This window comes from Anabrus simplex, chromosome 5, assembly GCF_040414725.1.
Source record: "Anabrus simplex isolate iqAnaSimp1 chromosome 5, ASM4041472v1, whole genome shotgun sequence".
Lineage (NCBI taxonomy): Eukaryota > Metazoa > Arthropoda > Insecta > Orthoptera > Tettigoniidae > Anabrus > Anabrus simplex.
In genome coordinates, this window is record NC_090269.1 from 409,286,818 (window position 1) to 409,412,961 (window position 126,144).

The following is a 126,144-nucleotide window of genomic DNA, read 5'->3' on the forward strand; positions in this document are numbered from 1 at the left end:
CCAAATTTTCATGTATAGGACGAGGAGTAAGGGGTAGGAATAATTTAAGGTGTTAGATGTTTGATAAAATTCCAAGTTCTTTGAAAATGTGCAAGAAAAAGCTAGGTAAACAATTGATAACTAATCTGTCACCAGGGTGACTGCCCTAAGTGCAGTTCATTTGTGATTGATTGATTGATTGATTGATTGATTGATTGATTGATTGATTGATTGATTGATTGATTGATTGATTGATTGATTGATTGATTGATTGATTGAATAATACTCAATATTATCCTGAAAACATTGTAATGAGGATACTCGTGCGGGTGACTATTATCAATCAGCCTATATTAAGACGGAACTGAAGGAAAATGGGTGAACTAATTAGCGCAATGTGTAAATAAAGTTAGGCGTTATATGATTTGTTCTATTTGTTTTACGTCGCACCGACACAGATAGTTCTTATGGCAACGATGAGATAGGAAATGTTAAGAGGGACTGTGGCCTTAATTAAGATACGGCCTCAGCATTTGACTCTTGTGAAAATGGGAAAACATAACAGTCGGGTTCAAATCCACTGTTTCCCGAATTCAAGTTCACAGCTGCGCGCCCCTAACCACACGGCCAACAAACTCGGTAAGGCGGATTTTAAAGTTTGTTTTAAAAAAATTAAGCATGTTACCACTTTTTATTTTTTTAATAACAGTTAGGTTCTTCAGTCTGCCGAAACTTATCTTGAATAAATTTTTAAACTAGCTGAAAAGGAAAACTAATGGTAACAGTATTACACCTGAAAAAATAAACAGCTCGATTAAAATATAATAACATATTTCGTTTTTTAAAGAACGTCATCAGATTCTATCATATCACAATCAAACATATTCAGAAATGTATCAAAATTTATGTTTATTTCTGTTTAAATTCTTAAACTTGAAATTATAAACTTATCTTAAAGAACTCCTCACTTCTCTCCACTCTAGCAAAGAATTCTATGGCACATTTCTAAATATTTTTGAGTGTGACTGGATATAATCTCATGATTTTTCAAGAAAGAAACATGGCATTCTATTTTAATTAAGTTGCTTCTTTTTTCAGTATAATTCTGTTGCCAGAGCTTTTCTTTCTCGGGTAGTTTAAAATGTATTTATTCAAAATTACTTTCAGTAGACTGAAGCGCCCAGGTGTTGCAAATAGAGCCGGAAATTTTAGGCAGTAATAGGCTAGGATGCAAAATTACTGAAGCGAGTAACAAGTGTAGACTATCCTGCACAACGGTTGTGCTATGAGTGTTGCATGGACATAAGGGATGTGGCCTGTCATAACCCCTGGTACTTATGTTACTCACGTTACATAACTGATGGACGGGCTAGTCAATACTTCCTAATAAATTACTTTGCATTTAAAACCATTACTGACTAAAACACCTCGGCCTAGTTATAAGTTAACCGAGTCGAAACTTTAAAGAGATAGCTCAAGTATCGCAGGTTACTACTTTGTCACTAGTGGTATGTGTGCCTTGGATTACCTGCCCCTCCACGGACTAACGGAAATGCTATGATTATACAGTTTCAGTTCTTTACTTTCCATGTGTGATCTGTAATACCTATGCTTATGAATTGCTTCACCTACACTTTAAACATCGGCTTTCATAGCACGCAGAACATAAAATGTTTACTCACAGGTGGGGACGCCATTTTATGGCGAAGATGGAAAGCTTTCTTCTATTGGACATAAAACTGCCGGCTCTAAGGAATAGGGGTAATAGAAGCTTCTACAAACTAAAAAACACAAAGCAACCCTGCAAGAAATGGAATATTTATGGATATTTTCCCTCTCGATTTGAGGGGTTAAACTCCTCGTAATGACGACAATATTTTAGCCAACCGTAGCGGTGCAGTACTATGGTTGACTCACCTCGGTTGGATCGGGGATTTTAACGGCGTCGGATAAACCCCCTCTGTCTCAATACACATCTCAGCATAATCACACCAAAAACACCATACTGCCAATCATCACACCAACATACAGTAGAAAATAATTCACTCACAATAATGTTGGCATCAGGAAGGGCATACCATGGTTAAACAGGGCCAAATCCACGTCTGTGACACAGTTCACACCAGTGACCCCTCCAGGATCTGGGAAAAGTGGTCGAAGATGAAGAATATGAAGAAGGTGTTTTACTGTTGCTTAACCTTCTTCCAGCCTTTTCATCCAAGAGTACGTCTTGCAGTTCATCTTCAGGAACAGGTTTTTCAATTCACACACTTCGGGTAATACTTCTCCCCTTCCTCCGGCAATTCCTTGTTCAATAATATTACGAAATATCAAAGAATGACCAACAAATTTTATTTTCCTGTCTTCAGTTTTAGTCACCACACTCTCCAACGGCTTCAATATTACTTTACGTTTCAGCCCACCTTATCCTCTGACTGCTCCTCCAAAACCACATTTCAAATGCCTCTATCCGTTTCTTATGCTGTTATCCTAATTTCGAATTTTCACTACTGCACAAGACGCACCGCATACATAGGATTTTGCGAAGGCTTCCGAGTCTCAATATCCACATGTTTGTACTGGTGTAGTAGGTATTTTTGCTAAGACATCTGTAGGTAGAAACTCCACCTACTTCGATGATGAAGAGACATTCAAATCTTCTACTTCTCCTTCCTCCACCTCCTCATCCTCATTCATCGCATTTTGAGTTGTTTACTCGGTGACAGAACTTGTAGTAGACTTTAACGACGAGGTAGAATTAAAAAGCTCTTGTAGACGTTTAAATTTTCAAGAATAGATTAATATATGATCGAATACGTTTGAGTTCCTTAAATTTACGTCAAATATATATATTTTAACGGATGTGTTTCGTAATATTATTGCTCGATGTTGACACGATGTCGGTTTCAGATAACGTGCAGTCTCTAACAGCTGTATTGAGGCTTGTAAACAGACCAAAACCCATGCGATACCGACCATGGTGAACATGACTTTGTTTTTAGATGACCAGGAAGGCGTAAAGGTGTGATACCAACATGTAGCACGTTGTTCTTGTTTGTGTCACCGGTTTAATCCAGCTCTCCATGCCACACTATCCTGTGCTAACGTTTTTATTTCTACGTAACAGCTACACCTTTTATAATATTCTTGTCTACCGCCCACACTTCCCTCAAAATCCAACTAGACAAGTCCAGGGTGTCTTAAAATGTGTCCTATCTTTCTTCCTCTTCTTCTCGCCAAATTTAGCCAAATGGATCTCCTCCCACAATTCGACTGAGTATCTCTTCATCTATCCGTGTCACCTTCAGCATTCTTCTGTAACACCGCATTTCAAACGCTTCTGTTCTCTATATTTCTGAGCTGTGCTCCAGAAGAGAGTCTTCAAATACATCAAATTCCTATAACAATGTTCGAAGTGAGTAAATTCCTTTGCTAAAATGCCTTCCTTGCTTGTGCTAGTCTGCATTTCATATCCTCCTTACTTCTTTTATCGGTAGGCATTTTACTAAAAAAGTAACAATATTCATCTACTTCCTTCAAGACTTCAGTTCCTAATCCAATATTTCCTTCTCCTTCTTCTTATTCCTCTTCTTCTACCGCTTTTATCCACAACTTGTGGGATCGCGGGTCCGAACTATGTCTAATTAATGGATTTGACCCTGTTTTACGGCCGGATGCCCTTCCCCACGCTAACCATACGTGGATGGTTGTAATCACTATTGCGTGTTCCTGTGTTGGTTGGTAATGCAGCCTGTTGTCTGAATATGAAGAGGAAAGTGTTCAGACGAACACAAACAACCAGTCTCCGAGCCAGAAGAATTAATCACTCGCGATTAAGATCCCCGACTCGGCTGGGAATAGAACCGCTGACCCTCTGAACCAAAGGAATCAACGCTGACCATTCAGCCGAGGAGTCGGACTATTTCCTTCATCACTTGATTTAATTCGACTGCAATACATTATGTTTGTTTTAGCACACAGACGTGTTATGTTATAGAATGTCATGTCAGTGTTAACATGATTGTCATGCACATGTCGTATGTTGAGCTCATCTTGCCGGAAAAGCACAGTGATATTGGCGTTGTCTCGTATCAACTGTTGTAGTCACACGGAAATGGGTTTGGCATGAATACAAACAATAAATGTATTGAAAAAGTGAAATGGTGAATACTTTTAGCGGCGAGGGGAGGGGGGGGGGGTGTCCGAAGGAAAGTTCGGCTTGCCAAGTGCAGGTCTCTTCAATTGATGCCTCTAGGTGGCAAGCGCGTCGTGATGAGGATAAACAATCATGATGAAGACGACACGTACACCCAGCCCCCGTACCATCTGAATTAACCAATTTTGGTTGAAATTCCCGACCCTGCAGGGAATCAAACCTGCGTCCCCTATGACCAAAGGTCAGCACACTAACCATTTATCCATGGAGCCGGACAATCAATGTATTTATGAAGTATGCACGAATGACGTCTTTCTGTTCTCCAGGGGCATCATCAGACACCATTAGAGTATTGGAAATCAGGAGAAAGTTCTTGCTCATATGCTTTAATCTGGAAGTAACTCAACCTCATTTTAACTAGATTCCTCATACTAATTTCTAGATTCATATACAGCGACTGATAGAGTAACTTTGAAAAATGTAGATATTGTGAAGACATGTGCCATTTGAATGGATAATGAGTGACCCTGACACATTTATCTTGCCACATCCCAATGGTGTAGTGATGATACATCGATTTGTAGAGGGAAATAGTGTACCATGATGACGACTTCACGTAGTTGAAGCACAGACAGCACAGACAGTGAGACTTGCTGCTTACTAATCTTCAAGTTGACTGAATGAAGAGGCATATCATGATAAGAATATACACTGAGTGACCATAAGTCATGTGAAGATACTGAAAGCGATGTTAATAACGAGTTGTTCCTCAGGGAGCCCTCAAAACGGTAGCATACCTCGAGGCATCGACTCTACAAGGTGCTGGAATCATCCTTGTGGGGTCTGGACCTACACATCTTGCATTGCTACCCACAATTTATCTGGTGTAGTTGGTACGGGTTTTATAGAGCGTACATCAGCATAAATGCTTGATTGGATTAAAATCGGGGGGATACAGAGGGCCAATCCATGGTCGTAACTTCTTAGAGTGCTCCTCCAACCAACTGCTTGCAACCACAGAGCGGTGACATGGCGCATTGTCCTGTTGAAACGTCGCAGGGTGCTCTAGGGCCAAAAATGGATCCAGATGGTCTGAAAGAATGTCCACATAACATGCACCTGTCAGCGCTCCCTGCAGCCGTGACATGGGGCCGAACTGCGACTATGAGAACGCTGTTCGGACCAGAACTGGACCACATCCCGCCTGGACAAACCTTGTTGGCTCTCAGGATCCATACATTCAGGCGCTCATCGGTTCGATAAAAGTGGCACCGGGATTCATCGGACTATACCACACGCCACCACTATTCCATGGTTCTTTGCCGATGTTCGCGGGCACATGCACGTCATCGAGCTCTGTGTCGAGGTGTCAGCAAAGGGACGGCTGGTGAAGCCTATGTGGTGCAGTTGCCTCCGTACAGTCCTGGTAGAAATGGGTTCCCGACTCCCAACATTCAACTGGGCGGTGATTTAGCTCACAGTAGCCCGTCGAGTGCATGTTCGACCTTGTAGAGGGGTATGTTGGCGCTTAAATACGCCCTACAAACTCTGGAAGAGAACTCGTCCGAGTGCTGTTGCTGATTGAAGAAAGGTTGTATCAGCGCTTGTTTCTTCGATTTCCTTTCTTTAAATTCTTCAAATCCTGCTGAGTGCCCACTTGTGGCTTTATGTTGGGAAAATTGAAAACCCTTCGAAATCTTGATCTGAAAATAAATAGGTAGATACGCATAAGTGAGAAAAAAATATATTGAATGAACAAAAATAAAGCATTTTGGGCTATGACATTATTTTCAAATATTGGAGTACAAATACGAGCACCCTCTCAACGATCCAATTAAAAATCAGCAAATCCAAACGTTAATTTCCTTCTCGGAAATGTAAAATCTGAGGATCTAACGGGTCTACACTCCGAATTCTTAGACTTCTCTCTACTTACCTAGTAGGTAGGCACCGTATGCTGCACATACGGCTTACTTGAAATTTCAACCGTTTGACCAGTAATATCTTTAAGAACGTAGATATGAAAATATAAATAGGAACTTACCCCTTTTTCGCACATTTTCCAAAAAAGAATTTCCCCGTCAGTAGAAAACGAGTCAGGGTCTTCCTTTGCACATCGTCGGAGAAAAACACTCAGAGACTCCTTAACTTTAGGCATCGCGTACTTAGAAATCACAAGAACTCGATAGGTACGTACGGATACGATTACGAACTGAGAACTGAGAGTAGAATGCAGAAACTTGACTTGACCGGGTCGGATCTTCCACCATTTCATGGGAAAAGCCACCTAAACAATACTGGTTCCCAAAATAGGCACACCACTAAAATACCTCACATTTCAAAGTGAAAGGATGCTTGGGGCTTCCATCGCTTATCTGACGAGTCGCACTCTAATCCGGCAGAGGCCAATTAGGGTGTGTGAATGACCTCACTAAAGGTTAAAAACCTGCGGTTCTATTATTCGCACCAGATAGGCTTTACAATAATTATTTCTGTTTTAGAACCTTAAGGATGGTCAGGGCCCGATTTCGGGGGGGAGGAATCTGAATAAAAACAAACTATTTAGACGAAAACCACAAAAATATGCATTTATATGCTTTTGTTCTGAAAACCGCGGTTTTATGCATTTATATGCTCGATAAATGTAAATTATGTTGGTCCCAGAGATATAAAAATTCCACCGAATGGCTTCTTTCAATGTGTACTATTCAGGAAATAATATGCTAATATGCTCGGATCCGAGCCCTAGTTATGAGGGTGCTTAGGGGTTGTAGTAAGGATGTAAAGGAGAGGGCATATAAGTCTCTGGTAAGACCCCAACTAGAGTATGGTTCCAGTGCATGGGACGCTCACCAGGATTACCTGATTCAAGAACTGGAAAAAATCCGAAGAAAAGCAGCCCGATTTGTTCTGGGTGATTTCCGACAAAAGAGTAGCGTTACAAAAATGTTACAAAGTTTGTGCTGGGAAGAATTGGGAGAAAGAAGACGGGCTGCTCGACTAAGTGGTATGTTCCGAGCTGTCAGCGGAGAGATGGCCTCGAATGACGTTAGTAGATGAATACGTTTTTAAGAGTCTTTAAAAGTAGGAAAGATCACAATATGAAGATAAAGTTGGAATTCAAGAGGACAAGCAAATATTCGTTTATAGGAAGGGGAGTTAGGGATTGGAATAACTTACCAAGGGAGACGTTCAATGGATTTCCAATTTCTTTGAAATCATTTAGGAAAAGGCTGGGAAAAGAACAGATAGGGAATCTGTTACCTGGGCGACTGCCCTAAATGCAGATCAGTATTGATTGATTGATTGATTGATAAATTTGACATTTTGGTCTACAAATGTCGCTCCGTCTCTGCAAACTAATCAAATTAAATACAGTCTAGTGCCCACCCGTGTGTACCTTACATTAGATACCGAGTTTCGTGTGATATCAGCACAAACAAACAAAAACTAACAGACAGATAAGTATAGAAATTTACTTACGCCTTAAACATTGGTTATCGAAAGCTTGCTATAAATTAAGTGCGAGGTACAAAGTTGAAGCGTATACATAAAAGTACATTTTTACGAGCTGGTTTACCTGTGCTTCGCTACGAAATTCTACATTGTATACATTTTTTAGATGGAGTCATGTAAACGTTACGAATAAGATTTTTTAAATTGCACAATGACACAGGTAATTACGATGAAAAATGTTATTTATAGCCTAGATTATAGAAAGCTGTTCTCCGACTTTCCACACCGAGTTCCATTAGGTTCTGTTCACACATTTTCTTCTTGCTCGGCATTGACATAGGCTTGGCAACAAAAATAGAAATTCGTGAATATTTCTGTTATTGTAAAGGGTTCGTTCGTTCGTTCGTATTCTGTTTACCCTCCAGGGTCGGTTTTTCCCTCGGACTCAGCGAGGGATCCCACCTCTACCTCCTCAAGGGCAGTGTCCTGGAGATTCAGACTTTGGGTCGGGGATACAACTGGGGAGAATGACCAGTACCTCTCCCAGGCCGCCTCACCTGCTATGCTGAACAGGGGCCCTGTGGAGGGATGGGAAGATTGGATGGGACAGGCAAGGAAGAGGGAAGGAAGCGGCCGTGGCCTCAAGTTAGGTACCATCCCGGCATTTGCCTGGAGGAGAAGTGGGAAACCACGGAAAACCACTTCGAGGATGGCTGAGGTGGGAATCGAATCCACCTCTACTCAATTGACCTCCCGAGGCTGAGTGGACCCCGTTCCAGCCTTCGCACTACTTTTCAAATTTCGTGGCAGAGCCGGGAATCGAACCCGGACCTCCGCGGGTGGCAGCTAATCACGCTAACCACTACACCACAGAGGCGGGCTATTATAAACGGTACGGTAAAAAAAATATGACGCCAGGCTGAATGGCTCAGACTGTGGAGGCGCAGGCTTTCTGACACCAAATTGGCAGGTTTGATGCTGGCTCAGTCCGATGGTATTTGAAGGTGCTCAGATATGTCAGCCTTGTGTCTGTAGATTTCCTGGCAGTACAAAAACTCCTGCGGGACTAAATTCCGGCACCTGCGTGTCTCTGAATACCATAAAAGTAGTTAGTGGGACGTAAAGAAAATACCATTATTTATTATAAATATATCACATAAAATATCGGAAATTTAATTCTGTATAACTTTAACTTATTTACGTAGTATTAAATTATCATATTTATGAGGTATTCACAATTAAATACTTCACACAATTCTGATATGTATGTAATCATATTCATATACATAAACGGACTTGTACGATAGGATATGTGGTAAAACAACAACGACATTACACGTTGTCCCCGTTTATCTAGCAACAAGGTATTAATTTATTTTCAATTCCGTGTCGTATTGATTTTTGCAATTAAAGTTCTTAAGGAAAAGGTTTTAAATTGGAACATAATTTTCGGGCATTGGGAGTGGGATATATCAACTTGAACCGAGTTTGAATCACGCTAAAGGCAATGCTGGCGATCGTTGTCAAGTCCCATCATACGGGATCAGTCTAATGCCAATGAAAGGGGACAACAAGACACCCAAAAAGCGTCACCACAAATGACAATCAAGGGCGAATGCTCTAACAGATGTTAGAAACCCTCGCCGCTGGGCCGAGGCTTACCCTTTTAAAATTACTGTACACTTCGCAGGTCATGTCATTTCTCGTGAAACTCCATTCCCATATCCTACCTGCACCTCAGATTTTGCGGTCCCAAATACCGACCGTAGATAGAGGGCATGTTGAATGAGTCAATTTTCGATACGGATGAAGGACCTACAAATATTCCCGAATATCGTAAATATTTTATCCGTAAAGCAACCCGTGTTCTGAAACTTGTTCAATAATCTTCAGATACATTATGAACAATGTGTGGCCCATGATGGTAAATATACTGTACTAAAGCAATTAAATTAAATTTCACGGTCATTTTGCCACATACTGGGATTACGTAATGCAGTCCTAATAATCAAAACATTTGACCTCTTGACCGGCTTCGATTAGATTAAACACAGAGAGCTGCACACCATTGCGAGCTTCTTCACTGATTCCCCGATCATAGAGACTCCATATTTATATCTGAAAATTTTAACACGATGATACGAGTTCACGAAATCCTAATATTTCATCATTGTTGGGGACTGTAAGTTCTATCCCAGGTACTGTCAGTTTTTATTTTCTTATAATAATAATAATAATAATAATAATAATAATAATAATAATAATAATAATAATAATAATAATAATAATAATAATAATAATAATAATAATAATAATAATAATAATAATCTTCTTCTTCTTTTCCTACCGCTTTTCCCACACCTGTGGGGTCGCGGGTGCGATCTGTGTCGCACATGTGGATTTGGCCCTGTTTTACGGCCAGATGCCCTTCCTGACGCCAACCCTATATGGAGGGATGTTATCACTATTGCGTGTTTCTGTGGAGGTTGGTAGTGTAGTGTGTTGTGTGAATACGAAGGGGAAAGTGTTGGGACGGACACAAACACCCAGTCCCCGAGCCAGAAGAATTAATCAGAAGCGATTAAAATCCCCGACCCGGCCGGGAATCGAACCCGGGACCCTCTGAACCGAAGGTCAGGATGCTGACCATTCAGCCAACGAGTCGGACAATAATAATAATAATAATAATAATAATAATAATAATAATAATAATAATAAATAAAATTGTTACTCTGCTGAGTGGCCTTGTTTGTGAACGCGCTGTGGCTATCGAGCCAAGCTCTGAATTCGAGGGGCAAGTGGGTTCGAATCCCACAGTGAGATGACCTGTGGTTTCTCTGCGGTTTACTACTATCACTCCAAACCAAATGCTGGGAGAGTTCCTATTCATAGACCACAGCCGATTTCTTCCATTTCGTTACCGAATTTCAATCACCATCATTCATGTCATCTTCATTAGTTCCTCGACTCTGGTTGGCACTAGAGAAGTTCATTCGGCCGTAAAACTGTGCCACACGATTTCATCTCACCTCAGCCCACACAACGTAACATGAAATGGGACTGAGGGGACTTAGAACATTCATCCAGATTAAATGAAATGGGCCTCAGGCTATCCTTTAGAACAGGGCCTCTCAAACGCCCAAAATCTCACGCGTGCAGAGCGAGGCGCAAGAGCTCCGTGCACTGTGCATCGGTGTCGCTCGGTGCCGCTCGGTATGGCTCGGATCAACGCTTCGTCTCTGGGCTACTCGGCTATGCTCGGCTCTACTCGGCTATACTCAGCTCAACTCAGCCCGGATTTGGAGCGCTACGGCGCAAGTGGGGGAGAGGGAGACAGGCGGAGCGAGCGAGACAGGCGTGAGGAAAGAGAGAGACAGCGCTATTGCTCCAAATCGAGGAGTGGGGGGTCTGCACTCTGGTCAACCAAGCCAAGTCGTCTTTCGCACCGTGCACAGTGCATGCACCACGCGCATGCACCCTGAGAGGCCCTGCTTTAGAACATCTGTGAACCGAGGCTGGAAGGGGGAGCTGGACAGACCAGCCACAAGGATACATAGTTAAACATTACAGAGTTAGAGTAAATGGCGTTCAGGAGAATATATACCAGGTGTATGCTTTCGTTCTTCCTGTTTTTGTGGTAAACCAAACACGTAATTTTCAAGGCAAATTCATTTTTGTTTAACTTATTCAAGATATTGGCCATCGGCTTCTACACACTTCGCCCATCATTCAGAATACCATGACATAAAAACTGTCTTTTACGGCAAACCATTCTTCGATGCATTTTCCAACTTCCTCGAAATTGCTGATCTGCGAGCGCGTGGCCCATTGATGCGAAGAGGTTATAATCAGATGGCGCCAGGTCGGGGAAGTACAGCGGGTGTAGAAGGATGTACCATCCAAGCGATTTCAAGGTGTCTTTCATTGCTTTCGCCATGTGAGAAGCCATGTTGTCGTGCAACAAAATAACTTTGCCACGTCCTCTGGGCCATTTTGGTCGTCATTTGATCATAACGTGATTTAAATTGATAGTTTGCTGGCGACAGCGTTGTGCATTAACGATTTCGCCGGGCTTGAAGAGTTCATGATGCACCAGGGCGCGCACTGTTTTCTTTCACATTGTAATCAACACGTTAAAATTGTCGAAACCATGTCTCGCATGTTCTAATCGATTGAGCGTGTTCACGATACGTTTCTGCCAGCAAACGATGACTTTCCATAGCCTTTTTCTTTTGATTAAACAAGAAAAGCAATGCCTGCTGCAAATGTTCTTTTTGAGTCACAAGCGTTCACATGATGACTGAACGATACAGCACAGACGCTAGTGTTTGGCGGACTCAACTTGTGTGTGTTGGTAGGTTAATGTCAGATGAACAAACTGATGTATGTACCAAATTCATACGCTGTGTACTGTTCGCTGACGGCATCTCTTAGTGAAACCGGAAAAAAACTTATGCATAAACATGGTAATATGGTTCAAGGTACGGAGTGAATAGCAAAATGTCGCTAATGAACATTGCGTGAAGGTGTCAGTTATGTAATGATGAATGAAACGTGATTCACAATATACAGTAGCTGTTAATCCCACCTTTGACGGATTAATTTTTAGACAATAGCAGCGGTATTGAGGAGATATCTGCCAGCCGAGACAAACAGCAAACCTAATTTAACAAGAATCACGGAAACTCCATTGCCTTCTTTTTAACAAGTTGCTTTACATTGCACCGACACAGATAGGCCTTATGGCAACGATGTGGTTAGGAAGCGGCCGTGGCATTAAATAATGTACAGCGCCAGCACTTGCCTGGTGTGAAAATGGGAAGCCACGGAAAACCGCATTCAGGGCTACCGACGGTGGGGTTCGAACCCACTAACTCGCTAATACTGGATACTGCTCGCACTTAAACGACTGCAGCTAATGAGCTCGGTGGATTAGAAAGCAGTAGACAATATAATTTATCTAAAGAAACAACGATGACAGCCGCCGCTGTGGTGTAGTGGTTAGTGTGATTAGCTGCCCCCCCCCCCCCAGTGGCTTGGGTTCGATTCATGGCTCTGCCACCAAATTAGGAAAGTAGTACGAGGGCTGGAACGGGATCCACTCAGCCTCGCGTGGACACTTGAGTTGAGCGAAGGGGGAGTGAGGGCGGGGGGCGGCCGCATCCTTCCCTCTTCTTTGCCTTAACCGTCTAATCTCCGACATCCCCACAAGACCAAGGATCAGCTTAGGAGGTAAGGCCGTCTAGGCGAGGTACTGGTCCTCCTTCCCAGTTTAATCCCCTACCTATTATTGCATATTTAATTTGATATATAATTGGTATTTACTACATTTATATGTACGCATTTCGCTCTTTGATAATGCATAAAATTCTGTCTCTATGCGCAGCAACAGCATGAATTTCTCCTAAGAGTTATGTAAAGCTTCGCAAGGTTCCTCGAATTATTCCTGTACCGAAACGAGGTGGATTCCTTCCAGCACTGTTTGCTGGACTAGCAGGTTTAGGATCTCCGCTAGTGATGTAGCAAGAACTGTCGAGGATGCAGAAGAGGCAAAGCAGCTGTTGAAGTAGAGTGAACAACATAATAAGGCGATGGGAGCAATTGCATCGCGCGGGAAAGATATACGCATGAAGCTGGCGCCACTCATGCAGCGGCCTGTTATGTGCATGTTATCAGAAAACGCTGTGTGAATGCATTGAGCTCTAATCCATGATGTAATTGTTATGTGTGCCGAACAACGAAGAATTCATCAATTTCTAGATATGTTTATGCGAGATCACCTACCAGTATACTCTGCTGAACGTGAGAGTGTTTTGATCAACTTAGATGACAGTCGTGGACCTGGAACTCATTACGTTGTCTGCGTCAAACGTAAATCTGAGGTATGGTTTTACGACTGTAATGGAGACTTGCCTCCTCCATCAGAGCTCATTCGCTATTTCGTCACTACGTCATTGTACACAATAAAATCCGTGTAGGAAACTGAATACACGTATGTGTGTTCGATTACCTGCGACGTTCCTATACGAAACTCGGAGGTGTTGGTGGTGATTATTGTTTTCAGAGGAAGTACAAACAGGCAACCATTCTCTATATAACACTAATCAGAGAGAAAAATGGAAGGGATCCGACACTTCGAAAAATGAAATTATCGGCTAAAGGAAGAAAAGGGCCACGGAGGGCGTGAAAATGAAAGACTCCCTAGGCTTCACAACTAATATCGTCACGGTCGGAAAAGAACAAGAGTTGACCAAGGGAGGTCGGATAGGATGCGTGAAGGTTAGGAGCCTGCCACGTATAAGTGGATTAATGCGAGGACTCAGTTAAGGGCCTCGTGGTCACAAACCCACTCTCCAAGTTTCGGAGCCCCAGTGGCCCCTTTAGTCACCTCCTACGACTGGCAGGGGTACCGTAGGTGTTATTCTACTCTCCCTAGCCACAGGGGGGTTACGAAACCCAGACAAAGAGCATCTGTGTGCGCGTGATTAACAACGTTGTAAGAACGTTCACCGTACGCAGAAGACATGAAAGGACCGTCTACTTTAACCCCCAATTGAACTCGATCATCAGTCTCATAGTCTTGGAGTACTATTGTTCGGAAGCTACAATGAAGTACGTAATTTGCGAGAGAGAATGAACATGTTTTACTATGATGAATATGTGCCAATACTACCGTCAGGCATTTGTTCGGTAGATGATATTCATGAAGAAATTGAAACTGCGTCGAGTTAACAGTTTGGTGATGAGAGTTTTTTAATGCTGTTTGCTCGGGGAGTCGACATACAAAGATCTTTTGCCCTTACTTGTTATGATCCTGCGTGTATTTGTATATTGCGGAAGTGGAAAGTGTTGAATGTGAGGAAAGGAACGTTAAGGACGACACAAAAACCCAGTCCCCAGGCCAGGGATATTGATCATTTACAATTGAAAACCCCTGAGCCGGCCGGGAAACGAACCCGGGGCCGTCGAGTGACAGGCGGACGCGTTGCCCTCTACACCGCAGGGCCAGACAGCTTTAATGATTACAAGTTTTCTATTACACCCAGTAACATCACTCGTAAATGAGACACAATCTTCTTTCAGGATTGTCTGTAAATCACAATCTCATTCGAAGGGTCATTGATCGGATTTTCACCAGGACATCTAAGACCGAACGAATCTCATGAGTCGGATCAACCTGCAATATTCTTCGATTATCATCATTTGAGCACCACTTGTAGTATCATTAAAGACTTGTATAATAATCAACAACCTTGACACGTCCTACAGGACTTTATCATTCCGTGACTGTAGCACACATCAGTGATATGACAATTAAGCTTGTGAATTACTAAAATAAGATCATTAATTTAGATAGTCACACGTACGTTACTAACAAACTTCACGTTGGGCCAGAACAGTATGAAACAAATATATAAAACGCTGTGTACATCGAGGATACAGACGAAATATTTTCGATGTGTCACCAACTTAATTGAATTGCCTAAGTAGGTTATCCAAGATATGGGCTCTAAGCTACTATAATATGGAGGTACGCTACTATAATATGGAGGTATGCTACTATACTATGGAGGTATACTACTATAGTATGGAGGTATGCTAGATACTACATCACAGTCTGCCAAGCCCACTGAAACGCCCTCATCAAGCGACCCTATTAGCAAAACTTTCACACTATTCATAACCGGGAATGGCATTACTATATCACTTAATAGAAACACAAATAGGTGCAGTACTAAGTGAGCTTCATTCGTATCTTTGACGGGTCGGTGGATGCAGAGTGGGTTTCGGCCCTTGGGTTTCGTTCCTTAAGAGGCCACGGCTTGCCCGCGGTCCAACAGCTCTGTACTCTGACTGGCCAACCGAGCAGAGGAAAGTTGGCCACGGCTATACCGTGGCTCTACGCCTCTGCATTCGGGAGACGGGCCTGGGGCACAGTGCCGGACTTAACGCCTGGCTCCACCCGTCGGCTGTCCTGAGAATGGTTTTCCGTGGTTTTCCATTCTCCTGCACTAAGGCGAATGCCGGGACAGTTCGTAGTATAGGCCACGGCCGCCCACCCCCTCACCTTCTCCGCACATCTCCTTCACCGTAACAAATCTCCCGGCCTGAGAGACGGCGTCACCGTCTAGGAGGCCCGCCTCCCCCTTCAGGGGAGGAATGAAAACGTTTAGTAGTAGTAGTATCTTTGACGTGGGAGTCTCTAACAGTGATGAAATTTGCATTATCTTCGTCATCATCAACCAGCAAAACGTATATACCCTAAAGCATGAATGCTCACTCTGTATTGATGGACGCATAGATAAGGCAAGTGAAAGCGGTCCGAGCATATCTCATATAAAATTGCCTGGACTTAGTGGGCGAAAATCATATGAGCTTGGTCTTCATCGTTTGAACTACAAACAGCTTCCATATAGTTTGTAATCCTCCCGCGTGTTACCTGTCTTTCGTTTCTGCAGGGTCCATTCATCCGCAATCCCAAATATGTTAATCCACCATTCATTGTCATATTTACAATCTTTCTATCGTGTGTATTAATATCTGCAGGTTTTTCTTGGTAGTCATCTATTTTCACTCAGTTTTTGTACGCCTCCATGGCTAAATGATTAGCGTGCTGGCCTTTGGTCACAGGGATTCCGTGTTCGATTCCCGGCTGGGTCGAAGTCCTTCAACCTTAAATGGTTCATTCCCTTGCCGGCCCCGTGGTGTAGGGATAGCGTGCTTGCCTCTTACCCGGAGACCCCGGGTTCGATCCCCGGCCAAGTCAGGGATTTTTACCTGGACCTGAGGGCTGGTTCGAGGTCCACTCAGCCTACGTTATTAGAATTGAGGAGCTATCTGACGGCGATATAGTGGCCCCGGTCTAGATAGCCAAGCATAACGGCCGAGAGGATTCGTCGTGATGACCACACGACACCTCGTAATCTGCAGGCCTTCGGGCTGAGCAGTTGTCGCTTGGTAGGCCAAGGCCCTTCAAGGGCTGTACTGCCATGTTTTTTTTTTTCTTTCCCTTGGCTCGAGGACAGGGCTTTGTGCTATTCCCAACAATCCTGCAATTCACACACCCCACATAACACTATCCTCCACCACAATAAGTTACCTACAAAGGGCAGATGCCGCCCACCCACATCGGAGTGTCTGCCCTACAGGGGTTGCACCCGCTAGAAATAGCCACACGAAATTATTACACTCGGTCTTTCAGTTTTCTTAACGATTGGATTTATATCTGGATGGAACCATTTGTTTTCATATTCACGATGACCAGATCTCTGCAAAGTGTATGAATTGAGTGTTGACAGAGGACCATAACCAAGCTTAGTAATGATTTTGTATTTAGAGCAAAATTAATATTTATCAAAAACAAAGCGATGGTATGATAAATCTCCAGAATTATTAAGCTAATAAAACTATTTTTAGTAAGAATGAAGCAAGCCACTAAGAAGGTAAATTACCAAGTATGAATGTCCTAACTAAAGAAGGACCCTTGCCAACCGTACTGATATGAGAGTTAAAAGGAATACTGGGTATACTCCTGATTGAGACCAAACCACTGCAATATCATCGCCAGTACGCAATTTGTGATCATTATTGCTACCAATGTTATGTTTACATTCCTGGAATTGCATATTTTATCCTTCGCACTACCAATTGCCCAGAACGAGCTATTTAACTACTTGTTGAAATGTTTGCTTTTGCACAGTTACAGCAGTGTTGGCACCTTGTGGAGGTGTGTGGCAGCAGGAGAGACAGAGCCTATGGCAACATTAGCTACAGTGTAACATTTATTATTTATCATTTTGATGGGTGTAGGAAATTTTAGTCCGTTCCTACTTATTCGAAGATAATGACACATATTATGTCACGTGATTCTTCCATTTTTATTCGTCTTTCCATTTATTATTATTATTATTATTATTATTATTATTATTATTATTATTATTATTATTATTATTATTATTATTATTATTATTATTATTATTATTATTATTATGTCTGGCCGCATGGCCAGCGTGGTTAGCGTGCTGGCCTTTGGTCACAGGGGTCCCGTGTTCGATTTCCGGCAGGGTCGGAAATTTTAACCATAATTGGTTAATTTCGCTGGCACGGGGGCTGGGTCTATGTGCCGTCTTCATCATCATTTCATCCTCATCACGACGCGCAGGTCGCCTATGGGTGTCAAATCAAAAGACCTGCACCTGGGAGCCGAATATGTCCACGGACACTCCCGGCACTAAAAGCCATACGCAATTCTTCTTTTTTTTTTCTAGTTGCTTTACGTCGCACCGACACAGATAGGTCTTATGGCGACGATGGGACAGGGAAGGGCTAGGAGGGGGAAGGAAGCGGCCGGGGCCTTAATTAAGGTACAGCCCCAGCATTTGCCTGGTGTGTAAATGGGAAACCACGGAAAACCATTTTCAGGGCTGCCGACAGTGGGGTTCGAACCTACTATCTCCGGAATACTGGATACTGGCCGCACTTAAGCGACTGCAGCTATCGAGCTCGGTATACGCAATTTCGCCGTTCCAATGCATTTAATTATTATTATTATTATTATTATTATTATTATTATTATTATTATTATTATTATTATTATTAATGTTTTCCTTCATCTTTCAGTGGTCGGTTATTACAATTTCCTGATCAACGTAGGTGTTTGAAGAAGTTATCATGCACCGTACACAAACGATCAATCCCGACGATAAACATTAGTAGTTAAATCATTGCATGGTGAATGACGTCTTTGATGCTCTTTCCTAGACTTTTTACTATTGCTATGAATCAATATCTCTCTCCCAGTACAATTCTTTGATGTACAGTCTTCGTCTAAACTAATATTTTGGGAGTTATTTGGAATTTCATGAAAAATAAATTATTCACTAATACAGACATTTCCTTATTCTTTTAGCGAATGGCTTTTAATGCCGGGAGTATCCGAGGACTTGATGGTGATGTTGATGATGTTGTTGTTGATGATGATTGTGAGGTAGAGGAGGGTGAAACACAGTGTCGGCACATAGCCTACTGCTGTCGAATAAGACTAAGGTTTATGTTCAAGCTCTAAAGTCTTCATTCGCCAGGCTGAGTGACTCAGATGTTCGAGGCAGTGGCCTTCTGACCCAAACTTGGCAGGTGCTCAAATATGTTAGCCTCATGTCCGTAGATTTACTGGCAGGTAAAGGAACTCCTGCGGAATTAAACTCCGGCACTTCCGCGTCTTCGAAAACCGAAAAAAGTAGTAAGTGGGACGTAAAGTCAATGCCATCATCAACGTCTTCATCCGCCGGGCGAATAATCATGTACGGTGTCATATGGCCTCGCTCCTTATGAACACTGCTTACAGCCTTGAAACTGAATACTGGCTTTAGGCATGCACGACTGATTCACGGATAAATTTGGCATTTTGGTCTACAAATGTCGCTCCGCCACTGCAATCTAATGAAATTAAATACAGTCTAGTGCACACCCGTGTGTACCTTACATTAGATACCGAGTTTCGTGTGATATCAGCACAAACAAACAAAAACTAACAGACAGATAAGTATAGAAATATACTTACGCCTACTTTAAACATTGTTATCGAAAGCGTGCTATAAATTAAGTGCGAGGTACAAAGTTGAAGTGTATACATAAAATTACATTTTTACGAGCTGGTGTACCTGTGCTTCGCTACGAAATTCTACATTGTATACTTTTTAGATGACGTCATGTACACGTTATGAAAAAGATTTTTAAATTGCACAATAACACAGGTATTTAAGATGAAAAATGTTATTTATAGCCTAGATTATAGAAAGCTGTTCTCCGACTTTCCACACCGAGTTCCATTAGGTTCTGTTCACACATTTTCTTCTTGCTCGGCATTGACATAGGCTTGGCAACAAAAATCGAAATTCGTGAATATCTCTGTTATTAAAAACAGGACGGTAAAATTATATGACGCCCGGCAGAGGGGCTCAGACGGTTGAGGTGCTAGCGTTTGGACCCCAACTTGGCAGGTTCAATCCTGGCGCTGTCCGGTGGTATTTGAAGGTGCTCAAATATGTCAGCCTTGTGTCTGTAGATTTCCTGGCACGTACAGAAAGTCCTGTGGGACTAAATTCCGGCACCTCGGCGTCTCTGAAAACCATAAAAGTAGTTAGTGTGACGTAAAGCAAATAACATTATTTATTTAAAAATATGACAAAAAATATCGGGAATTTAATTCTATATGACTTTAGTTACGTAGTCTTTATAATAATGTTCTTGGCTTTACATCCCACAATCTATTTTTAAGGTTTTCGGACATGCCGAGGTGCCAGAATTTAGTCGCGCAGGAGTTCTTTAAAGGGCCAGTAAATCTACCGGCTCGAGTCTGACGTACTTGAGCTCCTTCAAATACCACTGGACTGAGCCAGGCTCGAACCTGCTTAGTTGCGGTCAGAAAGCGAGCTCCTCAACCGTCTGAGCCACTCAGCTCGGCAGTAATATTTATCGATAGTACCACCAATGACATAATGTTTTGAGAATTGAATTTTAGGCCTTTCTATAAACTATCATTTCAGTCAGCGTGAATAAAATATGTATAGCCTAGATTGTAGTGCCTTGTTTCTCGATTTTATGTACCGAATTCCATTAAATTCTCTCCAAAATTTTCTCGTGACAGAAATATTCTGACAAGCAGACAGACAGAGATGACCGATGACTGCTACTGTAGACACGGCCGGTACAGAAATACCATGTATTTTTCATTCTCAGCACTGTACAGACAAAAAATTTATTTGACAAGTACAGATTACCGTTCGAGGTGTCCGGCTCCATGGCAAATGGTTAGCGCGCTGGCCTTTGGCCACAGGGATCCCGGGTTCGATTCCCGGCAGGGTCGGGAATTTTAACCTTAATTGGTTAATTTCTCTGGCACGGGGGCTGGGTGTATGTGTCGTCTTCATCATCATTTCATCCTCATCATGACGCGCAGGTCGCCTACGGGTGTCAAATCGAAAGACCTGCATCTGGCGAGCCGAACTTGTCCTCGGACACTCCTGTCACTAAAAGCCGTACGCCATTTCTATTTTTACCACTCGAGGTGGCCGTGCGGTTAGGGGCGCGCAGCTGTTAGCTTGCATCCGGGAGATGGTGGGTTGTAACCTCAATGCCGGCAGCCCTGAAGATGGTTATCCCTGGTTTCCCATTTTCACCCCAGGCAAATGCTGAGGTTGTACCGTAATTGAGGCCATGGCCGCTTCCTTCTCATTACTAAACCTTTCCTCTCCCATCGTCGCCATAAGACCTGTCTGTGCAGGTACGACGTAAGGCAGGATAGCAACAGAAACAAATACAGTTTTATACAGATTTGGAAGTGTAGTGTTCTGTATTTCCTGCTATCAAGGCACACATCTGTGTATTTTAAGCAGGCTATTATGAGGTATTCACAATTAAAAATTTCACACAATTCTGATATGTGTGTAATAATATTCATATACATAAACGGACTTATACGGTAGGATATGAGGTAAATTAACGACAAACACGGTGTCCCCGTTATCTAGCAACAAGGTATTAATTTAGTTTGAATTCAGTGTCGCTTGATTTTTTTTTTTTTTTGCAAGTTGCTTTACGTCGCACCGACATAGATAGGTTTTATGGCGACGATGGGACAGGAAAGGGCTAGGAGTGGGAAGGAAGCGTCCGTGGCCTTAATTAAGGTACAGCCCCCCCATCTTTTGCCTGGTGTGAAAATGGGAAACCACGGAAAACCATCTTCAGTGCTGCCGACAGCGGGGTTCGAACCCACTATCTCCCGAATACTGGATACTGGCCGCACTTAAGCGACTGCAGCTATCGAGCTTGGTCGTCTTGATTCTTGCAATTAAAGTTCTTAAGAGAAAGGTTTTAACTTGGAACATAATTTCTGGGCATATGGAGTGGGATATATCAATTTGACCCAAGTTTGATTCGCATTAAAGGCAAGTTCCGTCATACGGGATCAATGTAATGCCAATGAAAGGGACATCAAGACATCCAAGAGCCGTCACCACAAACGACAATGCTCTAACAGATGTTGGAGTCCCTCGCCGCTGAGCCCTTTTAAAATAACAGTACATTCCGCAAGTCATGTAATTTCTCGTGAAACTCCATTCCCATACACTACCTGCTCCTCAGATATCACGGTCCCAAATGGCATGTTGAATGAGTCAATTTTCGAAACGGATGAATGACCTAAAAATATTCCCGAATAACCTAAATATTTTATCCGTCAAACTAGCCGTGTACTGAAACTTATTCAATAATCTTCAAAAATATTATAAACAATATGTGGCCCATGATGGTACTTCCACTGTACCAAAGCAATTCAACTAAATCTCACTCTCGTTTTGCCACATACTGTAATTACGTAATGCAGTCTTAATAGTCAACACATTTGACCTCTTGACCGGCTTCGATTAGATTAAACATGGAGAACTGCAAGCCACTGAGAGCTTCTTCACTGATTCCCCGATCATAGAGACTCCCTATTTATATCAGAAATTTGCAACACGATCATACGAGTTCACGAAATCCCAATTATTCATCATTGTCGGGGACTGTACGTTCTATCCCAGGTACTGTCAGTTTTCATTTTATAATAATAATAATAATAATAATAATAATAATAATAATAATAATAATAATAATAATAATAATAATAATAATAATAATAATAATTGTTACTGAGCTTTTTTACTGGCCTTGTTTGTGAACGCGCTATGGCTATCGAGCCAAGTTCTGAATTCGAGAGGCGAGTAGTTTCGAATCCCACAGTGAGCTGACCTGTGGTTTTTCTGCGGTTTCCCACTTTCACTCCCAACCTAATGCTGTGAGTGTTCCTATCCATAGACCACAGCCGATTCCTTGCTTTTTCGTTAGCCAATTTTAATCACCATCATTCATGTCATCTTCATTAGCTCCTCGACTCTGGTTGGCACCAGAGATGTTCATTCGGACGTAAAAATGTGCCATATTATTTCATTTCACCTCAACTCTCACCCCTATACCATGAAATATGACTGAGGGGACTTAGAACATCTCTGAACCCTGGCTGCGAACGTGGCTCGAAGAGTGAGATGGACAGACCAGGCACAAGGATACACAGTTGAATATTACAGAGTTAGAGTAATTGACGTTCAGGCAAATATATAGCACGTTTATGCGTAAGTTTTTCCGTTTTTTGTGGTAAAGGAAACACGTAATTTTCAAGGGAGCTTAATTTTTCTTTTATTCAAAATATTGGCTATCGGCTCCTATAAACTTCACCCACCTTTCAGGTAAGTTATGAATACCACGCCAGAAAAACAGCTTGTCTTTTACGTGAAACCATTCGTCGAGCCATTTTACAACTTCCTCGAAATTACTGTAATACTAATCTGCGAGCGCGTGTCCCATTAATGCGAGGAGGTGACAGGTCGCGGCAGTACAGCAGGTGCGGAAGGTTGCCCGATTCAAGCGATTTCAAGGTGTCTTTCACTGGTTTTGCTGTGTGAGACGGCGCATTGTCGTGTAACAAAATTACTTTGCCATGTCTTCTGGACTATTCTGGTCGTCTTTTGATCATAGCGTGACATAAATAGATAGTTTGCTGGTGAGAGCGTTGGGCATTAACGGTTTTTCCGCTCTTGAAGAGTTCATAAAACACCACAGCGCACGCCGCCTTTCAGATTGCAATCATAACGTTTTCTACCAGCAAACGATGACTTTTCACAGCCTTTTTCCTTTTAATTAAACTCGAAGAGCAATGCGTGCCGCAAAAGTTCTTTTTGAGGCACAGACGTCGACATGATCACTGAACGATACAACACAGACGCTAATGTTTGGCGGACTCAACTTGTGTGTGTTGGAAGGTTAATGTCAGACGAACAAACTGACGTATGTGTCAAATTCATACGCTGCGTTCTGTTCGCTGGCGCCATTTCTTAGTGAAACCGGAAAAGACTTACTGTATGCAAACACCTTGTCATATGGTTCAAGGTACGAAGAGAATAAGAAAATGTTGGTAACGAACATAGTGTGAAGGTGTCAGCGTATGTAATGTTGAGTGAACTGTGATTCATAATATACAGTAGCTGTTAAATCCACCATTGATGGATTAATTTTTACACAATAGCAGTGGCATTGTGGACATAACTGCCAGCCGAAGACAAACAGCAAACCAAATTTAATAAGAATCACGGAAATGCCGTTGTCTTCGTTTTTTAAGTTGCTTTACACTTCACCGACACAAATAGGTCTTACGGCAACGATGTGGGAAGGAAGCGGCCCTGGCCGTAATTAAATTATAGCCCTAGCATTTGGCTGGTGTGAAAATGAGAAGCCGCGTAAAACCGTATTCAGGGCTGTAGACAGTGGGGTTCGAACCCACTACCTCCCTAATACTGGACACTGGCCGCACATAAACGACTGCAGCTAGTGAGGTCGGTGAATTAGAAAGTAGTAGACAATATACTTTATCTGAGGAAACAAATTTGACGGCCACCTCTGTGGTGCAGTGGTTAGTGTGAACAGCTGCCTCCCCCGGAGGCCCGGGTTCGATTCAAGTATCTACCACGAAATTTGAAAAGTGGTACGGGAGCTGGAACACGATCCACTAAGCTTCGAGAGGTCAACGGAGTGGATTGAGGGGGACGGGTAGGGGCACGGCCGCTTCCTTCCCTCTTCTTTTGCCAAATTGTCTAATCTTCCCATCCACCCACTAGGCCCGGTTCAGCATAGGAGGTGAGGCCGCCTCGGCGAGGTACTGGTCCTCCTACCCAGCTGTTTCCCCGACCCAATATTGTATATTTATTTAGATGTATCATTTATATGTACGTATTTGATAATGGAAACCTTTCTCTATGCGCAGCAACAGGATGACTTCCTCCTAAGAGTTAAGTAATTCTTCCTGCACCAAAACTAGGTGGATTCCTTCCAGCGCTGTTTGATGGACTAGCAGTTTTAGGATCTCCGCTGGTGATGTAGCAACAACTGTCAGGGATGCAGAAGAGGCAAAGTAGGAGTTGAAGTAGAGCGAACGACATTATATGGCGGTGAAAGCAATTGCATCGTGCTGGAAATGTATACAGTACACATGAAGCTACCGCCACAAAGGTAGCGGCTTGGCATTTGCATGTGGACAGAAAACGCCGTGTGAATGAACTGGTACTTTGAGGTCTAACCCATGATAAAAATGGTAAGTTTGCCAAACAACCAAATATTCAAGAATTTCGAGACGTGTTTATACGAGATAACCTACCAGAATACCCTCGTGAAAGGGTTGTAATCAACTTAGGCGACTCATAACGTTTTGCGTAAAACGTAAATCTAAAGTATAGCTGTACGACTTGCCTCCTCCATCAGAGCTCATACGCTATTTCGGCACCAGTGCAGTCATCGCTCACAAAAAATACGTTTAGGAAACTGAATACACGCATGTGACATTCCCATACAAAACCAGAGGTGGTGGTTGGTGGTGATTATTGTTTTAAGATGAAGTACAACTAGGTAACCATTCTCTATATAACACTAATTAGAGAGATGAAACGGAAGAGATCCGACACTTCAAGGAATTAAGGTATCATCCAAAGGAAGACAGGAGCCATGAAGGTCGTGGAAATGAAAGGCTTCCTGGGCCCCTCAACTAATACTGCCGGGTTCGGAAAAGAACAAATGTTGGCCAAGGGAGGTCGGATAGGATAGGTGAACGTGAGGAGCATTCCGCATGTAAGTTAAATGATGCGAGGACTCGGCTAAGGGCCCCATGTTAGCCAACCCACTTTCCAAATTTCAGAGCCCCTGGAGCCCCTTTAGCAGCCTCCTACGAAAGCAGGGGATACCGTAGGTGTTATTCTACTGCCCCCACCCACAGGTGGGTTACGAAACCCAGAAAAAGAGCATCTGTGTGCACGTGATGACCGACGCTGTAAGAACGTTCACCGTACTTGGCGGACCTTAAACAACAGTCCACTTTAACCCCCAACTGAACCCGATCATCATTCTCATAGTTTTGGTGTTCTATTGCTTGAAAGCTACAATAAAATAGGTTCTCTGTTATAAATAGCAAGATTACTCGTAAATCTGTAAATCACAACCTCATACGATTGGGTCGTTGTTTGGATTTTCACCAAGAGATCTAAAACTGTACGAATCTCATGAGTCTGATCAACCTATAATATGTGAGAATCACTTGTAATATCATTAAAGACTTGTATTGTGATCGACAACCTCCACTCATCATGCAGGACTTTATCATTATAAGGTAGAAGATGTTGACGATAGCATACCTGAGAAACATAGAACACTAGTTCTATCATCTTGTAACTGTAGCATACATGAGTGACATCACAATTATGCTTGTGAGATAGTACAAACAGGTCATTAATTTAGATAGTCACACGTACGTTACAAACAAGGTTCATCCTAGGCCAGTATGAAACAAATATACAGGGTTATTCACCTAAGATGTTACACGGAAATAACGTATAAACCATTAAAGATATCGGTATTATGTTTTCATATTCGTAAATGATATCCAGGGGCTTCTAAACTAATGCGCTACTTATTCTCATGGGATGATTAATAACCGATATATTGATACTAACTCCATATTCTTAAATGGAATGGCAGGAATGTATACAGCTGGCCTAAAAGTTCAACTGCGTGTAAGTTTAAGTATCTAAGTATTTTCAAAATCAGATAGTTACTTTTTGAGATATCAATAAGAACGCATTTGGGCACCTACTCACTACTTTCGAGTTCTTATGGAAGATCTTGATGCACGAAATGCTGAACGGGGCAGGTCATGATGGACTCTGGCAGTGGCCACCACGATCACCTGACCTAACCCCTCTGGACTATTTCTATGGGTGTATATCAAATCGAAAAAATTGGGCCAGAAAGTTTTGAACAATTACAGCAACGTATTCGTGAGGCCTGTGCTGCAGTGAAACCTTTTGGGTGCAGCATCAGACAGGATACGGTCAGCCAAGGACGTATTGGCACGAAAGCTGTTTCCTGGCATTGATTCCAGCCACAGAACGGATACCAGGCATGCACTGTAAACTATCGTACACATAATGTGATGCATCGTAACATACCCTAGGTGTGTATCGTTATTGTATGACTGGCGAACACACAACGGGGAAGGGAGATTATTCGGACATTATTCATTTTTTTCTAGAGGGAGCTCTTCCGGTGTCCTATATTACGTTTATTTTTCAATTCATACAGTAGTATGTACTGTACACTCAAACCAGTGACAATTATAGCTTTCGTTATGTTCCTTTGAAGTCGAAGTAATTACTTTATTCCTCTTAAAACATCACACCTCCCTGTCCTGTCATGAGTTCGCCTGTCATACACACATTGCAAACCCATCACACGTGTACGATACGTTTACATTCCTGGTATCCATTCTGTGGCTGGAATCACACCCAAGAACCTGCTTGCGCGTCAATGTGTCCTTGCCTGACATCACGCCGTCTGATGCGGCATGCAAAACAGCGCATTCTATTCTTATTGATATCTCAAAAACTAACTGTCCGATTTTGAAAATACTTACATGTTTAAAATTGTATGCAGTTGAACGTTTAGAGTAGCTGTACGAATTTGTGCCGTTCTGTTTAAAAATATGGTGTTAGTATCAATATCTCGATTATTAATCACCTCATGAGAATACGTAGCACATTATTTTATAAGCTCCTGGGTACCATTTACGAATATGAAAACGGAATGCCGATATATTTAATGGTTTAAAATTTATTTCCGTGTAACGTATTAGGTGAATAACCCTGTATAAAACGCTGTGTATATCGAGGGAATAGACTAAAGGTTTTTGATGAGTCACCAAGTTAACTGAATTACCTAAGTAGATTGTCCGAGACTTAGGCTCTACGCTACGACAGTATAGAGGAGATGCTAGATACTACATCACAGTCTGCCAAGCCCACTGAAGCGCCCGCATCAACCGACCCTATTAGCAACATTTTCACACCATTTATAACAGGGAATGACATTACTAGTATCACTCAGTAGAAATACTAAAAGGTGCAGTACGAATGAGCTTCATTCTTACTTTGACGTGGGAGTCTCTAACAGTGATGAAATTCGCATTATCTTCGTCATCGACTAACAAGATGTATACATCCTACCACATGAATGCTCCCTCAGTATTGAAGGACACAGAAATAAGGCAGGTGGAAGCGGTCCGAGCACATCTCAAATAAAATTGCCTGGATTGAGTGGACGAAAATCATATGTGCTTGGCCTTCATCAACTGAGCTATAAAAAGCCTCCAAGTGATCTGTAATCCGACCGCGTGTTATCTGTCTTTCGTTTCCGCAGTCTCAAATCTGTTAATCCGCCTTTCATTGTCATATCAATAATCTTTCTATGCTGTGTATTATTATCTACAGTTTTTTTTTATATTCACCCATTTTCACTCGCTCTTTGTCCAGCTTCATGGCTAAATGGTTAGCGTGCTGGTCTTTGGTCACGAGGGTCCCGGGCTCGATTCCCGGCCGGGTCGGAGATTTTAACCTTAAATAGTTTATTCCGTTGGCTCGAGGACTGGGTGTGTTGACCCCAACATCCCTGCAACTCACACATCACACATAACCCTATCTTCCCCCACAGTAACACGCAGTTACCTCTGTGGATCAGCGGTAGAGTGTCGGCCTCCGGATCCCAAGATAGCGGGTTCAAACCCGGCGGATTTTTGAAGGGTGGAATAAAGTCCATTCGACACTCCATGTCGTACGATGTCCGCATGTAAAAGATCTCTGGTGACACTTTTGGTGTTTACCCGACAAAATTCATTAAATCTCAGCCATAGACACCCAAGAGAGTTTCGGTTTACTCGGTCTGCCAACGTCGAAATTGACGAGCAGACAGCCAGAATGCATCAAATTGAAATGTCTGCACACGGTAGCTGAGGCCATACGATTATTATTATTATTATTATTATTATTATTATTATTATTATTATTATTATTATTATTATTATTATTATTATTATTATTATTATTATTATTTACCTACACATAGCAGATACCGCCCACCCTAATCGGAAGGCCTGCCTTACAAAGGCTGCGCCCGGCTAGAAATAACAACACGACATTTTTACACCGGGTCTTTCAGTTTTCTTAACGATTGATTTTTATCTGGGATGGAACCATTTGGTTTCTCATTCACGATGCCCATATAACAGACTCGGATGTACTGAATGTTTTACTATGATCTCTGGGTACTGTATCAATGGAGTATTGACAGAGGACCATAACCAAGCCTAGTAATATTCTTGTATTAAGAGCAAAATTAATGTATATCAAAAACAAAGCGATGGTGTGATTAATCTCTAGAAATATTTAGCTAAAAAATCTATTTTTAATACGAATGAAGCAGGCCACTCCGAATGTAAATTACTAAGTACGAATGTCCTAACTAAAGAAGGACCCTTGCCAACCGTGCTGATATGAGAGTTGAAAGAAATATTTGGTATACTTCTGATGGAGACCAAACCACTGCAGTATCATCGCCAGTACGCGATTTGTGATCATTATTGCTAGCAGTGTTATGTTTATATCACTGGAATTGCAAATTTTATCCTTCACGCTTTCCATTGTTCAGAACAAGTTCTCGAAATGTTTGCTTTTACACAGTTACAACAGTGTTGTCACCTTGTGGAGATGAATGGCAGCAGAAGAGGCGGATCCTTCGGCAACTTTAGCTACAATCAGTGTTACATTTATTGTTTATCAGTGTAATGGGTGTAGAAAACTTTAGGCCGTTCCTTCAAACTCTATGATAATGAGAATGAGACATATGAGGTCACGGGATTCCCCTAAATGATCATTTTACTCAGCCTGAATAAAATTATGTGTAGCCTAGAGAGTAGTGCCTTGTTTCCCGACTTTATATACCGACTTTCATTAAATTACCTCCAGATATTGTGTTGTGATGTGCGTTCCTACATACGGACAGACAGACAGACAGACAGACAGACAGACAGACAGACAGACAGACAGACAGACAGACAGACAGACAGACAGACAGAGAAGACCGTTGACTGTTACTGTGGACACGGCCGGTAGAGAAATACCATGCATTTTTTATTATGAGCAGTGTATAGACAAAAATCTTATTTCACAAGTACAGATTTATATAGAATTGGAAGTTTGGCTTTCTGTATTTCCTGCTATCAACATACACGTCTGTGTATTTTAAGCGGTCTCTTAAATAACCATGTTTATGAGGTATTCTTCTTCTTCTTATTCTTAATCTGTTTACCCGCCAGGGTCAGTTTTTCCCTCGAACTCAGAGAGGGATCCCACCCCTACCGCCTCAAGGGCAGTGTCCTGGAGCTTCAGACTTTGGGTCGGAGGATACAACTGGGGAAAATGACCAGTACCTCGCCCAGGCGGCTTCACCTGCTAAGCTGAACAGGGGCCTTGTGGAGGGATGGGAATATTGGATGGGACAGGCAAGAAAGAGGGAAGGAAGCCGCCGTGGCCTTAAGTTAGGTACCATCCCGGCATTTGCCTGGAGGAGAAGTGGGAAACCACGGAAAACAACTTCCAGGATGGCTGAGATGGGAATCGAACCCACCTCTACTCAGTTGAAATCCCGAGGCTGAGTGGACCCCGTTCCAGCCCTCGTACCACTGTTCAAATTTCGTGGCAGGTCCGGGAGTCGAACCCGCACCTCCGGGGTTGGCAGCTAATCACGCTAACCACTACTCCATAGAGGCGGACATGAGGTATTCACAGTTAAATATTTCACACAATTCTGATATGTGCGTAATCATATTCATATACCTAAACGGACTTATGCGGTAGGCTATGTGGTAAAACAACGTTGTCCACGTTTATTTAGCAACAAATTATTAATTTAGTTTGAATTCAGTGTCTTCTTGTTTTTTGTAATTATCGATCTTACAGCAGTAGAGAAATTTTCATCTTGAACTTAATTTCCGGGCATATGGATTGGGATATCAGGAAGACCCAAGTTAGCTATCGTTGACAAGTCCCGTGACACGGGATCCGTCTAATTCCAATGAGAGGGGACATTAAGCCATCCAAGAACCGTTACCATAAACGACAATCAGGGACGAATGTTCTAGCAGATGTTAGAGTCCCTCGCCGCTGGGCAGTGACTTACCCTTTTGAAATACCCTTTGAAGGTCATGTAATTTCTCATGAAAATCCATTCCCATACACTACACGCTCCTCATAGCCTATATCGCGGTCCCAAATGCCGACCGTACATACAGGGCATGTTGAATGAGTCAATTTTCGAAACAGATGAAAGGTAAGGGTGTATTCGGCCCGAAGGCAGGTCCGATCCTCCACAGAGTTGTGCCTGAGCCGGAGTTTACGTACGGTAGGGTGACCAGTTCCTTTCTGCTCCTCCATTTCCTTACCTCCACCAACAGCGCGTGGCAACCCATCCAAATCTTGACCATTCCCTATGTTGCTTAATTTCGGAGATCTCACGGGATCCTGTGTTTCAACACGGCTACAGCCGTTGGCGTAAACAGATAAAGAACCTACAAATAACGTAAGGAGATAACGTAAATATTTTTACCCGATAAACAACCCGTGTTCTGCAACTTGTTCAATAATCTTCAGAAATATTATGAACAATGTGTGGCCCATGATGGTACATACACTGTACCAAAGCAATTAAACTAAATTTCACTCTCGTTTTGCCACATACTGTAATTACGTAATGCAGTCTTAATAGTCAACACATTTGACCTCTTGACCGGCTTCGATTAGATTAAACACGGAGAACTGCAGACCATTGCGAGCTTCTTCACTGATTCCCCGATCATAGAGACTCCTTATTTATATTTGATAATTACAACACGTTGATACGAGTTCTCGAAATCCGAAGTATTCATCATTGTCAGGGCCTGTACGTTCAATCCCAGGTATTGTCAATTTTGGTTGTCTTACAACAACAACAACAATATTAATAATAATAATAATAATAATAATAATAATAATAATAATAATAATAATAATAATAATTTATGACCGAGCTGCTTGGCCTTGTTCGTTAACGCGCTATGGCTATCGAGCCAAGCTGTGATTTCGAGAGGCGTGTGGGTTCGAATCCCTCAGTTGGCTGACTTGTTGTTTTTCTGCGGTTTCCCACTTTCACTCCCAACCAAATGCTGAGAGAGTTCCTATTTATAGAGCACAGCCGATTCCTTCCTTTTCGTTACCCAATTTCATTCACCATCATTCATTTCATCATCTTTAGCTCGTCAACTCTGGTTGGCACCACATCAGTTCATTCGGTCGTAAAATAGTGCCACAAGATTTCATCTCACTTCATCCCTGACACTACTCTATATCATGAAATGGGACTGATGGGACTTAGAACATTCATCCAGATGAGCCCTGGTGCAAACGGGCTGGAGGAGAGAACTGGACAGACCAGGTACAAGGATACGTAGTTGAATATGACAGAGTTAGAGTAATTGACATACAGGAGAATATACCAGGCGGCCCGCGAGCGCCGTACTTCCTATTTACGAATATCCCGCATACTCTAGTGTTGCATGGGATGCCTAATCACTTGTTTTCGAAGGAGTGCTACAATATGATGTATTTCGGATATTTTGATACAAATAGCAGCCATTTTACTTCGTACGTTCTATAACAGGGTGCATTTGTAAATACGCCAAAGATAAAGAAAGTATCATTTAATAACTTATTAGTTTACACATGTGCAGGCATTCCACCCCATGAAAGACATGTTTGTATGGAAAAATTAATACTTATCGTTATAGCATCAAAGCTGAGAAAATTAATTGTTATAGCATCAAAGCTGAGAAAATTACAATGTCTCACTTGGATCTACCAGAATGTTACCTTTTAGAACTACTGATAATATACATGCTCAAAAACTAGTTCCTGATGGTGCAGGCAGTGCTGAACAAGTCTCATGGTGTCTGTATTGACACGTTTCAGCGTTTCATGTTTCACTGCAGCACAGGCCTCTCGAATTCATTGTTGTAATTGTTCCAAATTTTCTGGCCCATATAAATAGTCCAGAGGGGTTAGATCAGGTGATCGTGGTGGCCACTGCCAGAGTCCATCACGACCTGCCCCGTTCAGCATATCGTGCATCAAGATGTTCTATAAGGGCTCGAAAGTAGTGAGTAGGACCACCATCATGCTGGAACCAATGTTGCAGTACTAGGTGCAATGGAATATCTTCTAGAAGGTTTTCTAATGAAACGTTAGTCTCTAAAAGTTCCAGGAATGCCTACCAGTGGGACTAGGGGCTATAAAAACAGGACCAATGATGTAGTCTCCAGGAATACCGCACCACACATTATCCGCCCACTGGATTTGCGTATGCTGTGCACGAGCCCAGTGAGGGTTGGCTGGAGCCAAGACCAACTACATAATATCAGACATTAATGCAGCTATCGATATTAGTTAAAAATGGCGCCCCGATCGTTTTTCTTTCTCAAATGTAAATATGAGCATGTTCTTTCTGTTGGTTTGGTTTCATTAGGAAACATTAGTGTAGTGATGTTTTTATTGAAATTTGGTTTTAAAACTATTTTGATATAACAGGTCGTGTCGATCGTATTGCATGCCTGGGTGTAATTCATATTACAGAAGATGCATTTACATTCAGATCAAGTGTAGGCCTGCTTAATGCATCGTGACGATTTCGTAGTTACGAGTAATTAATTAGGGTGCATTTAAACAATCGAGGATAAATTTGTCAATAGTGAGGATGTGTTTCGTGTACATGATGAGCTCGTTTCTTTCGGATAAGGCAAACACTCTGTGTTGGTGACAATCCTAGTGCATTTCTCAATTAGTATACCTTTTGAGAATTTTAAAAGTGAGGTTATAAAAAGTGATAAAGCTATTTATTTTACCTGTGAATGAAGTTTATATCCTCTTTGTTAAATTAGAGGACAAGGTATCAACTGATATACTGTCACATACAGTACGTATTTACGACGCCAACGATTTGGGTGTGAAAGTGATTTATACGATAATGCATATGCTACCAGAGAACTTCAAATAGATTCTCCTATTGATTATATGAAGTGAAACAGATATAGTATAACAGTTTTGTGGATCATTATCAGAATCACTGTTATGAGAGAATTGAAATTCGCGACAAGGTTATATTTCTAACAAGTTCCTTGAACGAGGTAGGCTATTATATTTAAAAGCGTATGGTAACAGAAAGGTCATTCAAATAAATGTATTTCTAAAACAAGTACTGGTTTATAGGAAGAAGATTTAAGGCCTGGAATAATTTACCAAGGGTGCCCCCTACTATATCTACACCAATTAGATACATTTCCAACTTCTTTGAAATCACTTAAGAAAAGACTAGGGAGGCAATTGATAGGTAATCTGCAACTTGGACGACAGTGATTGGTTAATTAAGTGAACGCATCAAATATTCTCCCAGGACAGTTATTTTAGAATGCAATCCAGTATTACCTATTCCTTTTACCATACTAGTTCATCTATATAAATAAAATCGTAACGACCGTGTGTCTGTACATTGGCTATTTTGTCGAAATTTCCGTACAGTTATCCTTTTCAGGTGTAATAATGACCATCTGCATATTTTTATCTTTGGTAGCTGTTTGTCTGTTTGTTTGTTTGTCCTTCGATAACTTGAAAACTACTACATATATTCCCACCAAACTTCACATTTAGAATCCACCTGTCCTTCGGTAGGTTTTAGGGCAAATTTTGTTTCTAAATCTCTGAACTGTCTGGGGGTTTATACGAAACCGAAACCGTGATATTGCACTCCCTCAAAATATACACAACCAAACTTAATGAAAATCTACCTGCCTTAATGAAAATTATTTCTAAAACATTTTTCTCATGTACATCATTTCGATAACAGGATTAATAAGGGAGATATCATTAACGGACCGTTTTTCGGTACAAGTCCCACCGGACTTAACGCAAGAGCGGGTGCGTGTAAAGCGTATTTCTTGCAACTTGAAAACTACTGAAGATATTTGAACGAGGCTTTATATTTAGCATCCACCTGTCAAAGGGTGGCTTTATTTGGTGTCTGTTTGTTTGTTTGTTTGCCTGTTTTTCTGTTTGTCTCTCTTTCTATAACTTGAAAACTACTGGATATATTTACACCAAACTTCATATTTAGAATTCACCTGTCCTTGGGTAGGTTTTAGGGCAAATATTGTTTCAAAATCCCTGAATTGACTGCGGGTTTATACGAAACGGAAACCGTGATTTTGCACTCCCTCAAAATATACACAACCAAACTTAATGGAAATCTACCTGCCTTAATGAAAATTAATTTCTAAACCTTTTTTCTCATGTGCATCATTTCGATACCAGGATTAATAAGGGAGGTATCATTAACGGACCGTTTTTCGATACAAGTCCCACCGGACTTAACGCAAGAGCGGGTGCGTGTGAAGCGTATTTCTTACAACTTGAAAACTACTGAAGGTATTTGAACCAAACTTTATATTTAGCATCCACCTGTCCAAGGGTATGTTTTAAGGTCAATACCATTTGCAAATTCCCGGAATGGACGGGGTTTTATACGGAAACATAATGGTGATTTTACTCTCCCACAATATATAAAGTACAAGACCAACCTGACTAGAAATCGACCAAACTTGATGGAAATCCAATTCTATTTTTTTTCCCATGTGCATTTTTTCAACAGGAAGATTAATAAGGGAGATATCATGAAAGATCGGTTTCTCAGGCTAAGTCCAGCGGACATAAAATGGTGTTATACGTGGAGCAGATTCTTATTTTTCTATATCTGTGCATTGACGACTTTGGCGAAATTTTCGTACAGCTTTCCGTTTAAGGGGTAATAATGAACATCTGCATATCTTTTAGCAATAGTTTCCTGAAAGTCCTAAATTTAACCCACTCGCTCAAATTCAAGATTGCCTCACAATCTGCCACACGAGCTGGAGAATTGAAATTAAGCAAAATTATACGTTTTAATCGGTAAACTACGGAAAAGTTCCAAGATCTTTAAATATTTCATTTTTTATGCCGAAGAATATCGAAATATGGATTCAATTTTAATGATGGTGCAGACCTTCGTTTCGAGGTATTTCGTGGGATAAACGGGAAGTTCTATCACATAACGGATGGCACATCCGTTCAATTTGGAGTGATCTTCAACCTTGGTCGTATGAATTTTTGTCGAATCTGTATCCCTTAATCGTTAGATTCGTCTCTATTTCTCCATTCTAAGCTAATTTGGAATTTTTACATGCATAATTCATACATTCAATCACTTACAGGAAAGATAGAATCTTCAAACTCTACACGAACATTGGACCACCCAGAACCCATATGTGACCCAAATGATGTCACATAATTATTCGAAAATTAATGCAGTTTAAGACATTCTTACACAAATTTCACCCTATTCAACGTTTCTAACGCAATCTGATCTACGAATAGATGAGATGCGAGAAAATACCATAGGACCAGCTATTTAGGCCACTAAATACTGCGTCTTATGGTACAATCCTTTGTCGATATGACGTACCGTTTAGCAGCAGTTAATCTATAAATGAAGGTCTTCAATATTGTAAACATGTGTATACATTCGTATGTCGATCTATATATATTCTTTGATGTCGATTTGTAGCGATCGAGAAAGGGTGTGCCTGCTATTGTAATCAGTACTCCCCACACCGACTTTGACTGGCAGTGGGAATTGGGTCCTTCTCCGGTGGTGGTGGTGGTGATTATTGTTTTAAGAGGAAGTACAACTAGGCAACCATCCTCTATATAACACTAATCAGAGTGAAAATATGGAAGGGGTCCGACAATTCGAAAAAAGAAGATATCGGCCAAAGGAAGACAAGGGCCACGAAGGGCATGAAAATGAAAGGCTCCCTAGCCCTCGCAAACCTAATAGCGTCGGGGTCTGAAAAGAACAAGAGTTGACCAATAGAGGTCGGATAGGATAGATGAAAGTGAGGAGCCTGGCACAAGTAAGTGGAAGCAATGCCAGGACTCAGCTAAGGGCCCCGTGGTCGCCAACCCACGCTCCAAAGTTCAGAGCCCCTGGGGCCCCTTTTAGTCGCCTCTTACGACAGGCAGGGGATACCGTGGGTGTTATTCTACCGCCCCCACCCACAGGGGGTAGGTCCTTCTCCAACTCCTGTGTAACTGACATTAGTAAGGAGGGCCTACCATTGTAATGAATAATTCACTTTTCGATTTGACTTGCAGAATGCATGCGAGCATGCAATTTTGTTCAAAATTCCCCTACCCGATTGTGGTTGGCTGTAGGCCAGGGTGCCCGCCATTATAAACAAATTTAATGAACCCTTTGGTCCATATTGAGGGATACCTACCATTCTTACCTATCAGCAAAGTTCACGAGATCTGTCTCTTGGGTCGTATCGGGTTCTTCGTCACTTGCTGAGGTAAAGGTAGGGTTCAGTAATTCTAATCTATCTACTGGTATGAATGGACTGTTTAAAAGATTCCTATTTATTCAGAAAAATTCTGAAGCAATCTGATATGTCAACGGTATCATAGAAGTCAATTGTGTCCACTGGACACCACAATCTTTTTTACATAAAGGTCAGAACACTGGTGTGAGACTTTAACGTAACTGCCTGATGGGCATTCTTACTAGAAACCATCGTCTCAATTATTAATTATTTAAGAAAGGAAAGTCTGGAAATCCTTAAATTCGGCTTCCATGTGAGACCACATGTGCCATCATAGTGATTAGTTATGGTCCAGCCCTCGTAACACGAACTCTGGACTCTGGGTATAATTAAGGCCGTCCTATCGGTGTGTGCCACACAGTGGTTCTACGGCATGGACCCTTAACTGAATCGATGTGACCTGCGTCTATGTCATGGACCGACATCTAAACTTCTAAGTTACTTTAAAGTCATTGTGGATGATGACCGCAAGGAAATGATGCTACAGTGGCATATGGCCCTAATCTAAATCACTGAGGTTGATGATCCCCTGACCATCCAAGTGCCTAGGCTGAAGGCTGAACAAAAATAAATTACATCGGTTGATGACCAAAGTTTCCACTTTACTATCCCCAGCATATTCACTGCTCAATCAATCAAAGTTCAATAATTACAACAATAGCAATGCTCACAAATTTGTGGCAGTAAAATCCATTTTCTTCGGATATGTCCCCTTAATCGTTACTTTAACATTTAAATATTCCCCAGAAAACAAACTGACATTTCCAGAATGCATCTCCAAGTTATTCGCTTGATTAAAGTTGTTTCAAAATGCGGTTTCACTGAATTTAATAATTAAATACACTGACTGACAGAGCAAATGCAACGCCAAGACGGAGTGGTCAGAACTTTATGCCAATTGCAGGGTAGACTGACGTCACTGAGGTATGCTCATGATGTGAATTGCGCCGCTGTGCTGCGCACGTAGCGAACGATAAATGGGAATGGCGAATGGCCCACTTCGTACCGTGATTTCTCAGCCGACAGTCATTGTAGAACGTGTTGTCGTGTGCCACAGGACACGTGTATAGCTAAGAATGCCAGGCCGCCGTCAACGGAGGCATTTCCAGCAGACAGACGACTTTACGAGGGGTATGGTGATCGGGCTGAAAAGGGCAGGTTGGTCGCTTCGTCAAATCGCAGCCGATACCCATAGGGATGTGTCCACGGTGCAGCGCCTGTGGCGAAGATGGTTGGCGCAGGGACATGTGGCACGTGCGAGGGGTCCAGGCGCAGCCCGAGTGACGTCAGCACGCGAGGATCGGCGCATCCGCCGCCAAGCGGTGGCAGCCCCGCACGCCACGTCAACCGCCATTCATCAGCATGTGCAAGACACCCTGGCTGTTCCAATATCGACCAGAACAATTTCCCGTCCCGTCGATTGGTTGAAGGAGGCCTGCACTCCCGGCGTCCGTTCAGAAGACTACCATTGACTCCACAGCATAGACGTTCACGCCTGGCATGGTGCCGGGCTAGAGCGACTTGGATGAGGGAATGGCGGAACGTCGTGTTCTCCGATGAGTCACGCTTCTGTTCTGTCAGTGATAGTCACCGCAGACGAGTGTATCGTCGGCGTGGAGAAAGGTCAAATCCGGCAGTAACTGTAGAGCGCCCTACCGCTAGACAACGTGGCATCATGGTTTGGGGCGCTATTGCGTATGATTCCTCGTCACCTCTAGTGCGTATTCAAGGCACGTTAAATGCCCACCGCTACGTTCAGCATGTGCTGCGGCCGGTGGCACTCCCGTACCTTCAGGGGCTGCCCAATGCCCTGTTTCAGCAGGATAATGCCCGCCCACACACTGCTCGCATCTCCTAACAGGCTCTACGAGGTGTACAGATGCTTCCGTGGCCAGCGTACTCTCCGGATCTCTCACCAATCGAACACGTGTGGGATCTCATTGGACGCCGTTTGCAAACTCTGCCCCATACTCGTACGGACGACCAACTGTGGCAAATGGTTGACAGAGAATGGAGAACCATCCCTCAGGACACCATCCGCACTCTTATTGACTCTGTACCTCGACGTGTTTCTGCGTGCATCGCCGCTCGCGGTGGTCCTACATCCTACTGAGTCGATGCCGTGCGCATTGTGTAACCTGCATATCGGTTTGAAATAAACATTAATTATTCGTCCGTGCCGTCTCTGTTTTTTCCCCAATTTTCATCCCTTTCGAACCACTCCTCCTTGGTGTTGCATTGTCACTGTCAGTCAGTGTAAATTTAAATGATTTAACGAAATGATAAAGAACAGTAAATTTTATCTCCGCGGACTCTGGTTTCTTCACAAATTCCTACGCAGCTGTGATGTAAATTCAGTCTTGTGATATTTATCTTGCTGGAAAGGAATTGTTACATAATTCATGTCCAGTTATATATCTTGTCTCATGATCTCACACTTTAAATCTAGTCTAGCCCTAACCGTTATTAACACTTGGATATCCTAATAATCTACGTACAAACCAAACAACTTGCCATATAATTACGATGTCATATCTCGTCATACCATTTATAAATTTTGCGCACCCCCCACAGACAAACCATAATCACAACCATCGCTCTATATTTTGGACAACCCTGAATTTGTTTACTCTGTTCCTTTTACTCGAAGTTCGTGATTTCAAATGTTCATTACGTCCCCAATTAAACAAATTTTACAGTATTCCACAATACTCAGGTTATTACCGGCTATGAATTTCAACTAAATCCAGCATTTTAACGTTCTCCCCGGCCGAGAATACAATCTCAATTCCACGCCTGTCCCGTTATCATACGGTGTAACCCTCTCAGCTGAGGCCTCTCGTCCCCAAGTTCGCTTGGCAGTAAGATGAAACACCTGGTTTGTTCCAGTTGACTGGCTTCTCAAAATGCTCCCTTTTAAACTCTGCCGACATAATTAAACAAATACGATGTTCTAACCAGCAAAATGTACAGATTATGCTTCAAGATGCCCACAATAAATATACGCGTCGCAAATTAATACCGCTATGGATTTCTATGTATTTCTTTCCATTCCCAACATTATAAAATATTCCTCGGGCTATCATGTCCCGGCTTCAATGACAGGTCCAACCTGATTCACAAATCTCATATCAACTCATACGACAAAACTAACCTCTGTTTCCCAACTCCACAACCATCACCGACAAAGAACTGGAATAAAATCCTTACTAGAAATCTCGACGTCTAATATCGCACAATGCATTAATCATGAGTAACTTCGCATAACATGATATCGTATTTTTTTATAACTCGATTTTTACGAAAAAATGACTGAAACATTCTACTAGATCTTTTTATTGTCAGTCAGACACAGTTTAAGATGGGCCTAGAAAACGTTTCTCTCCGTGACCAAATTCATCACGCTAGATTCTCACCCGACAGCGCGCTTCCAATCGATTGAAAATGAGTAACCGTGGAATCCTACATTATTAACGTCAAATTGCAGACAGAAAATTTTTACGTCGAATGAACATCTTAATTTGACATCACAAAATATAGGCAGTACACTCACACGGATGACGATCTACATTGGACTTGATATCACTTCGAAACCCTATTCAATAACTTTTTACAACATTATACGGCACTCGCAAGACTTCAAAAATTTATCCAAGTGGAAAATAAAACAAATAACTCTTTTAGTCGTATTCTCACATTTACAAAACTTAATACGGGTGACCACTGCGTCGTATATCCCCATTCAAATACACTTTTAGAGATCATGAAACAAGATATAATAGGTAGTAAGATGGAAAGTCACCTACCTCATGTAGCCACACCATTGTTCGTCATAGGGCTCACCTGCGACCCTGGCATTTTATTTAGCCATTTTTACATTCATGGCTTTACAGATCATTATTATATTTCTTCAGGTTTCCTGGAATAAAGCATAAAACAAAGAAAATACCCTTCACTTGTTTGTGGAGCGCACACGATGGACTATAATTACTTCCGCACACGAATTACTTTATCACATTAGAATTTATTCAGTACTTTAACCGTCCTATCTGGTACAATTATTTCCACTCAAGAAACTATCTCCACATGGAGTCAAGACCCCAGCCGCAATGGCTAAAATCTGCAGTTGAACTCAGTCTACCTTTGTTGTTTGATTTCACAAAGCAGCTCAACAGTTTTTCGTCCGCTTCGTACTCTAAATGTCGGAGAAGGAGACTTCGTCATGGCGTCCCTTCATATTTATAGCAGTTACCCCCTCTCTTCGAGTATCTCCCTTTGCCGCCAAGAAAATTGCTATAAATTTTCTGACTTAACTAAACTGTAATTTCAAGAGTTTTGAAAGCGACTACATGCTTGCTACATCTCTGGCGGTAGTGTTCATGGACATTTAAAATTTATACGGGTTCGATTTGTGAGATGATTGACCTCCTTTGATAGGCGCTATATTTTTTTGACTTGGCTTGGGCCACGCCATGTACACGCGCTTTGAAGTAGTTCACAAAAATGACTTGAGATTCTTCCGGCGTCGGCACGTGTGCCTGACGTCACGTACCCCAGAGCGTGGGACCGAAAGTAATCACCCCCTCACCACGTGTCTAATCCATGCTATCAAGAATCGAACTTCTAAATGATTTGTCAATTTATGCATAATGTTCTTAGAGCACAAAGGTCATGGGTTCAGTACCCATCTAAAATGTGACTAGCATTAGACATAGTGGCCTGCTATTTTAATGGAAACTCACCAATTCTGTGTGACTGGCTGTAAGCTGGCTGGCAGAAGGAAAACGGCCTGCATTATAATGACAACTGCACAACTCAATTTTGACTGGTAGTAGGGAAGTTGCCTGCCATTATAACAAAAAATCCTCAACTGTAATCTGTCTGGAAGTAGGAAAGGGGGCCTGCTATTTTAACGAAAACTCCCCAAATCGATTGTGACCAGGCAATAGTTAATTGGGCCCGCAATTATAATGTAAACTTACCAACTCGATTGCGAATGGCAGCAGGTAAGTGAGCCTACCGTTATCATCACAACTCTGCAACCCACACTTTATATTGGAAACAACGTTTGGGGACCTCCCCGTGCTATTTCTCTGATGACGCTAAGAGACATGCAATTTTAAAACAATCTTATTTACTGCACGTACAGTATTTAATTCGATATCCGTATACAATGTAGAATACCGTAGCTACGCACGGGTACATTTGCTAGTAGAAAATATTTATATTTAGAATTATCCACATATTGCTTATCTAAACATAGGATATGAATTTCTAGATAGTATTCGTTTATTACACAAAGTAAAGTATTCTGTTCGTTATTATTGACAACTTAGCAATTCAATACGATAATCAAAAGGTACTGTTTATGTGTCACAGCCGTGTTTACATTGAACCAATGCGTTGGCCATGTTGTTTTTGTATTAAGGTCTGATATTATTGTAGATGGTCTTGCTGGAGCCCAATAATGGAGATTGTGGTAGTTGACGATAGAATCATTCGAAAAGTAATATTCACCGCTCCATAAGATGTGCATGACAAAATGTGGATCTTGTTGTAATGCGCGGCCATTCTTTGGCAGTATGTTACCCTGCGATCAAAATTGTCTCTATATAGTTGCTGACGTACGTGGGCCTTATACCGGTGCCATTTTCTCTCTTTCAGGGTCTTGGTATTGATGTTCGGGATATTCCTAGCTCATCCGCAGCTCGTCTTTGCCCTAATTAACATTAAATATGTGCACGTTGTAACTATGATGGTTTGTATATTATTATTAATCATCATCATCATCGTCACAGTTAAGTGAAGTTCAAATTACTGTGAGAAGGATTGCGTTCAAAGTATTGCAATACATTATGCACGACCCCAGTATTTTCACAGACGGTCCTGTCTCTGCTCATATGTGTCTTGAAATCCATTAGCTCTTAACTGCAGCTCTGTTCGGCTAAATACATGCATAGAAGGCAGACGTGTGTGCATACCGTCAACTATATTTAGCAGCATTCCGACCAGATTCTCCATAGATTAAAATGATGTCTGTGTATTCATCGTTATTGAACACACGAGCCATTGCCGATATACAGACAGCAAATACAGTGCTGCTGTACCATATACCAGGGGTGGCATTAGACGGGTAGCACTGAGGAACATGCTGCGAGAGACCATCCGGTTGTTATCTCTTCATATTCTAACGTAACGTGCCTGCTGGCATTAGTGCCCCTGTGAAAATCAGTTAGTAGACATCCCATTCATCATTATCGCATGAGAGACATTCAAAAGTAGAAAGTATGGCACTCGGGGGCCGCCTGGTATAATGTGGAACAAAGTACGAAGTGAATAAAAAATGTCGCTAAAGAACATAGCGTCCAGATTCCTATTCCATGTCCGGCTCCATGGCTAAATGGTTAGCGTGCTGGCCTTTGGTCGCAGGGGTCCCGGGTTCGATTCCCGACAGGGTCGGGAATTTTAATCTTAATTGGTTAATTTCGCTGGCACGGGGGCTGGGTGTATGTGTTGTCTTCATCATTTCACTCTCATCACGCGCGTAGGTCGCCTACGGGAGTCAAATCAAAACACCTGCATCTGGCGAGCCGTACTTGTCCTCGGACACTCCCGGCTTTAAAAGCCCTACGCCATTTCATTTCCTATTTCATTCATGACTACCACATTACAGTGCATATAATATTAAATGAATCGTGATTCATAATATACAGTAGCTGTTAAACCCACCATTGACGAATTTGTTTTTACACAATAGTAACGGTATTGAGGAGATAGCTATCAACCGAAGAAAAAGAGCAGACCCAATTTAACAACAATCACTGAAATGCCTTTGCTTTTCGTTTTTGTTTTACGTCGCACCGACACAGATAGGTCTTATGGCGACGATATGGCAGGAAAAGGCTAGGAATGGAAGTCAGGGACCTTGGCCTTAATTAATTAATTAATTGCTGGCGTAACAATGGGAAGCCACGAAAAACCGTATTCAGGGCTGCCGACAGTGCGGTTCGAACCCACTATGTCCCGGATGCAGGTTCACAGCTGCGCGCTCCGAACTGCGCGGCCAACTCACCCAGTGAAATGCCATTATTAAAGTGTTTTATGAGCCTAGGACATGGTGAGCTACCGCATTTCATTTTCTCCCGCTAAGAGATATCAGGATGACTAAGGTCACGGGAACAGGTAGTTTATTCTTCTCTTCATGACTATCTATCATCGTTTACCTTCCTTCCCGCTAAATGACGCATGATAAAAGGATCAATCAATCAATCAATCAATCAATCAATCAATCAATCAATCAATCAATCAATCAATCAATCAATCAATCAATCAATCAATCAATCAATCAATCAATCAATCAATCAATCAATCAAGTACCACTGCTCTGCACTTTGTGCAGGCGTCCAGTTGGCAGATTCTCTATTCGTTGTCTACCCATTATTTTCGTAAGTAGTTGCAAGGAATTTGGAAATTTATTAAACATCTCCCTTGGTAAATTATTCTAATCCGTAACTTCCCTACCTATAAACGAATATTTGCCCCAATTCGTCCACTTGAATTCCAAATTTATTTTGATCTCACCTGCTTCTACCTGCTTCTGAAAACATCACCCAGGCTTATTCTAAATCTAAATCTGTTTTAGATGAGTGGAAGCAGAAGGGAGGGGAAACTCCTCAACTAACAACAATAGAAACTACAACAACAATTATTCGGTGTAAAATCATTGTTGCTGAATATCTCAATTGTTATAGATGGTAAAGTAAAACTGTTTTAGATATACAGTAAATATTCGAAAGGAATATTTCATAGAAATGTTTTTATACGCATTTTTATATTCCAGAGATATCTGTAAGTTTGCTAAAAATGTGTTAGGTGCGGATACCTTATACGGTGAAAGATCTGAAACAAGAAATTTCAGGAATTACATCTATATAGTATAAAGTTCTTCAGTAAAGTAGGTTGGCATCTCCTTACTTTGCTGCCCCTAATATTACTGCACCTCGGTATACTTATCAGTATACTATGTAACATTTTACACTTTCCGAATACCACCGAACTCAAATTCTATCAAGATGTTTTTCCGTGATGTTCACACAAGCAACCAAACACGCAGACAGAGAAAAATTGAACGGAACCTACCTTCGACTTACGTATACGAACACTAAATCCGAGATAAAAGTAAAGTACAGGCCTAAGGCAAAAATATTGAAATGGACAGAAAAAAAAGTAGTTTGATATCTACATTAAACTCCATCAAAGCAGGTTGTTTGTGCAACCCTTGTCCCGTTTCTCTACAGGGTCGGATGTGAGGTGAGATGAATCTCTCGTGGTGGGTTTTTATGACCGGATGCCCTTCCTGACGTTTACCTCATCAGAGGAGTGAATGGGATGAGATGAATGACGTGATACTGTATATGCTAGTAGGAAGGGAGGGGGTGCCAGCTAATCAAGCTATCCACTACACCACAGAGGCGGGCATTATTATTATTAATATTATTATTAATGCTATTATTATTGCTGTAATCAATATTTATTTGTTTATTTACCTCAAATCGTACAGATTTTGTGGAAGTTCTAGTGAAAAAGGGCATGCCCCATGTACCTTACTTGCTTCTCAAACCCACTAAGCTAATATTACAATAATTGTATTATTCACATATTTTCACTCGTGCAGTAATCCATTCACTCGACAACACTTAAACTCCTTTTCATTCCCGTCCGTGTACACACAGAGATTTACATCTTATTACATGGTTTGTAAATTGTATTAGAGGCAAAGGTTTTATTCTAGGTAGTAGCTCATTCCAGAGACGTGCGGAGCGGCCGTAGAAATCGGACTGGTAGGAGGTGGTACGGGTAAATGAGGGCCAAGACTAGCGCCTCTGCGGACAGAGCTAAAATGATAGGGAAAGGCGGTAAAACGGGTCAAGGTTAATGGAGCCGGTGAGGGATTTTCGGTTCTTTTGAGAATGGTTTCTATTGAGGGGAGGTTAGCTGACTAAAGATGCGAGCGGTAAGTCATTAACCTCTCCGCCCGATTCTGTATTTTCTGAAGTTTGTTTATTATGAAGACCATTCAGAAAGAAATGAGCCTGAGGCTATGAAATGAAAACAGCTGAAAGGATCGTAATACAATTGTCTGCGGAAGAAGATGATGATGATGATGCTTGTTGTTTAAAGGGGCCTAACATCGAAGGTCATCGGTCCTGCGGAAGAAGATGCGGTCCCTCTAAGAGCGCTGAGGTCCTAAATTCACCGTTGGAGGGACTTGGGTGTACACCACGTGACGACAGGGCGAGCACGCGCACTCGTTGATCGTCCAATGCATCCAGTCAGTGACATGGAGGCTTTAAAAAAAGAGCAAGGGGATGTAGAGCGTCTCCTGACAGCAGAAGGAGTGAGTGGAACGAAAATTCACCTAAGAATGGCACAAACATACGGAGATCACTGCACGTCCGTGGCTAGGGTCAAAGCTTGACACAAGCGAGGTGGAATTTCACTTCGAAATTAAGAAGCTACCGATCCAGACATCTAAGGAGGAAATCTGGAAGATAATTTCAGAACTCGAATCTAAACGACCGGTGAATAAAAGCGAGATAATCACGGATCTCTGGAAACATGCAGTCGAGGAGTCCATCCGAAGCATTCATAAGATCTTATTCTGCATGTGGCTGACAGAAAATCTGGAAACTTTTGGACCTCGGCAGCAATCCACCCATTACAATAAAAGGTATACAAGTCAGAACTTAAAAACAGAGCTACCGGCTTTATTCGTTCCTATAAATTAACATCTCTTGTCTTGGGCCTTACGTTTCGAAATTCTGATCCTTCAAATCGTACGTCACTTGAGATTTTCTTGACATCTTTACGGTACTGATGACACATTTTTTTCTTATAGTAAACTCATAATATTACGCTGCTAGGACTCCGGTATACTAAAGAGAATTCTTGATTATCTGAACTTCTTTCCTCAGCCTCACCGTCTGGAATTGTATGACAGCAATTGATCATTTCACACGCTATTCGTGCGACAACACCTCGCGTCGCATCTGGGTACGCTTCAGCATTGTCTGGATACTGCTAGTGCACTATCCACGTCGGGTTTGGGGACGACCTGTTATTGTTATTCAATAACTTACTCTCAGAGAACGATTTATGGTATATTTTGGGATACCGTAGCATTACTGTTCAATACTTAGAGAAAACTTAGACACAAGCCGATCAATGACCACTGCTTGACTGAAACAAGCTCTCCTCACTTATCTGGTCTTGAAATCATCTACTGAGCTGCTCGACTCAGCCTGAAACTAATGCCGGCGGATTTAACGTCTTATAATAAACATTACAGAAGTAGCTCATGCGCTGAGAATTTTTACTTTTGTTGCGTCCAGTCGTTTTTGAGGACAGATCGCAGAAGGATATAAATAATCAATATCCGTTTGAAGATTTCATCTGACGACGAATAATAAATCACCAATAAGGGAGTCTCGGTGCCTCTATCAGCAAGAGAGAAATTCAAAAAGCTATCCGAAACAGCTAAGCGAAGATATCAACAATCACTTATAACCCTAGCAGAAGATTCTACCTATCATTCTGGCCAATTGTACTAGAAGGCCTCGTGTGGGCTCTGATCAGTCCAAATAAAACACCTAAATGATGGGCGGATGGCACCGATACCAATGAAAGCAAAGTCTCTGAAGGTATATGATTTTACCCACCTCCTTCCTAACCTTAAATTACAAAATACTTAGCAGGTGCCTAAAGCGAAGGTTAACTATCTTCAAGGCAGACGTCATATATAAAATTCAATGACATGGGATCCCGGGTAGAACCTGCTGTACCACAGAGTGCGCCATTCGGGTCAGAGTGAGCAAATCCTCGGTCAAGAGGGAAAGACAAATATTATTCATTCTGCACTTTAAACATGCCTTTTACCCAAACAATTACTTTTGTTTAATTAAAGTACATATGGCTCTAGGATTTGCAGTCAAATTAATTACACTCTTGAGGAACAACCTACAAGGAGTTTCTTCACGAGTCTGCTTCAACAGTTAATCTCACCCGACCCATACATATTAATTAAGGAGTAATAAAATTATGCACATTGTCTGTTTTTCTGTTTTCTTCTTCATTTCGATGAGCCACTACTCTGTTGTCTCACTGCTACAGGAAACCCTTACTCCCGCAAATTGAAGTTTAAGCAGATTTCGTCACTCTCATTCTTAACTCTAGCCGGAATTCAGAGTAGTTATTTAGCAGAGTCATGGAGTAAAGTAGATACTCTCACGAAAGACTGAACGTTAAAGGAATATACATGCTAGTACTAGGAGACAAACGCAGAAAAATCACACCACAACCTTGGGGAAGACGTAAAAGTATTAGAGATCACATATTTGAAGACAATCAGAAAATGATAAAATGGATATGGACAAATAAACTAAGTCACTCGGAGCTCTGTTACAACGGGAAAAATACAGATCTTTGTCATTCAAACAGAGAACACAATGAAAATGAAAACATACAACCTATTATCCAGTCAGTGATCGAGTCAGGGATGGAATGAATGAAGCCTCCATTTTGCGGCGAGGATAGGCTGCCGAAGTCTGTCGCACTCCGCTGGAGCAATGATTAATGACTGACAAATGAAATTAAGTGATAGTGGAGAGTGTTGCTGGAATGAAAGATGACAGGGAAAACCAGATTTCCCGGAGAGGAAACTGCCCTGCCTCCGCTTTTTCTAGCACAAATTTCATGTAGGGTGACCGGGATTTGAACCGCGGAACTCAGCGGTGAGAAGCCGACGCGCTGTCGCCTAAGCCACGGATTCAAGAGAACACAGTATCAATACATTTTACTTGAATAACATTCTTTATATATCCCGCATTTTAAGTGTTCTTTCTTTGCTAGTTGCTTTACGTCGCACCGACACAGGTACGTTTTATGGAGACGATGGGATAGGAAAGACCTAGGAGTTGGAAGGAAGCGGCCGTGGCCTAAGTTAAGGTACAGCCTGGTGTGAAAATGGGAAACCACGGAAAACCATCTTCAGGGCTGCCGACAGTGGGATTTTAACCCACTATCTCAAGGATGCAAGTTTACAGCCGCGTGCCCCCAACCGCACGGCCAACTCGTCTGGTATTTTAAGTGTTAAGGTTATTTCAGTAACGGGTTGGTTTTTCTGACAATGCTCAACTTTAAGAACGGTTCACAGCTCTTTCAACATGGTTGTCTTCGTCTTATCAACGTTGGGACACATGAGAGTCCCCTTTTCCTAATAGAAATGAAATGAGAAGTGCATTTGAACTTACAGTTATTTGCAACAATGACGAAATCTGCAATATAGGTGCAAACGTCGGGTATACTAAGATTTTGATCAGCAATACTAAAGCTCGAATTTAGGTACCTTCCCCCCTGATAAACTTATCAGTAGGAAAACCTCCAACAACTATTAAACGCGCACAATATAAAGGGGCAGATTCAGGTAAAATATTCACTATTAGCTTTCTACATGGCCATTTCTTTAGTGATTTCAAAGAATCTGAGAAATCTCGAATATCTCCCAGGGTAAAATATTCTAATCCCCAGTTCTCTTCCTAATTTTATATTCATATTGTCATGCTTCCTACTTTCAATAAATCTATTCAAGGTTATTCGTATACAAATATCTATCCCCACCATCTCTTCGCTGAGAGTTCGGTACATACCACGTACATACAGATGAACCGCCTACAAAAATTCTCGAATTTCGGAAGAAGATAACGTAATTTTTTAAATCTTGACAGAAACAGGAACACGCAGTCTACCAAACATACTGAATAAGATTTCATTGTCGTTCATTTTAAAGCATGCGATAATTACATAATGATGTCTTATTAATAGTCAACAAATTTGACCCCTTAACCGCATTCGATAAGATTAAACCCACCGAACTGCGAGCCATTGAGAGATTGTACAGTGATTCCCCGATCATAAAGCCCCTTATTTATATTGGAAAATTACAACACGATGATACGAGTTCTCGAGACATCACAAGTGTCAGGAACTGTACGTTCAATTCCAGGTACTGACAATTTTGGTTTTCTGATAATATCAATAATAATAATAATAATAATAATAATAATAATAATAATAATAATAATAATAATAATAATAATTTACCGAGCTGAGTGGCCTTGCTTGTTAAGGCGCTACCACTATTGAGTGGAGCTCTGAATTCTTGAGCAGGAGTTGGTTCGAACCTTTCCGTTAGCTATTATGAAGTATTTCTTGTGGATTTCCAATTTTACTGCCAGACAATTGCTATTCATAGGCCACAGTCGATTCCTTCCTCGTCGTTATCCAATTTCGTTTCATCTTAGTTAGCTCCTTAGGTGAGTTTGGTGTCAGCAAAATCATTCGGCCGTAAAAACGTGTCACATAATATCCTTCTCACTTCATCCCTGACCCCGCATCAGGAAACGGGATTGAAGGGTAGGTTTACCTTTATATGATTGTTATTTGTGTTATTAACACTATTAATATTATTTTATCAATATTAACTTTTAGTTTTTAAAACAATATAGGTTAATTTAATGCCTACCCGAACTTACAAAACTCATGGACCTCAGGCTGTCCATTGGAGCATGTCTGAACCCAGGCTGAGAACATGGCTGGATGAGACAGCCGGACAGACAAGGCATACGGGTACATAGATGAATATAACTGAGTCTCAGTACTGACATGCAGGAAAATATAATTTATGGTACGAGGACAATAAGAAAATGTCCCTAACAGACATAGGAAGGAGATTCTTCTGTTAGTAAATGCAGAGTGGGTCTCGGTCCACAAGTGGCCACGGTTGGCCCGTGGTCCGACAGCTCTGCACTCTGACCGGCCAACCGAGCAGCGGAGGGGTAGCCACGGCTCTACCATGGCTCTGCATTGGCCCTAACCGTTGTCTGTCCTGAAAACGGTTTTCCGTGATTTTCCATTCTCCTGCACTAAGCCGAATGCCGGGACAGTTCCTAGTATAGGCCACGGCCGCCGAACTCTTCACCTTCTCCGAGCATGTCCTTCACCGTAACAAATCTCCCGGCCTGAGAGACAGCATCACCGTCTCAGTGGCCCGCCTCTCCCTTCGGGGAACGAATGAAAACATTTTAGTAACAGAAGTAGTAGCAGATACTTCTTTCACCAATGCCTGCCACATTTCAGTAGATTTAATATTGAGAAGATGGAGAAACATATTAGATACAGTAGTAGCTGCTGAGCCTACTATTGGCGGCAGTAGTATAATTGGATGGTTCGGCCGCCTCCTCCTCCTCCCGCGGGAAATTTGAATTCTGGCGGGAAATTTGAATTTTGGCGGGAAATTTGAATTTTGGCGCGAGATTTGATTTTGTAAACAAAGCCACGTGCTTTTTGACAGCTGTCATCAACAACAACGCATCGCTAACCTCACTGCTGCCATCTTGATGGGCCTAACACTCAGTACTGCCAACTTAACCTAACTAGCGCGAGGTAAACAAATCCACGTGTTTTTGACAGCCACGCGCTTTTTGACAGACAACAACGCATCGCTAACCTCAGTACTGCCATCTTGACGGGCCTAAACCTCAGTGGTACCAAGTTAACCTAACTAGCGCGAGCTAAACAAATCCACGTGCTTTTTGACAGCCACGTGCTGTTTGACAGACAACAACGTATCGCAAACCTCAGTACTGCCATCTTGACGGACCTAAACCTTAGTGGTACCAACATAAACTCACTAGCGTGAGATGAACAAATCCACGTGCAGCTGCCATCCGCCATCTTTAATCCAAAGAGCACAGTGCTGCTCTCTGTAGTAGCGGGCAATTTGAAAAGTTCTGTTAGCTGTCATCCGCCATCTTTAATCAAGAGATCACCGTGCTGCATTCTATAGCTAGATACCTTTGAAATGTGGTGGTGGCAAATTGAAAAATTCCACGGGCTCTTGTTTAGTAAACAAACTCACCGTGCTGCCCTCTTTATGGCAGTAGCTGCAAATTCGTCACCTGTCATCCGCAGCGCTGCCATCTTGGCGGGCCTAAACCTTAGTGCTATAAACTTAACCTCACTAGCGCGAGATAAACAAATCCACGTGCAGCTGCCATCCGCCATCTTTAATCCATAGAGCACAGTGCTGCCCTCTTTAGCTACTTACCTTTGAAATGTGATACGTCACAGCGGTCATCCGCCATCTTGTATCGCAAACCTCAGTGCTGCATTCTTTAGCTAGATACCTTTGAAATGTAGTGGCGGCAATTTGAAAAATTCTTTATGCTGTTGTTTGGAAACAAAGCCATGTGCTTTTTTGACAGCTGTCATCCGCCATCTTTAATCCAGAGAGCACCGTGCTCCCCTCTTTAGCTACTTACCTTTGAAATGTGGTACGTCACAGCTGTCATCCGCCATCTTGCATCGCAAACCTCAGTGCTGCACTCTTTAGCTAGATACCTTTGAAATGTAGTGGCGGCAATTTGAAAAATTCTTTATGCTCTTGTTTGGAAACAAACCTATGCGCTTTTTTTGACAGCTATCATCAACCATCTTTAATCCAGAGAGCACCGTGCTACCCTCTTTAGCTACTTACCTTTGAAATGTGAAGGTGGTAAATTCTACACGCTCTTGTTTGGAAACAAACCCATGTGCTTTTCTGACAGCTGTCAACCGCCATCTTTAATCCAGAGAGCACCGTGCTGCCCTCTTTGTGCCGGTGGCAAATTCCACATGCCTTACAAACTCACGTGCTTTTTGACAGCTGTCATCCACCATCTTGCATCACAAACCTCTGTGCTGTACTCTTTAGCTAGATACCTTTGAAATGTGGTGGCGACAAATTCCACGTGCTCTTGTTTGGAAACAAAACACGTGCTTTTCTGACAGCTGTCATCGGCCATCTTTAATCAATAGAGCACTGTGCTGCTATCATGCGGGTAATTTCGTCAGCTGTCATCCGCCATATTTAATCCACAGAGCACCGTGCTGCTCTCTGTAGTAGCGGGCAATTTGAAAATTCTGTTAGCTGTCATCCGCCATCTTTAATCAAGAGATCAGCGTGCTGCCATATTTAGCTAGATACCTTTGAAATGTGGTGGTGGCAAATTGAAAAATTCCACGTGCTCTTGTTTAGTAAACAAACTCACGCGCTTTTTGTCAGCTGTCATCCGCCATCTTACATCGCAAACCTCAGTGCTACACTCTTTAGTTGAAAAATGGTGGCGGATAATTTAAAGAGAAAAATTCTACAGCAGCCATCTCTCGACGCTAATTGCACAAGATGGTGGCTATACATGACTCCTTAGAGGTGCTTGTGCAAGATGATCGCTATACATAGGTTCTTATGAGACGCCCTTGGGATGCTTGCGCAAGATGGCGGTTATACAAGGCTCCTTATGAGACACCCTAGGGATGCTTGCGCAAGATGGTGGTTGCTCTTATGAGGCGGCTTAAGGATCCTTGCACAAGATGGCTAGAGACGCCCCCTAAGGATGCTTGCGCAAGGTGGCGGCTATACATAGCTCCTCATGAGACAGCCTAGGGGTGCTCGCACAAGATGGCGGCTACTCTTATGAAGAAAGCTAGCTTAGAGGCTACTGCGCAAGATAACGGTTGCTGTTATGCATGCGGTGGAGAGCAAATTGAAATTCTATGTGCTTAATCAACAGAGCACCCTGCTGCCCTCTTTAGCTGAAATGTGGTGGTGGATAATTTGAAAAATTCTTTTGACAGGTGTCATCTTTAAACAATGACGACTATACATAGGCTGTTAAGACCTTATCATTCTCCTCCTCCTCCTTCTCTACCTCCTCGTCCTCCTCCACCTCTTATGTCAAGGCATAGCTTTATATCGAACAAGTTTAAACCTGCATCGCGAAGGCAAGCGCGTGCAGCGATAACATTATTGTACATGTTTAGACTTGCGAAACATAAGAAGAGTAGAATCAAACGCTGTACTCGATACAACATGTGATCGGAACATTGATTGATGTGTTCAGAACACAAAATAAGTGATCAAGACTAGAATCGAACACTGTACTCGATGTCGTTAACTTCAACATGTGATTAAAACATTGTTTGGTGTGTTCAGAACACTACATAAGTAGAATCGAACGCTGTACTTAATACAACATGTTAGGGGATACCTTTCTTCTAAGAAGATCAGATTGAAACATAACAAGACTAGAATCGAACACTGCACTCGATGTCGTTAACCTTAACATGTGATCAGAACATTGATTGATGTGTTCAGATCATTAAACAAGTAGAACCGAACACTGTACTCGATACAACATGTTAGGGGATACCTTTGTTCTAAGAAAATTAGATTGAAACATAACAAGACTAGAATCGAACACTGCACTCGATGTCGTTAACCTTAACATGTGATCAGAACATTGATTGATGTGTTCAGATCACTAAACAAGTAGAACCGAACACTGTACTCGATACAACATGTCAGGGGATACCTTTGTTCTAAGAAAATTAGATTGAAACATAACAAGACTAGAACCGAACACTGTACAACATGTTAGGGGATACCTTTGTTCTAAGAAAATTAGATTGAAACATAACAAGACTAGAATCGAACACTGCACTCGATGTCGTTAACCTTAACATGTGATCAGAACATTGATTGATGTGTTCAGATCACTAAACAAGTAGAACCGAACACTGTACTCGATACAACATGTCGGGGGATACCTTTATTCTAAGAAAATTAGATTGAAACATAACAAGACTAGAACCGAACACTGTACAACATGTTAGGGGATACCTTTGTTCTAAGAAAATTAGATTGAAACATAACAAGACTAGAATCGAACACTACACTCGATGTCGTTAACCTTAACATGTGATCCGATACAACATGTTAGGGGATACCTTTGTTCTGAGAACATTAGATTGAAACATAGCAAGACTAGAATCGAACACTGTACTCGATACAGCATGTGATTAGAACATTGTTTGATGTGTTCAGAGCAAAAGTACAACTTCAATGATTGACCTAGTGTAAAAATCAGAAACAAACACTGTGCACTTATCGCATAGCTATCTCGCCTATCACTTGCCTAGTACGAAAATCAAAAACACACTGTGCACATATCGCATAGCTAACTCGGCAACACTTCAAATGATTTGCTTAGTGGGAAAATAAAAAATCTATACCGCGTAGCTAACTCGTTCACCGCACTGCTAAGACGCTTAGTAATTGCAAATACACTGATATATGTCATGCGAAAGTCAAGAAAGCACACTGCGTAGCCAAATCGCAAGGTCACTCGCTTAGTAATTGCAACACGACTAGTACACTGATACACGTTAATCTTTTTTACTTTCTCGAAACACACACACGCACACGGATAAGAATGTTGTGAGATACTACATACTTACATGTTTTTTTTAAAATAGGCGGATGAAAGATCATAAATTATATGTACACATGTTGTCTCCTCCAAGTTGTAAGACGAAATAGACGCAGTACTGCGAGTTTCCGCCATAGCTCGCGAACGGAAGTAGCATGATATCTCAGCAAAAAAAAAATACGCGTGAGCTTGCATACATGCAAGTCAGACACAATGATGGATACCGCGATTCAAATCCTGGCAACTTATGCCGTCAGGAAGGGCATCCGTCTAGATCATGTAATTACACGTTATGACGATCGCGCAGGTCCCTCGCCTAGCATTTGCTATTTCTTTACGGCTTCCGACAGTAGGAGTTCGAACCTGCTATCTCCCGAAGTAGCGAGAATGATTGCGGGTACAAGAGTGTTGAGGGTGATTCATTTGTCGGATGGAGGTGATAAGCCTTGTGCGGGCTTCATCGGTAGGAGTAGGCTATGTGCCGGTGCCGGGACATCTAGTTATAAAACCCGCTACAACAGATTTGTCGCGTATACTGCGATTTAAAATCCTAGTCCTTTAACGTCAGGAAGGGCAACCGACCTTAAAACAATAGTGTATGATGTAAGAGGCTAGATACTAATAGTTTATGCGTCAAGTAGGGCATCTAGCTATTAAACAATAGTTTGTGATGTGGGACACAATTTAAAATCTTGTTTCTCTCATCAAAAATAACACCCGGCTGTAAAATTAATTCTTGCGATTTAAAATCTTAGTTCTCGCGTTAGGAAGGGTATCTAGCAGTAAAACAGATTATCGCGAGTAAAAATCATAGTCCTCGCGTCAAGGAGGGTAAATAGCCGTAAAACTATGGTGTATGATGTAAGAGGCTAGATACTGTAATTTAAAATCTTATTTCTTGCGTCACGAAGGGTAACTAGTTTTAAAACAAATTCTTGCGATTTAAAATCTTAGTTTTTCGTCAGGAAGGGCATCCGGCCGTAAAACAATAGTTTGTGATACAGCGATTTAAAATCTTAGTTCCTGCACCAAGAAGAGCATCTAGTTGTTAAAACCCGATTCTCGTGTTAGAAAGGGCAACTAGTTGTAAAACAGATTCTTATTCCCAGTTCTTTGACGTCAGGAAGGGCAACCGGTAGAAAACAATAGTGTATGATGTAAGAGGCTAGATACTGCTAGTTTTGTGTCAGGAAGGGTAACCAGTCGTAAAACAGATTCTTGTGAAGTGTAACACTAGATACTGCGATTTAAAATCTAAGAAGTGCATCTAGCTGTAAAACCCCGATTCTCGTGTTAAAAAGAGCATCTAGTTGTAAAACAGATTCTTAATCCCAGTTCTTTGACGTCAGGAAGGGCAACCGACCGTAAAACAATAGTGTATGATGTAAGAGGCTAGATACTAATAGTTTATGAGTCAAGAAGGGCATGTAGTTATTAAACAATAGTTTGTGGTGTGCGACACAATTTAAAATCTTGTTTCTCTCATCAAAAATAACACCCGGCTGTAAAATTAGTTCTTGTGATTTAAAATCCTACTTCTTGCATCACGAAGGGTAACTAGTCTTAAAACAAATTCTTGCGATTTAAAATCTCGCGTCAGGAAGGGCATCCGGCTGTAAAACAATAGTTCATGATACAGCGATTTAAAATCTTAGTTCCTGCACTAAGAAGAGCATCTAGCTGTAAATCCCCGATTCTCGTGTTAAACAGAGCAACTAGTTGTAAAACAGATTCTTAATCCCAGTCCTTTAACGTCAGGAAGGGCAACCGGTCGAAAACAATAGTGTATGATGTAAGAGGCTAGATACTAATAGTTTATGTGTCAAGAAAGGCATGTAGCTATTAAACAATAGTTTGTGGTGTGGGACACAATTTAAAATCTTGTTTCTCTCATCAAAAATAACACCCGGCTGTAAAATTAATTCTTGTGATTTAAAATCTTAGTTCTCGCGTTAGGAAGGGTATCTAGCAGTAAAACAGATTATCGCGAGTTAAAATCTTAGTCCTCGAGTCAAGGAGGGTAAATAGCCGTAAAACTATGGTGTATGATGTAAGAGGCTAGATACTGTAATTTAAAATCTTATTTCTTGCATCACGAAGGGTAACTAGTCTTAAAAAAAATTCTTGCGATTTAAAATCTTAGATTTGCGTCAGGAAGGGCATCCGACCGTAAAACAATAGTTTGTGATACAGCGATTTAAAATCTTAGTTCCTGCACCAAGTAGAGCATCTAGTTGTTAAAACCCGATTCTCGTGTTAGAAAGGGCAACTAGTTGTAAAACAGATTCTTATTCCCAGTTCTTTGACGTCAGGAAGGGCAACCGGTAGAAAACAATAGTGTATGATGTAAGAGGCTAGATACTGCTAGTTTTGTGTCAGGAAGGGTAACCAGTCGTAAAACAGATTCTTGTGAAGTGTAACACTAGATACTGCGATTTAAAATCTAAGAAGTGCATCTAGCTGTAAAACCCCGATTCTCGTGTTAAAAAGAGCATCTAGTTGTAAAACAGATTCTTAATCCCAGTTCTTTGACGTCAGGAAGGGCAACCGACCGTAAAACAATAGTGTATGATGTAAGAGGCTAGATACTAATAGTTTATGAGTCAAGAAGGGCATGTAGTTATTAAACAATAGTTTGTGGTGTGCGACACAATTTAAAATCTTGTTTCTCTCATCAAAAATAACACCCGGCTGTAAAATTAGTTCTTGTGATTTAAAATCCTACTTCTTGCATCACGAAGGGTAACTAGTCTTAAAACAAATTCTTGCGATTTAAAATCTCGCGTCAGGAAGGGCATCCGGCTGTAAAACAATAGTTCATGATACAGCGATTTAAAATCTTAGTTCCTGCACTAAGAAGAGCATCTAGCTGTAAATCCCCGATTCTCGTGTTAAAAAGAGCAACTAGTTGTAAAACAGATTCTTAATCCCAGTTCTTTAACGTCAGGAAGGGCAACCGGTCGAAAACAATAGTGTATGATGTAAGAGGCTAGATACTGCCAGTTTTGCGTCAGGAAGGGCAACCAGTCGTAAAACAGATTCTTGTGATTTAAAATCTCGCGTCAGGAAGGGCAACCGGGCGTACCGTAAAACAATAGTGTATAATGTAAGAGGCTAGATACTGCGATTTAAAATCTAAGAAGTGCATCTAGCTGTAAAACACCGATTCTCGTGTTAAAAAGGGCAACTAGTTGTAAAACAGATTCTTAATCCCAGTTCTTTGACGTCAGGAAGGGCAACCGGTCGAAAACAATAGTGTATGATGTAAGAGGCTAGATACTTCCAGTTTGCGTCAGGAAGGGCAACCAGTCGTAAAACAGATTCTTGTGATTTAAAATCTCACGTCAGGAAGGGCAACCGGCCGTACCGTAAAAAAATAGTGTATGATGTAAGAGGATAGATACTGCTTTTTAAAATTCTAAGAAGAGCATCTAGCTGTAAAACCCCGATTCTCGTGTTAAAAAGAGCATCTAGTTGTAAAACAGATTCTTAATCCCAGTTCTTTGACGTCAGGAAGGGCGACCGACTATAAAACAATAGTGTATGATGTAAGAGGCTAGATACTGCTATTTAAAATCCTAGAAGGGCATCCAGTTGTAAAACAGATTCTTGTGATTTAAAATCTCACGTCAGGAAGGGCAACCGACAGTAAAACAATAGTGTATGATGTAAGAGGCTAGATACTGCTTTTTTAAATGCTAGAAGGGCATCCAGTTGTAAAACAGATTCTTGTGATTTAAAATATCGCGTCAGGAAGGACAACCGGCCGTAAAACAGATACTTGTGATTTAAAATCTCATGTTATGGAAGGGGTCACTCGGCTGTAAAATATATTTGTAATCCTGGCCCTGTTACGTTAGGAACCACATCTAGCTGTAAAAACAGGAGCTCCAAACATTTACAGTTTTAAGCTTTAGGAACGGGCTATGGGTTACATTTTTTGTTCTACCGCATAGAACACTATCTTTGAAGTTGTATCGGCGCAGTTAGTCAGAGCGAAGTGCGGAATGCATGTGTTAACTGAAATTGTACACTCACCTTCCGGCTGTAGTAACCTTGAACGAGGACACTGCGTGCTGATAAGCCACTTATAACTCACGCAACGTTTCCTTAGCCGCGTAGCATTTAGCTCGTGTAAGTTCCTAACATAAAATATTATGATTGTACGGAGAGGTTAAAACACAGTGTCAGAACATAGCCTACCCCTATCGAAAGAGCCTGCACGGTGCCGGCATATAGACTACTCCTGTTGAAGGAGCCTGTACAAGGTTTAACACCCCCATCAACAGCCCTACTTAATGATGGCTTTTTTGCATGCCCTCGAAACTACCTAAGAATGTAATATACTACCGTAGGGAGAGGGTAAAACCCGGTGCCGGCACATAGCCTACTCCTACCGAAGAAGCCTGCACAAGGCTTAACGCCTCCATCCGACAGATGAATCACCATCAACATCTTATACTCACAATCATTTTCGAAGGAGTCTGCATAAGGTTTAACGTCCCCATCAAGAGCCCTTACTTAATGCTGGCTTTACGCACGCCCTCAGCCTGTACACAGCTTATCGCCTCCATCCGACAGATGAATCACTATCAAGATCTTGTACTCACAATCATTTTCGAAGGAGTCTGCACAAGGTTTAACGTCCCCATCAACAGCCCTTACTTAATGCTGGCTTTTTGCACGCCCTCGAAACTACCTGAGAATGTAATGCAACAGTAGGATCGCCCCCATCCGACAAATGAATCACCCTCAACACTCTTGTACCCGCAATCATTCTCGCTACTTCGGGAGATAGCAGGTTCGAACTCCTACTGTCGGAAGCCGTAAAAAATAGCAAATGCTAGGCGAGGGACCTGCGCGATCGTCATAACGTGTAATTACATGATCTAGCCGGATGCGTTTCCTGACGGCGTAAGTTGCCAGGATTTGAATCGCGGTATCCATCATTGTGTCTGACATGCATGTATGCAAGCTCACGCGTATTTTTTTTTTTTGCTGAGATATCATGTTACTTCCGTTCGCCAGCTATAGCGGAAACTCGCAGTACTGCGTCTATTTCGTCTTACAACTTGGAGGAGACAACATGTGTACATATAATTTATGATCTTTCATCCCCCCTATTTAAAAAAAATGTAAGTATGTAGTATCTCACAACATTCTTATCCGTGTGCGTGTGTGTGTTTCGAGAAAGAAAAAAAAAGAGTAACGTGTATCAGTGTTCTAGTCGTGTTGCAATTACTAAGCGAGTGACCTTGCGATTTGGCTACGCAGTGTGCTTTCTTGATTTTCGCATGACATATATCAGTGTATTTGCAATTACTAAGCGTCTTAGCAGTGCGGTGAACGAGTTAGCTACGCGGTATAGATTTTTTATTTTCGCACTAAGCAAATCATTTGAAGTGTTGCCGAGTTAGCTATGCGATATGTGCACAGTGTGTTTTTGATTTTCGTACTAGGCAAGTGATAGGCGAGATAGCTATGCGATATGTGCACAGTGTGTGTTTTTGATTTTTACACTAGGTAAATCATTGAAGTTGTACCGTTGCTCTGAACACATCAAACAATGTTCTAATCACTTGCTGTATCGAGTACAGTGTTCGATTCTAGTCTTGCTATGTTTCAATCTAATGTTCTCAGAACAAAGGTATCCCCTAACATGTTGTATCGGATCACATGTTAAGGTTAACGACATCGAGTGTAGTGTTCGATTCTAGTCTTGTTATGTTTCAATCTAATTTTCTTAGAACAAAGGTATCCCCTAACATGTTGTACAGTGTTCGGTTCTAGTCTTGTTATGTTTCAATCTAATTTTCTTAGAATAAAGGTATCCCCTGACATGTTGTATCGAGTACAGTGTTCGGTTCTACTTGTTTAGTGATCTGAACACATCAATCAATGTTCTGATCACATGTTAAGGTTAACGACATCGAGTGCAGTGTTCGATTCTAGTCTTGTTATGTTTCAATCTAATTTTCTTAGAACAAAGGTATCCCCTAACATGTTGTACAGTGTTCGGTTCTAGTCTTGTTATGTTTCAATCTAATTTTCTTAGAACAAAGGTATCCCCTGACATGTTGTATCGAGTAGTGTTCGGTTCTACTTGTTTAGTGATCTGAACACATCAATCAATGTTCTGATCACATGTTAAGGTTAACGACATCGAGTGCAGTGTTCGATTCTAGTCTTGTTATGTTTCAATCTAATTTTCTTAGAACAAAGGTATCCCCTAACATGTTGTATCGAGTACAGTGTTCGGTTCTACTTGTTTAGTGATCTGAACACATCAATCAAGCACAGTGCAGTGTTCAGTTCTAGTCTTGTTATGTTTCAATCTGATCTTCTTAGAACAAAGGTATCCCCTAACATGTTGTATTAAGTACAGCGTTCGATTCTACTTATGTAGTGTTCTGAACACACCAAACAAAGTTTCAATCACATGTTGAAGTTAACGACATCGAGTACAGTGTTCAATTCTAGTCTTGATCACTTATTTTGTGTTCTGAACACATCAATCAATGTTCTGATCACATGTTGTATCGAGTACAGCGTTTGATTCTACTCTTCTTATGTTTCGCAAGTCTAAACATGTACAATAATGTTATCGCTGCACGCGCTTGCCTTCGCGATGCAGGTTTAAACTTGTTCGATATAAAGCTATGCCTTGACATAAGAGGTGGAGGAGGACGAGGAGGTAGAGAAAGAGGAGGAGGAGAATGATAAGGTCTTAACAGCCTATGTATAGTCGTCATTGTTTAAAGATGGCACCTGTCAAAAGGATTTTTCAAATTATCCACCACCACATTTCAGCTAAAGAGGGCAGCAGGGTGCTCTGTTGATTAAGCACATAGAATTTCAATTTGCTCTCCACCGCATGCATAACAGCAACCGTTATCTTGCGCAGTAGCCTCTAAGCTAGCTTTCTTCATAAGAGTAGCCGCCATCTTGTGCGAGCACCCCCTAGGCTCTCCCATAAGGTGCTATGTATAGCCGCCATCTTGCGCAAGCATCCTTAGGGGGCGTCTCTAGCCATCTTGTGCAAGGATCCTTAAGCCGCCTCATAAGAGCAACCACCATCTTGCGCAAGCATCCCTAGGGTGTCTCATAAGGAGCCTTGTATAACCGATATCTTACGCAAGCATCCCAAGGGCGTCTCATAAGAACCTATGTATAGCGATCATCTTGCATAAGCACCTGTAAGGAGTCATGTATAGCCACCATCTTGTGCAATTAGCGTCGAGAGATGGCTGCTGTAGAATTTTTCTCTTTAAATTAGCCGCCACCATTTTTCAACTAAAGAGTGTAGCACTGAGGTTTGCGATGTAAGATGGCGGATGACAGCTGACAAAAAGCGCGTGAGTTTGTTTACTAAACAAGAGCACGTGAAATTTTTCAATTTGCCACCAGCACATTTCAAAGGTATCTAGCTAAATATGGCAGCACGGTGATCTCTTGATTAAAGATGGCGGATGACAGCTAACAGAATTTTCAAATTGCCCGCTACTACAGAGAGCAGCACGGTGCTCTGTGGATTAAATATGGCGGATGACAGCTGACGAAATTACCCGCATGATAGCAGCACAGTGCTCTATTGATTAAAGATGGCGGATGACAGCTGTCAGAAAAGCACGTGTTTTGTTTCCAAACAAGAGCACGTGGAATTGGTCGCCACCACATTTCAAAGGTATCTAGCTAAAGAGTACAGCACTGAGGTTTGTGATGCAAGATGGTGGATGACAGCTGTCAAAAAGCACGTGAGTTTGTAAGGCATGTGGAATTTGCCACCGGCACAAAGAGGGCAGCACGGTGCTCTCTGGATTAAAGATGGTTGATGATAGCTGTCAAAAAAAGCGCATAGGTTTGTTTGCAAACAAGAGCATAAAGAATTTTTCAAATTGCCGCCACTACATTTCAAAGGTATCTAGCTAAAGAGTGCAGCAATGATGTTTGCGATGCATGATGGCGGATGACAGCTGTGACGTACCACATTTCAAATGTAAGTAGCTAAAGAGGGCAGCACTGTTCTCTATGGGTTAAAGATGGCGGATGGCAGCTGCACGTGGATTTGTTTATCTCGCGCTAGTGATGTTAAGTTTGTAGCATTAAGGTTTAGGCCCGCGAAGATGGCAGCGCTGCGGATGACAGGTGACGAATTTGCAGCTACTGCGATAAAGAGGGCAGCACGGTTCTCTGTAGTTTAAAGATGGCGGATGACAGCTGTCAAAAAGCACGTGGATTTGTTTATCTCACGCTAGTGAGGTTAAGTTGGTACCACTAAGGGTTAGGTCCGTCAAGATGGCAGTACTGAGGTTTACGATACGTTGTTGTCTATCAAAAGCACGTGGCTGTCAAAAAGCCCGTGGATTTGTTTACCTCGCGCTAGTTAGGTTAAGTTGGTACCACTGAGGTTTAGGCCCGTCAAGATGGCAGTATTAAGGTTAGCGATGCGCTGTTGTGTGTCAAAAAGCACGTGGCTGTCAAAAACACGTGGATTTGTTTACCTCGCGCTAGTTAGGTTAAGTTGGCACTACTGAGGTTTAGGCCCGTCAGGATGGCAGCAGTGAGGTTAGCGATGCGTTGTTGTCGATGACAGCTGTCAAAAGGCACGTGGTTTTATTTATATATTCAAATCTCGCGCCAAAATTCAAATTTCCCGCCAAAATTCAAATTTCCCGCCAGAATTCAAATTTCCCGCGGGAGGAGGAGGAGGCGGCCGAACCATCGAATTATACTACTGGCGGCAATTCGACATCTTGAGTACATAGGTGTCAGCCGAAGACAAAGCTCATTATTATCAACAATGAGCGTAATGCAATTGTTTATCTGTTTTATGGCCCTAAGACAGGCTAGGCTACCCATTCCATTTACTCCGGCTATGGATATTAGGGCAACTGAGGTCAAGGGAATCTTTAGTTTATCAATCAATCAATCAATCAATCAATCAATCAATCAATCAATCAATCAATCAATCAATCAATCAATCAATCAATCAATCAATCAATCAATCAATCAATCAATCAATCAATCAATCAATCAATCAATAAATCAATCAATCAATCAATCAATCAATCAATCAATCAATCAATCAATCAATCAATCAATCAATCAATCAATCAATCAATCAATCAATCAATCAATCAATCAATCAATCAATCAATCAATCAATCAATCAATCAATCACTCAATCAATCAATCAATCAATCAACCTCGATCTGGTATATTCCCTATCAATTGTTACCTAGTGTTTTCTTAGATGATTTCAATGTGTTTGGAAATGCATCGAACACTCGCTTTGATTAATTCATCCGTTCTAAAATTCCTCTTCTTACAAAGGAATATTCAGCCGAACTGCCCTCTGAAATTTCAGTTCATCATTGTTACCTTTAAAGGTACGTTTAAATATCTAGGTAAAGTCATCACACTGCGTCTCTCCACTGACAGCTCGTCTCCTTGTTCCCAGGTCTTCCCAGCCCGAAATAAGCAACATTTTCGTAACATAACCCTTTTATGGGTATTCACTAATGAGAAATGATGCTACTTTCCTTAAAATCTTTTCCAATTCTGGTACGAAGCAATCCTGATGCGGGTCCCATACATTGGAACCGCAGTTTTCTTTGTGTCTACGCAGATACCCTCTCCGATACATCTTTACCCTAAATACCCTCATAACCTATCACGAGAATTGAACCTTTTATTTACAACGTCGTTAGTGTAATTACGCCTATGAAGACCATTCCTTAAGTTAATATGTAACTGTCATTCGGATATCTCACACGGTGAAAATCCTGAAGATTATTATATTTTTGTAGTTTACTGTTCTTCTATAAAACTAATATTCAGGTAGAAAGTTGTTTTGTTGTTCCTAATATTGCTGCACCACGCTATACTTATCAAAAGAGTATAAAACCTTTGCTCTTTCCGAATAACACCGAACTAAAATAATTCTCTCTTTCCCGTGATGTTCGCACAAACTAAAAAGCTGGTAGGCAGGCTCTCAGAGAAAATTGAACGTCACCAGCTTCGACTTGCGTATAGGAACACTAAATCCGAGATGAATATGTATGTAGCAATTACTTGAAAATATGAGAAATAAAGTAGTTTGATATCTACTCTAGTGCGCTCAGTGTCCAGTATTCGGGAGATAGCGGGCTCGAACCCCACTGCCGGCAGCCCTGAAGATGGTTTTCCGTGGTTTCCAATTTTCACACCAGGCAAATGCTGGAACTGTACCTTAATTAAGGCGACGGCCGCTTCCTTCCCACTCCTAGCCCCTTCCTGTCCCATTGCCGCCATAAAACCTATCTCTGTCAGTGCGACGTAAAGCAACTTGCAAAATATATATCTACTTTATATTACTTTCCATCAAAGCAGTACAAGATTTATTGAAATTCAGAACGGCGTTACGAACGGGACCTCGACTGCTCCAAAATTATTTTCCGCTGCAGTGGAAGAATTATTTAACCCGCCATCCGTCTTCGGGGAACCTCAGCGCTAACATTAGATTCTTCAACTAGCTAGAATAACGTAGAGGGGCTCTGTGCCCGACAGCAGCGCTCCTTGTGGAGGCAAGTGCATGAAGGGCAGCCATGTTTCGAGTTGCCAAAACAAAGCGGGTTGGCGCGAGAACATATGGTCAGGTGACAAGGAGATTGTGCTTGGTAACTGAACATCGTAAGTTTTAAGAAGTGAAAAAGTTAAATTCTCGTGTTCAAGAATGCCAGCCGTATGCTCAGCGTACGGCTGCACTAATCGGAGTAAGGTGCTGCGTATGTATGGTGATTGATAATGTTCCCGTTTTTTGACTTATGAGAAGTTATGATTCTTAGTACCTGTTTACGTTTTTCTCTTGAGAATTCATTTCGTTTCCACCTGCTGTTGGTGATGTATGATTCACTGAAGCTTGACATTCAGGGACTCTCCTTCCTTTTTATCTCCATGATAGTCCTGAAGGCTATGGGTCACGCTCTGTGTCTTGTGCTTTATTGTAGATGCCAGTCGCCTTAATATCTAAAATTAGGCCATACTTCATAATGGGCAACTTTCAAGGTTACCTTACAGCTAGTAATCTCACTATGATACGATACCATAAATAATTATAATAAACAATTATAGTGGTACTCATGGGGATAAAACAAGAACGCCATGACACCACATCCCTGGCGGGTCTTGTCCTACCAGCGACCGCTGCTCAGACCGAACGCCTGCAGATTACGAGGTGACGCAAGGTCAGTTCAACGATTCATCTCGTTATTCTTGGTTTTCTAGAACGATGCAATACGTATAAAAATATGATCAGAATAAGGTTGTAACCTATCATAGGATCCTTTCGCTTAAAGTATTTCCGTCATAGATATTCATTTATGCCTACGGTTTTATAGTAATTTACGCTTAACCACAACAGCCGAGCAGTAAAACTCTTTTTAGATTTTTCAGCTAGTTAGTATGTCAATGTATGAAGTTTCTTCTTATATACTTTTCGAACTACCCTATAATCATCTGATAGTGATATTGGCCTCGCGCCCCAACATGGATGAAGTGGCGATATTCGCACTCTTTTATTAATAATGATTTATGCTTTCGGCCAACGGTATTTAATTTTACCCCAGCGATTCTATAATGCACATTTTCAACATTTTTATTCATTCGAGAGACACGCCCCCTTGTTTATGTGACCACTGACAAGAGGGGCAGCACTTCTGCCTCTCTATATTATTCTAGCTCGTTGGAATTTTTCGAGCCGCCGCTTGTTATTCTCTTGTTTTACTGGCCTGTGCTGCCGCCTAACTGACCACTGATGTGTTAGGAATTGAATAATGCTGGCAGCGGCTTTCACACCAGTCATCAGAGTGAATTAGACTGCTGTTTGTGAAGTCATGAGCACAGCGCTGACACCTCGACCGATGATGTTAGTGAAATTCAGAATAATTCATCATTGTGTTTTGTTGTGATTATTGAATAATCAGACTCCGTGTGTTAACATTCAGATTAATAAGTGAATGTTGAGGGTTCTTTGTTTATTATCTCAGTGCACGGGTAGTTATCTGTAGTACATACTGTACTCAGCAATAAGGGATGGACCGTTCAGAAGCTCAGGTAATCTAGAGGCTGTTAGAAGAATCTGATTACGACATAGATATTGGTTCTGAAGAGTTAGAGTGTCCAGTTGATTCAGACACTGATCAGTGCAATAATAGTGGCCATGGTAGTGGAAACAAACAATCTGCCAATGAAGGGTAAGGAATAACAGAACGTCTCGTGGAGGACCAAGAGACCGTTTTGCATACTCATTCAGCCCGCCAACAGACACGTAGGAGGTGCAGAAATATAGTTGTTCATTCACCTGGAGTCAAGGGAGATATTGTAAAAATTCAAACACTGTTCTTGATGTATGGAAACTATTTTTCCCTGATGAAATGATTGGAGAAATAACTACGTACACAAATGATGACCTTATAGAAATTCGAGGTATCTAAAACGGGGAGAGTGATGAACTGATGAAACAAAGGCCGCTTTAGGTCTGCTCTATTTTGCGGGCAAGCAGAAATCGTCGCACCATGTTGTTGCGGATTTATGGAGTAAGGACGGGACTGCACTAGAGTATTTTCGACTTACAATGAGCTACCGAAGGTTCCTGTTGTTGTTGAGAGGTCTTCGTTTTGATGCTGCTAGGACAAGGTTGGCAAGGAAAGCACTCGATAGACTAACCCCAATTAGAAATGTGTTTGAAGATTTTGTACAAAGATGTGTGAAGAGCTACAGCATTTATGACTACGCTACAGCTGACGAAATGCTCGAATCATTTCAAGATAATGTAAATTTAAACTGTTTATGCCAAAGAAGCCGGCCAAATATGACCACAAGGTATTTTCTTTGATATATTCAAGGATGTTTTATACATCGAATATGGAGATTTATGTGGCCCAGAGTGCCATCGTCAAGACACTCGTCGAACCAATCGAAGGGTCGGGATGGAATGTTACAATGGACAATTGATCGGTTCCACTTACACATGAACTTCTTCACCACTAAAACTTGAGTGTGGTAGGGACACTGAAAACTATAAGGTAGAACATCCACCTGAAATTGTAAATACGATGCAACGGCCTGTAAACAGGAGTCTATTCGCACTCGAACAAGATTGTAGAGTTGTTTCGTATGCTCCCAGAAAGAGCGGAAATGTTGTTCTTGTTTCAAGTATGCATGATTCCAATGACATTAATCCAACTACCGGCAAGGAAGAGAAGTCAACAATGGTGACATTCTATAATCTCACGAAAGGAGGTGTAGATATCGTTGATAAGATGCAGTCACAGTACACTGTTGCCAGAGTACGTTGCCGTTGGCTACTCAGAATATTTTTACACTTTTAAATATTTTGCAACACTGACAGCAAAATGGACGGGGAACATTTTTAAAAACTCTGGCATTAGATCCCACAAGAAACCATATGGTGGCAAGAATTTCAAAGGAAGGACTTAAGAACGACCTGAAGATTCGAATAAAGAAATACCTCCAGTACCCGGAAACAAAATGTTCGCATCAACCCGTAAAGAATAGGGAGAGGGTGAGGTATGCCTACTTCTGCCCGATAAGAAAAATCGTTTCTCTACAGTTCGGTGGAATTCTGGCGAGGCAACAATTTGTGGTGAACATGCGATAACCGTATGTCGTCAGTTCTATGGCGAGAAAGAAGCCATTGATGTCAGCAGTGAATCAAGCAGCAGACTGGAAAAACGTTCAGAATATTAAAGTACGCTTATGTAATTATCTATTTCCCCACATACAGTATATCATTATGCATATTTAACAACATGTGTGTGTGTGAACAGATTCCCTACATCTGAAATAATATTTGTCGTTTGATTACTGCACTAGCACTTTATTTGTATAATGAGCCATTTCGACTTACTTCCTTTTGTATTTTCTAGCCAAATGTGATAAACACAGTAAAATTAAAGAAATATATTCCAAAATATGACAAAGATACTAATAAAAACTTCCCAGCAAGAAAAAGGTGCGACTGATATACGTGAGAAAAACGTGAGCGTCGCGCTAACACTTCGACCTATTACGTGACATTAGTAGGCTCGACCGACGCTGGGTTAAAACCTTCCAATGGACAGAGAATCGCTTAAAGTAAATAAAGCACATTTGCTCATGAGTCCTATTCCTTCACTATAAAGCCTGTATCGGGATCTTCGTCTGAGAGGGTCCCTTGAACGATTTCCGGGTCCCTGGTGTGTAGCGGGTTTAAATCGCATCTGATTCCTTCTTCTGGATAGGGGACTGGTTGTTTGCGTTTGTTCCAACGTTAGTCTCTTCATATTCGGACAACACAACACAAAAATACGCTATAGTAATTACGTCTTTCACACACCATTTTGGCATGAGGTCGGGCATGAGACCCAAGTCCACGTGTGTGATGGTGTTAACCGTGGATTAGCACCTTGATCTATTGGCCCGCAGGATGGCAACATTCTCAAAAGAATACGGAGATCAGTGTGACTAAGTTTCGATATGAATCCTATCATCTTAATACCCAGGAAAGAGACAAGCGGTTTCTAATTCCAGCCTGCTGTAGACCTTCAAAAAGTAGATGTAATAAATTCTTCCTTTCCAAGTTCCTTTTCCCAGGGCATGATTAGGACGAATATAATTCTTTGAAATACGTGTAACTGCCGGTTCCTGAACAATAGCGCCGCCTTTACTGTTCGAGTGTTCTTCAGTTCTTACGCAAGTAGCATCACTAAACAACTTCATGGTACATTCATCAGTTACTGATAATGTGCTTTCCCGAAGTTTATGGGATACATTCGAAATAATGTTGATTATAACGTACCATTCATCTATATACAAATCATAAACAGACGAAAAATTGTTATTATAACGTCGCTGTAACATTCTCGTATGTGTTATAATTCAGTTCAGACGTCTACTTCACTAAGGATTGTTTATTTCATGTCAGATTAGCGCTTACTGCAGATCAATTTGTGTTTTGGGAAAGGCAGCTCATACAAGTTGTTCACTTTGTGTCTACCCTGTCAGTCATCGATCAAAAGTGCGGAAAGATTTCCTGGGACAGATCAGCTTTTACGCTGGACTCAGCATCCATGTGTTTTCTTTATCTTTTGGTTTTGCTCATGTTGTTGATAAATATAGTAACCAATACTTGTACTTCAATAGACACGATGTCCAAATGTAAGACAGAGCTTAAAAACTCAAGTAAAATTAACCCTCCAACGTAAGTTGTGACTTTGAGTAATAAAAATAATCCATTATGCTGGAGGTTGAATGCAATGACTATTTCTTCGATTGAAGGAATAAAGTAACACTTGAACATTAATAGTAATTTTATGACTACCGCTGTTAGGTGAATATAATTAATCAAGAAATTTATTTCATGTTTTGTGAATCAGGCGTAAGGCAACATTCAAGGAGAAATGGACAGCATGAACGCCATTCTCAACTTCCTTCTTCTACTGCTACCGCTGTGTCTGGTGAATGGAGCGGAGTCTGAAACGTTCTGCTCAGCGATAAATGGCGAGTCCTTCCGTTACACGGTCCGCAGCCGAAGGAATGAGACGAGCCACCGCATTGTGTCGGTAAGCAACAATCAACATCTGACATATAGGGTAAGGTGTGGATTCATCTATATATACGTATGTAATATATTACTGAGAATTAAAAAAAAATAATGGTATTCCTGTATCGGTCATGTTCACAGTAACCAGGAAATGTACTTTTGAATTTTCCGTAATTTATGTCTGTCTGTCTGTCTGTCTGTCTGTCTGTCTGTCTGTCTGTCCGTCTGTCTGTCTGTACACGCATCACGAAAAAACGACTGGAGGGAATTTAATGAAAATCGGTATGTAAAGTCGGGGAATAAGTCGCTACAATGTAGGCCATAAATAATTTTATTCACTCTGAATGAAATGGTAGTTTAGAGGAAGGCCTAAAATTTAATTCTCAAATATTTATGTTACTAGTGGTCCTCTCGATAAATACTATATAACTAGTGTAATATAGAATTGCATTTTTGATCATTTATGTCTTATACATTTTTAACGTATCGGCTATGATAATAGAGATATTCATGAATTTTGATTTTTGTTGCCACGTCCATATCAACACCGATCCATAAAAAAATGTGTGAACAGAATTGAATGAAAATCGATATGTAAAGTCGAGAAATAAGGAACTACAGTCTACGCTATAAATAATGTTATCTACTCTGGTTGAAATCGTAGTTTAGGGGTAGGCGCCTAAAATTTTAATTTTTAGTTACTTATGATATTGGTCCTATCGAAAAGTACTACATAAGTCATGGAGAATACAATTTCCGATCATTTATGCCTTATTCTGTTTTACCGTACCGACTATGATAAGACCGGTGGTGGTGGTGGTGGTGATTATTGATTTAAGAGGAAGTACAACTGGTCAACCATCCTCTATATAACACTAATCAGAGAGGAAAATGGAAGGGGTCTGACACTCCGAAAGAAAGGATAACTCACTTTACATTTGATGCCCTAATATCACGGAGTCGGAAGAAAAATAAATGTGAATTCCAACAATATAGAAAGCTCATAAAATTGGACAACAAAAACATTAAATTGACCATTGTTTGTTGTGATTTGCTTTGTGTCTTCTCCTGCCTCTCATCTCCGATGGATGGGGTTACTGCTGCGTACCGAGTATAACCTCGTGCATGAATGTTGGCAGGAAGTAGCTGGGGAGTTAGATAATTCTCTTCTTTAGCATGACAATCCTCTGGTTCATAAATTTGCTGGTAACTAATGGTACGTAACACAGTGTTTCATCATAATATTCCAGGTACTCGATCCCTACGCTGAGGCACTGATTGTAATGAGCAGTATGCACACTTAACGAAAGGGGAGAGGAGTGCTCGCGGCTGTATGGGGCCTGGTAATTCAAGCTCTGGAACTTTGGACTGTTAGATCGGCAGTGTAGTGCTGTTCGTTAAAAGTGAGAACAAGTGCAATTTTTCAGTTGATCAAGTATTTATATTTTAGCATTGATTTTAATCGCGACCTTCGTACTGTCGCCATTGTAATGATCTTTGTTGACTTCAGTTTGGAAAATCATAAAGACAGTCTTTCTGAGGATGTAGAAAGGCAGATGGAGAGTGAGCGCCTGCCATTATAATGAAAAATGCCCAAATCGATTCTGACTGGGAGTAGACAAGTGGGCCTACCATTATAATGAAAACTCCCCAACTGGATTGAGACTGGCTTCACATGAGGAAAGACGTATGGTGACTTCAAGTCGCGTTTCCGGGGTAAGGTTGAGAGCTATGCGATTTATTGCAATCCTACTCACAACGTGTTCACTACTTACGAGTATACTGTATACAGTGTACAATTCCCTAGCGAAGCACGGGTACATCAGCTAGTATGCAATACAAACAGACAGGTATGTACGCATGTATCGACTAAAACCTGGTACATGCACTAAAAATCACAAAACTCGCGCTGTTATAAATGAAGGAGGGAATCTGACTTTATTTTGAGAAATTTCGTAACATTGATGAATTTATGAGGGTTATATTTTAATACATACATACATACATACATACATACATACATACATACATACATACATACATACATACATACATACATACATACATACATACATACATACATACATACATACATACATACATACATACATACATACATACATACATACATACATACATCTTAATTGGAGACTGTTATGCCTTTCTGCGGTCAGTCTGCAAGCCTCTGTGAATTTACTGGACGACGCCACAATCCTCTACTTGTAACTAGTTCTGAGTCAAACCATCGTGGTCTTAGTCTCCCACTACCCCTCTTACCCTCCGTAACAGAATCCATTATTCTCTTAGGTAACCTATCCTCCTCCAATCACCTCACATGTCCCCACCAACGAAGCCGGTTTATGCGTACAGCTCCATCCATCGAGTTCATTCCTAACATAGGCTTTATTTCCTCATTCCGAAAGCTCTCCTGCCATTGTTCCCGCCTATTGGTATCAGAAATCATTCTCGCTACTTTCATACCTAGCTTATGAATACGATATCCTTAGTCCACCCAGCTTTCACTCCCATAGAGCAAAGTTGGTCTGAAAACAGACCGATGTGAAGATACTGTAGTTTCGTCTGGAAGATGACTTACTTCTTACAGATTACTGTTGATTGCAAGTGCGAGCTCACTGCTTTAGCTTTTTTGCACCTTAATTCGATCTCACGTACTATACTACCATCCTGGGAGAAAACACATCCTAAGTACTTGACATTATATACCTGTTCCAGGTTTGTATTCCCAATCTGACATTGAGTTCTCTTGGATTTCTTACCTACTGACGTCAGTCTTCGGAAAGCTAATTTTCATACCATACTCAATGCACATACTTTCAAGTTGCAGGCTTTTGCACAATCTGCCATTAAAACCAAATTGTCAGCATAGACCAGACTGCTTACTACATTTTCACCTAACTGAATGTCCGGCTCCATGGCTAAATGGTTAGCATGCTGGCCTTTGGTCACAGGGGTCCCGGGTTCGATTCCCGGCAGGGTCGGGAATTTTAACCATCATTGGTTAATTTCACTGGCACTGGGGCTGGCTGTATGTGTCGTCTTCATCATCATTTCATCCTCATCACGACGCGCAGGTCACCTACGGGTGTCAAATCGAAAGACCTGCACCTGGCGAGCCGAATATGTCCTCGGACACTCCCGGCACTAAAAGCCATACGCCATTTCATTTTACCTAACTGAATCCCTCCCTGCAACTTAATACTTACCAGCAGATGATCCATGTAAACTGTGAACAATAAAGATAAAATATTACAGCCTTGCTTAACCTTTGCTAGTGCCCAATTATCAACACAAATGCTTTGATTGATTTTAATTGAATTGAATAATCTACACTTAATCCCATAGTCCCGCAGAACGGCGAACATCTTTTCCCTCGGTACTGTGTCATATGCCTTCACTAGATGTACAAAACATTAACAAAACTGTGTATTCCTCTAGTAGCAATTTTCAGTTACCTGTCGCATACTTGAAATCTGATCCTTAAAGCCCGTTTGTGGTCTGAAACCACACTGGTTTTCACCCAGCTTCCTCTAAACCACTGATTGCACCCTCCCTTCTAAGATGCCAGTGAACACATTGCCTGATATTCTGATCAATGAGATACCTCGATAGTTGTTACAATCCTTCCTGTTCCCTTGCTTATAGGTAGGTGCAGTTACTGCTTTTGTCCAATCGGAAGGTACTTTACCAACACTCCGTGTCAATATTACTCCATGAAGTCATTTCATCCCTGCCTTCCCACTATACTTCACCATACTTTAATAATCTAAAGTTTTGTTAATTCGTACACACCAATGGCAAAATACGTGTATATAGACTGTAGATTTTAAATGAAACTCAATTCTTCAGTTAAATATTACAATATTGTTAAATAAATGATTTTACTTCTGTTCGAGTTTCAAGAAACTACTACATATATTTTTAAATTCTTAGTCAACGAGCTTTTAAAACTGAAATATTTGATACACGATAACCGGAGTTTTTTAATCCTCCCTTTTCACTACATCACAGATATTACGAAGCAATGTGTAGTTATAGATTTTTGGCCTCTACTTACTTAATTTTATCATATACTGCCATCCCACATCGCCTAGTACTGTGGTCCCGCAAATATTTCAACCAGTTCCAATTCAGTGTCCAGCCACCGTTCTCTCTCCACACCAGACCAGTTATATAGGATGAAAATATCCCAAAGGTTTTTAAATTGCACCAATTTGCTCTTGCTCTAACAGTAAGCTGTTCTACCATGTGGGACATGTGCTGGTACAGTATGTGTCAAAATGTGTACCAACATGGGCCACTCCATTGTTCATAGCTTTTTGGAAGGTGATGTACAAAGGTTGCTCTAAAGAACTCAAACAATGAATTTACCTTCTCCCGTAGTTCGGGAACATTCATAGCAAGGTCTTCTGCCTTGAGAACTGATTATTTTTCCATGCCCCGTAGGTATGCATCTGAAGCCGTCAGATTCGAGGAGCAAGAAGTGTTCGGGAATGAGGTTCCACAAGAAACTAAGCGATCTAAAAAGTGTAAATGATTTACCAGGGGTGTGAACTCCATCCCATCTTCCTGCATCCTTTGTTCTTGAAAGGGTATATTTCTGATGTAATAAGAAGGGCTCATATCTGGTACGAATGTGGTAAATCTGCGGTCTACCTAAACTATCCTTAAACACCCGTCGAACAGACCTATCGCTCAAAAAAAAAACAAAAAGCTTCAGCGATAGTCATAGTAGACTTCGCCTTGGAGACACTAAATCATGTTGGAGAAAAACAAACCTGGAACATACTGGAGATCCACACCGCACGACAAGGTATAATGTTCCGCCTTATTCTGCTGTGAGGACCATAAATCGAGAACTCATCATAACACGGAATTCACAATATGTCGGACTATATTGCTTGTTGAACGTGGACGGTAGATGAGCAATATTTTCTGAGTCGTTTGTTTTGCTGTATACAGTACAATGCACTCTACGATTTGTCGAAGTTTCTCTGACTTGTCATTATAATAAAAGGAAAATTTTAATTTCAGTAAAACGCGGAGAAGTTAATAAAAAATTATATTTTATTGTTGACCTGCAGTGAAATTTAGTTTAAAGAGCGAAAAGAATTATATCAGTACTTCCTGCAACTTCCGTGTTAATCATACTAAATACCTCGTAGTTCTCGCGACAGTTGTCAAGATCTTGCGATGTAGGCGATTAGGAAGCTTCTCGCTTTAATGACCACTTTTTGAAATCCAAAGTTTCCTGTGTGATTGTATTTGTCCACCATCAACAATGCTTTAATATGGAGTGCTTAGTTGATGCAACGGACTAATTTACGTGGCGTGTTGTGTTGTGTTGTGGTCTTATTATGGTGGGCCATCGGCCTATATTCATCACAGTATTAGGCGTCACCTAACACGGATTTTCCATGAGCCATGGATTGGTCATGGAGGGCAAATAACTTGGCCTGCCGGTTCGCCTCACCTTAACCCTTTAAGTTTTTAGCTTTTGTACATGTAAAGCCCATGATGTATTTGGTCCCCATAAGTGATGCGGATACACTACGAGAGAGCGTGTTGAGTGCCTGTGATGTAATCCGGCGACAGCCAGGGGTGTTCGAACGATTGCACGACTCCTTGTGACTTAAGGGGTAGGCTGCAGTGCAATGGATGTCGGTCACGTCGAGGACATGTTGTTGAGTAGATGAAAGGCACTGTGATAATTGGCAGTAGTGGTACTGGACCATAACTCCGAAGATACTGTGTTTGCGTCCAGTGTTTATAGGAACTTTATACCTCCGTTTGTTGCATGCTGCCTCCACTGTAAACATTGGAACCTTTTTAAAGGCCACCATGTAGATGTGATTTTAAAGTAGACAAACATTCTCCAGAAAGTGGCGACTTCCAAAAGATGGATTTTGGACTTTAGTAAGCAGAATCTGTTCCAAAAACGAATTGCCACGTGCCTCCACCATTAAATCCAATAGCTCCAAAACTCGTCTAAACATTACTTCCTCCTAAGGAACCTAGGCGCTGTCCCATGTAATTGGTTGACAATGCCGTGCCTTTTGTTCAAATACTTGCAGTGGATGGTGTAACCCACTGACATGCCTTCTGAACGCTAAGACCTAGCCAATTTCGTAATAAACATTGGTCACCTATTTATAATCGAGGAGTATGCAAGGGTACAAGAGTATCCTTTGAGTTTTTTTCAATTCGTTCAATGTACAACACACTGCAAACGACAAATGGCACCTCTGTTTGATCTTAAGAAAATCTCGAAACCTTTCTAATCTAGTCATCTTTATCTAATGTACGAACCGATAATGGATTACTGAAGTTACAATACTTTCTCTTCAGAAGTTTTTTTTTTTTTAGGGACTTTACGTCGCACCGACACAGATAGGTCTTATGGCGACGATGGGATAGGAAAAGCCTAGGAGTTGGAAGGAAGCGGCCGTGGCCTTAATTAAGGTACAGCCCCAGCATTTGCCTGGTGTGAAAATGGGAAACCACGGGAAACCATTTTCAGGGCTGCCGATAGTGGGATTCGAACCTACTATCTCCCGGATGCAAGCTCACAGCCGCGCGCCTCTACACGCACGGCCAACTCGCCCGGTTCTTCAGAAGTTACTGTGCTATTCAATCGTCCTTTTAGTACTTTATTCGTTTACGCCTAACAAGTTAGTACCGTTATCCTCACAATGCATAGTGTAGCCCTTCGGCTACACCAAATTTAAATTAGAATAACTGCTTGGAAAATACTGCAGATGGCATCACATGGTGGAGAATGAGATGAGGCGGCCTTACTGCATACAGACACAAGGTATGTCAGTTCTCCATACTTCACATCACACTATTTAGAAAGACTGAAGAAAGTGTTGTTAACAGGCAACATAGTAGCTCGGTAGACAAGAAAGTGTCTAGAAACCAGTAGCATAATATTTATTTTGACAACTTTCATACCTTGATTCACGTTATGTCATGTATGTCGAGAAAAGGCATACTTGCTCTAGGAAGAGTCAGAAGAAACAGAACACCAGATTATAACCAACCGTTATTTAACCAAAGACATTCATACATATTTATTTCTAATTGGAAACTGCATATATAAGCACGGTGAACAGTGTAGGTTTTTGCTCATATTAGAAAAGGAAAAAATATCTAGGAAAACGTTGTCAAGAATTTTTCAAGTATTTTTCCTTGATTTTATTCACATATCTCCTTCTTAACCGTTTTTAAAACTCCAAAATAAAAAGTCAAATGGATTTTAGAGTTAAACCATGATATAAATATCCTTTCACAACAAAAAGGAGCGTAAGGTGCAGTTCAATTATGCCACTGAATAGTTCGGGAAACGTATACTGAAAACTGGTTGATTACTGACACTTATTTATCGGAGAAGTTTCGTTCCCATTGGTGTAATTGTAGTACACAATCTTCAATGTAATATATCTAGATTTATTCTGAAAAAGAAAATCAAATTTTTCTAGACTCTAGCGGTCAAGTGAGGCGATACAGACTTCGCTACCCTGCACAAAATTAATTGCAACACTACATCCGGCAGAATATCAGTGATTAGAAGAAAGTCTCCAGACGGCATTGAGCGTCAACTTCAAAATATTTATGCAAAACATTCATAGCTCGAGTAATTTTACGTAAATTTTTTTCTATGAAACGATGTGAGAGTCTACTAAATTTTAAGTTTTGAATCCCTGATATTACTTACAAGTAAGTTCATAACCACGGGATCCTACGGGCACTACGATTTATTTTTCAAAGTGTATTTAATCAGATAGAAGACTGACAAATTGATCCTAAAGTCATTTCAATATCTAACAATTCTTTTCGAAAAGTGACTTATTGATTCACAAAATTCTCACAAGGATTTCTGGAAAGCCTGTTCTGTTCCATGAAGAAACTTGCCATAATCATATTATATGTGAGTACAGGGATTGTAAGTTCGTATCATGTCTTACCTTATAATTCATTGCCAGAAATATCAGCAACTACCAGTAGCAAATTCCTGAATTTTCTCCGTGATTTTCTGTGTGAAAGTGGGTGTCCTACGCACTCCATAAGTTCTTTTGTGCTGAAAAATATATCTTTCTCAGAAGTATAATGTCAAATATCTATGAGAACATATCGACATCTTAGACAAAAGACAAAGTCACCTCCGTACATGCCATGAAGGCCCTTGGACGAGTGGAAGGTAAAGGCTTCCACTATTGTTAACAGCGGCACGTGATGGGGTAGAATAGTTAGCTCTACGCCCGGCTGCCTTTGCCCCCAGGAATGAACCTGGTACTCATTTTTGGTGTGGGCTGATTGAACCTCAGGGCCATATGCACCTCCGGAAATGGAAATCTCGTTTCTTAAATTTTACGACTTCCTGACGGGGATTCGAACCCACGTCCTTTCGGGCGAACCGAGCACGCCTTTACCGCCTCGGCCAGACAGCCCCTGTTGAGTAGAACAGGACAGAATACTCCCATCAGCCAATTTCGGATCACCAAGAACTGGGGAGAGAGCAAACATTCTTTCTAATCAAAAGCGTGTTTTTATACATGCATTCTATTACTTATTACTATTCGTTTATCATCATCATCATCATCTGTTTACCCTCCAGGTTCGGCTTTTCCCTCGGACTCAGCGAGGGATTCCACCTCTACCGCCTCAAGGGCAGTGTCCCGGAGCTTCAGACTCTTGGTCGGGGATACAACTGGGGAGAATGACCAGTACCTCGCCCAGGCGGCCTCACCTGCTATGCTGAACAGGGGCCTTGTGGAGGGATGGGAAGATTGGAAAGGATAGGCAAGGAAGAGGGAAGGAAACGGCCGTGGCCTTAAGTTAGGTACCATCCCGGCATTCGCCTGGAGGAGAAGTGGGAAACCACGGAAAACCACTTCCAGGATGGCTGAGGTGGGAATCGAACCCACCTCTACTCAGTTGACCTCCCGAGGCTGAGTGGACCCCGTTCCAGCCCTCGTACCACTTTTCAAATTTCGTGGCAGAGCCGGGAATCGAACCCGGGCCTCCGGGGGTGGCAGCTAATCACGCTAACCACTACACCACAGAGGCGGACTTCGTTTATCTATTACTATATTAAACATTCCAATTCAACTTATTATCTATTTCCTTCCAATTCCTGTATTGTAGTTTCTTAAATGTATTTACTTAGTATTATCCTAGACGTTAACAGACAACATGTAACTTACCTTCCTTAAGTTGAATTAGTGTTTACCTTTGTGTCACAAGCCTTTATAGAATTACGCAACAATTACACCATACATTATGAATGAATTGAATGATTGCATGAATGAATGAATGCACTGGTCAATTAATGATTTCATGCTTATTACAACATTTCAGGTCGATTTGCAAAAGGATTCTGCACCACAGAGAAAGAACCATTCAACTAATGGTGACGTTGTTTTGGATGTTGCTCATACTTATCTACAATGTAGCGGCAAGGAAAGGATTACGCTGAGCTCCGTCGCTTCAAGTAAGTCAATCATTTATTAAATCTATAAAATATTGAAATTCCAGTGAACGTGCGGGGAATACAAAAAATTCCTTGTTTCAGCATACTGTTGTGAATCTTAAGACCCATTTTGTGAGTAAAATTTATTACTTTTGCTTATTCTACACATAGGCCTATTTCGCACAGAATGCTGTATGACAGATCCTGTCGTGTAGCTAGCGATGATTATTCCTGTGCCGTGTAAGAGTGAACAGTTCCCAATACCGGGGTAATTAACGTTGTGTTATTATTATTAATATTATAATTATTATCGTGAAGGTATGGGGCGTACGGAAAATTGGTTTTGAATATATTTCATCTCTTGCCAATTTTAAAAGGGAACTTGTGATAATTGTGTCTTTCATTAAAGAAGACTGAAATTTTTGCTACGTACATCACGGCATCATAGACTAGGTTAAGAAATTGTAATCCGTCTACAGATGAATAAAAGCAGACAGTCTCCAGGACAAGGAAATTATCCATAAGTGCAGGGATATGATTAGGAAAAAGTTCCAGACAGTAGACAGTCAGCAGATTTAGGGTATAGAAAGTGAATGGGTGGCATACATTGTTGTTGTAGTAGTAACAGAAAGGGAAAGCTTAGGATCAACTATTTCGCGAATAAAATGAAGGTTACATATAGGTCCTTTGAGCAAAATCAGGTTCCAGGAAGAACAATCCAGTTATTATATATCGGCAAATGGAGCCTTTATTTTAGGACTTAAGGACGGCAGAAGTATTTGGTCAGCAGCGTGTAAAGCTAGTTGGATAAACGGAAAATATCCAAGTTGAGGACATTGCTAAAACTGGGTGTGCTGAAGTTTATCGATATTTATACAAATATACAAAGCATGAAATCTAGAAATGCAGCAGGAATTGATAAGAATTCTGGTTAAATAACAGATACCGCCTTTGAGATACCTGTCGAAGGCGGTAATCACTGACTGTGTTCTCGACCAACACAGAATGACCTGAAGATCTTAACGGACCTCTCAATGCCAAATTGTTCATAGATTCATAATACCATTTATTATTATGGTACCGTATCTAAAATACAAATCTCTTTACATCTTTGCATGAAGGATCTGTGCCGAATGAAAGGAGAGTAGCGAAAGTATCCACAGTTTACAAAGGACGGGGTGATAAACATAAAGCAGCTTATTAGAGGCCAGACAGCTTCACATGTGCTTCGTGTAAGCTACGGGAACGCACTCCGTCTGATAATATGAGACACGTGTGAAAAATTACTAACTGGTTTGGTGGAAGGACACTTTAGTTCGAAAAAGTTTATTTCAAGGAGCCTCAAATAAAGGTTACTTATGTTTTCTTATACAGTGATGGTATTTAAGTTTGTATTATGCACGTGCATTAACATTCTCAAGTCTTCTGTGTTGGTCGAGAACACAGTCACTGATTGCCGCTTTCGACAGGGATCTCAAAGTTTAACCATGATGTTGGTAATAAAGCGAATTGTACAATCAGTGGTCTGCGCAGCTCAACATTCATTCGTGGTAAGATTTCCTCGAAATTGGTTCACTTAGATTGGACTTAATGGTACAGTTCAAAACGTTCACACAAAGATATGACCGCCATAAAAGTACATCATATCGAACTGTCATTGAATTACTGTAAGAGATAATTAGTATATCAACAAAATAGTAACATGAAAATATTATTAATTTAGGCCCATAAGAAGTATAAATTTTCTTCTTCAAACAGTAAAACTGTAACCTCAATTCAAATGTGAGTTTTCAGTCGACTTATATGATGCTGGAGTCCTTGTTTTTCAGTTGAGAGAGATCCTGAAATCTGCGCACGTACAAGGGACAGGGTAATAAACATAAAGAGAATAGTTCAAATATATGAGACCCTCACAACAATTAACTGATTCCATTGCAAAATTATTCATAGGTCCAAAATATTATCTTAGAAATTTAATATACACCAGCAATATTAAGTCCAAGTGTTCTCAGATATTGTAGAAGTCTGCCTTCGGCCACGCATTCCTGGTACCTTCCAAAAACTCTTTCAGCTCATCGATGGCGTCGATAGAAATCTACGTAAACTTTCTTCTTCTTCCTGGGCGAATGGTCAGTTTCCAGTCTTTCAGTATTCCAAGATATCTCTGCATTCTCAATCTGTAAGTGATGCAAGAGTTTATAAATTGATGGATGATCCTGACAGATAATTTTATTCATGCGGTTGTGCGACACCTCACACGTATTAGTTGTTCGTGTTAAATTGGATAGTACTGTTGCGGAAGGGAACAGAGGTGCTATTCGTCCTCTACCATGCCATCTTTCTAAAACATAATTTACTTCTAGGTACTCGCTAATCACCTGTAAAACGTGATCAAATTCAACTCTAAGGATTTCAAATGCTTTAGGTACCCGGTTGACAGGAATGAAGGGCAAGGCTAACGGTTACTGGAACTGCGCACGTAATACCGAATTTTCCTCATCCTGATACTGTTCCACTAATCCTTCCTTTTATACCCTTATCCATAGGCTTTGTGCAAAATTAAACAAAAACAAAGCGATATTACAACTTGAAAATGCCTCTCTAACAGCTGACATGCATTCAACTTCGTAATCAGTAGAGACATAATCTGCTTGAAGGACTTCATTATATTTTTCAGAAATGTTGTATTTCAGGACACGAAAAGTTTCATCGTACGTTACTTTAGTGCGTCTCTTTGTGAGGGCAAATATTACAGGGAAGAATACATCTTGCACTCTGCAAGGGATACTGTATAATTGTGGTGAAATTTTGGGAGCAACTCTGAACGTACTGTTCTCTGCCTTGATTATTCGTAAGTTACGGTCTGAGCTGAATACAACTACCCCTACCCGTGTGTCTAGCTGAAGTAGTCATCGTTCTCCATTTGTAGTTTCTTTATCAATTTGAGGCGTATCTTCTAAACCTTCTATTGATGTTGGATAGGGAGGTACATTTTTGGTTCTTATGCGTATAACAGTCCTCTGCAACGTTTCCTTTTTTGGAAGTTTCACGTTAGTTTCACTTAACAAATGCGTTTTTTTACTATGACAGGAGATGGTTCCCTAGATCTCTTACCTGAATTTTTAATTCCTTCTTTAACTTAGGAGGCTTTACAAGAGCCCCAATCAGGAGCATGTGTATGTTCTTCTTCAGACAACACTTGTGTTCTATTTACTTCACTTGCAGTAACAATCATGGCACCAAGGGTTTCCCGAAATACACACCTCCATTTCGTTCCCATTTTCATTGGTTTGTGTTTCAAATATATATAATCTTTATAAATCAGTTTCTTCCCTCCTCTGCCAGTTGTAGTAAATCTAGTTTTATGGTCCATTTCTGCATTTACTTATACTTGTAAATTTCACATGCCCGAAAATGTTACTGATTACCATGGATTAATTAATACTGAGCATATAATAACCAGGTAAATCATATTTTTATTGTGTTCATATGAGATAATAGAATAGGTAGAATACATTTCTTACTTTCATTGATCTGTCTCAGTCTCATCCTTGGCTTTGACAATATGAAATTGACCGAGGTATGAGCGATTCTAGTGATTCTATTCCTTATGCAGCCAGTCCCTGTTATGAATGGTGTGAAAATGTCGCTCATATGGTCGGATGTTGCATGCATTTCAGTGGGTTTAGCTGACTGGTATGTAACAGCAACTTCTGGCTCAATGAGGGAAGCAACAGGAAACTACCTCACTCCTCATTTCCCTAGTATGCCTCTTCAGTGACACCTAGGGTATCTATGACAGCTGTTGTTGGAGCTGTAGAGGATCAGACCAGCCTTCGGGCTGAATACCCAACATACAACATGAGATTAATCAAGAAGTCTGTGTTACGTTCTAGTATGACATAGAGTTCGGTGGCAATTTGGATTTCGTGACATTACGTCCGTGTGACATTGATGTAATGTGTAACAAAATGTCCGCGGTACGTTTTTGCTGTGAAAAAAAAAAAACGTCGGCAATAATGAAACTCAACTTGATGGCATATTTCGCAGAATTCGGGGAATTGTTGCAAAATTATGAATTTATTTCTGACAGTGTTGATCATTAGCAATACTGCTCAAGTGGATATGACAGTATGAAAAGGAATTGAAACTATCCCACTCGTATCTAATTGAAAAAATATCTGCTCTGTTTAGCAATGGAGTTACAATCATCAGCATCGAGAGAAGGCTACGAATTATTCCCTGGACTGGGCTTTTACAAGTTGCATACTAAAGCTGTGGACTGGGAAACTGCTCGTTCTATTTGTGTTCGAGAAGGTGGACACCTCATAGTCATCAACTCAGATGTTGAGGCAGACGTAGTGAAGAAATTCTTCTCCAGGAAGCCCAAGTTTACAGGAACCAAGTATAATGACTTTGTATTTGTTGGCGTACACGACTACTTGAAGGAAGGCCAATACATGGCTGTTACAGGTTAGTTATTTATCATTAATAGAATATTTTACTAAGGGAGAGGACAACTCATTTAACAACTTCACACAATAGTACTTTTAAATAATGTCCTTTAGCTCATGAATGCTGATACACCCGGAGAAAGGGAATGTTGACCACCTTCTTACCTGATAGCAGATAATGAACTTGGAAGACATTCGTGATTTTTTCTCCGATATAGACTGTTGGTGCTATAAAATACGACACGTATGCCAGGTGGCCGTACTTTCTACTTGTAAGTGTCCCGCATGCAGGAATGATTAGTGGGATATCTAATAACTAATTTTCAAGGGGCAATACTGCCTGCAGGTTACGTCAGAATAATTATGAAGACATAGCAACCTGACAGCCGCTCGCTTCATGCTCCTCAGCGCTGTCATATGCGCTCCCTTGCGTTAGTAAGCCTAGTACTCGAACGCTAAGTAGTAGTCTGGTATTTGGTAGAGTACCTAGCAATATATTTCCTGTCAACATATCGATAATGCCTGGTGTATTCCACAACGGCGAATATAAAGACACAATTTTAATCTTTGGGGAAACTCGTCGGAATGCAAGAGTTTCTAAATATCCGCCTGTCTTCTATACACGTATTTCGTGTAAGAAATTTGCATTTGGAGCTTATGGATCATTCAAGGTTCATAAAACGTACAAGCAAATGTGAGCTTTTATTCGGGTGATAGTGGGTTCGAACCCAAATATCAGCAGCCCTGAAGATAGTTTCCCGTGGTGGTTTCCCATTTCAAAGCAGGCAAATGCCGGGACAGTAGCTTAATTAAAGCTACTGCCGCTTCATTCTCACTGCTAGCCATTTCATTTGATTTTCACAGGCCCATTTTTCAATCTATCTAAATCTTGCTAAAGCAATAGTTCGTCCTCCTTTGTATTTATCTCCTGGTATATGAGGCAGTCATAAGCAAAGATGCGCACTTCCGATTTTACGGAGTCAGGCATATCATTCATGGAAAGTATGAAAAGAATTGACCCAATAACGTTACCCTGAGCCACACCAGACGTAACGTTTTGTGGAGAAGGTAGTGTTTCTCGCACGCGCACCCTCTCAGTTCTTCCATTGAGGAGTTCTCGTTTCCATTTCACTACTCTGATGTGAATGTCCGTACGCGGTAACTTGTTAAGGAGGATGTCATGTGGCACAAGATCGATTGCTTTAACAAAATAAATTACTACTGCATCAATCCCTGACCCATTGTAGATCTTATCCCATATATCTTGGCATACGGAACAGAGCTGGTTTTCGCAGAAGAAGCCGTCCCTAAAACCATTCTGCTCCTTAAATATCATTCCAGGAGAGTCCCATTTTAACTTCAAATAATCTACTACTAATTGCTCCATTTGTTTGCATGCGATTTACGTCAAATTGACCGGTCTGTGGTTATTCAAGTCACCCTCCCCCCCCCCCCTTGTGAATAAGAACTGCAATGGCCGATTTCCAATTTTCTGGAACCTTCGAACTGTTGAGTGATATATTAAATATTCCTATTAAGTGTGGTAGGATCGTTTCACCCCCAAGTTTGAGTGCCTCTCCAGAAATAGAATCTGGCGCACAAGATTTATTTCTTCTGAGTATAGACAGACCTTTACGCAATAATGAAACTTAAGCCCATTTGTTCCCAATTTTTTTTTTTTTTTTGTCTTTTCGATCATATATTATGCTTTTGCTCATAGAGGGTCCCAAAACTGCAGTAACTGTGTTAAAATTATCTTACGAATTATCTTAGTACGCTTTTTTGGCATGTTCCATTAATGGAACAGTGGGCATGAACGGATAGGTTGCTTTTTCAACATGGAATTTTACATTTACGTAAGTTTTCATGCATTTGCATTTATTGGCCCTCAATTGAAGTTTAAATAAAATAAAATAAAATAAAACACTTTATTTACAATTTAAATACAGGAAATATTGTAATCAGCACGGAAACAAAGAAACAAACAAATAGGCTCCGCAGTCTTAGTAAGGAAGGTTCGCATGATAAGCACTGAGTTACAGTGGTGTAGTCTTTTTTTAGTCCTTGTCTCAAATGCCATGAAATACTGCAAAACAGTTGATATAAAGTGTTCCGCCACATTGTAGTGTTTTTCTTACACTGTACGCACCTGGTCTGTTTTTCCTTTGAAGCAATTGCATGACTTTCTTTTACTATCAAAACGCACTTCTCCTGAAACTCTTTTGTTTACTGGGCAGACCTGCCTTGGTGATTGGCATAAGGAAGCTCTCGAACTATAGTTTTGTAGATATCGGCTATCTTCCTAGTAAAAATCAAGTGATTGGCCTTTTTACTTTCTGGAAAAGCGTTGAATCAACGAAAACACATAGTAATTTCTTCCAGATAGTAAGTCATATGTGAAGAAATTTGGTTCAGAGGTATGCTAGAGCAGACACATAGCTCGGTCATTTTGGAAATTTTGTTTTTCACCTTTTCTCTTTTCACAGATAGTAAGTCGGGCTAATATTAGCACCAAATTTAGTTGACAGCTCTGCTGGACAATACCCAAATACATCCAAAAGCGCGGTCATTTCGGTCATTTTGTTTTCCCATCCTTTCTCACCTCCTATGGCAAAGGGGATTGAACTTGTACTTTAAAAATGCTCGGTATCACTATTCATCTCAGCGATCCCGAAAACTATAGATTCGATACTCTTTACGATTTTTATATCTCACTGCCCCTAAGGGTTCTAGGGCTGTCTTATCCCCACGCGGTTAGTCTCTTGAGAGTAAGTCATATATGTACCAAGTTTCGTGGAAATCGCTCCAGTATTCCTGCAAAATACGGTTCGAGAACAATTTCGGTAGTTTTTTGTTATGTTTATCTTTCACCCCCTTCCTTGGTGTTTCTAGGCGTGTCTTGCCCCGAAAGCATTTTTCACAGGTAGTACGTATTATCTGTACGAAATTTAGTTGAAAACTAAGCTGGAAAATACACACATACATCTACAATCTCGATCAATTTGGTCATTTCATTTTTTCACTCTTTCTAACCCCTATTCCAAGGAGGAATGAACTTCGACAAAAAATATTCTGAAGTGTCAGTGTTCATATCAGTGACCACTAAATTTGGGATTCGACACTACTTGCGATTATTTTTCTATCTCACTCCCCCTCACACCCAAGCGAAAGGGGGGCCTAACTTGGATTTATAAAAAATCTGTAGTGTCACTATTCATCTCAGCGACCCCGAAAACTTCGGATTCGACATTATTTTCTGCTATTTTTGTATCTCTCTTCCCCCTCGCCCCTCCTCAAAGGGCCGAACTTGGACATATAAAAAATCTGGAGTGTCATTATTCATCTCAGGGACCCCGAAAACAGTGGATTTTACACTATTTTCGATTATTTTTATATCTCACTTCCCCCTCACCCAACACATAAAGGGGGATGAACATTGAATTTTAAAAATCTGGAGTGTCACGATTCATCTTAGCCACACCGAAAACGATGGATTCGACACTATATTCGATTACTTTTGTATCTCCTTCCCCCCTCGCCAACTCCCCAAATCGGATGCACTTCTTCCTCTTCTTCTGCTTCTTCTGCTTAGCGTGCCTGTCCGCCTTGGACGTTGGCGATCAATATGGCTATTCTGGATTTATCCATTGCAATTCGGAACAGTTCTGCAGAGGTTTTGTTGAACCAGGGTTCAAGGTTGTCGAGCCAGGAAATTTTTCTTCGCCCAGGATAACTTTTTCTTTCTACTTTTCCTTGCAGGATAAGTTGAAGCAGCTCATATCTACTCTGATTCCTCATGATGTGTCCTAAATATTGTGGTTTACGACACTTGATGGTGTTCATCAGCTCTGGTCTCTTGTTAGATCGACGTAGAACCTCAACGTTTGTAACTTTCTGAGTCCATGATAATCTTAAAATTCTTCTGTTTAGCCAGAGTTCAAATGTTTCCAGTCTAGCAGTGATGGCTTTTGTAATGGTCCATGTTTCCATACAATAAAAGGGAACTGAAAACACATAGCACCTAAGGAGACGCATTTTTGTATCCATGGTAAGGTCGTGATTCTTGAAGATTGAACTCATTGAGTTGAAAACACACCTCGCTTTTCCAATGCAACACTTTATCTCTTGAGAATTATCCCATGCTTCGTTAATGATGGCACCCCGGTACGGATACTGTGCAACTCTCTCTATACTTGCTCCATTGAGGAACAGATTCACGCCTCGGATGTTGTTCTTACTGATGATCATAAATTTTGTTTTTCAGTGTTGATGTCCAGGCCATATCTCTTGCTTGTTTCAGAAATTTTGTTCATCATCTTCTGTAGCCCTTCCATCGTATCGGCAAAGGCAATTGTGTCTTCTGCGTAGCGCAAATTTTAGAGTTTGGCACCATTCACTACAATTCCTTCTTCCATAAAAAAACGGTTTCTTTGAATTCGTGCCCAGAATAAAGATTGAAGAGTATCGGTGATATTGTACATCCTTGCCTGACCCCTCGGCGTATTCTTACCTGCTCAGATTGGTCTTGATCTATTTCTATGACTGGTTCCAGATTGGTTCCAGTATGAATTTTGTGTTATTCTTATATTTTTTCCATCAATTCCTGTTTTCTTGAGTACGTCTATCATGTGTTCATGATTCACACGATCAAACACCTTTTGATAAACAATAAGGCATGCAAATACATTACAGTTGATATCCCTACATCTTTGGAACAGTACCTGTACACTAAATATTGCTTCTCTAGTGCCTACTGCCTTTAAAAATCCGAACTAGTTGGACGCTATCTGTTCTTCATAAATATTGTTTATCCGCTTGTGTATCACTTTAAGAAACAATTTTAGCAGATGGCTCATTAAACTGATGGTACGGTAGTCCCCACATTCTTTGCGTTTGATTTCTTAGGTGACCATTCTGGAGGAATTTTACCTGATGAGTAAATGTCGTTGAATATATTTTTATCGTTTTTATTTTTTCCTCATTGAGCAGTTTGAGAAATTCCGCTTCTGGCCCAGCTGCTTTCCCTTCCTTCATTTGTTGTATGCCCCTTTCCAATTCACTTACTAAGATATATGGTCTCGTTGTATCAAATATTCCTGGTTCCTGCCGCGTCAAGTCATCTTGGAAATACTGTTCCAGACATTTCTCCCATGTTGTCCTATCTACTAGCTTTGCACAGTTTGATTTGCGATATTTTTTGTTGCCTCTCTGATCTTCCGGTGCACATTCAATTCGTCATATCTATTCTGATAACTCTATTTTGCAAATAATTCAGTTTTTCTTTCTCATTGGCTTCTCTGTTCTGATTGCATTTTGAATCGCTCTGTATTCCATCAAATTACCTCTTCTCTTCCTTCGTTCTTACTTTAAGTCCAGAATCTCATTTGTCATCCACGTTTTCCTCTTTCTAATGTCCGATCTCAAATACTCTTCTTTTACTCCTTTTATCACTCCTTGTAGGTGTGTGAGTTTTTCATTAACAGCATCAGCGTTGTCATCAATTTATTGTTTATAGCTGTCTTGACTGCCTGCTGTATGGTAGCATCTTTCAATTTTCTCCAGTCGTATTTCCGTGCTGTTTTAGGGACAACATATTGCATTCTGATCTTAAAATTTCCAACCATTGGGACATGGACTGATTGTATGTATGCTCATGGATATGTTCTGACAGATGTACAGCCATTTCTCTATCTCTTGTTCACCATCATGAAATCAATCTGATTCCTCACAAAGTGTCCTGGTTTGTCAAAGGGCGATTTCTATGTGTATAACTTGCGTGGTGGTAGTTAAAAGCATGTATTCATAACCATTAGCTGATTTGTTTCTACAAATAGTTTCAAGTCATCTCCTCGAACGTTCCTGTCTCCTAGACCAAGGGTCCGACGGCATGTGATGTTCTTACTTCCTCAAGTTTTGCATTTAAGGTCGCCCATGACTATGTTGAGGTCTTCTCTTTTTAGCTTATTCAGGATATGGTTTATGATGTTGTAGAAAGTTTCGACTTCCTCATCTGGTTTTTCTTCAGTAGGAGCGTAGACTTGAGTAATATTTAAGTCAACTGGTCTTGCTTTGATTTAAACTAACATAACCCGTGATGAGACTAGGATAACGTTGTCAACACGCTTGGCTATTTTTTTTGTTCAGTATGATTCCTACCCCATGTTCATGCATACCATTGCCTGTACCCGAGTAGCAAATTCGGTGCTTGTCTATGTTGATGATTCCAGATCCTGGCCTTCGCATTTCGCTTACTCCTAGAATATCTACTTTCATTCTTGTCATCTCCTTTATTGCACTGTGGATCATTCCCGCCTGGCTCATCGTCTTCACATTCCATGTTCCAATTTTGACTCTATCGTGATATTTCAGTCTTCCTATTGCTGTGTTTGTATCTATCCCTCCCGGAGATCCGATTGAGGAGCTTATTCCGGATACCGTACTAATTTAGCTGAAAGCATAGCCATGGTTTTTACTAGGGAAAATTACTAGAAGTGCTTTCCCATTGCCTTCCTCAATGGGCACTAACTACGTCACATCGCAACATCCAACGATGCTAGGATGCGAGGCAGCTTTATGCTGATACAAGGTCAGCGTATCGATCTTCTTATCAGCTGCCACTATATCATGTCCTTAATTGACCCGCGGGTGCGAGCACCAATCTCTCACGAGAGCCCCTATCAGGCATTGGGACGCGCCGTGTCGGGGTTGAGGACTCCCCCATCCAGATCCGTCCTCCACAGAGTACAGAAAAGCCCCTACTCATTTCAGAGCTCCTCCCCTTTATAAGCTGCGTCTGGCACGACTGAACTTGGACATGTAAAAATCCGGAGTGTCACTATTCATCTCAGGGAACTCTAAAACGATAGATTCGACACTATTTTCGATTATTTTTGTATCTCCCTTCCCCTTCGCCCTCTTCCCAAAGGGGCTCAACTTGGATATATAAAAAATCCGGAGTATCACTATTCATCTCAGCGAACTCGAAAACGATAGATTCGACACTATTTTCGATTATTTTTAAATCTCCCTTCCCCTTCGCCCTCTCTCCAAAGGGGATGAACATATATATATAAAAAATCCACAGTGTCACTATTCATCTCAGCGACTCCGAAACAAAATGGATTCAGCACAATTTTCGATTATGTTTGTATCTCCCTCCCCCTTCACCCCTCCCCAAAGGCTCTGAACGTGGTGCACCATCCTTCGGGGAAAACATCTTTCTTGCGCCATATTGGGCGACCAATCTAATGCTCCGGCTATTTTCCCTTTCCCGTCTATATCACGTCTTGGATTCAAGTGAATGGATCAATGCATTAAAAAAATGATGCTAAGTGTCGGCAGCTACATTAGTTTCCATTAATCGGTGACTAAATAATTCATTTCACCAATATAAGTTCCGATTAAAGCAGTTATCTCCATATCACGATTCCCTATAATCGTCGAAATCTTCTCCTAATTTCCACGTGGCACCACCCAGGGATAATTGACTTGCATCAGTAAGGTATATTTTTAACGTGAGATCAACTGGGAACCCACATTTCCATTCGTATAATTTACCAGCAATACCATCCATCCGTAAACATCAATGAAAAATCATCGTCCAAGTTCAGTCAACCAAGAAATATTCATGTAAAAATTCAGTGTAAACTTATCTACCATAAATATTAAAATTTAATTGCAATAATAAAAATTTAAATGTAAAAAAATTCTTGATTTATTTATTATTATGAATTGCTTGAGATGAATTATTATAAAGACATAACATTCAATTACATTAATCGTCTTTTCTTTCCAAAAGATAAATAAAAATCCTTTGGTTGAGCTTAATCAGTCTTCCTGTTAAATAAATATGTTATGCGCACCATGAAAACAAAGAAAAGTTTGCATAATTTCATAAACCACAATTATCAGTCACATTATGTAACAATCTTCTTGGATATACATGGAATTAAAGTATCAAGAAAATTAAAAATGTAAATGCATTCATAAGCTATTAATTAACATTAATTAAAATCAAAGTTCCTAACCATCAAAAATGCCTATCTTTATTTTGTTAAATTTGTTTGTCATCCCCAATTTGAATGTTCTCTTAAATTGTAACGTCGGCAGTGTAAGCAAAGTTCCAAAAATTATAGCTCAAAATTGCTATTTTAAATATATTTCGATTCAAAAAAATCAATTAGTTTGACTATGTTGCTGGACAAATATATCCGTATTATATCCTAAAAATTAAATGTAGGTATCGTCTGATAATAGATTATTATCATCATCCTATCAGGTCTTACATCTATCGAGATTCATGATCGTATCTGAGTTCAGTTACAATATTATGGAATTTTAAAGAATATAGTTGGTGTCAATATTTATTTATCAATGGCAGGGACTTAAATTATGAAGATGTTTCCTCTCCTCAAATCATGGCTTCGACAACAAATACCAAACAATACACATTACGACGTGTGAAATTTTCCTAGAAGAAATCAAGTTTACTCTTGAATATTTATCATTTGGAAGTTTTAATCTGATGACAGTATATGGTTATCAACCTACGGACTCTGTGACGTATTTCATCGTAAGAATATTATAAACCCAAAAATGTCTTATGTTGCTATAAAAATCATGCCGCTCACGTTAATTATACTCAATGGTTAATATCACATCGTAATTACTACCAGCAAATCATAAATATATAACTCTCTCCATATATCCAACCGTAAACATTATAACTTCGCGTCATTCATAACCACAAATATTCCCCAACGAATATTTAATCATATAATCACATCAACACGTCGTTCATATTCTTATTTACCCATATAAATACCAATCATTTCTTCCTACGTGGCGTATCATCTCAACACTTCAATATCAAACTACAACGATGCATTTATGGGTTAAATTTCAATCCTAATACACATAATCACACTATTCTGAAAAAGAAATATAAGTATGCATAATATAGGTTCATATTTACTCACATGTAATCGCGGTATATCGATAACAAAGTCTTAATAACTTACGAAAACATCTATCTTCTTTCTGCATTGCAGCTGGATTATTTCACATTATATACGTCACTTTTCTTAGGTAATCGTCGAAACATCATTTAAAATCTCTCCATAATTGATTATAAGCATTCCTTTATAAAGTCATTGATTCACGTATACGAAGATTACCTGCACCCATGGTTATAGATCAATTATGTTAAGTTCTTTGCGAAGATCCTGCACATTGGAATCGAATCTCGAAGACGTAAAATAACAACCTTCACAAGAATACATTGCCAATATCTACACACTACATCTACTGTTTGAACATTTATGTCTACTGTATAAAAATTACATGACATAGAACTTAGCTTTCACTACCGACGTTACTGGACTGGGCTAGATTTCAATTCGGTCATCCGTAGTCTGTGGGCTGGCTCCAGGCAATCGTTGCGTCATCAACGGGCAGCATCATCGAGATACGAGCTAGTAGAATGAGCTGGGCGGCTTTCGTCAGTGGTCAATCCCATATCCGTTTTAGTTATTCATGTTTAGGCCGTTGTTCACATGTGACGAAAACATATTCAACATCATCATTAGTATCATAATATAGTATAATAGATATAATATATCTAAATTATAGTTCTTCAAACAGGTTATTCTACCAAAATTCAACGGTAACTTTCAGTAACAGACTTTATAAGGTAATCTAGTTAACTCTTAGCCTTTCCCCAATATGCTTTGAATATGCGATATCTTATTTCATTAGATGACTCGCGTCAACTTTCGGTTTAAGCTTCGGTTACCGATCAACTATTTATTCTTCTCCTTTCTCAAATTTTCCTCCTTATCAGCCTTGATATTACGTTGGATATTGGTGTAATCCTTTTCTTTAAAGTTATTTGATGTTCTAATTCTTCAGTTCTTGCTCCGTAGAAAACTTCTTTCCTCTTTACGTGACGATTTTTCTTATATTGCATGAAAAATCTCGTTTCGATGCTCAGCGTATTAATTTTATTGTTCAGTTGCTATTTTAACAATCTAAAACAACCTGTTTTTTTATCACGGCCGCATGGATTCTACAGGTCTGTACGTCTTACTTAGTGACCATGGCTTATTTGGTTCGACAAATTAGCATTCTTTTCGGCACATTCACGGCTTCTTAGATTTTATCTGTCCGTATTTTTGTTATTACGAAATCACGGCCTATTTAACTCGATATGTCCGTACATTCTTCAGATATATTGCTCAACTATATAATCTCTGTCATCTTACTACGGTGCATGGCAAATATAGATGATGTAATATCTCGTTTTATTCATGATCTGGGCAATGAAATGGTACAGTGGACATATTAAAAAATTCGGAGTGTCACTTTTCACCTCAGCGACCCCGAAAACGATGGATTCGACACTATTTTCGATAATGTTTACATCTCCCTTTCCCCAATCGCCCCGCACCACAAAGGGGGCTGAACGTGGACTTGTAAAAAAACCTGGAGTGTCAGTATTCTTCTCAGCGACCACGTAAAGTATGGATTTGACAGTTTTTTCGATTATTTTTGTATCTCAACTCCCTCGCCCCCCGACCCTAAAGGCCGGTCTCCACTGTTTAACATTTAACACCAACATGTTAAATTTAACATGTTACAGTTGACATGTATATTGTGATTGTGTCTTCCAATTGACTTTGCATGTTTACTCAGAATGTTGAGTTAACACTTTTAACATGTTGGCGTGTTTTCCGCTCCAAGTGGAAAACATGTCAAGTCAATTCGTTGTTCGTGCTTTGTCGGCACAGCTTCGGCAACTTCCATGATGTTTCCATGCCAACACATAACCTAAACGACGCAAACGACGTGCTCCTCATGAAGTAGAATTATAATTACAACACTCCGCAACAATCCTTCTCTTTGTTATAAGCTACAAATACAGTACACGCACGTGTGTCGTTCTCTCTGCACTATACTAACATTTATAGTGAGGAATGGAGTAGAGCAAGAAGATTAATCTGGACTTAATTAATGATATAATAGAAAGACCTTATTTGTGGGATGTCTCATCAGAGGAATACAGATATAAAGCGAAGAAAGCAGACAGTTTCCAGGAACTCGAAAATATCTATAATTGTTCCCGCGAGTAAATGGAAAAAAAGCTGGCGTCCCTCCGTTCCCAGTACAGTCGAGAATTGCAGAAAGTTCAGAAAATTCGGTAGTCGGGAGCTGACGAAGTTTATACTTCAAAGTGGTTTGCTTTTGAAGCAATGAGCAGAGTGAGGGGAGGAAATGTGCCTAACAAAACTGCTTTTATTAAGGCCGGTCTCCACTGATTAACATTTAACAACAACATGTTAAATGTTAAAAGTGTTAAATGTTAACTGGTGACACCATCAGCATGTTAAATGTTAAATGTCAAAAACTGTTTCATTTAATATTGTGTCCACACTTAATAAACATGTTAAACTTGACATCCTTTGTTTATATACAGGTAGTTCATCATATCAATTTATGGTAACACATTTAGATGGTGTCTAGTATTTTTAATTAAGGACAATGGACTCAGATGAAGAGGAATTGGCCTTTGTTATTGCCACTGCTGCTTCTTGTTATGATTTAGAAATGCAGTTTTATTAGGCACATTTCCTCCCCTCACTCTGCTCATTGCTTCAAAAGCAAACCACTTTGAAGTATAAACTTCGTCCGCTCCCGACTACCGAATTTTCTGAACTTTCTGCAATTCTCGACTGTACTGGGAGCGGAGGGACGCTAGTTTTTTCTTTGATTTACTCGCGGGAACAATTATAGATATTTTCGAGTTCCTGGAAACTGTCGGCTTTCTTCGCTTTATATCTGTATTCCTCTGATGAGACATCCCACAAATAACGCCATTCTATTATATCATTAATTAAGTCCATAGTAATCTCCTTGCTCTACTCCATTTCTGACTATACATTTTAGTATAGTGCAGAGAGAACGACACACGTGCGTGTACTGTATTTGTAGCTTATAACAAAGAGAAGGAGTGTTGCGGAGTGTTGTAATTATAATCCTACTTCATGAGGAGTACGTCGTTTGCGTTGTTTAGGTTATGTGTTGGCATGGAAACATCATGGAAGTTACCGAAGCTGTGCCGACAACGCACGAACAACGAATTGACTTGACATGTTTTCCACTTGGAGCAGAAAACACGCCAACATGTTAAAAGTGTTAACTCAACATTCTGAGTTAACATGCATAGTCAATTGGAAGACACAATCACAATATACATGTCAACTGTAACATGTTAAATTTAACATGTTGGTGTTAAATGTTAAACAGTGGAGACCGGCCTTAAATTGCAACAGTGGCAATAACAAAGGCCAATTCCTCTTCATCTGAGTCCATTGTCCTTATTTAAAAATACCAGACACCATCTAAATGTATTACCATAAATTGATATGATGAACTACCTGTATATAAACAAAGGTTGTTAAGTTTAACATGTTTAGTATGTGTGGACACAATGTTAAATGAAACAGTATTTGACATTTAACATTTAACATGCTGATGGTGTCACCAGTTAACATTTAACACTTTTAACATTTAACATGTTGTTGCTAAATGTTAATCAGTGGAGACCGGCCTTTACGGTGCTTGTAGTGTCTTACCACCTCACGGTTTGTCTCCTGATATTATGTCATAAGTGTACCAAGTTTGGGTGAAATCGCTACAGAGGTTTAGGAGATGTAATACATACATACATACATACATACATAAATACATACATACATACATACATACATACATACATACATACATACATACATACATACATACATACATACATACATACATACATACATACATACATACATACATACATACATACATACAATTGCATTTATATATATACTAGCAAATGTACCCGTGCTTCACTACGGCATTCTCTTATTGTATTCCGATATCGAAGTAAATTACTGTACACGCAGTGAATAAGGTTTCTTTAAATTGCGTGTCTCTTGGCGTTATCCGAGAAACAGCACGGAGAGTTCCCCATGCGTTGTTTCCAATGTAAAGTGCGAGTGGCGGATTTGTGATGATAACATCAGCCTCACTTTCCTATTGTCATTTGCAATCGAGTAGGTAAGTTTTCATTATAATGGCAGGCCCCATTGCCTACTGCGCGATCACAATCAATTTTGGGGGTTTCGTTACAATGGCAGGTCCACTTTCCTTCCAGACTCATTGGTTGAGGAGATTTTATTATAATGGCAGGCATCTCCCCTGCTTCCTGTCAGAGTTGAGTTGTGCTGTTATCATTATAATGACACACCCCTTTTCCTAATGCCAGTCAGCTTACTGCCAGTCCCACTCGAGTTGTTGAGTTTTGATTATAAGAGCAGGCCACTTTTGCCAAATGCCAGTCACTTTTCATATGGGTAAATTTGTTTATAATGGCGTACACAATCGGGTACGGGAGGTTTTAACAAAACTTTATGCTCTCTTGCGTTCTGACAATCAAATCGAGAAGGGAATTATCATTTTAATGGTAGGACCTCCTTACTAATGCCAGTTACACAGGAGTTGGAGAACGACCAAATTCTTACTGCCAGTCAAAGTCGATGTGGGGAGTATTGATTACAGTACGAGATGCCCTCCTACTGACAGCACATTTACAGTATTGCAGACCTTCATTTACAGATTAACTGCTCCTAAACAGTAAGTCATATCGACAAAGGAATTGCACAATGTGACGCCTCATTTCTCGGTCTAAATGTTTAATCCTATGACATTATCTCGTATCTCCTCAATTTATGGGTTAGATTTAGTTAGTTACATTGAATAGGGCGAAGTTTGGGTGCAGTTTTCGAACATTGCGTTACCTTTCTGATTAATGTATGAGAGCTGAAAACATAGAATTTGGGTTACATATGGTCACTAGGTGGGTCAATGTTATTGCCGAATTTTATGTTTCTGTCTGTACTATTAGTGTGTCAAACTATGAATTATACATGTGAAAAGTACAAAATTTGTATACAATCGAGAAAGACAGCCTAATCTAACGTTTAAGAGATCGTGATTGGATACGAAGTCATAGGACCAAAGTTTTAGATCTCGTTATGCTGAGTTCGATTGTGCCATCCGTTTCATGATACGTCTTGTCGTTCAGACACCAAATACCTCTAAAACCAAGGTTGCACCGTCATTAAAAATTGCCTATTTTGATATTTCTTGTTGGTAAAAATGATAAATTTAAACATCTTAAAATGTTTCCGTCGGTTACACGATAAAAGATATAATTTTTGCAAAATTTCAAATTTCTAGCTCCTCTGGCAGATTGTACCGTCACCTTGATTTGGGGGAGCGTGTTAAAAATTAAAGCCTTCAGGAAACTTTTAAGCCCATGAAACCCATAGGTTATGGTTTTGGATAAATATATCCGACTACCTTGTTACACTGAACACCAAATTTAAAAAAAAACCAGCGTGGCCCCCTCAGGGAATTTTGAGAACTTCCGATTTTTCTGAAGGATCCTACAGTCAGCAGCTTCTCTGGTACAAAGTTTTAAGTTTCTAAGATGCCTGGAAGTGCATAATTAAATCACGTCTATATTCATTTTAATCGACTTTCATTTATTAATATACATTATATTTCACCCTCTTCCCTAGGAGTTCTAGGATTTTCTTGCCCTCACAGTATTTCCAGAGAGTAGGTAATACTTGTACCATGTTCAATTGACAGATATGCTGGAACATACACACAAATATCCATCACCTCGGACCAAGCTCGATAGCTGCAGTCGCTTAAGTGCGGCCGGTATCCAGTAATCGGGAGATAGTGGGTTCAAGCCCCACTGTCGTCAGCCCTGAAGATGGTTTTCCGTGGTTTCTCATTTTCACACCAGGCAAATGCTGGGGCTGTACCTTAATTAAGGCCACGGCCGCTTCCTTCCCATTCCTAGCCCTTTCGTATCCTATCGTCGCCATAAGACCTATCTGTGTCGGTGCGACGTAAAGCAAATAGCAAAAAAACCAAACAAACATAACTTCACTCCCCCTGCCGAAATGAGCTCAACTTGGACTTAAACGGCATCCGGGGTGTTACCATTCATTTCCGCGATCCCAAAATCTATGGCTTCGACACGATTTTCGATAATTTTTTTCTCACTCCCCACCCCTCAACCCCCACAGCTAAGAGTAAAACAATCTGGAATGTCACTGTTCGTCTCAGTGACCCCGCCAACCCCTAAGGTGTAAAAATCAGGAGTGTCACTATTGATCTCAGCGACTCCGAACTCTATGGATATGACACTATTTTCGATTATTTTAAGTCCGACTCTCCCTTCGCTTCAACATAAAGGGGCCTGAATTTGGACTTATGAAAAATCTGGAGTGCCACAATTCATCTCATTGTACCGTCATATTGATTTGGGGGAGCGACAACTGTCTTTCCTATCATTTTCGTATCTCACGTCCCTCACCCCCACCACTAAGGGTGCCTAACCCCCACGGGGTTAGTCCTCTGATAATAAGACATATGTGTACAATGTTTGTTTGACATCACTGCAGGGGTCCAGAAAAATATGGATTCAATACTAATATCGGTCATTTTCATTTACATTTATATTTCACCCCCTCCCCTGGGGATTCTAGGGGATTCTCGGGGTGTCTTGGCTCAACAGCATTTTTTCCAGATAGCAAGCAATATTTTTACCAAATTTAGTTGACAGCTATGCTGGAAAAGACACGCATACATCCATAATCTCGTTCATTTTGGTCATTTTATTTTTTCACACTTTTTCACCCACTATACTGCGACCATTCCACCCCACGCCATTTGCCCCATAGAACCAAATGACTGCATGATAATCCCTAAAATATCTGGATACCGCCATATGGCACCATAAGCCAAGGCGCTTGATGGAAAGGGACCTTTTTAGTCTAGAGTCAAATGCCACCTCATCTGGAAAGAACGAAAAAAATATTTTCAGAATGATGGGTGAGCAAAAGCTCTTCCGACCGTGCAAGGATCAACTGCACCCTTCCGTTCCATAGAATCAAACCACCGACCTCCCAGGGCCATGGTGCGTTCGCGGCAAAATATCAAAGAAAATAACACATAACTAGCTCAAAGGCATAAATGAACGGAAGAAAACTTGGGATACAATGTTTTCCGCCAAAATGACAGGCAAACAAAAGTTTAATTACCTATTTATTAAGCCTTGATAAATCAAATTAATTAAAACTGACCCTGAATACTTATAATATAATCATAATTGAATATGCAATGTCCAATGGACTAAATACAAAATTGTAAAATGTCAAAGTTGATTTCTCCTTTCCCTCTTTCCTCTTCCCGACATGACGATAAATATTACATTAAAATCTGTATAACATATTTTTTAAAATCAGATATATCCTTATAAATGCGACGGTTATCATGAAGAACTTTCTTCACTATCAGAAGAAACAATTATCTATAGACCAAAAAAATTGAAGATAACTTGAAGTGGTCACCTAGATAAATTAATTATATTGCAAATAAGTAAACAAAAGAATAAGTGAATACTAGTCGATGAGATCATAATCATAAAATAAATAACAATGACCAATGTCGGGTCCAGAAATCGAATCCACATCCCAAAGAATCTAATGACAAATAACGAAATAGAGCTTGTTTTGTCATCCAAATAAAAATGTAAAACACAATTAAAAGAATGTATAAAAGAGGAAAATATGTACACATAATTTAAAAGGAACAATAAACAATATGCGCATGCAATTGGCTGTATTATGAAAAAGAAAAAATCAAGTGACGACGAAAATCCATGGTTGCCTCAGAACTCGAACCGATGATATCCAGGATGGCATCGACAAACGGGTCTATAAAAACTCCCTTTCTTAATTAATCATAGGGTCAACAAATAAATAATAATACTGGCGTTCCGGTTATGTTATTTCATTATAAAATTAAACATGAAAAAGTTAAAAGTATGCTTTGAACTATAATCGGTTTTGTGCTAACTTTCATGTATTCATTCTTAGTGGGCTGGCTCGAACAATGCAGTAAGCAGTGACCCTCTACAAGGGACGGGCACTCCCGTTTCCCCTTCAAATCGTAAATCTCTGGACGTCAATGCCATAGCAAATAATGGCCTGGTGTGGCAGAAATATCTTCTCAACATTTCAAGGCGAAACCAAATCGTCTCTAATCCATGATTGTTAAATAATCTCATTTCAATACGTATTCTCATATCATATTTCCAAAGCTCCACTGGCTTATAAATTCACTGTCCTGTCACAATTCTTTAATACAATATCAAGCCACTGTTCATTTCTCATATTCACATCCTTCAACTCAGAATGACCAGGTTCGCTTCCATCCGATTACAGAAAACAGCCGAGGTTTTTCCTACAATTTAAACTCAAACCAATAAAATCAAATATGGATTTTAAACATATCCATAATGTTATTCTCATATACAGAAAGGGAAAATATTTTACATTAAAGGAAAACACTAATCTCAATGGGAGGGCGTTTGTTCGTTGTCCAGGCATATCACAAGTTACGCAAATAACGAGGTCCTATTCCATTATTCCATGCACACAGCATTCAGGCGCAGCCGGCCTGCTTTAAGCACTCTAATGACGTGAAAATAAGAGTGCCTTCCTATCCTGATGTTAACAGCCGATAGTCCATTTTGAAGGCATAATCACCGTGCATTATCACAATGAGCTTGGATGTCACGTAAATAAATTACACATATTTCGGTTTTGGGTCAGTACAAATACAAATCTGCATTTTTTATTTTTATTTGCCTAATCTAAGCACTCTCAGACTAACTAATATTTTTCATCAAATCATGTACATGCATTACGTTAGATATATATTTCTAAGCCCATGAAGCATTAATTCCATGAAGATGAATATAAATGAATATGAAGACCACTCACAAGTTCTCTCTAATTCAAGAATACGTGCAATTTACATTTCTCACCTAACTTATGTGATCTACATATAAAATAACCGCGCTTTTTTTTGAAAAAATATTACATTTTAGTACTTATCATCATGTCGTAAAAATCCAAGCTCGGGCCTAGGGAAAAGGCCCTCATTTTTCTTTTTTAAGCTTCCATGGTGCTGACGTTGGTCACGGGTTCATGTCCACTGCTACTCCCGCTGAGCGCGTTCATAATCCATGGTTATCTTCTACACTTATAACAGCTTCGATGATATTAACATCTATTGCGTCACTTTAACATAAAAAATACTGTAACACTTTCATGATATTAACACCTGTTGCGTCACTTTAAAAAAAATACAATAACACCGTTCTTGCGGTCACATAACTTCAACCCTTTTAATACTATCGTTTGTAGATAATTATAACAGTCTCGAAGATGTAAACTGTATATTTCCAGTCTGAAATCTATATATATAAAATAAGAGTTTTGTCTGTACATTGCTCAGAATTTGAAAATAATGGTATTTCTGTATCGGTCATGTTCATAGCAACAAGAAAATGCACTTTTTACTTTTCCGTAATTTCTGTCTGTCTGTCTGTCTGTCTGTCTGTCTGTCTGTCTGTCTGCCTGTCTGTCTGTCTGTCTGTCCGTCTGTCTGTCTGTCTGTCTGTCTGTACACGCATCACGAGAAAACGGTTGAAGAGAATTTAATGAAAATCGGTACGTGAAGTCAGGGTATGAGCCTCTACAATCTAGGCTATAAATCATTTTACTCACGCTGAGTAAAATGGTAGTTTAAGGGAAGGCCTAAAATTTGAATTCTCAACTATTTATGTTATTGATGCTTGTTGTTTAAAGGGGCCTAACATCGAAGGTCATCGGCCCGATTTTATGTTATTAGTGGTCTAATGAAAATCGGTATGTAAAGTCGGGGGATGAGCATCTACAATCTAGGCTATAAATCATTTTACTCACGCTGAGTGAAATGGTAGTTTAGGGGAAGGCCTAAAATTGAATTCTCAACTATTTATGTTATTAGTGATCGTATTTTAAATAAAATGGGTATGCAAAGTTGGGGAATAAGTTGCTACAATCTAGGCTTTCAATAATTGTATTCACGCTGAGAAAAATAGTAGTTTAGGGGAAGGCCTAAAATATAATTCTCAAATATTGTTGTTATTAGTAGTCCTATCTTGATGAAAATCGGTATGCAAAGTCAGGAAATAAGTCGCTATAGTTTAGACTGTAAATTATTTTATTCACGCTGAGTGAAATGGTAGTTTAGGGGAAGGCCTAAAATGTAATTCTCAAATATTTCTTATTAGAGGTGTAATCGATGAATGCCACATAACTAAGGTTATATAGTATTCAATTTCCTATTATTCATGTCTTATACATTGTTACCGTACTGGCTATGATCAGAAGGATATTCATGATTTTGGATTTTTGTTACTAAGTCCATATCAGCACCGAGTAACCAGAAATGGGTAAACAGTATTTAATGAAAATCGGTATGTAAAGTCGGAGAATAAGAAACTACAGTTTATGGTATAAAATATTTTACAAATCACATAGTCGAAAGAAAACTAAATGTGAAGGCCTACAATATAGAAAACTCATAACATTGATCAACAATAACATTACATTGACCATTGTTTGTCGTGATGTGCTTTGTGTCATCTGTTGCCCTTCATCTCCGTTAGATGGGATTACTGCTGCGTACAGAGTATTTTTTATTTGATTTACGTCGCACCGACATAGATAGGTTTTATGGCGACGATGTGATAGGAAAGGGCTAGGAGTGCCTTAGGCCTTAATTAAGGTACAGGCCCAGCATTTGACTGGTGTGAAAGTGGGAAACCACGGAATACCATCATCAGCGCTGCCGACAATGGGGTTCGAATCCACTATCTCTCGGATGCAAGCTCACAGCTGCGCACCGCTAACCACACGGTCAACTCGCCCAGTCGTACAGAGTGTAACAGCCTGCCTGAATATTGATGGGAAGTAGTTGGGGAGTTAGATAACTTTCTTCTTTAGCATGGCATTCCCCTGGTTTATAAATTTTCTGATACTACTGGTACGTAACACACTGGATCATCATAGCATTCGGGCTATTCAATCCCTACTCTGAGGCACTGATTGGAATGAACAGTGTGCATATTTAGCGGAATAATGGCAGATGAGTGTTCATGGCAATCTGCGGCCTGGTCATCCCAGCTCTGGAACTTTGGACTATTAGATTGGCACCGCAATCTAACCGCAGCACTGTTCGTTAAAAGTGATATAACGTGCGGCTTTCCATTTGATCGAGTATTTTATATGATAGCATTGATTTTAATCGCTACATTCATACTTACGTTTTTGTAATGACCTATGTTCATTTCAGGTTAAGAAAACCACAAAGTCAGTATTTCTGAGAATCCCGTAGCGAAGCACGGGTACATCAGCTAGTGCTAAATAAATCCGAATACCAGCAAATCGTGGTTCTGTCTTGGATCCTTCGCGTCAAGTGGATACTGGTGTCATCACCGCCATTCCTTTTAAAAGATTTCTCCCCCTCATGCAACAGACAGTGGCAAGTCCCCACTACTTTTTTAATTAATAGTTCAACGTGTCGTATGACATCGGTAATGCAGTCAAACGTGTGACTCAGATTCTTAAGTATTCTAGTTATGTGCGGAACCTGCGTTGATCGGCCGTTTATTTACAATTAATTATTCAAATATTTCCCCTACAGAGTCTTCCATGGTAGTTCTGCGTACATAGTAAGCGTACTGACACTTAGCTGTTATATAATGCAAATAATCGCGTATTTTTCCACACGTTAATATATTATAAAAAATTGGAATTTTGGCAGATGTCTATAATGAAATCATATAACGTCCCGAGGTTTCCCATACTAATTGTTATCCATATCTCGAAATCTTATCATACAAATGAAGCTCGCAAGCTGGCATCGCTGCGTGCGGCCATTTTTTTTTAACGGGTGGAGGTATCATTATCGATTTTTCTGGCTGGACATATTTCATCTCTCTCTCTCTCTATCTGGGGATTATTTTAGTTAAGACGGAGTGGTGTTTACTAAGTCAGAAGGTTGTGTAAGCATGTGCAACCTAATGCAACTTTCTGTAACATGTACGAGGGAGCTTAACAAAGGTTTTTCACTGGCTAAAATAATAATTAAATATGTACATGACCGATACGATCACAATACCAAGTTGGGCTTTAAAACAACCGGAGTGTTACTATTAATCTCAGCAACTCCGAAAACTATTGATTCGACACTACTTAAAATTACTTTTATATCCACTCCCGCCTCGCGGCCCGCCCGAAAAGGGCAGAACTTGGACTTTAAACGATCCTAAGTAGTTTCTATTTATCTCAGTGACCCCGAAAAGTAAGGATTCGATCCTATTTTTGATTATTTTTATATATCACTCCCCCGTCTCCCCCCCCCCCACACTCAAAAGCGGGTTGAACATGGACTTTAAAATAATCCGGAGTGTTATTATTCATTTCAGCGACAACGAAAACTATGGATTCGACATATTTTTTATTATTTTTATATCTCTCTACCCCTCCTCTCACACCCAAAAGGGGATGATCTTCGACATTTAAAAAATCGGAGTGTCACAATTCACTTCAGTGACCGCGAAAAATGTGGATTCAACACTATTTTCGATTAGTTTTATACTTAAACCCTCTTGAACCTCAACTCTAATTGTGCTAGGGAATGCTCGTCTCAAGGCAGTAAATCATAACTCTACCAAGTTAGGTTGAAATTGCTCAGTGGTTTAATAGGGGATGTGTCATTTACACACACACACCCGCACACATATCCATTTTGATATATGGTAATATTACTACTAATGATAATATTAATAATAACAATATTAACAATAAACTCAAAAACGAACTATTTAGCGTGCACATTTCAGAGACACATTTTCCTTGCTTTGGTGAGAGAAATCTATTGCTACAATTTTCCCAAATTTCTGTGATACGACCTGTACTTCAAACACAACTCATTTCTTTGTTGGTTGTCTAAACGTGATATAAGATTAGTTTACATGCAACATGAGGATATTAATTAATAATGACCAGTATCTTTTTACAACTCATGTATACCACGGAGCGACTAGATTTTTCCAGATCAACATGTCCTTCATCAGACTGCGGTAAAGTGTACTGCTTTATTACTAAATCTTTAATGTGCGGCCTTTTTTAATTTATTTGACATATCTTAAAACATATTATTATTTATGGCCTCAAACCCAATTTCTCCCTCAGCACGTCAATGGCGTTGCTATCGCTGATTCTCTCTATGTCATTATGTTGTCATTTTAAAATATCTTCTGCGACATAGCCTATTTGTGTTTTATATTTCCAGGTGAGCCGCTGGATAAAACGGGGTATTCTAGGTGGAAATCTGGCCAACCTGATGGAGGATCCAAACAAAACTACGTCGTTGCAGATATGGATGGTCTTCTTTTTGACACCTCACAACTTAATAAACATGCCTTTATCTGCGAACAGTAAATGTAACCATTTTATCATTTCAGGTTGTTCAAAGTGTCCACTGTCTGCAGGATAGGATTCTTGCATATTCAGTCCGTACATTATACCTGATGAACCTGTTCCTTATAAAATAGTTTTATAAGTCGCTCTGTTTACAGATTATGTGAAAACATGGTTAACTGTAGTTGGTGAATACTAAATAAAATCTCAATTAAAGACGTAGTGAATTTTGTAATTTATGTTTATTGACCTGAAACAATACAACATAGTCATATGGTGAGAAGAAAATTCCACCTTGTTTAACTCGAGTCAAACATCGATTCAAATCAACTCGAATGACGTTTTGCTGAAGCTCGAGGAAAGAAATCGCTGTTTGCTCAAGCATGAGGTCACAGATCCGAACTAGCCAAATTGCCCCCATGAGTGGCTGAGTTCCTTCTGAAGATTGATTGATTTACTGATATTTTGATTCCAAACATCAACAAGAAACAGGTTTTTATAGTATTTCTACAAATTATTTAGATATTTTCCCATTAGATTTAGTTGTATTATTAAAAGGTTTGGGACCGCTAACTTGTTTACGTATATTTGAGAAGAATTCTAAACGTTATCTTATTTAATACACGGTATTACTAATTGAATAGGGGCTGCCTGGCCGAGGAGGTAAAAGCGTGCTAGGTTCGCCCGGAAGGACGTGAGTTCGAATCCCCGCCAGGAAGTCGTAAAATTTAAGAAACGAGATTTCCACTTCCGGAGGTGCATATGGCCCTAAGGTTCACTCACCCTACACCAAAAATGAGTACCAAGTTAATTCCTGGAGGCAAAGGCGGCCGGGCGTAGAACTAACCACTTTACCCTATCACGTGCCGAGGTTAACAATGGTGGAAGCCTTTACCTTTCACTCCTCCAAGGGACTTCATGGCCTGTACGGAGGTGACTTTGCTTTGCTTACTAATTGAATACTGCCAATACGATTGTTTCTATTTTGTGACTGAAGTAGGTAAGCAGTCTGTATATTCGAGTAAATTCTGTGAATACACATCATATTCGAGTTCTCTCACGCGCCTCTCACACGAAACAATGCGAACTTCACGTCTCCTGCCTGCTGGACTCTTCGACTATAGCCCAAACTCGAGTTACGCGAATTGATGAAATATTCGAATCGTCATATCTCTAATACAAGAAACAAAACGTATTTATCTGTTTATTTACAGGCAGCTAGCAGAGCAATGTCACATGTGGTTAACCGCCGACATATTTGTAGGCTGTTTTTTGTCGCGCGCCTTGGAAGTATGTCGTCTTTGAGTAGAGTTTTCCCATAACCCGTAATAACCTAATGTAATTGGGATATCCCGGCACTAAAAGCCGTACGACATTTCATTTACCTACTGTAATGTAACGTAGCACTGCTTTACTTATCGAATGTGGAAGGAACTGGTCTCTGTTTGAAAACTGAAGCAAAGTGTACAAGAATTAACAGCACATGTTACGAACTATACCTAAAAACCTTGTACGACATAAAACTCCATCATTTGCGAGATGTATTTACAACAAATATTTGACGGAATGTCATGTTCTTCGAATAGTTTTGGTACGAAGGGTTTGCCTTACAGGGTAGTCTTGCTGTGACCTCAATAATCATCATATTAATGTTCTGACCCACGAAGACAGGGGTTCGATTCCCAGCTCTAGCACGAAATTTGTCAGTTAGTCCGATATGTAGACGGCGACCACTTAGCCTCAAGATTTCAACTGAGTGGAGGGGTTTCGATTTCCACTTCATTCATCATCGAAGATGTTTTCCGTGGTTTCCCACTTCTTACGGCAAGTGACAGGATGGTGCCTAACTTGACGTCACCGGCACTTTCTTCTCTCTTCCTTGCCTATGCGTCCCAACTTCCCAACTTCCACATGGTCCCTCCTGAGCAAAGCAGGCGAAGCCGCTTGGGAAAGTACTGGTCCTTCTGCCCATTTGTATCCACAACGAAATATCTTACGCTTCAAGACACTGTCCTTGAGGCTGTACAGTTGGAAACGGCTGTTCAAATTTCTTGTAGATAGGGTTACCCGCAGTTTCCTAGAAAGTTAAGTATACAAAATGTGTTAAGGATCGGTCCGACAGACAGATATTATTATATTAAATTTTGTAAGAGGATATTTACTGCGTACTTCTCTCTGGAATCTTCCAAGTTATCCGGGTTCTATAATGTGTTAGTGGTCAGCCCCGTTTTATGGCGGTACAACTTTCCTCGTGGCAAACTTATGTGGAGGAATTCATTTACTATAGCGTGTTTATGAGGTGGTTTGTTGTGTGATGTGTTCTGTTGCAGATGGAGATGTGTACTGAGATATACACTGAAGACCAGTCCCGAAACAGAGGAAGTAATTATAGTAACTTAAGAACCGCAACCCCAACGGCAATCGAGCCCTGGGTTGTCTGACACTGAAACCTTACGCTGACCGTTCAATCAGGGACAGGTCATCTTATATAGTACTTAAAATTTTTACACGAGGTGTTGGGTTTCCATTCAAAGACGAACACGCTACCCTGCATTTTCTCGACCGCAGAGCAATTATCATGCTTCGCCGTGTTTTCAGTCACTCGAAGTTCAAAACTTGCCGGAAAACCCGAACGGGTTTCCGTATCTCACCGACGACCTAAAGTCACGATGATGATAAAATTATTAGGTAGAAGATACACAGAAATCCTCCTTACACCTTACGTCTTCCACACAACATGTTATAATGAAACTGCAGATAATATTCAGCAGTGTCGGATTTGACCTTGTTCATTAGGCTAGGAAATTCCCGAGGTAAGTATCATCAAGGAAGAGGTGTCATCACGACGTCATATCCTAACCTAACTGTCCTAACCTGCCGGGATGAGTGGCTCAGACGGTTAAGGCGCTGGCCTTCTAACCCCAACTTGGCAGGTTCGATCCTCGCTCAGTCCGGTGTGTTTGAAGGTGCTCAAATACGACAGCTTCGCGTCGGTAGATTTACTGGCACGTAAAAGAACTCCTGAGGGACTAAATTCAGGCATATCGGCGTCTCCGAAGACCCTAAAAGTAGTTAGTGGGACGTAAAGCAAGTAACATTATTATTATTATTATTATTTTATTATTATTATTATTATTATTATTATTATTATTATTATTATTATTATTATTATTAACTGTCCTAACCATAAAAACTGTAGGAGTGTGCCCATCGGTCAGGTTAGTAACCGGTTATTCATTGATTTAGGAAGGAGAGGGGCGCCCCAAAACAAATGAATATTCACAGTCCACCAGAAATATTGCTACGGCTCGCCAAGTGAGCATCCAGCGGTTTCCACTCAGCAATCCCCTCTAGCGATCAGGCTCGACGCCGGTGAGCCGTGGCTCGCGGGAGAGATCAGCAGTCACCTATCTGTCAGACGGCAGACTGCAACTCATGCTGATTCTCCTCATTTTGAGACGCTTGCGCTGTAACAGAACTTGCAGTAGGCTTAGACAATGATGTAGATGTGGAAATCTCTTCAAGAGGTGTACCGAGTTGCGTTCTCAAATATGAAACAATGAACTTTCGAACAACTTGGAGATCTTCAACATACGTCGAATAATGTTTCGTGCACGAAATAGACGCATGCGCGTATTCAGATTTTGTAAACGGTTTTTATTCTAATCAGTGTCTGCACTGCTTTGTATGAGCTCTGATGGAGGGGCCAAGTCTCTGTAAGTATCTTACTTTAATCTACAAACTCGATCATCAGCCGCAAATTATTGGACTAGTGCCGTTTGAAAACATCAATCAAATCCATAATGCAGGAGGTGGTTTAAAGAAGTTCTATTATTGTTGGAATGGCATTACCCTACCTAACCCTACCGGTAGACATTTATATAGAGTAGCCGATATTCACGAACACAATGTAGAATTAACATTTTGGTGATGACAGTTTTAGTTATACACACAGAATCTTCTATTAATGTTTACGTCAAATGACACTCTGATTCGATTCGACAGTTGCTCGTTTTTTCAGCGAGAGAACTAACACCGAAAGAACTCTATGAGTCTGATCAACCAATTATTCTGTTCGATGGTATTCTCGTGATCATCACGTGTAATCACGTGTAATCACTACAGAAACATGGACTATAATTAGGAGTAAAATTAATTTTACGTACTCCATGTTATCCTCTGGACATTTTAATCATCATATCAACCGGTGGGAAGATCGCACACTATATTCTCCTCAGGAATTTTAAAGTAAGCAACGAATTTTAATTACGGATTGCAGTTATCATGAATTGCCTATGAAGAAATATCCTTTCGATAATCGTCTAGAATTTGAAACATCCGAATGTGTTCCTGCTAACAATACAGCTTATTTCCTCGTTATTCGCAAACCTGCTTAATTACTATCCAATACTGAATATCGCTAACAGACAATAAATAACGTTATTTCTACAGAAGTAACACGAGTGCGTTCTCCTACACCGAAGATCATGGAGCAAAGAAGTGAAAGTAGAGCCAACGAAGCAATTCATCCTGATAGGAAACATATGAGAGGAACTGGCAAGTGCAAATCTTGCATCGAGTGTAACGCTACTAGTGAGCAAGGCTATTACAGTTTACTATGAACATAGAAGCTTACTCTGTTTCTAACAGCTCAAGCTCCTACAGATTTGGAAAGTTCTGACTTCAATATTAAGATATCAGTGGACGTAACTGCAAATAGTCGTAATCGATACTACAATCGAAGAAAAGAGGAGATGGACCGACTCCAAATATAAAAATTCTAAATGGTAAGAGCAATTTTAGTGCTGTATTTTAAGGTTGTTTAAGAGACGAAAGTAAGTGTGTCAGAATTAATGATGTAGTCTGTAGTGTTCTAAAGCGTGTAGAAAAGTAGTTGCTTTAAAATAAAAATTACATTGTTGTATCTCCTGGTTTCAAGAATCCTATTCGTTTTCATATTTTTAACCGCGACTATTTATACCTCAGTCAAACCTATTTTCACTGACGATATCATGCACAGATATCATTATAAGAGAAAAAATATTTTTTGCGTTCGTCATTTTGCATTAGTCTTGAAGATTATGTTCCAGCTGCATATCTCCAGGATGACTTAAATAAGGTAAGTAAAAATGACTGAACTTAGGTTCTTTCGGAAGGCAAGTTTCCCCACACTTCTCATAAGTATGGTTGTGAATGGAAACAGTAGTGTAAAGAGTGAAGTGAAGTGTGAAGAACTGAAAGAGTACAACAAACAAAACTGTGAATGTGCATGCTGTTCGCATGCTCATACGCAACATCTTATTTATCTCACACGAGTAAACGAGGCTATTAAGATGTTCTATAAACATAGAACTTTATATGACATGCCAAAATATCTCATTCAGTATTTACCGCCAGGATTTTTATCTATGTACGCTGTCCCTTACGTACATGATTTTTGGGACATCCTTCCTCCACACAGTAAGATGTCAATCGATGTAGCTTTATGCAGAACCTTTCAAAGTCATTACAAGCATCGTGGGGAAAAAGGTGATGATGATTTGGATGGACCAAATCCGAGGATTGAACACTGTATACAGTGCATGGATGAACGTTTTCTAGTACAGGATGATGATGATTCGAAAAAGGAAGAAACCACATGGATAACAACAAGGTAAGAATTGCATTGTCTTCTTTGTAAAGCATAACATACTTAGTATAATTTACTTCTATATGTTTTGTACAATTTCAATGTCGCAGGAGGCATTTTGGAAGCATGCTACCTCTTCGCAGAAAGCTGTTAAGAAGGATACCAACCTTGTCAGCAGCAAAACGAACACTGTTGTAGTACATTGGAAATAAATATTTGATTGCATTCAAAATGTTGTACTTATTGCATTCCTTTGCCTCCTTACACCGATTCATTCTATCTACAAAAGCATGAGAAAAGGATCAAGTCTAAACATGCACAACGATGATGACGTCATCGCTGCAGGTTAAAAACAGAATAATAGCACGTGCTCAATCTAGCCTTAAGCATAAAATCGCGTCGTTATAGTATTGCATGTTTAAACTTGTTCGATAGGGACATAACGCTTTGCCTTAACAGAGGAGGAAGAGGAGGAAGAGGCCATAACAGCCTATCTTACAGCCACCATCCTACGCAATCGCCCCTAGGCCGTCTCATAAGTGCCCATGTATAAACGCCATCTTGTGCAATCGCCCATGGCCGGCATTTCTAACAGCATCTTGATATAAAAAACTAAGACAATAGTATGTTGAGAAGGGCCGCTTTCTTTATAACTATGATCGTAGTAAGTTGAGAAGGGCAGGTTACTTGCTTGCGGCGTGGCTAAGTCCCGTTTAGATCAATTTAAATTCCGCGCTATAAAGTTTACTTCCGTCAAGCTAGCAGTAAGCCATGTGCATGTAGTTAAAGATGGTGGCTGACAGCTGTTATAAAGCACATGGAATTTTCCAAATTGTCCGCCACTACATGCCTAAGGTTGCAGGCATGTGGATTTAGACCCGTCAAGATGCCAGCACTGAAGTTTTCGATCGGCTGTTGTTTAAAGATGTTCGCTGACAGCTGTCAAAAAAGCCCGTGAAATTTCAAATTGCCCGCCACCACATGCCAAAGGTGGTAGCCGTGAGGTTTAGTACCATAAAGATGGCAGCACTGAGGTTAGCGATCGTCTGTTGTTTAAAGATGGCAGCTGTCAGCTTGACAACAGTCAAAAAAGCACGTGGAATTTTTCAAATTGCCCGCTACTACGTGCCTAAGGTGGAATCCGTGAGGTTTAGTGCTGTCAGGAAGGCAGAACTGAGGTTATAGATCGTCTATTGTTTAAAGATGGCAGCTGTCAGCTTGACAACTGTCAAAAAAACCGTTTAATTTTTCAAATTGCCCGCTACCACATGCATAAGGATGAGGTTTAGTGCCGTTAAGATGGCAGCACTGAGATTAGCGTTGTTGTTGTTGTATAAAGATGGTGGATTACAGCTGTCAAAAAAGCACGTGGCTGTCAGCTTGACAGCTATGGAAAAGCACGTGGCTTTATTTACAAACATGAGCACGTGGTCATGACCTTGCCAGAGGTCAATGCGGTGGAGGCCTCTGCCGAGGGTCTGTGGTGGCGGTGGCGACCGAACCAGTGAAAAACTAATACTAATTATTATTATTATTTTTATTATTATTATTATTATTATTATTATTATTATTATTATTATTATTATTATTGTTATTATTACCGTGGTTGGTGGATCAGCAGAGGAGAAAGAAGTTGCCGGGATGAATGGGTCTAACTACCAAATCAAGGTTAATTTCAAACTTTAACAAGGTTATATTTTCTGAGTGTTAACAATCAATAACAACAAAATTTAACAGGATCCAAGAATTTTAACTCTCTTGGGCTACAAGACCCTAGTTTTACAATTTCGAGCTCATAGCTCAATGCCCAAATTTGTTCAAGGGCGGAAATCCCCTAATAACATGGAGCACTTGCTCCCACTTTACAATGTCAAGCCTCCCAGAGGCATTCTTGAAACACTAGAAAAGAGCTGACACGCTCTCAGTTTTACAAGCCTATTCAAGGCAATACCAGACCTTACAATTAATTACCATCAAGGCACAACTTACAAAAATGATACGGGGGTATCTTTTACCCAACCTACTGGGCCTTAGCAGAAAAGAACAGGTTAAGTAAATGGCCCGAAATACCAAAATGGATGGAGGCGTGTACTTGCACTCCTAAATACTCATTCTAAAACCTAAAAGGCACTAGGCCGATGAAACAGGGGCTATTCCTAAACTATGGAGGTGACTCGTACAAGAATAATTTAAGACATTAGAGAAGGGAAGAAAACCAGTTACAAAACGTAGTCACCTCAAAGCAATATGAAGGGGAGCTCGAGAGGGTAAATCACTCTCTATCCCCGAATTACAGTTGCAGATTTTATGTTTTTACATAAGCCGGCAGAAAATTACATTTTTAGAAAAGTAGGTTACATGGTAAAAGTGTCAGACCTTTCCCGCGGGTTAAACTGCTGAGCTAGCAAGAAATAAAGATGTTAGACGGCCATTACCTTGCTGAAGAACTGCTGCCTGATGAAAGCGGCACCACCCGCCTCCTGCTTCACATACACGCACTCAGTTAGATGTTGATCAAATGGCCAAGATATGTGAAAATCGGCAGTTTATAAACCCTCGGGTAAGGTTCGAGACCATTCATGAATAATCAAGCCACACCCTCTCACTTTTAAAGGTAGATGAAAAAGTTACACACAAAATTGAAGAAGAAGCCTGTGATAGGCTGAAAATTAATTACAGAAATTAGGGATTGGCTGAATTCAAAACTGGCGGAAAGAAAAGGTAAATATTGCCAACCCAAAGATGAATGAACAAAATTTAGTACAGAAAAAAACTTATGAATACAAAATTTCTTCTGAAAGATTCTTTCACTTCGCACCAGGATGCATGATCATAGTTTTTGTAGTGACATCTATGAGAGAAAGTCCAACGTCTTGATCAATGGAAAACAAAACAAGTTGAAATTCACACAGTACTTCATAATCACAAAATTACGGGAGTGACATCTTCTGAGGAAAAGTTTAAGTAGGTCTAGTTCCAAGTTCAGTGTTTCTCCTGTAGATGAGGTTTTAATTGGCGCAAGATTTAAATGTGCTGCGTAGAGGTGTACCTCCCGGTACAGACCTTCCCCACCCCAAATGTCCTTCCAAAGGGTAACACAGAAGAATTTTGAGAAAAATATTCTTTAACTTTGAGGGGGATTTTTTTTGAAGTAGTCAGGTAGCAACTCGTTAAACTTCAGCTTTAGAGTGTCTCTGTTGCTGCAGGATGTGAAATACATATGAGTATTTTTGACGGCAAAGCCTGCCACCGCTGCCGACATCCAGTTTGAGGTCGCCCGGACCCCTTAAGTACCTTCAGATACACCTCTCCCGCTACTATGAGTGGGGTAGTCGTGGTGAAGGACGCCGCAGATCAGAAGTGTATTTACAGTCCCCAGATGAATTGGCGGTAGGGGCGCCGCACTTCAGCCTTTGCCGGGAGATGGACTCCGGCGCGCCGTACACAGGTAGACATCAAGGGAGTTGAGTGGGCCCGTACCCCACCTCAGTGGCGGTACGGCGACGAACGGCTGCGGGGCACTGAAACAGTAAGATCTCGGCGAGAGAAAAGTGTTGTTGGAGACTTGAGAAAAGAAGGTACGATCTTTATTGGTGATTTTGAGGACTGGGCGATGTGGAAGGCTTAACGTGCCACGTGTGGATCTGCATGAGGCGGGGTCTTGGTAATGGCCACTCAGGAACTGACAGCAGGAAAACCAGAGGGAATGATCGTACATCTAGTGCATATGTCTATGGCAATTAAGATAAATTAGGGCAGAAGGCCTCTCAAAAAGTATAACCTTCACACTGTTGACAAACGTAGATGGCTAAGTTAACAATGACATTACACAGGTTTCTCCTGATAGAGGTGAACCCTAGAGATCCTCTCGGTGGCTGGATTGCTCACCAATAATGTAACAGGAGTCAGGAAATCTAAAATGATGCACGGCCCGTGAAATCTGGGGGCAAGCTTGCCCGCGGGATCAAAGTTTTTTAACCATGACTTGATCTCCTACTTTTAGATTGGTGGGCCTCCGTCCATGATCATATCCTTCCCTAACCATTTCATGGGAGACTTTAAGATTGGCCTTAGCCTTCTTCCAAAGATCTCTGATATTATCGGGATCTATTATCTCTGGTAGAATATCACTACGAGACAAAGGTTAGAGTGCGGCGTGTTAGGTACGAATTTAAACATCAAGGAAGCAGGAGTGAACTTATAAGATTCATGAACCGCCGAATTCAAAGTGAAGGCCAACCAATACAGGGATGTATCCCACCTGGTGTGATCATCATGATGAAATGCAATGAACGCCCATCTCAGATTACGATTGACCCGCTCAGCCTTAAATGGTTGAGGATAATACGCCGAAGTAGTTACGTGAGAGATGGACAGATCAAAACAGAATTTACGGAAGAGATTGGAGGTAAAGGCTTCAGCATTATCAGAAACTATATATTGACACGGACAAAAAGAAGCAAAGATGGTTTTTAAACAAGCGATGGTGGACTGAGCGGTAGCCAGCTTAGTCGGAAATAACCAGGAAAGTCTTGTGAAACCATCTACACACACAAGAATGAATTTGTTGGCATTCCCCTTAGATTGGGGGAAGGGTCCTACGTAGTCGATATAGAGACGTTCCATGGGGCGTGACGCTTGATGAGATGACAATGGACCGAGCTTAATGGACAAGGTGGGCTTATGAAGCAAACAAGATTTAGAAGCCTTTACCAATTCAAGAATTTCACCGACAATACCTTTCCAAATAAACAACTCTCGGATCTTTTCTCGTGTTTTGAAGATGCCTAAATGCCCCCCTAATGGGGTCTCCTGGTAATACTTGAAGATAATGGGTACAAGGACAGCTGGAACCACAACTTTCATGTTCTGATCGTGCTCCGACGGGCAACATAAAACCCCATTCCTCAACACATAAGGGACGACATGTTCCCCAGAAGAAAGGGTTTCCATAATAGGAGCCAGCACTGGGTCTTCACGTTGATATTTTTCAATATCTCTAAACAAGATGGGGGCATCAGTTAGAATGGCACTTACCCCAGAAGGTACGGGTGCGGTAAGAGAAGAACTATCTTCCAGTTCAGAGGTCTCCGCATCATGAGCAAACATGGGGCTTAAACCACCCGCAACAACATTTTCCGATCCTCTAATATGCCTAACGTCAAACTGGAAGGCCGAAATTCTGATGGCCCAACGGGCTATACGACCGGTACGACGCGGTCTAGCTAAGACCCAACTTAAGGCTTGATTATCCGTTTCCAAGTCGAACTTGACATGTTCCAGATAGAGGCGGAACTTCTCTAGTGCAAATAAGACTGCCAAACCCTCAAGTTCATAGATGGAATACTTGGCTTCTTGAGCCGATATTGTCCTAAATGCATAGGCGATGGGTCGCCTTCCGAGTTCAGTCTCTTGAAGAAGCACTGCAGCCACCGCCGAGGACGACGCGTCGATTTGGACGATGAATTTCTTCGAGAAATCAGGCATAGGAAAGACAGGGGCATTAGAAAGAGCTAATTTCAGATCTTCGAAAGTGGCTTGTTGAGAAGGCCCCCACTCAAATTTGACGCCTTTCCTGCGCAGTAAGTTCAAGGGCGCCGCTCTGTTAGCGAAGTTAGGAATAAATTTCCTGAATAAATTCGCTATGCCAATGAACCTGGCAATATCCTTGTTGTCCTTGGGAGGTTTAAAATCACGGATGGCTCGTGTTCTAGAATGATCAATGGAAACACCATCGGGTGACAAAATATGCCCTAGAAATGACATGGAAGGCTTGGCAAAAGCTACCTTAGATAGCTTAACAGTTAACCCTGCCTTACGAAGGCGATTAAGGACCTCATTCAGATGATCAAGGTGTTTTTCAAAGGTCTCAGAAAATACGACGACATCGTCAAGATAATGGTATATGTATCCAAACTTGATGTCGGAGAAGACCTTATCTAGCAGTCTCGTGAGCACAGCTGCTTCCGTAGGAAGCACGAAAGGCACGCGGTTGTACTCATACAAGTTACAATCCGTGGCAAAAGCATTGAGATGTTTGGATTCTTTGGCTGGGTGGAATTTGACTATACGCCTGATTAAGGTGTAACATGGTGAAGAACTTAGCTTTGCGAAACCACGGAAAACAAGAATGAAGGTCGGGAAGAGGCACAGATTGTAATTCGACCTTCCGATTTAAAGCCCTATAGTCAATCACAGGCCTGAAGCCACCTTGAGGTTTCGGAACCAGGAAAGTAGGCGATGAGTACGCCGACTTAGAGGGTCGAATTATACCATCTTTTAGCATCTGATCGATGATCTCCTTGAGAGTCTTCATTTAAGGTGGAGATAACCTACAAGGAGGAAACCTATCGCGGATCGAATCCGTGACCTCAGTCTTGTATTCATTAAGGTCAGTAACTCCGAGAGTATCAGAAAAGACATCAGGAAACGACTGACACAATTTACGAATACTGTCAGCCTGCTCCTCAGATAGATGTCTAAGGTATAACAACATCTCATCCTGGGTAGGCGAAACAGATGAACATGACAAAGAAATACATTTTAGCAAGGGAATTTTAAAATTATTGGCAAATTTGTAGGTGCACGACTTGCTCTGAATGTCGAGCACTAGACCGGAATGAGACATAAAATCCGCTGCTAATATAATGGGGCAAGACAAGTGCTTAGCCACAAAGAGTATTACTTTCCAAGTGAATTTTGAAATACGAATTTTGGCAAGGATGAAACCTAAAATTTCCAAGGGAGAGGAGTTAGCCGAAGCACATTGGAGCAAAGACGAACAATAATCGGGAAATTTACAGACAGACTTTAATTTAGAGAACCATTCAGCCGAAATAATAGAACAAACGCTCCCATAGTCTAATAGGGCAGTTAGCGGTTCATTATTCAACTCAATTTTGAGAAAGGGTACCATTGCGGGGGTCTCCGCCGCAATCCTAAGACATTCTTTGGGACCTTCGAATGATAAATTAGAAGAGCCCTGACATTTCCCTGAGATTTCGTTGGGTTTAACAGGGGCTGAGCGCGTCGACTCAGACGAAGCCACTAGTCACTTTTGACTATTTGCGTTGGTGGAAGTTGCACCAGAAGTTGAACAGGAGGGGGTGCCATTGGCATTAGGGCAATTCTTGGCAATGTGATTAAATGAGCTACACTTGAAACATCCTTGTGATGACCCTGCTCCATTCTTTGTCCCACTGGATTTAATCAAAGGACACTTGTTGCGGAGATGTTATGTAGACCCATACGCATAGCACTTACGGGTGGTGATGGATCGGCGAGGTTGAGGCCGAAAATTACTCGAGGACGGAAGGGGCTCCTTAACGACACGTAATGTGTCAGCATACCTAACTCCTTCGGCTGAGACATCCATAGCCTCTAATTCGGCAAAAGTTTGAGGACGCGACGAAAAACACAGATATGACCTGTAGGGAGGTGAAATCCCTTCCACAATGGCCTGCACAATTTGATCTTCTGGGAAATGAAGAGCAAATATCCTTGTGTAAAACTTAATGTCTTGGATGAAGTCGGCAAGATTTTCATCCAGTCGCTGTACCCTGTAAGAATACTTTTGTATTAAGGAAGACCTGGTTCGAGCCGGAATGAAATTAGCTAGCAGATAGGCGTGCAAGTCTTCAATGGAAGATTGCTCAGCGATAGCTCTAACGATCTTGTCCGAGAGGACACCTATGGAGTAAGGGTAAATAATCTGAAGAATTTGAGAAGGCGAAAGAGAAAACACAAGGGCGTGGTCCTGAAACTCAACTAAAAATCTTAAAAATGAAATGACATCACTAGTAGAATTGATCGAAAATTTAGAAGTTCCCCTAAGTAACATAGCCAAAGGATGAGGCAAACTACTAAAGCCAGGTGACATAACAAGTAATGGCCTATGAGGTGAAGAGGCTTCAGAGACAGCGTTATTCAAAAAGAAAGGTGGAAATGAGGTACGACGATCAGACTCGTTTCGTAATGGGGCAGACGTCTGTTGAGTAGCAACAGATTTCCTACTTTCTTCACCCTTGGAAGACTCCTCCTCGTTAGCTATGTTTACCACAGGGGCTGATCGGTTTTGGGAGCCGTTACCCCAGTTAACAATTGACTAACCTTACTGGACATTTTAGAAAGTTGTTCAACAAGAGCACTAGCCTCCTTCCCCTGAACGTCGTTTAAAATAAGAGACAATAGTTCACTCACCCTATAATAAAAATGGTACAAGCTAGCCTGCACTCTTTTAAGTTGATTTGGAGATGGATCACTTACTTCAAAAAAACTAACTACAGATGCTAGCTCAGTAGTGTTGTTCGTGATCGTAGAGAGAGCCTCATCAATATCGTTCTCTCCCAAAGTTGGGATACTAATATGTAACCCTACTGATTCTTTGAGCTTAGTAGTATATGCCGCAACCGTGCCTCCGGATTGAACATTTCTAATAGCTAATTCATAAATCAATTCCTCCTTGCGCAAGTAGCCGGGATGGAGAACTTCGTGAGGGCCGGACATGATGACAGAAACTTTACAAATTTAGAAACTAGGAAAAGAAATTTCCAGCGACTGAGAATATTGTTAGAGTACAAATCGAATGTTTAGCCGTCAAAAGGGGCTTAATTAAGACCCATTCAACCACGCTCTGCTACCACTTGTTACCGTGGTTGGTGGATCAGCGGAGGTGAAAGAAGTTGCCTGGGTGAATGGGTCTAATTACCAAATCAAAGTTAATTTAAAACTTTAACAAGGTTATATTTTCTGAGTGTTACAATCAATAACAACAAAATTTAACAGGATCCAAGAATTTTAACTCTCTTGGGCTACAAGACCCTAGTTTTACAATTTCGAGCTCCTAGCTCAACGCCCAAATTTGTTCAAGGGCAGAAATCCCCTAATAACTTGGAGCACTTGCTCCCACTTTACAATGTCAAGCCTCCCAGAGGCATTCTTACAACACTAGAAAAGAGCTGACACGCTCTCAGTTTTACAAGCCTATTCAAGGCAATACCAGACCTTACAATTAATAGCCATCACTGCACAACTTACAAAAATGACACGGGGTATCTTGTACCCAACCTACTGGGCCTTAGCAGAAAAGAACAGGTTAAGTAAATGCCCCGAAATACCAAAATGGATGGAGGCGTGTACTTGCACTCCTAAATCCTCATTCTAAAACCTAAAAGGCACTAGGCCGATGAAACAGGGGCTATTCCCAAACTATGGAGGTGACTCGTACAAGAATAATTTAAGACATCAGAGAAGGGAAGAAAACCAGTTACAAAACTTAGTCACCTCAAACCAATATGAAAGGGAGCTCGAGAGGGTAAATCACTCCCTATCCCCGAATTACAGTTGCAGATTTTATGAAGTTTTTATATAAGCCGGCAGAAAATTACATTTTTAGAAAAGTAGGTTACATGGTAAAAGTGTCAGACCTTTCCCGCGGGTTAAACTGCTGAGCTAGCAAGAAATAAAGATGTTAGACGACCATTACCTTTCTGGAGAACTGCTGCCTGATGAAAGGGGCACCACCCGCCTCCTGCTTCACATACACACACTCAGTTAGATGTTGATCAAATGGCCAAGTAACGTGAAAATCGGCAGTTTATAAACCCTCGGGTAAAGTTCGAGACCTTTCATGAATAATCAAACCACACCCTCTCACTTTTATTGGTAGATGAAAAAGTTACACACAAAATTGAAGAAGAAGCCTGTGATAGGCTGAAAATTAATTACAGAAATTAGGGATTGGCTGAATCCAAAACTGGCGGAAAGAAAAGATAAATACTGCCAACCCAAAGATGAATGAATAAAATTTAGTAAAGAAAAAACTTATGAATACAACATTTCTTCTGAAAGATTCTTTCACTTCGCACCAAGGTGCATGATCATAGTTTTTGTAGCGACATCTATGAGAGAAAGTCCACACGTCTTGATCAATGGAAAATAAAACAAGTTGAAATTCACACAGTACTGGCAACTTCATAATCACAAAATTACGGTAGTGACATCCTCTGAGGAAAAGTTTAAGTAGGTCTAGTTCCAAGTTCAGTGTTTCTTATGTAGAGGAGGTTTTAATTCGCGCAAGATTTAAATGTGCGGCGTAGAGGTGTACCTCCCGGTACTATTATTATTATTATTATTATTATTATTATTATTATTATTATTATTATTATTATTCTTTCGAATGGGCCACCAGAGGACCACGTGCCAATTTCAATTCCTTCTTCTTTGTTCTTTCCTTTTCTTCCAGTACGCTTTCATCCGTTCACTATGTTTCTTGTTTCTGTCTTCAGACCTCATTGAACCAGTCTTTTTTACTTTCCTGGCTTGGAATCCTACTATTTTCAATACTTTTTCCCGAAAGCCTTTTCTATTATTTATTTCTTCTGTTGTTATATTGTTTTTTCCTAAATTCTTACTTACTTCATTGACCCAGCTTGTCGTTGATTTCTTACCCCACAAATATCTGAAAATCTTACTGGTTAATCTACTATCTTGCATTCGATATAAATGTCCAAAAACATAAGTCTCCTTTTCCTCATTACAACTGATATATTTTCTATTTTTTGATATATTTCAGCATTACTTCGTAATTTCCAACCTTCTGCTGTGTTTTATGGGCCTAATATTTTCCTCATGATTCGCCTTTCTAGTATTTCTAGTTTATCTAAATTATAGTTTAATGCCAGACATTCGCTTGCATATAGGCATTCTGGCTTCACTACTGTGTTGTAATGCCTTATTTTTGCAGTTTTGGATAGGCATCTTTTATTGTAGATATCTCTGGTGACACCATAAGCTCTCTCCATTGTATGTACACTCTCCTCTACTGCAGATTTTTCCAAACCATTTTCTTGGATTATTTCCCCTAGATATTTGAATTTTTTTACCCTCTCTATTTGGCCAATATCTGTTTTCAGAAATTTTGGTGCATACCAAATATTTGTTAAATTTTTTTTTTCTGCAGAAGTTCTTAAGCCAGTTCTGCTGGCGATTCTTTCCAAGACATTTACTTGGGTTATAGCAGATGACACATTTTCAGAAAGTATTGCAAAGTCATCTGCAAATGCAAGACAATTTATTTCGATCCTTTTGTTTCCTCTTCCTAACCTTATCGGTGAAATGTTGAGTTCAATAAGTTTGTCGTTCCAAATTCTCACTATTTTCCCTAGGACGCAATTAAAAAGAATTGGGGATAGTCCGTCGCCTTGTCGTACACAAGTTTTTATTTTGAAAGGCTGTGATATCTCCCCCAGAAATTTCACTTTAGAGACTGTGTCTATAAGTGTTTCACGGATTAGATTTGCCAGTTTAGACTTTATGCCAAATTCTCGAATTATTTTATATGTAGTTTCTCTGTCAACAGAATCAAAAGCCTTGTTGAAATCTACAAACATGACTACAATGTCCTTTGAATTAAGTAACCTGTGGCGAATTATTGACTTAAGATTAACTATTTGTTCTGAGCATGATCTTCCTTTCCTGAAACCACCTTGATATTCACCTAAATGATTGTCTAGTGTTGTTTCTACTCTGTTTAATAAAATCTTGGAAAATATTTTATATGCCACTGCTAATAAAGATATTCCTCTGTAGTTATTAACGTCCTTTTTATTACCTTTTTTGTTGAGTGGATGTATCAAGGCTACTTTCCATTCCTCAGGATTTTTTTCAGTTTTCCACATTTCTTCAAAGAGTAATTGTAGCTCATTTGCTATATTTGGCAAGGACCACTTCAAAAGTTCCGCTGTAATATAATCTTCTCCGCTAACTTTGTTGTTTTTGAGGGTTTTAATTACTTCTTCAATTTCTTTTATAGTTGGTGGTATGTCTTCTTCCAAATTTTCATCAATATCTTGAAATTCCAATTTATGACTTGGTTCAGGACAGTTCAAGAGTTGATCAAAATATCTTGCTAATATCTCTAATATCTATTATTATTATTATTATTATTATTATTATTATTATTATTATTATTATTATTATTATTATTATTGATATTATCAGTCCTTTTCTTCAGGAAGATCCTCTTCACTGAATTTCAAAATTGTAAAGAGTGGTATTAAGTCAATTGACGCTATGCGGGGCGGAATGCCAGCCAATCACAAGAAAGACGTGAACAACATCTCCATATCATGGAAATAAGGATACTTGTATGGTCTGTGGGACTCATTAATTTACATCACGCAAGGAACGAGGATGTTAGGGTGGCGTTTGGATTGGCTCTAATTACTGACCAAATGCGGGAGACTCATCTGGGTTGGTATGGTCTAGTACTACGGAGTAGTAGTAACCCGGTTACAAAGGTGGTACTAAATTTGAACCCCGATGGCCCTCGACCAGAAGAGTTTGGTTGAAACCCTCCGCGAGGACGTGTGCTTGGTGGTCACAAATCTAGTTAACGCCAAGGTTCGGAAGTGATGGAAAGAGAAGTGCAGAAATGTTGACGAGATAACTATGATCTACTCAGTGTACACCCGTCAAATTTGTTAACATTATTCGGGTGTTTGGTAATTTATATCGCCTAACGAATCATTCTACGTATAAAATGTCTCTGTTTACAAATGACAGAAGTTGCATCAAAAGGATTTGATGGTCAACACATTTCTCATTGTCTCTGAGGCCATGGAATGAAGAGCATTTCGAACACGGTGACTCTACCTTGAGTCTAGTTGCTATGGGGTGACAGTTGGAAATGAAATCTTTTGTTGTCGATCTGATGACGATCCTGGCTTAAGGTTTGAAATGCGTCAGCATATTATGAGTATTACACGACCTAACATACACAAAATGTTATATATTTTAATATCATTTAAAGGTCTTAAGACTCTTCACTTTTATCCGGGATTGAGGCGTCCAAACTCAACTATTTAACTACTCCATTCATCCTGCAGTTTACCGAGCTCGATAGCTGCAGTCGCTTAAGTGCGGCCAGTATCCAGTATTCGGGAGATAGTAGGTTCGAATCCCACTGTCGGCAGCCCTGAAAATGGTTTTCCGTGGTTTCCCATTTTCACACCAGGCAAATGCTGGGGCTGTACCTTAACTAAGGCCACGGCCGCTTCCTTCCCACTCCTATCCCTTTCCTGTCCCATCGTCGCCATAAGACCTATCTGTGTCGGTG

The 126,144-nt window shown here is 40.6% G+C and overlaps 1 protein-coding gene across 4 annotated transcripts; it reads left to right on the forward strand.

Moving 5' to 3' along the window:
- Nucleotides 1–9,740: 9,740 nt before the first annotated feature.
- On the forward strand, nucleotides 9,741–107,620 carry LOC136875017 (hemolymph lipopolysaccharide-binding protein). 4 transcript variants are annotated; one of them, XM_067148735.2, is made up of 5 exons: nucleotides 9,741–9,789; nucleotides 70,837–71,022; nucleotides 80,382–80,514; nucleotides 84,688–84,966; nucleotides 107,271–107,620. In XM_067148735.2, the coding sequence occupies exons 2-5, from the start codon at nucleotides 70,861–70,863 to the stop codon at nucleotides 107,417–107,419; spliced, it is 723 nt and encodes a 240-aa protein (XP_067004836.2). In that variant the 5' UTR covers nucleotides 9,741–9,789; nucleotides 70,837–70,860; the 3' UTR covers nucleotides 107,420–107,620. The 4 variants fall into 4 exon arrangements, with proteins under 4 accessions (XP_067004836.2, XP_067004835.2, XP_068084060.1 ...); XM_067148734.2 differs by lacking the exon at nucleotides 9,741–9,789 and adding an exon at nucleotides 22,107–22,173; XM_068227959.1 differs by lacking the exon at nucleotides 9,741–9,789 and adding an exon at nucleotides 22,107–22,173 and having other exon boundaries at nucleotides 107,443–107,620.
- The last annotated feature ends 18,524 nt before the right edge of the window (nucleotides 107,621–126,144 follow it).

Excerpts from the sequence above, each read along its gene's own strand:
- LOC136875017 (XM_067148735.2), top strand. The coding sequence starts at position 70,861 with ATGGACAGCATGAACGCCATTCTCAACTTCCTTCTTCTACTGCTACCG. Across the intron at positions 71,023-80,381 it reads CGAGCCACCGCATTGTGTCG|GTCGATTTGCAAAAGGATTC; the intron begins GTAAGCAACAAT and ends ACAACATTTCAG. Across the intron at positions 80,515-84,687 it reads GCTGAGCTCCGTCGCTTCAA|CAATGGAGTTACAATCATCA; the intron begins GTAAGTCAATCA and ends TGCTCTGTTTAG.